Source organism: Dasypus novemcinctus, chromosome 8 (assembly GCF_030445035.2).
Source record: "Dasypus novemcinctus isolate mDasNov1 chromosome 8, mDasNov1.1.hap2, whole genome shotgun sequence".
Classification (NCBI taxonomy): Eukaryota; Metazoa; Chordata; class Mammalia; order Cingulata; family Dasypodidae; genus Dasypus; species Dasypus novemcinctus.
In genome coordinates, this window is record NC_080680.1 from 97,792,883 (window position 1) to 97,914,778 (window position 121,896).

Here is a 121,896-nt window from a genome sequence, read left to right on the forward strand (position 1 = left end):
GAATATCCCTCAATTTGGGTTTATCCAATGTTTTCTGGTTGATTACCTTATGGTATTTTTGCTTGGATAATATGATGAACTTAAGTTACCTATTTTTGGCAAGAATACTATAGGAGGGATCTTGTCTCCTTCTCCATGTATCATCTCAGGAGATCCATGATGTCCATATGCCTTATTTACTGGTGATGTTCACATTGGTCACTTGGTCCAGGAGGTATCTGTGTGGTTTCTCTCCTATAAAGTTATAATTTATCCCTTGTAATTAATAAGTATCTAATGCAGAGATACTATGAGGTTATGGAAATAGTCTGTTTCTCATCATACTTTGGCTCATTAAATTTAGCATCTACCAAAGATTCTTGACTGCCTCAATTAATTCTATGGTGTTTGCCTAATGGTTATTTCTTTTTATTCCTTCTACATTTGTTAATTGAAATTTGGCTGTAAGAAAAAGCTGTTCCTTCTTCCCCATTTATTCATTTATTCAACCACTTGTATCATTAGAAACTTATGACTCTTCTTTTATCAGCTATATGCTATTGCCATTATCATTGTGTTGCTCAAATTGTAGCAGATTTTGAGTTCTTGCTTACTTTCTGGCACTATAAGATGTTCCAAGCTCATCTTGCATTTTCTCTGCCCCTGCCCTGGAATCAATCATTTCTCCAAGGACTCTTGGTTCCTATTATTAGGGGAATAGTATTTAGAAACTAAAACCTGGGTGCTAAGTATCCTCACTGCTTTGTGCTGTTATGGATTCTAGACTATCTCAACAGTCAGAGCGAGGAAACATGCTTATATGTACTCACACATGCATACACACATCTGTATTTCTATATCTCTCACTTTTGTATATATTTCAACTGATACCTCAGATTCCAAATCACCACCACAGAATTCATTCTTACCTTCCTTTACTTATTCTAACTCTTATCTTCAACAGTGAGAAACCTGGATTTAAGTATCACTAATATATTTACTTAACTGCTTAACTGGTATATACATAAAGTAGTTCTGGAGTTGCTAACATATAGCCTGTGAAAAAGAAATTTACTAGCTAGAATGCACTATATATGTACAATCTTTTTGACTTTCACCTTATAGTATCCAGTAAAATAATCGTTTTCCAAAATTTCTAGTTAGTTCTTTTCTTCCCCACTGCCTTTAGAGTGGAGATGCTACTCACTTGTAAGAGTGCTGGATTCGTTAGCTACTGTTTGCATTCCATTTTCGGTCCTCCTACATGCTGATTAATGTATTTGGCGAGTATGGAAAAATCATTAATTAATTTTGGTGGTATGGTCCTAAGAATCAGAGCTACACAAAAGAAAGGTGGACAAGAGAAGTCTCACTCCGACCTTCTCTTCTCTATCTTGCCCTCACTCCTCCCAGTACATAACCATCTCATTAATTTCTGGCTCATCCTTCCAGAAACTCTTTTGCTCAAATGAGTAGATGCCTGTGATGGTTAGGCTATTGTGTCAACTCAACCAGGTAACTGTGCCCAGTCGTTTGGTCAAGCAAGCACTGGGCTAACTGTAATACAAGGGCATTTATGGACTTTAGTCACCATTGACTTTACTGCAGTGGTAAATCATAGATAGTTAATTACAGTTACATCAATCAGGAGATTGCCATCAGCAATGAGTGATGCTTTATCCAATCAGTTGCATGCCTTAAAAGGGGAAGTGATTCCAGCATTGAGTGAGAATTTCCCAGCTCATCTTTGGACTGCCAATATCTCCCAGAACTCATCAAGAATCTTCACTGAACTTCCATTGGAGGCCCTAGTTGCAGCCTGCCTGCGGAACCTGGACTTGTGCATCCCCACAGCTGCATGAGAGACTCATAAAATCATATACTATTTTTTTTTTTTTTGAGTTCTGTTGGTTTAATTTATTACTGTTTGACATCCAGTGACACTGACATACCCCTCCGCTGGGCCTGTGCCCCGGGCCCTGGTGCAGCTGACCTGTCCGAGAAAATACAGTACGAGGAAATACAGTACGAGGAATGGACAGCTACATACATGCATCCACGACTGAAAACTACAGTAAAATCATATACTATTGACAGATACCTCTTGTTAATTCTGTTTCCCTAGAGAACCCTGACTAATACAATGCCTTTGTGTTTTCTTACACACCTTTTAAAAATGCATTTATCTTAAATGAAACCTCCTCAGACTTAAACACTTTTGTGCTTCAAAGGGCTTTGTCAAGAAACTGGAAAGGCAACTTACTCAATGGGAGAAAATATTTGAAAACCACATATCTAGTAAGGGTTTGATATCCATGTTATATAAAGAGATCATACAACCCACATATGGGCCAAAGACTTTAGTAGACATTTCTCCAGAGAAGAAATACAAATGGCTGAAAAGCACATGGAAAAAATGTTCACCGTCATTAGCGATTAGGGAAATGCAGATCAAAATTACACAGAGATATCATTTCATACCTTATAGAATGGCCGTTATTACAAAAATAGAAAACTATAAGGGCTGGAGAGGATGTGGAGAAAAGGAGCACTCCTTCCTGTTGATGGAATGTAGAATGTGGTGCAGCATTTGGGGAAGACAGTTTGGCAGTTCTTCAAGAAACTAAATATAGAACTGCTGCATGATCCAGCAATCCCATTACTAGGAATATATTCAGAGGTACTGAAAGCAAGGAGACAAACAGCCATTTGTACACTGATGTTCAGAGCAGCATTATTCATAATTGCTAAAATATGGAGACAACTCAAGTGTCTATCAACCGAAGAGTGAATAAGCAAAATGTGGTATTTATATACAATGGAATACTATTCAGTTGTAAGAAGAAATGAAATTGGGATGCATATGACAACGTGGATGAACCTTGAGGACATTAAGTTGAATGAAGTGAAAAAGGACAAATGTTGTATGGTCCCACTAATATAAACTCAAATGATGAGTAAATTCACATAGGTAAACTCTAGAGTATATGTTACTAGGAAATTGAATGTGGGTTGAGAATGGGAGATGATGCTTAATATATGTAGAATTTTAAAGTAAGTTTTATTGTAAATGTGTAGAAACGAATAGAGTTGATGACAATACATTATAGTGAGTGTAACTAACATTACTGATTTATAAATGTGATTGTGGCAGAAAGAGGTAGTCTGTGGATGTAATATTTCAATTGAAAGGAAGCTAGAGAATCATCTAGGGACTGTATAACATGGTGATTTTGGCGGTGGCTGAAGATTGTGGTTAATAGTATTAGAATGTTCTTCCTTTACAAAGTGTTAAGTATATGGTGAAATGGGAAAATTACAAATAATGCAACTTTTGGGTTATAGTTAATAGTAATATAATATTTTTGCAGCAATGACAAAGAAGATATATCAATTTTAAGGCACAATAGGGTGGTGTAAAGAGGTATGGGATTTTTCCTTTTGGAGTAATAAAAATGTTCTATAATTGAGGTGATGACAGTACAACTCTGAGGAATATGAGAGCCACTGAGTGTACACTCTTAATGGATTGTACAAAGCATGAGACTGTATAACACGATGAATCCTGTGGTGGAAGATAGACAATGGTTAACAGAAAAAATAAGAGAACATTCACTTAGGAACTATAACGAGTTTATAATACAAACAACAGGGGGTCATTAACCGGGTGGGTTGGGAGAAAAATACACCAAATGCAAGATATGGGCTATAGTCAGTAGTAATATATATATTTTAAAATTTGTTTTATTTATTTATTCCCCCCTACCCCCCGCCACTTTGTTATTTTCGCTTGCTCTGTGTTCTGTGTCCGTTTGTTATCTACTCTGTTCATTGTCTCTTCAACTCTGACGTTTTAGAAAGCCATGACACAGCAAGTGGAACGCATATGACCTTCCCCCCTCTTCTTCCACAGTTCCACCCACTTCTTGCTATCTGCTTCTCTATCCTTTCCCTCTCCTTGAGCAGCCTTGTAACAAGAGCAACAGCAACCAATAGTGGCTACAGCTATTTATTGAGCCCTTACCATGTGCACTATCTCATTAATCCTTATCCAAGCTGCCTGTGGTAGGAACTTTGGTTATTCCTCTTTTACACATAAGGAACTTGAGGTCGGGGAAGTTCAGTAACTTGCCCAAGGTTCCTTAGTTCTAAACAGTGGAGTTATGTTGTAAACTTGCACTCACGTCTGTCTGCAATCTGAGTCCACTGGACTGTGCACTTTGCAGAACCTTCTCCCTGTCCCAGTGGCCCATTCCTGCAGATCTGGTTCTTAATGGGTTGCTTGGCCAGCATTTCCCCACCCTGGTATACACGAAGCAATTCTATGCTCAAATTCGTCGCAGTCTATCTCTCTCAGGACTTAAAAGCACTTTGGTGTGTGCTGTGACTCTCTGCAGAGTGTCTGCAGACTGCAGAGTTGCCTAAACATATTTAAGCATGGAACAATCTTTTTCTTGCAGTCTTTGCTAATTTCCCACATTCTTTGGGCCACACCTTGATGAATACTGCCCTTGGGTGTTCAGGGACTACAGGACTCAGGAGAGTTTTTCTTCTCAGGTAATTACGTTCTTCTAAGAGGCTTGCAGACTGGAAACGTGCCACAGGCTAAAAGGGTGGGTTTTCGGGCCCTGAAAACACGGGCAGGCAAAAATTAAAATAGTAAAAATAAAATAAAGAGCTGGCAGGAATAGGTAAGGGCGCCAGGGCCTGCCAGCCCTCTGCAGATCAGGCAGTCCTGTTTCCTGTGCTTCCTGAGGCAGGTTCTAGGGGCAAGATGATCCTCCTTCCTCTTTCACCCGGCTTGGGAGTTTGGCCTCAGCTGCCTTTCCTCTGACCCAGAAGGCAAGTGCTAAATATGGTTTTATTTGTGCCTACCATTAGCAAATTTCCCTTGCAAGGCTTTATGGGAAATATGTTAAAGGCTCAAGAGATAAGGAAGCTCAGTTGGAATACCTCTTTTTGGTGGTAAAAATACTGGCTAGCGTCTCTACCTGGCACAACTCCGGGGGGCACTGTTCAGATAGAATACACAGTACTTTTTTTTCTTTCAGTAATCAGGAGCCACATGTGTTTGGCAGGCCCCCCACTCCCGGCTGGAGTTCGTGCTATTCTTGTCCTCTGGAGTTGTGCAGGGCATTGGCCTAAGACTGCCTTTCTCCATTTTCTGATCCAAAAATTAAGGATCCATTCTGCTGAAAAGAAGGAAAAGGGAGAATTTCAAGAAGTGCTGTGGCTCCAAATTCTTGCAATTCCAGCATTTTCAAAGTGTTTTAATTAAGGGATATTATTTTTAAAATCACCAGGGGAGGGAGAACTATCATGATCAGATATTTTCAGGAAATTCCAGGTTAACAGACACCCTTGCTAAAGGACTTGTCAGAGCCTTTAATACACTAAAATCTGTAATTCCAAGAGGGTGAGATGGACTGTAGCATTTCTGAAACTTATTTAACTATAGAATTCTCTTTTCCCTTTTTTAGAAACTAGTGTTCAAGAAAACACTGGTGCAAAAGAGTGTGCTTTCCCCCAAAAATCATCTTTCTGGATCATAGAAAACCTCATTATTCCTCCCCTGTCCGTCCCAGCTAGAATTACTTGCTCCATTCCTAAGACTGTTGGGACTCTAGGGCAGCTCACTCCATCAGTCCTGAAACAAACTGATATTTGTTGAAGTCCAGGATATGTGTAGTTTGCTGAGCTGGTGCGGTCTGCCTGATTGAGCTGACTCAGTTTCCCCCCACGGTGCTGCAGTACCTGTCTGGTTGGGACTACCATTTTGAACCTTGGGGTATTTGGCCAGTCCGGTTGCTGCTAGTGGCGGCCCTGGGACCTCGAGCCTACCTTGTGTCTGCTGGCTGGGGAACTGCTGCAAAGAGTGTGGCAGCCTGGAGCCCTGCTGTCCACTGGACTCTGTCCTTCTCCCTCTACCTCCTTTTAGCTCAGGTTTTGGCACCAAATAGAAGTGGGTTCTCACTCTGATTCTGCCATTCACCCTTGAGTGAACTTGGCTGGGTGTTAGACCCCTTTGGGGCTAATTATGCTTAAATCAGAAGGAAGTTACCAGACCTGAGCTGGATAAAGTTAAATCATGTGCTTAGCCCAGTGCTAGGCACATAGGAAGGGTCTTCCTAGGTCCTCTGTGCCACTCACTGGTGCTGTGTTCTTGTGCAAAGTACTTCTTCACTCTGCACCTCAGTTTTGTGTTTCCTAAAGTGAGACTAATCCACATATTCCAGGGGGTCACTGGGAAATTGAATGAGATAATGCATGAAAATGCTTCTTGGAAGCTATGAAGCACTAGATAGCTATGGTAACCATGGTAACAATAATGCATTCATGAAATGTAAAGGTGCCAACCCTTCTAAATCTCTGAAGAATTCTGTGGACATGGCAGCAATTCCTACAGATTGACAACCATTCATCCCACAAATATTTTTGGTTGCTAGACTCCAAGCTTAAGCTTGGGACATGGATCAAGAACTGGAAAGGGAGTGAGATTTTACTTTACTTGCAAGCTCTCTTGGATGCTGGCAGAAGACACAGGACTCCTGGGTCAGAGACAAATGACTTTATTACTCACTGCCTGGCAAGCATGAGTATCAGCATATTTGCATCAGTTCGTCTTTCTCCCTCATGTCCCATGCGGATAAGGTTGCTAGATTTAGAAAATAAAAATATGGGACACCCAGTTAAATTTGAATTTCAGATAAACATTGAATAATTACGATTTAGTTGAGTGCCCTGCATTTTACCTGGCAGCCCTGCGCGGGGTGTTGTCGCTGGTCCAGGTCGAGGTCTGCACGTGCAGTGAGCTGCACCACAGGAGACAGACGCTGGGCTTACAGAACTCAAGTCTTTAAAAATGGACGGGCCGCATCTCTGCCCTCTGATTTGGAGGGTGACACTAGGTTGATCTTCCAGGACTGTTAGTTCTACAAACGTTCTTAAAAGATAGTGTGCAATAAAGTACAGTCGCGGTCTGCTTACAAGGCTTGCAGGAACATGAGCCCCTTGGAGAATTGGCTCCCAACAATATCCTAGTGAACAGTTGTCCAAGGTGTGGGGAAGAGGAAACGGCTGTGGCTTCTGTCCCTTGGTATCCTGAGAGACACCAGATAAAAACTTGCCAGAGGGGCTGGATTCCAGGCATGTCCCTCCCCCAGTGCCTCCAGTTACCAGTTACCGGGTTACCATCTACCTCCTTTGGGTGGGGGGAGTTGTATGACAATGCAGGACATTTCTGCCAAAAATAAGAGATGTATGAGAATCTGTACCCCGCCCCCTTCTAGCTCATTCCGCGACTGCCCTGTGCCTCCCGGGCTCCTAGCAGAGGCTGAACAGGGCGGGAGACCAAGCTGGAGACCAACCTGGAGCCCATCCTGGGCCTTGTTCAAACGCAGCTGACAGTCTGTTGGATTTGTGAAAGGAACTGGGAGGAAAACGATGCTCCTTTCCGTAAAGAAATAGCTCCGATTGTGAAGTCCCCTGCTCGGTCTCTGCCCTGGGGCCCCAGCTCCAGTCCGGTGGTCTGCCTGCCACTGGCCCCTCTGCCTCCCAGGGCTTCACTTCCTGGCCTTTGCTTCCTTGGCAGCTGCTGCCTGGAAATGCCTCCCTTTCCCCCGCCTTTTCTCCTGCCAGTATCCTGCTCTTCCTTGGAAAATTTCAGCTCGAATCTCACCCCGTCCAAGAACCCTTCTCAGTAGGAAGCTCTCTTTCACACTCCCACTGTAGACTGCACCTCACTTTGAGCACTGTTGGCCCCCTGTTTTGTACCAAAATCTGGAGAGTGCTAAGAGGCATCTGAACGCCTGGGTTTCATTCAGGCTGGGCTCTGCCTCTGCAAAGCTGAGGAACCCTAGGAAAATCACTTAGCCTCCTTGGGCCCTGGTGCTCTCATCTGTCAAATGGGACCAGAGTTAAGGATTGAATGACATAATGCAGGAAAGGGGCCTGGCACAGAGCAAAAACTCACTGAGTCGTAATGATGGTGATGATGACAAATTGCTTTCACATTTTCCTTTTTTTGATTCCCCACAAGCCTACCAGGCAAGCATTATTATCCTTACTTTACAGATGGGGAAATAGGCTCAATGGTATGAAGTGATTTGCCCAAGCAGTGCTAGTAAATGATGGAGCTGGTGCTCAATCCTAGCTGGCCTCGCCCCAGAGTCTGTGTTCTTCCTACTAGAGAAAATTTGTCAGGCCTGGGACCTGAAGTTCAAGGTCTCCTAGAAGGTGCCCTGTGGTTTCTGGATGGTGAGGGACCATGATCCCAAGAGGTGACAATTTTCCATTCTAAGATTCTCTGTATAGAACTCTGGTTGGCTCCTCTGGCATTTTTGCTTGCAGTTTCTCATCTCCCCAGTGGGGAGAAGTGGATTGTCTTCAAGATAAATAGGATTTGTGGAAATGTGAACCTCTGGTTGTCATGGCAGTGCTGTCCACTACACCCCCCACCCCCGAGATTTTCCCTTATGTCATCTGGAGCCTTCACAGCTCCTTCCCTTCCCGTCTTGCTTTTGCCTCCCTCTTCCTGCCAGAGTCCCAAGACACTTGTTTTGGAGACTGAGCCCTGCCCCAAGGCCTCCTTCTTGCCTTGGTCTGGTTTGCTCATGGACAGTTGAGTTTCTGAGTTTGCTGCGAGGCCTGAGATGCCACGGGACGCTGAGAGCCACGGCTTGGAGAAGTGGGCAGGGGAAGAGATACTAGGCTGAGATGGGTGGACACAGCCTGCCCTGATCCCCCCAGATGTCCCGGGAACCCGTAGCCCTCACTTTTTCTAATACAAACTCTTCCACCCCCTCGGGCAGCATGGAGTTAAATGAAGACCAGCTGCACCACACGTCCCCCACCCCCCATTGACAGGAAATCCTGTATCACATGCTTGGCGGTCGGGGTACTCTGAGGATGCAGGCTGTTGCCACGGGAGCCTGCCAGGTGCCAGCTGCCAGGCCAAGGAGCCCCGTGTTGCAAGGAGGTGCCGTTCGCTGCCGTGGGGCCCGTTCAAACGCTCGTCCTTGACGTTGGCTCGCCACAGCTGCCCTGTGAGGCGCAGTTTCTGGTTCAGGCCCGCATGGCACTTTGAAGGAAGGGGCTCGGCCCAGCCGCATGGCCCCGAGGTCTCAAAACCTGGGGACCTGCCCTGTGACACCCATATAGCTTCTGCTCCTCTGGGTGCCCTCCCCTCCCCCACTGGCTCCAGCCACAGGAGCCCACCCAGAGGCAGGCAGCTTTCCTCCCCCTAGAAACAGCCAGGTCTTCTCTGCACCCTCTATCAGGAGGGGCTTCATGACCCGTCGGGTTGGCCAAGAACTTAGAAACTCAGGGCTTGCACACCTTTCTTGGTGGGACGGACTAGCGACCATTCCTTCCTGAGCCAAATCGTCTGCCCCCCCTCTGTCCCCACACAACGACACACCCCAAGCTGAGCTGAGGAGATTCTTTCCCCAGAGAAAGAAAACAGAACGCTCGTTAAGTTTTCTGGGGCCCGGCTTCTCAGATGGATGTTAATCAGCCACAGCCAGTATCTCCTCTCCACAGCCGCCTGAGAGGTGGCGTTAGAAGTGCATTCCAGAGAGAGAGAGAATGCCGCTAGCAGAAGGGGGCCTCTGGCTGCGAGCTTACGAAACACCTCCTACAGGTGACCCCGGTATCAGTCGCTAAAATTTTACCAACGTCCTCCCCGCCCCACTGTCCCCCTTAAGGGGACATAGTTCCTGGAAATCCAAAACCCTCCCCAAGTTGATAGTTTCGTGAGGGCTAAATTTCTTTAACAATCAGACCCCAATTTAAACACTAGACCTTTATTTTTCCCTCATGGGTGGGGCTGGAACCCTGGCTAACGGTGGGTCTGCTATCTTCAGCACATGGCACCCAAAGTCTTCCCTCTGGCAGGAAGGAGAAATGGGGGTGGGACAGGGGTCGGTGTGGGAGGTTCTCTGGGCCGGTCCTGGAAGTGGCACTCAGTACTTCCACGCTCATTCCATTGGCTAGAACTCAGCCACTTGGCCACAGCTAACTACAACGTAGGCTGGAGAATGTAGCCAAGCTGTGAGTCCCACAAGAGGGGGAGAAAGGATTTCTGTTTGGCAGCCAGGGGTCTCTGCCAAACCAAGCTCTCTCAACTCCCTGGCTGCTTCTTCCTTATGTGTGGTCTCTGTCATATTGCCTTGACTCAAAACAGGAAGCTCAGCCCTCATAGAGTTACACACAGAGACGCACACACACGCATGCACACACACACACATATACCCTGCTCCTATAAAGTACTTGTGGGACTGGCAGATGTTACTGATGATTTGGGGCAGAGACGGGACGGAGGTGGGGTTACAAGTAATTTCTAGGGCAGAGTGGCCATGCACTGTCATTCTAAAACTCTCCTTCCATCACCCACCACTTGTCTGGGAGATTGACTGATCCTCTCTCCCCTACTCCTGGGTGCTCTACATCTTACTGGATCCTCTGCCTGCTGCTTCCTTCTCCACTTCCACCAGCCCCCCTGCTGAGGCTTCTTCAGCCATCTTTGGAAGGTGGTCTTTTTTTTTTTTCAAAGAAAAAGACTTATTTTATTTATTTATACCTCATTCCCCCACTGTCTGCGCTTGCTGTCTGCTCTGTTTCCATTCGCTGTGTGCTCTCTGTGTCTGCTCGTCTTCTCTTTAGGAGGCACTGGGAACCGAATCTGGGATAGCCCATGTGGGAGAGCTCCCTGGTTTGTTGTGTCTCTCCTTGTCTTTCCTCTTTGTGTCTCTTTGTTGCATCATCTTGTTGCATCAGCTCACCACGCCTACCTGTCACATCAGCTCACCTTCTTCAGGAGGCTCTGGGAACTGAACCCAGGACCTCACATGTGGTAGACGAGAGGTCAATTATTTGATCCACATCCACTTTCCAGGGGGTGGTCTTAATCCTCTTACTGGAGTCCTTTATAAACAGAAGAAAACAGGGAGAAAGCCACAGGGGGAGAAGCCAGAAGCAAAACATCGATGGAACCCAGAAGAGACAGGAGAGACCAGGAGATGCCACCATGATCCTTGCCATGTGGCCAGCTAAGGACCAAGGATCACCAGCAGCCAGTCCTAGAATGCCACAGTGTTTGGGAAGAAAGCACTGCCTTGATGATGCCTTTATTTACTTTATTTAATTTTTCCTTAATTCAAAAAGCATGAGCAAATAAATCTCCATTGTTTAAGCCAACCCATTGCAGGGTATTTGCTTGAGCAGCCAAAGGAAACTAAAACGGCCCCCAGTTCCTAAGCATATCTGGACTTGGTAGAAAAGGAGATGGGATTCCCTGCCCACTCCTTACCTACATCTCTTTCCACTAGTTTCATGTGCAGCTAGTCTCGGTAGGATTATGATTGCCTGAAATTGCATTATGAATAATCAAGAGGGCTGAATTCCTGAGGAAGGAAGAGACTGGATAACAAATAAAGCCCATTACAAAAATCACTTCTTCTTTCGCTCTTGATGGAGTGGCACAAGTTCAATGGTTGAGGACCCCGTGGCCTCTGGGCCTCTCCCTGGTTTCTTAGGACCTTGCCTGTCTTTTTCCTTTTCCTTTTTTCTTTTTTTTAATGAATTATTTATTTATCCCCACCCCACCCCCTGTTGTTTTGCACTCAGTGTCTGCTCACTGTGTCCATTTGCTGTGTGTTCTTCTGTGTCTGCTTGTCTTCTCTTTAGGCAACACTGGGAATTGATCTTGGGAACTTCCAGAGCCGGAGAGAGGCGCTCAATTTCTTGTGCCACCGTAGTTCCCTGGCCTGCTGTGTCTCTTGTTGTCTCTCCTCTGTGTCTCTTTTCTTTGTTGTGTCATGTTGCTGCGCCAGCTCCCCTTGCGGGCCAGCACTCCTGCATGGGCCAGCACTCCTGTGCAGGCCAGCTCTCTGCTCGGGCCGGCTTGCTGCGTGTGCCAGCTTGCCTTCACCAGGAGGCCCTGGGAATTGAATCTTGGACCTTCTATATGGTAGATGGGAGCCCAATCATTTGAGCCACATCCGCTTCCCAGAGCACTTTTTCTTAAGGTGACTAACTCCTCCCAGTTTTCCTGGGACTTTCCCTGTTTTAAAACAGAAAGTCCTGCATTCCAAGAACCCCTCAAGGCCCAGGCAACCCAGGACAGTTGGTCACCCTACTTTCTCGGTACTTTTAATATTTTCGACCTTCAAGATTGTTTGGTGTTTAAAGAATTCACGCTATGGCATCTGGTAGATCAGAGTGTATGTCCTGCCTCTGCCCTCACCAGCTGTGTTGCATTGGGCAAGTGACTTCTCTAGTCTTAGTTTCCTGGGTTGTAATGATGTGGGCTATGGGTGGAAGGCTCTTTGTCTCTTCAGAGATAAACTAAGCTGTTTGACTTGTGGGTGTGGAACGGTAAGAAGCTGCAGTCCTGCCCTTAGGAACAATGGCAACTGGCTCCAGTCCCAGGAAACAGTTTAACAATGCAAGGGCTATAAACTTTAAGTATTTAGGGGAAATGTAAAAACCAAATATGCTAAAAGCTTATCTAGAATATCTGGAGTTCATACTAAAAACTTACCTAAGATGTAGAAGATATATATGCTAATTGAAGCCTATTGAGAACTAAAACAAAGGGACCATTTGGCCTTTCCTCTCTGTATAAAAGACGTTTGAAACTCTTGTTCGGGGCGGGATTCAAACAGAAAGCTCCCGAGTCTGGCCGGCTGTCAATAAACCATTTTTCCTTCTCAAAATCATTCCTGAGTCCTGGCCTCTCTATACTCAAATAATTGAACTTCTCTCAAATTCTACAACAGTAAAACAGGGATAATACTAACACCATGCTTCAAAGGGTCAGTATGAAGATGGACTTTGATGGTGTTTGGTGTTATCTAGTTCCTTGGGTGACAGAGATGACACAGAACCAGTGCATATATTTGAGGATGAAAGATAGATATTAGACAACTGTCTGAACTATAACAAGTTAAGCTTATAATGGAAATAGGTACTGAGAGTCCTGGGAACACTAGGAGGCACTGATTGTCTGCCCAGGGGGTGACAAGAGAGACTTGAGGCATGATGAGTCAGCTGGGCAGGGCCTTGACAGATATGGAGGAGTTGTTCAGGAGGAGAATGGGGAAGAAAGTTCTAGGTAAAGAACATAGTCTGGGCAGCGTGTCTGGTTGCCTAAGGTTCCCAGAATCTTCTTTGGGTTAGGCTTGGCCATAAGGGAAATTTGTACGAGATGTGGAAGGTGGAAGTAAAGCACAGCCGTATATTTATGCTCAGAGGTCAGTGCAAGGTCAGGCACTTGCAGCGCACGCACATTGGCATGTATCTACTGACTCACTTTTTTTGGCAGGATGTAGCAGCTGAGCCCACAGCTGGATCTTCCCCTTCAGTTCCCTCTGGATCTTCCCCTTCAGTTTCTTCATTCCCTGGGCCAGTCTCTTTGACAAGGCCTCCAGCTTCACCTTCAGGTCAGCCCCATGATGGAAACTGGAGGCTTGGAGGCAATCAAAGACCCCTGTAAGTTCTAGTTTGTCCTCGTGGATTCCAGTTTGTCTTTGCTCTCCCCAACTCATCCTTTCCTTTTAGTTGCCTGCCCGCTGAACTCAGACCTAGCTTTAGATGCAGAAGTTATAGTCGTACACAAACTGTTTAGCTCCTATGATTGCCTAAAGTCAAATCCCAATAATAAGGGATATAATCCCTATTACCTATCATTCTCAATGGTTCTGCTTCTCCAAATGAACCCTGACTGATAGACACTGAGAGTCCGGTGTGACTGGGAACTTGGGGGTGAATAATGAGAGATGAGGATAGAGAGAAAGCCTTGAATGGCCAATGGACTTACAACTTAATTCTACAATCAATGACGAGTCACTGACGGTTTATCTGGGCAGGGCAGTGACATGATTTGACCCCAAATATTCCTTTCCCTCCCTACCATTCTTGATTCTGTGATTGTGTTTGTTATAAGCCAAGCACTGGGCTGGGTCCTGGAACAAACGCAGAGAAGGGCAGGCAGGATCCTGTCTTCATGGCTCACAGGCAGGTGTGATTTGTATCCCTGAAACAAAGACACTCCAAGGCAGAGAGTGCTCAGGGCTACTGGAAGACTGTGAATTTCTTTAAACCATGTTTGTTCTCTACTTCCTTTACCACAGGCTAATTATACAGCAGTTGTTGACAATTGCTCCTTGGATTTGCTTGAAAATGCTACATCCCTCTTTGTCAGAAGGGGAAGAAAAAGTCTGACGAGCTGACACTAAGCAGAAAGAGATTTCCAAAAAAATCATCTTTTCTCTTTTTGTCTTCATTTACCTAAAAGTATGGCTAGATCTGGTTATTAGCAGGGGACCGGGAGGGTGATTATCAGCCTTGTGACCTGATGATCCTGGCTGGCCAGAGCTGGGAGTCAGACACCTTTGCACATGCATCCAGCTACATGATACCCCCACCCAGCCCAGAGCTGCCTCTGCCCAATGATTTCGGGGGTGGCTAAGGACTACGGAGAAGAAAGCCTGGGTCCACAACTGAGGTTCTTGTCTGCAAAAGCGGTGTTGATGCAAAGTACCAGGAATCTGTTGGATATCATAGTGGGAGGTTATTTGGGGTAAAAGTTTACAGTTCAAGGCTTTCTCACCAAAGTCCATTGCCATGTGTTGAAGCAAGATGGTCACCATCTCTGGCTGGTCTCTGCCTTCCCCTTCGGGCTCACCTTTCCTGTTGAGCTCCGTGGGCCCAGCCTCTTGAGGCTCAAGTGATCCTGTAGTCCTCTCTCTCCTGGCATAGGGCTTGTCTCAGGGCTTCCTATATCAGTCTTGGCTGTTCCCCTCTCTTCCCAAGTTTGGCTATAAGCTATCAGGCAAATGGCTCATCTCTCCCTGGAGGCTCAGCTATTTGAACCTTCTCCTTTCTGTCACATGGCAGGATCAAAATTGACAGACTCTTCCTGTGTCTGTCTCTGTTTATATCAGACCCAGCAAAGGGGCGGGGACTCAACCTGAGTCACGCCCCTTGACATAGTCCAATCAAAAGCCCAAAGCAATCCTGATAAGTAATCTAATCAAAGTCCCTTCAGCTGAATTTAATGCAATCAAAGATTACCTCACCCAGAGGAATAGATTAGGTTGCAAACATAATCTTTTCTTTTTTGGGATTCATAAAATAATCTCAAACTGCCACAGTGGGTATGTATGATAGACTGGGTAGTGGGAAGAAGGGAGGCACCAGCTGGCAAAGCATTCAGGAATCTCTTCCAGAAGGGAAGGAAGCTGGCATGGCAGAGCAGAATCAGCCACAGGACTGGGGAAGAAGGAAGATGGGGGCTGGTGGCTGCTGTTGGAAGATACCTGGATTCTAGCTGCACTTGTGGGGACTGAACTCTGTGACACGTAAGGGCCTGAGCAGCCTTATCGTGGGCTCCGAGACAGCATGTACTGTAGAGAGCAGGGCGCCTTCTCTTTTGTAGCTGTGTCAGCTGCTGGGTCTCCTGCTCCGCTAGCAGCAATGCTGGCGTGGGCATCCGTCACTCTCTACCTCCATGAGCCTTGGTCAAGGAACGGGAACCGGGCTTGACTTGTGAGTGCTTGCATCACACTCTTTATGACTGGATTTCCTGTGTGAGCCAATGGGCACTTTCAGCTTATGGAACTGAGGGTTAACTACTAGTGTGACATTATCTGCATTCATAATTAGTGAGACCAGGAAATATTTGGGTTACACCAAAACAAAGCTGGAGCTGGGGGCAGGTTAGCAGTCAGCTGGGTGGAGGAACTGGAAATCATATCATGTGGGGGGGTGGGGAGGGTGTAGGATCTGGGGAGTGGAGCCGATGGACACGTGGGTGTGGGTAGGGTGTGGTGTTGGGAGTGGGAGAGAAGTCTGTCTCCCTTCTGTAGGGCTATCACAGAGCGGAAGGCACAGCCATATCCCGCGCACCCTGGGAGGAAGCCATGGGGAGGCAGATGCTCCCTCAGCCCAAGGAATAGCTTTCTAATGGCCAGAGCCCTTCAGCAAATAGTGAGCACCCTGGCCTGGCCCCCCAGGATTCTTGGTGGAGGTGGGGGGGCTCAGCCGTGGGCATGCTGGAGATCAGCAGATTCCAGACTCTGCATCTCATGAACCAGCAAAATCCCAATGAGCCAAGAAAGACCATGGTATGACGAGGGAAATCAGGAGACTGTATCACAACGTACCTATCCAGTGGCTGTTCACACAATGCACGGTTACTACGCAGCAGGGAAAATGAAGGCACAACAACCAGAAATAACAGCACGGATGAATCTTAGAGGTGTAATGTTCAAAGGAAAAGACAAATTGCAGAAGGCAAACAATGTGACACCATGTGTACGCAAATTTCAAAATTGAGCAAGACCAAATAATATGTTGTTTAGGGGTGGATACATCCATGGTAAAATTAGTTTGGAAAAGCCAGGGAATCAGAAACACAACTTTAGGTAGTAGTTCCAGCTGGGAGAGGTTACCCAGGGGGCAGGAAGCATGGGGGCAGCTCAGGGAGGGCACACAGGGAGCTTTACCAGTATCCCGCAGGCCCCAGGGTGCTAGGCAGGCGGTGGGTGTGCAGGGGTTTGCGTCACTGCAATACCCCATGATTTCATACATGTGATATGTTTGTTTTTGTAATTTCATGGCTTTGGAATTGTTTTCTACATAGTATTCTTATTACGTGGGCATCTCTGTTGGCAGTGACATAGCAGCGAAGCTTAAATGCCCAATTTGTTCCAGAACGTCTACTTTCGTCAGTACTGTTCATGAATCCGGTTCACACTCGTGTGGTTGGGCATATTCCAGGCAGACCCGAATAATCGGGGAACAGCAGCTCTGGCTGGTGAGGGCTGAGGAAAGGGGCGGCAAGACTGGCTTGGGGATGCCGTGGAAAGTGAAAACATGGACACAGTTTGGAATTTGGGTACCGTGGTGGTAGAGGGGAGGAAGGTGTGTGATGGGGTGGGAGGTGGGGCTGTTTTCGAGGGGCTTGAGCCTCCCTCAGTCCTGTTCACAGACCCAGGGGCTGAGGCTCAGCTGGGGAGTGGGCCTCTTCTGGCCATGCCCTCTCCATGTGCCCAGGAGCACATGGGGCCAAAGGAACAGGCCACTCAGAGCCAGCATCATCCCCTTCTTGGTACCATGCTCTGGGCACCTGGAACCCTGGAGTTCTCTGCCCAGTGGCCCCCCGTCCCTCCCAGGGCCTCCCCTCCGATTGTCTCCTGATGTGGGTTGTACTGCCGGCCTGTACAGGCCTAAACCCAGGGATGACTGTTTGGAGAGAGGATGTGGACACAACTTAAATGAGCTGAGAATCCATGCTTAGGTTTGCAAGGCCCCTGTTGTGGTATGGATGAAGCCGCAGTGGGGAGACAGGAAGAGGTATGGGCTCCCTTTATACCCTCACCCCACCCCATGCACATTAGGGGTGCGCCTGTCTGTAATTGTCTTCCAGTGCCTGTGAGCCAGTCTCCAATAATACAAAGGTCAGGAGGCCCACATTGGAAGCCTGGGGTGGGGGACTCACGAGTGTCCTCCTGGTCAATGGGGAGACTTCACACCTGCCTGTGTCATCTGCTGGCCACAGCATGGAATGAACTGGGTGTGAGCTGTTCTGGAAAGCCTGGCCAGACCTGGGCAAAGCTCTGAACCAAGAGCCCTGAAATCTGGGGTCTTGTCGGGTTCTGCTACCAATGAGTTTGGAAAAGTCAGTTTCTCTTTCTGGGCCTCAGTTTCCCTGTCTGTTCAATGAAGGTGTAAGCGTGGGTTCTGACTGAGGGCAAGAGGCCAGTGACCTTGTCTGGTACTGGGTTCAGAAGTGTCTCAGAGGAGGAACTGCCACCCACCCAAGCATCACTCCCTCCAGGAGCCACCCTCTCCTTCCTCTGGGGCTGCCCTCTGCCCTTCCAGGATGACCGTCTCCAGTGAGCTAAGTCAGCTGCTCTGTATTCTGGGACATTCTGGGACATTCTGGGACAGGGGTAGAACCTGTCTATCCCACAGGCCTCTCAGGGGGCAGGACTCTATGGCCAGGGCTTCTCTGGGCCACCATCTGACTTTGGGACATCTACCCCAGATGGAGGGTGACAGCCCAGCCCTCAGCTGGGAGCCTAGAGGGTACCATTTCTGAAAAGCTCTGGGGGTTTGCCGTAACTCTGGGTGGTTGAGTGCCCTCCCCTCCGCCCCCTCCCTCTGGGAGGCAGGATTGCTGAGGATGCTGAGAGCTTTCTAGCGACCGTCACTACAAACAGAGAGCAGGTGGGTGTTGACACTTTGTTCTCCCTGGAAAGGGGCTTCTGCTTCAGTGTTTCTTGGGCCAGCTGCCTCCACTGTCACCATGGAAAGTAAGGGCTGTCAGGAGGGCCCCAGGGAAGTGGCCATGTTCTAGGGAGTGGGGGTGAGATGGCCCGGCCTCAGGCTCCCCTCTTTGGCCTGTGAATGGCCTTAGAGCTGGGTGCCTATTCCTTCCTTCCTCTGAAAGGCAACTCTGAGACCTGCCTTGACCTCATTTGTCTACCACCCCCTTTGCTGTGCCTACTGCAGGATCTTCCCACAGGGAGATGCTTCTAGAAGACCTTTGGTAAAAAAGAAGGGAATATATTGGGAGGAAAGGACCTTGGATTTAGAGTCAGGCCTGTGTTCTAATGCTGATTCTGCTATTTTCCAGCTACATGATGTTGAGGGAAATCCAAACATTTATTGGGTATGTGTTTCCCAAATATTAAAAAAACAATAGTAACATCCTTGAAAGGTCCTATTTACAGTGGGTTCACAGCCACAGCAATATGGACTAAGCTTAAGAACATGTCGGGAAAGAGATGTGGCTCAAGCAATTGGGCTCTGGTCTACCATATGGGAGGTCCAGGATTCGATACCCAGGGCCTCCTGGTGAAGGCAAGCTGGCTTGTGCGGTGAACGGTGAGCTGACTCACGCAGAATGCTGCCCTGCACAGGAATGCTGCGCAGGAGTACCAACTGATGCAGACAGCTGGCGCAGCAAGGTGATGCAACAAAAAGAGACACAGAGGAAAGACATTAAGAGATGTAGCAGAACAGGGACCTGAGGTGGCACAAGAGAATGATCACCTCTCTCCCACTCGGAAAGGTCCCAGGATTGGTTCCTGGAGCCATCTAATGAGAATACAAGTAGACGCAGAAAAACACAGCAAATGGACACAGAGAGCAAAGATGGGGGGAGGAGGGAAGAGAAATAAAATCTGAAAAAAAAAAAGATTGAGAACATGTCTAATTTGGGGTACTTACTTCAACCTACCACAGTTAACATATATACAATATAAAATTGAAGGAAACCCCACCGGGGTCCCTCAGGGTTCTTGTCTGGAGCAGATGAATTGGAGTCCACGTCAGGATGATTGTGAAAGAAAGCAGGTGTATTAATGCCAGTGGAAGGACAGGATATGGGGGTGTCTCAAACCTGTCTTCCCTGAACAAGGGGGACAGGGTTTTTTAATGGATTCAAACAGGGGAGGGTGGAGTGATTACTATCACAATGGTAAGTACACACAAGGGTAAGGTAGCTTTGAAATAACTAACTATAAACATAAACAAAGGTAAATTCTCTCTAGAACAACCATCACAGTAGAAAGCAGACACAGGGTGAGCCTAGTTTTGAAATAACCATAAATCAGGGTAAATTCAATCTAATCAGTTTCAGTAATTCCGGGTATTAACTTTTGGCTATTCTATGATATACTGGAAAAATAAGAAAGAAAAAAAAAGAAAACGCAACTGTAATGATTCAGTAATAATCATTTGTTAATCCTTAACTCAGTTACAGTTTCAGGCTTCATTTTCTATTCAAAACAAGCTGGGTACTTCTGTTTATTAACTAAGCAACTAAAACTATTTCAACTTTAGCTTAGGGAGGTCAGGACTGCCCCAAGCAAGACTCCGGTGTTCATAGAAACTAAGGTGGAGGGGAATTTAAATTGTAGTGGTTCAAAATTTCACATTTCAACCACTTTCGGTGGTGGTAATTACATTCACTATGTTGTGCTCCCATCACTACCATATATTACCAAAACTTTTCATCCCCCAAACTCAGCTCCCATTAAGCATTAACTCCCCATTCCCCACCCTACCCCTGCCATCCTCTCCCCATCTCATAAGGTCACCTGTCATATTGGATTAAGGACCCACCCACCTTCAGGATGATCTAATTTTTTCTTAACAAACCAATTTTATTGATATTAACACATATTAATAAAGCATAAATCCATCCAAAGTATACAATCAATGGCATTTGGTGTAATCACATATTTGTGCATTCATCACTTCAATCATTCTTAGAGCACTTTCATTATTCCGATAATAAACAAAAAAAAAACAAACAAAACTCATCCCTTCTCATATGATCTAATTTTTTAAATGGCTTTCTTTAAAAAAGATTTATTTTATTTATTTATTTCTCCCACCACCCTCCCCCATTGTTTGTACTCACTGTCTGCTCATCTTCTTTTTAGGAGGCACCAGGAACCGAATCTGGATCTCCCATGAGGGAGGGAGGTGCCCAATTGCTCCAGCCACTTCCACTTCCTGCTTGTTGTGTCTCTCATTGTATCTCCTCATTGCGTCATCTTGTGGCATCAGCTCGCTGTCTTGCTCATCTTTAAGAGGCACAGGAAACCAAACCCAGGACCTCCCATGTGGTAGGCTGGCCCCAGCTGCTTGAGCCACATCTGCTTCCCCGATATGATCTAATTTTAACTCCCCTAATTCCATCTGTCATAAACCTATTTCCAAATAAGATCACATTCTGAGGTACTGGGTGTTAGGACTTCAACATGTCTTTTTGGGGACACAGTTCAACCCATAACATGGAGACTGGGGAAAAAAGCAGGCAGGTGCAGCTGATGTAGCCCTTTCAAATCTTCTCTGCATTCTTCAAGCTTCCAAAGGGCCTCCTTCCCCCTCAGCTTCAGCAGCTGTATCCTCCTGCTCAGAGAGTCCAGAAACCCCAGAGCAAGGCCAGGATTGGCTGTACCCAGAGTGGATTTAAATCCAGGTCTGAAGTGTGTGCGTATGTGTAGGGAGTGGGTATGGGGAGTGGCCCAGGATACTCAAGAGGAGAACCCCAGACTTCTCTGGTGGGTTCTTCTTGTTCCTGAAAATTTGTCCTGTTCCCTGTGCCCTGGGCCACCAGGTCACCTTCAGGCTATTGAGACCACGGTTGTTGATGCAACATTTTGGGTGTGTCTCTTTGAGATCCGAAAACGCCTGCATTCCGAGTCACTGTAGGGAAGCTGAGCGGAGCTTGTCGCTTGCAGGAGCCTGCGGAGGAATCCTGGTGGGGGCGGGATTGTCAGAAGCAGGAAGCTCCCCAGTGGAGAGCAGTCATGCTGCCGTGGCAAGAATTGGAAGATGGAGGCTCTGATGACCTGGAATGAGGAGGGTCCTGCCTAAGACCATGGGGCTCCACTGTTCTTGGGGTAACGGCAAGTGTGAGCGCCACCCTGCTCCCCGCCCCGCCCCCAGCCTTTCGCCACTCTGTTCACCCCCTGCTTCTTACTGGCTTCTTTCCAGTGCCCCAGTCTGCCATGCCCCATTCACACCCACCACAGGTCTTGGCACAGGCTTTCCCTCTGTCTGTAACACTTTTCCCTTCTGTCATTCCTTTGCTAATTTCCACTCATCCTCCAGATGCCGGCTCAGTCACATTGTCCTCAAGAAAGTGTCAAATAAAAATAATAGTAAGAAAAAGAACACAAAAACCTAAAAAAAAAAAAACCCAGAAATTAAAAAAAAATTATAATAAAATTTTATAAGATTATAATTAAAAAAAAATAATATCCAGATTGTAAAGAGGGACTTCTTGCAAAAGGATCATTGCAAGGAGGAAAGGGGCTAATGCAATAGAAGGATGCTCCAACCACCAGGTTTGCAAGCCTCTCAAGAGATAGATGGAAAGATTTTTTTATTTTATAAGAGAGCAAACTATTGGTGTAGAGAAGTGGAATAAAGTTGATCAGATAACAGATTAGAGATTACCCTGAGGCCAGCCTATTCCAAAATTCAGGGTCCTAGGAGAAGAATATAATCTCATTAACAAGCATTTTGTTCCCATAGGTGAAAGGGGAAAGGTAGCTCAGCTAATCCAATGGGAATGTGGAGGGTCTGTGCCTGACCTTGTCCCAGGTAAACAAGGGGTCATCCGTGAGTCTAATCTACGTTATATGGGTAAGGGTGGTTTTTTGCAGTAAACGATTTTCTGGAAACCAAAGGCTGGGTAGTGAATCAACAGATGGATCTGGAACCTGGCAAGAAGTCCAGGTGTACATCGATACCTGCAAGATGGCGGCTGGAAGACTCCCCACAAGTTTCAGCCATTCGGAATGAGATTTCCTCTGGAAACCAGGAGAAGCCCCAGATATTCTCCAGGGGCCTTATAATTGGGTCCTCCCGGGGGATTGACTGGTGAGGTAATCAATCAAAATAGCAAACAGCTGGAACTCCTTCCATGCCATTAGCAAAGGGGCAAATACTTAACGGTTTAAAAAGCAAGTGCAGCGCCACACACACAGAGAGCTGACACAATGAGATGACGCAACAAAAAGAAGCACAGAATCCCCGTGCCGCTGGTAAGGATAGAAGCGGTCACAGAAGAGCACACAGCTAATGCACACAGAGAGCAGACAACGGGGAGAAGGGGGGAAGGGAAGAGAAATTTTAAAAAAAGCAAATGCAAAAACTTTTTTTTTTTTAAAGATTTTTATTTTATTTATTTCTCTCCCCTTCCCCCCGTTGTCTGCTCTCTGTGTCCATTCACTGTGTGTTCTTCTGCATCCACTTGCATTATCTGGCAGCACTGGGAAACTACATCTCTTTTTGGTTACATCATCTTGCTGCATCAGCTCTCCATGTGTGTGATGCCACTCCTGGACGGGCTACGCTTTTTTCATGCAGGGCGGCTCTCCTTGCGGGGCGCATACCTTGTACGTGGGGCACCCCTACATGGGGGTGCCCCTGCATGGCACAGCACTCCTTGTGCGCAGCAGCCAGCTCACCACACGAATCAGGAAGCCCTGGGTTTGAACCTCGGACCCTCCATATGGTAGGTGGATGCTCTATCAGTTGAGCCACATCCACTTCCCTGCAAAGACTTCTTGCTCTCTTGCCTTCACCCTGTCCTGGTGCCTGCCCTGGTGCTGGTCTGTGTGCCTGTTCCTACCTTCTGCACCCTGCTCTCGCCATTTTTCCCTTGCTATGATGGCCACGCAAATAAAACCTGGGTATTTATAATCTATCATGGGGCATTGTAATCTGCAAATCAGCTCTCTTTATTACTCTTCAGCCTCTTCCTCCCTACCTGGGACCCATGATCTGTTATTTTTTCCCATTTCTCTTCTTACCATTCCTTAATAAATTACTGGCCTAACTGACCTGATGTGCTCTTGAAATTCATTTCTGTAGCATAGTCAAGAACCTAGACAAAATCCAGTTACAATCCATGACTCTTATCTAAGTCATGTGGGTAAGGGTGTTTCTTTGCAGTAAAACATTTTCTGGAACCCCAAGGCTGGAAGAGATTTCTTAAACTTTTCCAGAAATATAGGACTTGAGTAAAGTTAAACACGTCAGAAGCCTTCCTGCTTCTCTAACCAAGACTAGAGTTTTCCCACCATAAGCCCTCAAGTTACCATGTATCTCTTCCACACTACTTTTTTTTTAAAGATTTAGTTTTTATTTCTTTATCTCCCACCGCCTCCTGTTGTCTGCTCTGTGTCCATTCGCTGTGTGTTCTTCTGTGACTGCTTCTATCCTTATCAGCGGCACTGGGATTCTGTGTTTCTTTTTGTTACGTCGTCTTGCTGCATCAGCTCTCCGTGTGTGTGTGTGTGCGGCGCCGTTCCTGGGCAGGCTGCACTTTCTTTCGCGCTGGGCGGCTCTCCTTACGGGGCACACTCCTCGCGCGTGGGGCTCCCCTACGTGGGGGACATCTCTGCGTGGCAGGGCACTCCTTGTGCTCATCAGCACTGCTCATAGGCCAGCTCCACACGCGTCAAGGAGGCCCGGGGTTTGAACCGCAGACCTCCCATGTGGTAGGAGGACACCCTATCCATTGGGCCAAGTCCTCTTCCCTCACACTACTTTTCATGATGCAGTTTTTATTGCTGTGATTGTTTCTCCTGGGTTAGCTTGACCACCAGTCTGTAAGCTCCATTAGAGCAGGGACTGTTTGGCTTTTGCTCATCATTGCATCCTCAGTGCTCAGCACAATGCCTGGCACACAGTAGGGCCTTATGGATATTTGACAGATGAATGGAAAGAGATGAAGAGTGGAGTCATGTGATGGTTAATTTCATGTGTCAGCTTGGCAAGGTTATGGTTTCCAGGTGTTTGGTCAAACAAGCACTGGCCTGTTTTTTTTGTTTGTTTTTTTTTGAGGTACTGGGAAACAAACCCAGGACCTCACATGTGGGAAGCTGGCGCACAACCACTGAGCCACATTGGCTTCCTTGCATTGGTTTTTTTCATTTGTTTTGCTTGTTTTTCATTTTTGCTTTTTCTCAGGAGGCACCATAACTGGACCAGGACCTCCCGTGTGGAAGGTGGGAGCTCAACTGTTTGAGCCACATCTGCTTCCTGGCCTGATTCTCTTTTTTTAAGATTTCATTTTATTTATTTATTTACTTACTTATCCCCATCCCCTCATTGTTTACATTTGCTGTGTCTTTTTGTCTTTTTAAAAATTTCTTTAGGAGGCACCAGAAACCAAACCCAGGACCTCTATCTAATATGGAAGGGAGACACCTAATCCCTTGAGTCACCTCCATTCCCTGCTTTGTTTTGTCTCTCATTGTGTTTGCTTGTTTAAGATTTATTTTATTTATTTCTCCCCACCCCCTTGTTATTTGCACTTGCTGTATCTGTTCATCTTCCTTGCTTCTTTAGGATGCACTGGGAACTGAGTCCAGGACCTCCAATATAGGAGGGAGTCACCTAACCACTTGAGTCACCACTGTTCCCTGCTTCATTGGGTCTCTCATTGTGTCTCTTCTTCTTGTGTCTCCTGTTGTACCATCTTGTCCCATTAGCTCATTGCAACTGCCCATTGTGCCAGCTTGCTGTCTTTTTTAGGAGGCACCAGGAACCAAACCAGGGACCTCCTATGTGGTAGGCTGCTGAGATCAGCTCACAATAGGTTGGCTTGAAGGGAAGGCAACGCAGAACTTTACAAAATAAAGGACAGAGAGAGACACAAGAGAGGAGATAAAGATAGGACCAGGGAACTCACAACTTCTGGAACTGAGAGCCTCGACCCTAGTTTCCACCTTGTATTTATTGGAAACTACTGAGCAGCTGTTTGCTATTAGAACTGCAACATTATCTACAATAATAGGGAACAACTGCAACATCTGACAACTGCAACATCTACAATAAAACAGGTGTAACATTTACAATAAGGAACAGGTAAGCCAGTTTCCCATAACAGTAGGTGGGAGCTCAATTGCTTGACCCACATCCACTCCCCCTGGCCTGATTCTTATGAGGATATTTAGTGAACTTAAGCCATCAGTTAGTTGATTGATTCTCTGGTTGGTTACATCTACAACCAAAAAAGGAGATTGCCTTCAACAATGAGAGGAGTCTCCTCATCCAACTAGTTGGAGACCTTAAAGGGAGAACTGAGGGTTTCAACCGTCAGAAAGAAGAATTTCTCTCTCCTTCAGCTGGTCAGCTTCTTCTGGGGAATTCATCAAAACTTTATCAGAGTTTCCAATTTTTGGCCTGGCCTACAAAATTTGGACTTGCCAATCCCCATGGCCACATGAGCCAATACCTAGAATAAATCTTTTAATATTCACGTATATGTATGTTCTAATTCCTCTGGAGAACCCTGACTAATACACTGTCTAAAGGTAGAAGGGACTTTGGAGGGAGTGAGCCCTCCACTATGTGGAGCATTCAAATACAAACTGGATATTTGCCTGGATGGAGCTTTTCTCTAGAGGGGATCACATATCAGGTAGATGTCCTAAAAGAATTTCAGCCCTTTGGCTTTTCACTGTGGACACTTCTGATACCAACTACAATACAATTCTGACTTTACCCAGAGTTACATCAGACTTCATAGGTTAAGGGCTCCATACTACCCTCACTTCAGATACCAGCTACAATTTCCAGGGTCCTTGGATATGTTTTTTTTTTTTTTTCTTTTTAATTGATTTATTTCTCTCCCCTACCTGCCCCCCCTCCCCCCCCAATTTGTTCTTTTGGCAGTCACTGTCTGCTCATTTTCATTTTTTCAGGAGGCACAAAGAACTGAATCCAGACCTCTCACGTGGGAAGGAGGCTCCTAATTTTTTGAGCCACCTCCACTCCCTGCTTGTTGTGTCTCTCATTGTGTTTCTTTTTTTTTTTTTTTTTTAAAGATTTATTTATTTATTTATTTCCCCCCCCTCCCCTGGTTGTCTGTTCTTGGTGTCTATTTGTTGCGTCTTGTTTCTTTGTCCGCTTCTGTTGTCGTCAGCGGCACGGGAAGTGTGGGCGGCGCCATTCCTGGGCAGGCTGCTCTTTCTTTTCACGCTGGGCGGCTTTCCTCACGGGCGCACTCCTTGCGTGTGGGGGCTCCCCCACGCGGGGGACACCCTTGCGTGGCACGGCACTCCTTGCGTGCATCAGCACTGCGCATGGCCAGCTCCACACGGGTCGAGGAGGCCCAGGGTTTGAACCGCGGACCTCCCATATGGTAGACCGACGCCCTAACCACTGGGCCAAAGTCCGTTTCCCTCTCATTGTGTTTCTTTGTTGCATCGACATCTTGTTATGTCGTCAGCTCTCTGCACCAGCCCAATTGCGTCAGCTCACTGTCTTGTTCACCTTCTTTAGGAGGCAGCGGGAACCAAACCTGGTTCCTCCCATGAAGTAGTTGAGTGCCCAAAGTCTTGAGCCACATGCACTTTCCTACAGCATTCTGGTGATGGCTTGCCAGCAGTCCTTGGCACTCCTTGGCTTGTAGGTATATTTCTGCCTCCATCACATGGAGATCTGTCTCCTTCTCTGGCGTCTCCTAACTGACAGTTCAAATTTCCTTTGCTTAAAGGACTTCAGCCATATTGGATTAAGGCCCATCTTGATTCAATTTGGCCTCTTCCAAATAGGATCTTTGAAGATCTTATTTACAGATGAGTTCCCACAGGTCTGGGAGTTAGGACCCGAACATGCTTTTTGTGGGGACATAATACAATCTGCCACACCAGGCCACCCACACTTCTGACCAACTGGCTACAAATTTGGGGATTCCCACTACCCCCTCACATCCATAATTCACTAGAATGACTCACAGAACTCAGGAATGCACTGTACTTTTATAATTGTATTATAGCAGAAAGAATACAAATAAGAGACAGCTAGGACAAGGTCTGGGAGGGGCCCACCTGAAGCTTCCTGTCACCTCGATTTATATTACCAATCATGGAAGTTCTCTGGAGCCCAGGAGTCTTTACTGGGGTTTGGTAGACAGGACTGATGGGATCAATGCTCATATGGTTGAACTCAATCCTCAGCCTCTTTCCACCCTTGCCTCCCCAGAGGTCAGGCTGATAAGATGTGGTTTGAGGCTCCTACCGTGAGTCATCTCCTTATCATGAACTCTTGAGGTTTGCTCTGTTGTCCACCATGAATAACAAACACTTATCTTCACAGGAAATTCCAAAGAGCTAGAGGCTATATCCCAGGAACTGGGGACGAAGATGGGCCCAGTTCTTCATTGCAGGACACCTCTGAAGCTAGAGGGCTGGGGGACAACATAATGAAACAGCTACCTACCTATTGTTTGAGAGGCTCAAGTTGACAATTGGGCTTTTTTTTTTTTTTTGCATTTTTAAAAAACTTTATTTTGTACTTTTAATAATTGAAAATATAAACAAAAACAAAAGAGAAAACACAGTTGAATAAAAACACATTTCTCAGTTAAATGTACTGGATACGTATACATTTTTTTTTAATCATATAATATGTTACACAATATATTTGGTTCATAGTAATGCAATCATACAATATTTGTCCTTTATGTCTGGCTTGCTTCGCTCAGCATAATGTCCTCCAGGTTCATCCATATTGTCATATGCTTTCCGACTTCATTTCTTCTTACAGCTGCATAATATTCCATCGTGTGAATACACCATAATGTTTTATCCAATCATCGGGTGATGGATACCTGGGTTGTTTCCAATGTTTGGTAATCGTGAATAATGTTGCTATGAACATCGGTGTGCAGATGTCTGTGTCACTGCTCTCAGTTCTTCTGGGTATATACCCAGTAGTGGTATTTCAGGGTCATGTAGTAATTTTATATTCAACTTCTTTAGGAACTGCCAAACAGTCCTCCCCTGTGGCCATACCATTCTGCATTCCCAACAACAGTGACTAAGTGTTCCTATCTCTCCACATCCCCTCCAACACTTGTAGTTTTCTGTCTTTTTCATAGTGGCCATTCTGATAGGTGTGAAATAGTACCTCATTGCAGTTTTGATTTGCATTTCCCTAATCATTAGTGATGCTGAGCATTTCTTCATGTGTTTTTTTTGCCTTGTATTTCTTCTTTGGACAAATGTCTATTCAAGTCTTTGCCCATTTTTAATTGAGTTGTTTGTCTTTTCATTGTTGAGTTGTAACATCTTTTTATATATCCTAGATATTAAACCCTTATTGGATATGTGATTTCCAAATATTTTCTCCCACTGATTTGTCTGCCTTTTCACCCTTTGATAAAGTCCTGTGAGGTGCAAATGTGTTTAATTCTAAGGAGGTCCCATTTATCTAGTTTTTCTTTTGTTGCACATGCTTCGTGTGTGAGGTTCAAGAAACCACAACCTACTACAAAGTTTTGAAGATGTTTCCCTACCTTTTCTTCTAGTAGTTTTATGGTCCTGGCTTTTATATTTATGTCTTTGGTCCATTTAGAGTTGATTCTTGTATAGGGAGTAATATAGGTAGGGGTTCTCTTGCATTCTTTTGGTTATGGATATTCAGTTCTTCCAGCACTATTTGTTGGAGAGACTGTTTTGTCCTGTTAACATGGCTCTGGTAGGTTTATTGAAAACCAGATGGCCATAGAGGTGAGGGTTTGTTTCTAGACTCTCAATTCTATTCCACTGATCAATGTGTCTATCTTTCTATCAGTATCATGCTATTTTGACCCCTGTAGCTTTTATAATATGCTTCAAGTTCAGACAGTGAAATTCCTCCCATACCTCTCTTCTTTTTTAGAATACTTTTGTCTATTTGGGTGTACTTTCCCTTCCAAATGAATTTGGCAATTGTCTTTTCTAATTATGTGAAGAAAGCTGTTGGGATTTTAATTGGTATTGCATTGAAGCTATAAATCAGTTTGGGTAAGATTGACATATTCATGATATTTATTCTTCCAATCCATGAACACGGAATGTCTTTCTATTTGTTTAGATCTTTTAAAATTTCTTTTATCATTGTTTTGTAGTTTTCTGCATATAGGTCCTGTACTTCTTTGGTTAAATTAATTCGTAGGTATTTGAATCCTTTGTTGCTATTGAAAATGGAATTTCCCCCCTGATTTCTTCCTCAGCTTGTTCAGTACTTGTGTACAAAAACATTACTGATTTTTGGGTGTTGATCTTGTATCCTGCCACTTTGCTGAACTCATTTATTGGCTCAAGTAGCTTTGTCATGGATACTTTAGGATTTTCTACGTATAAGATCATGTCATCCACAAACAGTGAGCATTTTACTTCCTCTTTTCCTATTTGGATGACTTTAATTTTTTTTCTTGTTTAATTGCCCTAGCTAGAACTTCTAGTACAATATTGAATAACAATGGTGACAATGGGCATCCTTGTCTTTTTCCTGATCTTAGAGGGAAAGTGTTCAACCTTTCCCCATTGAGTATGATGTTGGCTGTGGGTTTTTCATATATGCCTTTTATCATATTGAGGAATTTTCCTTCTATTCCTATCTTTTGAAGTGTTTTTATCAAAAAGAATGCTGGGTTTTGTCAAATGTCTTTTCTGCATTGATTGAGATTATCGTGGACATTTTTCCACCTTCAATTTGTTAATGGGGTATGCTATTGGATTCTTTTTTTTTTTTTTTAAGATTTATTTTTTTATTTTATTCCTCTCCCCTTCCCCCTCCCCCCCCACCCCAGTTGTCTGGTCTCTGTGTCTGTTTGCTGTGTTTTCTTCTTTGTCTGCTTTCTGTTGTTGTCAGTGGCATGGGAATCTGTGTTTCTTTTTGTTGCGTCATCTTACTGTGTCAGCTCTCCGTGTGTATAGCGGCACCATTCCTGGGCAGGCTGAACTTTCTTTCACACTGGGCGGCTCTCCTTATGGGGTGCACTCCTTGCGCGTGGGGCTCCCCTATGCAGGGGACACCCCTGTGTGGCACGGCACTCCTTGCACGCATCAGCACTGTGCATGGGCTAGCTCCACATGGGTCAAGGAGGCCCGGGGTTTGAACCATGGACCTCCCATGTGGTAGACGGATGCCCTAACCACTGGGCCAAGTCTGCTTCTCATATTGGATTCTATTTGCAAGTATTTTGTTGAGAATTTTTGGATCTTTGTTCATTAGAGAGATTGGTCTATAAATTCTTGTATCTCTTGTAGTGTCAGGGTAGCTTGGTTGTGTATTTCTAGGAATTTGTCCATTTCATCTAGATTGTCTAGTTTGTTGGCATACGGTTTCTGATAATATCCTCTTATGATTCTTTTTTATTTCTGTGGGGTCAGTTGTAACTCCTCCTTTCACTTCTGATGGTATTTATTTGCATCTTTTCTCTTTTTTTCTTTGTTAGTCTAGCTAGTGATTTAACAATTTTATTGATCTTCTCAAAGAACCAGATTTTGGTTTTGTTGATTTTCCCTATTTTTTAAATTGTTGTTGTTGTTATCAATTTCATTTATTTCTGATCTAATCTTTAGTATATCTTTGCTTCTGCTTGCTTTTGGGATTGGTTTGCTGTTCTTTCTCTAATTTCTCTAGTTGTTCAGTTAAATCTTTGAATTTAGATCTTTCTTCTTTTTTAATATAGGCATTTAGGGCTATAAATTTCCCTCTCAAGACTGCCTTCACTGTGTCACATAAGTTTTGATGCATTGTGTTCTCATTTTCATTTGTCTTAATATAGTTACTGATTTCACTTCCAATTTCTTCTTTGACCCACTGATTATTTAGGAGTGTGTTGTTTAGCTGCCACACATTCGTGAATTTACTTTTTTCCTATCTATTATTGATTTCCAGTTTCATTCCAATATGATATGAGAAGGTACTTTTTATAATTTCAATCTTTTTATATTTATTGAGAGCTCCATTGTGCCCTTACATGTGGTCTGTCCTGGAGAAAAATTCATGGGCACTTGAGAAGAATGTTTAACCCGCTGAGTTTGGATGCAGTTTTTGTATTCTGTATATGTCCATTAGGTCTAACTCATTTATCATATTGTTCAAGTTCTCTCTTTCCTTGTTGAGCTTCTATCTAGTTGTTCTATCTAATGATGCGAGTGGGGTGTTGAAGTCTCCAACTATTAATATTATTGTAGAGATGTCTTATCTCTCCCTTCAGTTTTGCCAGAGTTTGTCTCACATATTTTGGGGCACCCTGGTTAGGTGCATATATATTTATGACTGATGTATCTTCCTGGTGGATTGTTTCTTTTAAGATTTATATTTTATTTATTTCTCTTCCCTCCCCCCCCCCCCCCCCCCGTTGTCTGCTTTCTGTGTCCATTCGTTGTGTGTGTTCTTCTGTGACTGCCTCTATCCTTATCAGTGGCACCGGGAATCTGTGTTTCTTTTTGTTGTGTCATTTTGTTGTGTCAGCTCTCTGTGTGTGTGGTGCCATTCTTGGGCAGGCTGCACTTTCTTTCGCGCTGGGCAGCTCTCCTTATGGGATGCACTCCTCGCACGTGGGGCTCCCCTACACGGGGGACACCCCTGCGTGGTACGGCACTCCTTGCGCACATCAGCACTGTGCATGGGTCAGCTCCACACAGGTCAAGGAGGCCCGGGGTTTGAACTGTGGACCTCCCATGTGGTAGGTGGACACCCTATCCATTGGGCTAAGTCCGCTTCCCTGGACTGTCCCTTTTATTAATATATAATGGCCTTCTATATCTCTTATGTATGTATGTATGTATGTATGTATGTATGTAAATTTTTACATTTAAAGTCTGTTTTGTCTGATATTAGTACAGCCACCCCTGCTCTTTTCTGGTTACTATTCATGTAGAGTATTTTTATCCAGCATTTCACTTTCAGTCAATTTGTATCCCTGGGTCTAAGGTGAGTTTCTTGTAGGCAGCATATGGTTAGCTCATGTTTTTTTAATCCATTCTGTCAGCCTGTATCTTTTGATTGGGGAATTTAATTCATTCACATTCACTGATATTACTGTAAATGCACTATCTACTTCCTCCATTTTGTTATTTGGTTTTTGTATGTCATATTTTATATTTGTCTGTCTTTTGGTCTCCTTTTGGTCATCCTTTCTGCTATTCTTTCTTCTATACTCTCCTCCAAGCCTGTTCTGTCCTTTTTTTTTTCAGGTTCTAAGACTTCCTTTAATATTTTCTGCAAAGGTTAGAGATTCTTTTTTGCAAACTCTTAATTTCTATTTGTTTGTGAATATTGTATACTCACCTTCATATTTGAAGGACAGTTTTGCTGGCATTCTTTTTCTTTCAGTATCCTAATTGTATCATACCACTGTTTTCTGACCTTCATGGTTTCTGAAGAGAAATCTACACTAAGTCTTACTGGATGTCCCTTGTGTGAAATATATTGCTTCTCCCTTGCTGCTCCGAGAATTTTCTCTTTATCTTTGACATTTGACATTCTGAGTAGTATATATCTTGGAGTAGGTCTATTTGGATTTATTCTGATTGGGGTATGGTGTGCTTCTTGGACATGTATGTTCATTTCTTTTGTGACAGTTGGGAAATTCTAAGCTCTGATTTCCTCAAATACTCTTTCTGCCCCTTTTCCCTTCTCTTCTGGAACTCCCATGGCATGCATGTTGTTGCGTTTTGTGTTGTCATTCAACTCTCTGAGCCCCTGCTCAATTTTTTCCATTCTTCTCTCTTCAATTTCAGCTGTTTTGTTTTCAGTATCACTTATTCTTTCTTCTGTAATTTTAAGTCTGCTGTTGTATGCCTCTAATGTGTTTTTTTTTCTCTTTCTTTATTTTTTTTTAATGTTACATTAAAAAAAATAAGTGGTCCCCATATACTCCCTACCCCCCTCACTCCACTCCTTCCACGTCAGCAACCTCTTTCATCATCGTGGGACATTTATTGCATTTGCTGAATACATTTTGGAGTACTGCTACACCACACGGATAATGGTTTACATTGTAATTTACACTCTCCCCCAGTCCACCCAGTGGGCCATGGCAGGACATACAATGTCCAGCATCTGTCCCTGCAGTCCACCTAGGACAACTCCAAGTCCTTAAAAGACTTCCACATCATATCTCTTCTTCCCTCTCCCTATCCTCAGCAGCTACCGTGGCTACTCTCTCCACACCAATGCTATAATTTCTTCCATTACTAATCACAATAGTTCCATAGTAGAATATCAGTAAGTCCCCTCTAATCCATATTCTATTCCTCCATCCTGTGGACCCTGGAATGGTTATGTCCGCTCCCCCTCTATATCAAGAAGGGGCTTAGATTCCACATGGATGGTATGTTTTTGATCTCACCTACTGTGTCTTTCATTCCCATGAGCTATGTTACTTTTCTGTTCAGGGTTTCAAATTTTTCTTTACACTCACTCAGTGTCTTCTTGATGTCACTTATTGTTTTTCAACTCATTAATTTGATATTGGAAATTTGTGTGCGTCTCATTGATTAGTTCTCTCAAATTCTGCATCTCTTCTGGGGCTTTGATATATTCGTTTTCTTGGGCCATGTTTTCTATTTTCTTAGTGTGGCTCATAATTTTTGCTAATATCTAGGCATTTGGTTAGGATGTAGTTTACTCAGATGTGCAATTTCTCTTTTGTAGGGATATACTGGTAGGAGACTGTATTATCACTGCTCTTTGATTCTTGGTTTGGCCTGGATTGTTAGGATTGTCCTGCTGGTTGCTCAGAACTGGGCACTGGACCCGGTAATTGGTTGTAGAGTCACTCACTTCCTAGGGCCTTGGGGAAAGAGGCTATAGATTTGGGAAAAACCCTCTCCTACTTTTTAATTTTCTTGCATGCACTTCTTTGGTCTGCCAGAGGACAGCGCTCTTTGGCAGCTCTCAGTTTAATGCCTGGCCAGAGTGTATTTTTTGCAAAACAGACAAGATCAAGGTGATAGAGCTTCCTGTCTGGAGGCTATGAGGCTTGTAATTCAAACTTTCACTGCGACAGTTCTCCAGCCTCCTCTGGCAGCCCCCTCCCTTTTCCCAGTCTGGAAATATTTCCACTCCCCTCTGAGTCTTCAACAATCAGTCCCTGTTAGTAGAGAAGGAGATTGGGAGCTGTATACCTTTAGCCCCTTGCTGGCTCCAAGGCAAACAATGGCGCAGCCCTACCGTGTCTAGAAAGGCTCCTGGGACACACCATAACAAATTTGAGTCAACAAATTTGAGTAAAAAACTGGATCAGCCTTAGGCTGTGTTCCTGTCTCTCCCCTTTCCTGGGGTAGTAGATCCCAGGAGTCCCCTTTGTCTGTAGTCACAGACCCAGAAGCCCAAGAATTCTAAAGTGTCTTTAGTGTGGGGGATGGTGCTGGCAGCAGCAGCCGCTGGTTTCAACTCACAGTTCTGTCATCTTGATTTCCCTCCTTTGTCCCTCTCTCCTCTGGGCAGTGTCCAGCCTTCGCCTGGTGTCCTAAACCCTAGAAGGTCTTTTTTCCAGGCTATTTCAGCCTGTCTTCTAGCTATTTTTCTGGAGGAGAAGAGAGTCCTGTGTCTTTCTGACAATTGGGCTCTTAACTCACTTTAAGCCCTTGGTTCTCCAGAATTCCCTGAACCTCCATTTTCTCATTGTAAAATACAGAACTCAAAAGAGGGGCTTCAAAGTGAAAGTGATTTATTAGCAGGAGAAGGGGGTGCGGGAAGCAGAGTGTGGTAGAGGATTAATAAAAGCTAAAGGAGTGTATGGTCTTGGCTGGCGATTAGCTTAGCCTGATCCCATCGGGAGCTTCAGAACATGAACTGTGTCACAGAGTCGGTCCCATCTTGTGGCAAGACGGTTGTTAACTTTCTGTAGCCTGTAGCAGTCAGTGGTCTTTGGTTGCTGGTGGGAGGAGACGTGAGTTCCCAGGCAAGGCAGCTTTCATTTGGCCCAGGAGAATTCCCTAAAGCAGAGGACCTAGAAGCCAACACTCATAGAAGCTGGGGAAAGGGGCACCAGCTAGAGTGGCGATGTGGGTGGAGCACCCACTACAAATCATCGTGGTCTGGTTCAGGCTTGCTGGAATCGGGAGGGGCCAATCTCCACATCAGGAGTCTCGTTTCACAAGTGTGGGAGTGGAGGTGCTGAGAGTTTCGGTAACTTGTCCAAAGCCTCATCGCACACCCAAAAGTGGCAGCAGGGCTTGAACCCAGCCCGTCTACCTCAGATATCTTGCCCCAACCGTCCCTGATGAGGTGCTGAGGCTCTCCTGGCTGCGACCACAGTGGGAGGGGAGCAGACCAGGAACGCCCTCTTTGGAGAGAGAGCGGAGGTGTTTTCCTTCAGGCCCTTGGTGTCAGGGCTCAAGACAAGCTTCTGTTGAACTCTTGCCAACTTGCCACTTCCAGTTCCCACAAAAGAAGCAGAAATAACTGGATATATGAGAACATCTAAGAGGCTGCCAGAGGCCCTGACAGCCCCCACCGGAGTGAAAGGGGCACTGACTAATTATGTATACCACAGGGAAGACCAACTCGGGGCCCCCTGACTCCCTGCCCGTGCAGGGGCCCCGTTTTCACACCTTCTCATTGTATGCGCGTGCACCCACAGAACTACCCTTGCAGGCAAGCTCACAAGCACACTGCAGTGGATTGGGCACCCGCCTTACTCTCAGAGCCTAGACTCTGGTTCTTTCTAGTCTTGGGGAGCCTCTTACCCCTGCCCTCCTCTCTTTCCAGGTCCTCCTGCCCCCGCTCTACCCAGGCTTTCTCTGCCACCTTTGGAAAGTGAGGCTTTGCAAACTAAAGTCAGGGTGGGGTGTGGGAGGCCTGATTTTCCAGGATGACCATGACCTAAGGGACCAGAGACCTCTGCTACCTTCTTAGACAATGAGAACGAAAATCCATGTTATAGTGAGTCACTTCCCAGTAAGTGCTCAGGTAAGGGGAGCTGTGGACATGGAGCAAGCAGGAGTCCCTGCCCAGGAGGCTGCCCAACAGAGAGCAGGCACTGCCAGGCCCTGGGGGCAGGCCCATGCTTCTGGCAAGCGCATAGGTATCCTGGAGGACGGCGTCAGCTACAAGGAACCAAAGACCTAACTCAAAATGGCCGAAACAGGAGGAAGGGTCAGAGGTGGTTAATTCCAGGACCACTGCCCAGGTTTTCTTATCTGGTGCCTTAGGGTGTATAGACCCCCTTTCACAAGATCCCACATCCTTTCATTTTAAATCTTTATAACATCCCTGGGAGGTAGAGATAATTACCCCTATTTTACAGATAAGAAAACAAGCCTCAGGGAGCTTAAGTGATTTTTTCCCAAGGCCACAGCAACTTGTGGAATTCCAGGGACAGAACTTAGATTCAGGCTGATCTAGGCTTTTCTACTACGTGCAAGTTTTGTTTCTAATGCTCAGAACTCTTGCGAAGACTTAGTACACGAGCCTTTTATTTACTTAGTTTTTTAGCTGCTTTCTTATTTTTCACTCTATTTGCCGATTTAGTTTTAAAAATAGACAAGACATTCTCAGGAAAAAACAATCTAAAAGTATAAAAGGATTTATGGTTGAAAACTTCCCTCCCACCCCTTTCCTCCACTCAAATGGATTATCTTTAATGACCTATTTGTAAATATTGGGAGGAACCGACATTTAAACCCAGCGGAATGAAACTTTGTAAGTTTGGGTTGCATAGGTGACTTTTTTTTTTTCAGCTAGTAAAATTCTTTGGCTCTGAGAGCTCTGACAGTTTTTTAAAAAAATGAACCCAAGAGCATAAAATTCTTGGCTTTCTCCGTTTCTGCCTTTTAAAGTTAGATATATGTAATGCCAGAGGTAAAATTTAATATTAGAAAATAAAGGGCTTCCAAATTACATAAGCAAGTAAGAAGATAGGACATTTCCTCCCCTAGAAATAATGATTTTTTTCCAGCGTTTCAGTTGGGTTCAGTAAAGGGCAGAGAAGTTGCTGGACCTCTAAGGAGCCAATTCAGCCTTGCTCCCCCAGGCTCATCACTTCATCTCATCCTGTTTATTGTTAAGCGGGAAGAAAGCCTGAAGAAGAGAAATTCTCTGAGGCCAGTTACAAATCAGAAAGTCAGGCTTTCTCTGTCTCTGCCTGCTCCCCTCTTCTTTCTCTCTCTTATTCCCTCCTTCTCTCCTTCTCTCCCTTCCTCCCTGCTTTATTTCCGTCCTTTGTGTCTTCATTTTTCATCTGCAACTCTGCCGCCAGGATTGGGAGTAACCCCTTCCAACACAACCTCCGCCACGTCGGCCTCCCTTCCACGGAGGCTCCCGGGGCTCTTCCTGTGGATAAAATGAGCATCCCTGGCCTGCCAAGCCCCCCTGCTAGGATGCCTTCCGTGTGGCCCCTCTCCACCCGCCAGCCTCATTCCAGGGCCCTCCAGCCAGCTCCTCTGTGCCTGTGCTCTGCTCACCCACTTCCTCCCAGGCTTGGCTCCCAAATGCACCTTCTTCTCCTGACTGCCCTGACCACTTCCCATAGCTTCTTAGAAACACCTTCTCCTTCAGGCCCGGGAGTCTCCCCTGCCTGGGACTGACGTGCAGGTGAGGGAGTTGGGAAGGAATCCCAGCTCTGTAAATTCCAAGTTTGCAATTTTGAGGAAGTCACTCTCGCATCTGGATCTCATTTCCTCATCTGCGAATCGAGGGGCTCCTGGGTTGTTGTATTTTTCTGATTCTGTGGAAGTTCTACATTCTCTCAATTGGGTATTTCTGTGGGAAAGGCTCATCAAACATCTGGGACCTTGGCCCACCCCCCGCCCATCTGTAACTGAGGGTTAAGCTTTAACAAGTAATTATGATTACTAAATCATATAGGTGCCTTTTACTTATTATAAAATAGCCAATGGCTGATATCTGAAATTACTGAAACTGAAACTGGCTAGATGGATCTCACCCTTTGTATATGGCTATTTCCGGCTAAATACCTGCCATCGTAATGATTATTCCTGGTGAGTCTGATCCTTGTATATGCCACTGCTACCTGCTATTATGATTATTCCAGAGAGCTCTTACCTCTGTATATTAACATTGCCTATTGAAAGGGTAACCACCCCAGCCTCCACTGTTTCATATCCATATACAAAACCTTGTAACTGACCTTTGTTCTGTACCCTCCTATCCCAGAACCTTGTGACTCACCTGGTTACAGCCCTTTAATGTTTATTAATGAAGGAACCTATGTAGCTCCTCCCCAACTACTCCTTAGCATCCTGATGTCATAAAATATCAAAATTACTGCAGTTCCAAGAGGCAGTATTGGGCCATTAGGCCATTGTCTTTGTTTGAGCAGACCAATAAAAATAAACTCTTTCTCTCTTTGACACCCTTGTGTTTCAGAAATTGACCTTTGAGTTTCATTGGGAGGAAAAGAATTGCTTTTGCTCGGTATCACACCCTTGTTGACATTCCTCTTCCCCACCAAGGTCTCAAGGGGGCGAATTTTCCTGCAGAGAACCAATGGGTGTGCATCGGAGCACCCTGCCTTACCTCAGGGCTCCTAAAACAGAGAATCTGAGGAAGAGCGTGACCTGGTTTGGAGACAAAATGACTGGGTAAGAGCATGAAGGCTGGCTGCAAAATGCCTCACCAAGACTTTGGTGAGGACTTACTCTGTAGCAGGCTGTCTTAGTTTCCCAGCTGCTAAAACAAACACCACACAATGAATTGGTTTAACCACAGGGATTTCTTTGCTCAGGGCTTCAGAGACTAGAAAGCTTGCTTCCTCCTGGGGTCAGTAGCATCTGGCTGGCCAGCAGTCTTTGGCAATGCAGGTGGTGGTGCCTTCTCCTTTCTCTTGCTGGTTCCTATTGACTTCCAGCTTCTGGCTGCTCCCTGTTGCTTCTCTTTCTATGTTCAATTTCCTTTGCTGATAAGGACTTCAGCCATATTGGATTAAGGCCCGCCCTCATTCACTTTGGGCACACTTTACTAACATCCTCAAAGGTCCTATTTACAAATGCGTTCTCACCCATAGGACCGGGGGTGGGGACCCAAGCATGCCTTTTGTGGGACACATGATTCAGTCCCCTTGGTGGGGTAAGCAGCATGAAAGTCACATGACCCTACCCTCAAGCAGCTCACTGTCCAGGAGAGGCTAGCATATAAAATCTCATTATGTGTCATTCATCCATCCAGGTACCCATTTCTTTCCTTCCTTCCTTCCTTCCTTCCTTCCTTCCTTCCTTCCTTCCTTCCTTCCTTCCTTCCTTCCTTCCTTCCTTCCTCCCTCCCTCCCTCCCTCCTTCCCTTCCTTCCTTCATTCCTTTTAACTTGTGGGAGCAGGGAAGTGGATGTGGCTCAACTAATAGAGCATTCACCTACCACATGGGAGGTCCAGGGTTCAAACCCAGGGCCTCCTGGTCTGTGTGGTGAGCTGGCCCACGCGCAGTGCTGGATACGTGCAAGGAGTGCCGTGCCAAGCAGAGGTGTCCCCTGCATAGGGGAGCCCCAGGTGCAAGGAGTGCTCCCCATAAGGAGAGCCACCCCCTGCAAAAAAACAGCCTGCACAAGAGTGGTCCCACACACACACGGAGCAAGATGATGCAGCAAGATGATGCAAACAAAAAGAGACACAGATTCCCGATGCCACTGACAAGAATGCAAAACACACAGCAAATGGACACAGAGAGCAGACAACGGTGGGGGAGTGGGGAGGGTGGCACAGGAGGGAAGGGGAGAAAAATAAATAAATTGTGGGGCATAAACCCCCATTCCCATATCAACCACTCCCACACATACCATTCATTGGGATTAATCACATTTACAATGTGATGGTCCTTCACCACCTTTCACTCCTAAAACTTTCCTATCTCCCCAAACAGAAACCCTAATCCCATTTGGCATTAAGTCCCCATTCCTCCTGCCCCCCTCTCCTAGCAACCTGTACTCTAATTTCTGTCTCTATACATGCGGTCACCCCTCGGGCTGAAGTGTGGTTTGCTGGCCTGGCAGGGGAGCGGCCGCGGTAGGCCTAATTCCGCTGCCCCCATAATAGGGTGGCTGGTCGGACTCACCGCCACCCCTGAAGGAAGCTCGGCATGGGCGCAGAGTGCCCTCGGGTCTCCCCTTCTCGGCAGCCATGCTTCCGCGGCTGCCCCTCCTCCCAGATGGCGCCACCCGATGCCTTGTGGGGCGGCACCCTTCTTCTTCCTTCTCCCTAGGGCAGAAAATTCCAGTCTGCCCTTTTCCCCTCCCCCGACAGCAGCAACAGCCAGGTGTGGGCGGAAAAATCCAGCCCGCCCTTTTCCCCTCCCCCGACAGCAGCAACAGCCAGGCGTGGGCGGGAAACTCAAGTCTGCCCTCCACCCCAGCAACAGCAGCCACCAATCCCTAAACCCTGCCCCTTCCCCCAGCAACAGCGACAGCCAATCCCTAACCACCACCCCTCCCCCGTCCAGTACCGCCCACTGACCTTTTGCCGGCAACCAATCAGAACAGGGCGTGGCTTCGACCAATCAGCCTTCCCCAGCCCCTATAAAACTGTTGCCTCTCCCTCAGTAAAGTGGACTTGCGTGTTTACCTTGTCTCCGCGGTAGTTCTTCTGCCGTGCGCCCTCCAGTCCTGAGAGCCCCCGACAAGGGCCTGGCCTCCCTTGTCCCCAGTTCGTCGCCTGCTTCTCCGGGCGACCCCTTCGTCGCCAGCTTCGCCGGGCGACCCCGTCAGCCGAACCGCGCAACCCCTTGTGAGACCGATCCCTCGTCTGCTGCCGGACCGATCCCTCGTCCCAGGTGGGACCGACCCCTCGTCCAGAGCTGGACCGACCCCTCGTCCGCAGCCAGACCCCACCTCTACCGACTGAGCAAGCCGTCGCATATACACTTGCAAATTCTCTGATATTTTCTTTGTAGTTATGGTTGGGCTTAAATTTAACAGCCTAAATCTGTAACATTCTCATCTGCTTTGATAAGAGTGTAACTTCAATAGTATACACAAACTATGCTCCTTTACCCCTCCACGCCCTCAACTTTATGTAGTTCTTATTACAAATTACATGTTTATATTATGAGTCCAGACCCACTGACTTCTCAATACATTTTTGCATTTGCCTTTTAGATCTCGTAAAAGTAAAATGAGGGGGAGTGGATGTGGCTTAAGTGATTAAGTGCCTGCTTCTCACATGGGAGGTCCCGAGTTCAGTCCCCAGTGCCTCCTTAAGAAAAACAAAGACAAACAACAAGCAAACAAATGAAAAAACCAACTCAAGAGAGTCAATGTGTCTCCCACAAAGGAGGTTCCAGATTCAATCCCCTACCCTGGTACTAAAAGTAAAAGGAGGAGTTACAAACCAAAAATACAATAGTAGTGACATTTGTATTTACCCCAGCAGTTACCCTTACCAGAAATCTTCATTTCTTCATGCAGCTTCAATTTATTGTCTTTTATCCTTTCCTTTCAATCTGCAGAACTCATTTTAGCATCTCTTATAAGGCTATTCTAGTGGTGACAAACTCCCTCAGCTTTTGATTATCTGGGAATGTCTTAAATCTCTCCCTCATTTTTTTTCTTTTTTTTTCTGGGGGGCAGGGCAGTATCAGGGATTGAACCCAGGACCTCGTACATGTGAAGAAGGTGCTCAACCACTGAGATATACCTGCTCCTCCCCCTTTTTTTTTAAAGACTGCTTTGCTGGATGTATTCTCAGTTGGCCATTTCTGCTTTCAGCACTTTAAATATGTTATCCCACTACCTTTTTGCCTCCATGATTTCCATTGAGAAGTTGACACGTAATCTTATGGAGGCTCCCTTGCATGTGACATTTTGCTTCTCTTTTGCAGCTTTCAGGAATCAGTTTGATTATAATATGCCACAGCATGGGTCTATTTGGGTTTATTCTGTTTAGAGTTCATTGAGGGATTTGGATATATATATTTATGTCTTTTGTTAAATTTGGGAAGTTGTCGGCCATTATTTCTTTGAATATTTTTTTCTGCCCCTTTCTCTCTTTCTTCTCCTTCTGGGACTCCCAAAGTGCATATATTGGTACACTTTGCCATCCCACAGGTTTACTTTTCTTCATTCTTTTGTCCTGCTCCTTAGACTGGATAATTTCACTTGTCTTACCTTTGAGTTCACTAATTCTGCGAGCTCCAATTTGATGTTGATCCCCTCTAGGGAATTTAAAATTTCTGTTCCCATGGTCTTTAGCTATGTTTGGTTCCTTTTAATAATTTCCATCTCTCTATTGATATTCTTTTTGTAGTCTTATAACATTCTCCTGATTTCCTTTTGTTCTTTGTCTATGTTTTCCTTTACTTCTTCGAGCATAAGTAGGACCTTTTTTTAAGTTTACCTGGTATGTCCCATGTCTGGTCCTCCTCGTTGACGGTTTCTAATGCTTTAATTTTCTCCTTTGCCCGGGCCATCATTTCCTGTTTTTTTGTATGTTTTGTAATCTCTTGTTGAAACCTTGGCGTTTTTAATATTTTTTAAATGTGGCAGCTGAAATTTAGACTCTGATGCATATGTTCCTTAAACTTAAGAGCAGCTAGTGTTATGAAAGAGCTTTCTTGACTGTCAGCTAACTAACTAAATAAATAAATAAAATAAAAGGAAGAAAAAAGAAAACACTTTTTCCAGTCTTTATGGATTACTTGTGTGAGTGCTCTCCTTCAGGGCTTATCTGTACATTGAGTTTAGAGAATATCTCCAGGCCAAAACCTAGAGGCCTCCTTGATCCTTTCTGCACCTGTACCTTGCCTAGGAATTCTTCCTTTTACCTTGTTAGGAATGTCTCCTCTTCCCTAGAAAGTTTCCTCATGGTGCTGGGTCCTGCACGTAGTCTTAAGCCAGCAATCCCTCGTTGCAGCACTACTTGACTCTCTCTCATAGTGAGGAGAACTTGGTGAACTGCCTTTTATGCACAAGACAAGTTCTGGGGCGGTGAGCCCCGCAGGCCCCCACCTGACAGATGGGGCCACACATGCTCCCAGTATGCACCTGAGGGCTACCCTGCTCCCTGCAGAATGGGGATGAGGGGTTTGCACTGGGAGTATGACTGGCCCCATGAAGAGCCTGTGAGGAGTGGAGAGGGGTCAGCCAGGTTGTCACAAGGTCCTACCGTTTTTTTTTTATTTTTTATTCAGTGCTTACCCTGTTACTGCCGTCCTTTACCTGTTTTCTAGAACTTCGAGAGATGTTTCTCACCAGTTCTGCTGGTTGTTCAAAGCCTGTGTGGACGAAGGAGTCCTGAAGTGTCTTACTCCACCATCTCAATTGGGGCCGGCTCCTTTAAAAGTTTTAAAGTTTGACTTTTCTTTAGGACTTTTGCCCATCTATTGTGTATGTGGGGGGGGAGGTGATATAGGGATCTAATTTTATTTTATTGTGTATGGACAACAAATTGCTTAGCAACATTTTTTGAATAGTCAATTCTTTCCCCACTGATCTGCATGTCCACCTCTGTCACTCACTGAGTTTCCCATTTGTAAAGCTTTCTTTCTAGGCTCCTTATTCTCTTCCACTGGTCTAACAATCCATCCTAACATACAAACCATACTAGCTTAATTAACACCTTCATAGTACATCTTGATATCTGGTTGTACAAGTGCCTCTTCCCCTTGCCCCTTCCTAACTCTTCTTTGTCAAAACAGTCTTGATTATAAGGTTTATTATAGATGTATGGAAATGAACAGAGTTGATGGAAATACGTTATAGTGAGTATAACTAACACTGCTGATTTATAAATGTGATTGTGGCTGAAAGGAGTAGTCTGTGGGTATAATGTTTCAATTGAAAGGAAGCTAGAGAATCATCTAGGGACTATACAACATAGTGATTTTGGTGGTGGATGAAGGTTGTGGTTAATAGTTTAAGAATGTTCTTTTACAAAGTGTTAATATGGTGATACCTGAGAAAATTACAAGTGATATAATTGTGGATGAAAGTTAACAGTAATATTGTATTATTTTTGCAGTTAATGACAAAGAAGATATTATATCAATTCTAATGGACGACTATAGGAAAGTATAAGGGGATATGGAATTTTTCCTTTTGGAGTAATGAAAACCTAAAATTGACTGAAGTGATGACTGCACAACTGTAATGAATATGAGAGCCACTGAGTGTACACTTTGAATGGATTGCACAAAGCATGAGACTGTGTAACACAATGACTCCGGCAATGGATGATGGACTGTGATTAACTGAACAAACATGAGGACATTCTCTTGTGAACTGTATAATAAGCACATAATTCTAATACAGGGTGTTAATACCTGGGTGGGTTTGGGGAAAATACACCAAATGTAAGATATGGGCTACAAGTAACGTTTTGATGATACTCTTCCATACTTTGTAATAACTTTCACAACAATGCAAGATGCTGATGGTGGGGTGATATATGGGAGCCTTATACAATGATATGCACATTTGTTTTGTTAAGTTCACAACTTTTACTACACACTTGTTGTTTGTGTATGTTCCTAGATGAATGATAAACTTCAATTAAAAAAACTGTCCTGGTTAAATTTGACCTTTTGTTCTTCCATGTGAATTTTAGGAGCATTTTGTGGAGTTCCACAAAAACTCTGTTGGAATCTGTGTGAACTCACACATGTTTGAGGAGAACAGCCATCTCTGTGATGCTGAAGCATTTCCTCCCACCTCCAGACTCTGCCTGCCTCCCTCTCCCCCACATCTTCACCTAGTAAACCCCTCCTTCAGGTCTCAGTCTTCCCATCACAGAGACCCTTAGCACCCTGGATTTCTCCTTCAGAGCACTGATCACAAGTGTCCTGGAATAGTCAACGGGCAGATTCCTGGTTTAATGTCTGTCTCCGTTTAGAAGGCAAACTACTCCAGAGCTGTGATGTTTGTCCTCCATGGTGTCCTCAGCATGTCGAACAGGGGCTGACACACAGGAGGTTCCAAACACCATTTGGTCAAAGAATTAACGCAGTACAGGGAAAAGGTTGTCTCTGGCCCTGGGACACTTTGGTCATGCTTGAAAGACGGTGAACAAAGTGGTTTAACTTCTGTTGCCTCTGTATTCTCCTCTAGAAAATGGGGATGAGACGAAATCTGCCTGCTACGGTATTCTGAGGCTCAGATGAGTTCATGTGTGTGTACAGTGCTCGAAGCAATGCCTGGCAAGTGGTAAGAGCTACCTAAGTGAATATTCATTTTCACATTCCTATGGTCTTCAGGTTCCAGAGCCCTTTCACCAATATCACTTCATTTATTTATTTGTGTGTTTATTTTTACTCCTCCCACGAGGTCGTCTTTGTAACCTCATTTTGCTTACGAGTCAAATGAGCTCAGAGAGAAAGAGTGACATCTTCAAGATCTTAAACCTAGAAATCTAGAATCTAAGCCCAGTGTTTATTTTCTCTAATGTATTTCCCAACCAGTAGCATTAGTTAGATTCTGAGAACTATGTGGTTTATCTCAAAGGGGAAAAAATGCTTCCAGGCCCACAGTGTGGACTTAAATTATTTATATTTTAACAGATACTGAAATAAGTACAAATCTCAAATTCGGCATGAACTCCTCACACTCATGGCACTAGAAACCAACTATAAAACCAAAACAAATCCTCAAAGCAAATGCAAACACAACCACAAAACCAATAAAATTAAAATTAACAACCTTAAATTAATGTGACTGATGATGTGTTCCTGAAACCAAACCGCTGATGTTGGGTTTAATGGTAGTACAGTCATGTTTTTGTGGGTGTTATGTTTCCTCTGTCATCATCTTTTGATTTTGATCATGATGGGCGATCATTTGAGCCACTGTCACAATTCCTGTCATTGTTTTTCTTAAAAATAATAAGAACTTGTTTATAATCCAGTTTGCTGGGCCAAGCAATGTTAGCAACACATTCTCAAATGCAATAATGAAAAACAGGAAATAATCCACTTAAGACATCTTTGCTCATTGTGTATTTATTTTGCTACTACTGATGAGCTATTGCAAGTATGGTCACAAAAGACAATAATGGCACAATTTGTCCTCTAGCAAAGGGTGCATTGTGCTGACTGTGACGGAGCTTGCCATTCCTGAGCCACTGTGTGGGGCTGATGACTGGATTCTCCCACCACTTTACCAAGAAACCTCATGCTCTCAAGCCCCCTGACGTCACCTGGCCCGCCTGTGGCCTCCACGCTGCCTTCAAGTATTAAATCAGGCCTCTGTTCTTTCCTCACTAGTAGGAAACAATTGAAATTGTACAGGACACCCATGCTCCCTGCCATTTTTATGATGTCGAATTGCAATCCCAATTCATTTATTTAAGAAGTTAATTTCTTGGCTTATGAAAATGACTTTCAATGGTAAATGAACCCAGAAAAAGGAAGTTTTGACTTTTTCACCCAGTAAAATAAATCAGCAGAAACCCAAGTGTTTGTTGACATTTCCAACGGAAGGCAGCCAGGTGTGTCCCTCGGTCCCCTCGCTAAAGGGAGTCCTACCACACTGGCCGGAGAAGCTCCAGCTCTGAAGCAGGGCGTTTTTGATGGCCTCTAACTCTAGTCGAGAGCCCGCCGGGGCCGTGCAGAGCCCGTTGGAGGAAGTCTGGGCTGAACGGTCATGATGTCTGCGGCCCCGCGCGCGGCAGGACCTGCGGCAGGTGCTCCAGGAGCAGCCCCCCACTTCCCGAGCCCAGGACTTCGAAGGCAGGGGGACTCGGCGGGCTCTTCCTTCCCCAGGAAACCAACGGAGGAGTGGGTTTCCCAGGCTCTTCCCTTCCCCGGTGCTTCGCCAGGACCTGGGCGCCGAGGCCCCTCCCGGCAGTACAGGGTGACAGACCCCACCCACCTCCAAAGCCCCCGGTGTCCCCCTCCCCCGTTTGCAGGCCGGAGAAGGCAGGGGAGGCCCGGCAACCCTCATCAGGGCGTTTTTCTTTTTTGCTGGTTTCAGGGTTTTTTCTGCTTGAGTGAAAATGAAACAAACACCCCCCACCCCCCCACCCCCCACACACAGATACACACGCACTCACTCGCACTCGCGCCGGGCCTCCCAGCCGTCTGTCTCCGGGGCGGGGACCGGCTTTGCACCGCCGCGAGCGAGGCGGAACGGGGGCGCGGCTCGCGGTGCGGGGCGCCCCAGGCTCGCCGCGTCCGCCGCCCGCTGCCCCGGGGGAGGCGCCCCGCCGGCCGGCGGGAGGGAGGCGGGCACACCCCGCTCGGGCACGCCCAGCCGGGGCTCGCGCGGAGGCAGCGCCGGCGACCGCTCTGGCTGCGGAGGGCGCCGCGGGGGCCGGGAGCCGAGGCCGGTCCAGCCCCGAGCGCCGCTGCACGCCGGCCCTCGGCGCCTAAGCGCTGCCGATCAGGTGGGTGCGCGGGCCGCCGCGGGGCCGTCGGAGGCCGCGAGCCGGGCGCGGTGGGAGGCAGGCGCCGGGCCGCGGGGCCGCGGGGCCGCGGGGCCGGGCGTGGGGCTGGGATGCTGCGTGCCGGCGAGTTTGCCGCTGCTCCGACTCTGCCCTGTCTCTGTCCCTGCTTTCGTCCCTGCTTTTGTTCTCTTCGCCACCTCTGCCCAAGTGACCCGGTCTCTGTCTCCATCTCTGTTGTCCCTACATCTGTCCAGCCTTCCAAACCCGTGCCCAAGGGGTCTCCCCACCGGGTCCGCGGGGTGGGGTGGGGGGGCGCAGAGAGAGAGGAGTCTGAGGCGGCACAGGGTAGAACCGTCCGATGAAGTCTCGCAAAACGTGAGGGGTCCGCCCGGGTCTGTGGCGCAGGGCCCAGGAATGGCTGTGGCCCGGGACGAGATGGGAAGGGGGTGCCTCTGAGCAGGGGAGCATTGGCGTGTACAGTGAGGGGCGCATGAACCCGATACCATGGGGACCCGAGGACCAAGCCCCAAACCCAGCACTGGAAAGTTTGAAACTTCGGAACTTTGGCTGCAAAAGTCCCTGCTGCATTACCGTAACAGGAGGTGAAAGGGTCGCGACTCTTCAAATGACCTCGTTTTCACTGGAAAGGGACACCAGCCCGCATTTGAAAATGGCAGAGAAAAACAGTGAAACGGAATGATTGCAAAAACTCTTGAAAGGCGTCCAGAAAACAGGAAAGTGGATGCGGGGCGAGGGTGGGCAATGTCCGGGCACGAGGAGGAAAGAAAGTAGGGCAACTTCAGATTTCCCAGTTTCCCCCCCGGGGGGCGGGAGGGAGGAAGAGCGGGAGGAGGGTGTCATCGCCTCTCCTCCCCACAGGAAGAACAGACCCAGGTGGCTGTTTTTGTGGCTTCGCTTGTCGTTTGCACTCCTGGCTCCTGAACGGGCGTCACTGCCTCCTTCATTTTACCTGGAAATAGGTGTGTCTCTGGAGGCAGGAGAGGCAGGCTGGAGCCCTGGCTTTGCTACACCCCAGCTGGTAGACACGACCAGACTGAGCCTCAGTGTCCTCAACTGGGAAATAGGGATACTTCTGGAGACCTCCCTCCCTGCCTGAGCAAGGACTTGGAAATTGTGTTGCCAATGAGGGGGTCTGTGGGGAGTACTGGATATGGTTACTCTTGTGGCTTCTGGGCATCTTTGGCTACAGGAAGCGCTCTCTACCTTGTTCAGAGTTACTCCTCCCCTCCAGATGGGTGGCGGATGTAAAGACATCACAGTTATCTCTGTTACAAGTAACAGGTGCTGAATGACTGAAGAAGGCAGTGCTCAGTCCCTAGGGATTCTTTGATCCAGAGGATTTCAAAAGGCGCCCCCTGGGAGGCCTAGGATCCTGGCTCAAAGCTGGCCTTGGTGGTGGTGGAGGTGGGGGTGTACCCAAGGGGCCGGGCTCTGCCCCTCTCCCTTACCTACTTCAGACAGCCAGTCCAGTTCTGCTGTAGTCTTTTCTGTGTATTGGGAAACCTCAGAGGGTGTCTCTGATTTCAAATTATTCAGATTCAGTGTGGTCTTTGATGGAGAAACTGAGGCCAAGAGGTGTGCAAAGTTATTTGGCCAAGTCCTGCAGAAACCAAGCCTTACCGGGAGCCCTGGTCCCCTATCATGAGTGGGGAGCAGCCTTTTCTGATCATGGGGACTCTGATGCTAATTGCAGGGTCCCAGGGCTGGCTCCTTACCCTCCTGGAGAGGAAGCCTATGAGTCTCTTCCTCTAAGCGTTTCTAGGCCTTTAGTGGGAACTTTATATGCAAAACTGGTGGCACAGTCTGAAGTCAAAAAAAGAATTCGTTTCCCCAAGAGCAAGTCAGCATGCTCACAGTGCCCCTTCCTCAGCCCAACACAGAAACCGTGCCTCTTCCTACGTCCATGCAGGCTTCCTGCTTGTTTCCTTTAACTAGTGAAAATGATCTTGGACCCTATTTCTGACTTATAGGCTCTAACAAGATTTGAGGATCTTCCTCAAATAGGAAGCTAGTGATGGTGTGACCCTTCCCTAATGGAGTTTCCTTGGGTCCCCAGTCTTTATGGGGGAATGATATGCACCGTAATAATGGCCGTTTATTGGGCTTTGTGCTGGGCTCTTTTCTAAATGTCACAACCACTTGTAGACTGGGTATCACCAACCCATTTTATAGTTAAGGAAATGAAGTTTCAGAGGGGTCAAATAATTTGCTCCCGGGCACTCAGCTAGCAAATGGCAGCTGAGATTTGAATGCAGTTCTGTCTAGCTTTAAAGCCTGTGCTCTTTCCATTACATCACCTCTCATGAGAGCTAGAAAATGGCTAATGGACAGAAGGCACTGAGACCAGGGAAAGGGAGAACGCTGAAAAGGGGGCACTGTTACGTGGGGAACTGGGACCCACAGGATAAATATTCCAGATGGTAGAGGTGCTTTCATAGTATAAATATAATATTATTTGAAATGAATGTGCTATCTGCCCTTTACCTCTTTTTTATATTAGTGTTTATTTTACAGAAACTTTAAGATTATTTTATTTTTCTAATTTTAAAGTATAAATTACATATACAAAATAAATCCGCAAGTCTTGAATGTTCAGTTCAGAGTTTTGATAGTTGTTTACACCTGTGTAACCACCACCCAAAACAAGACATAAAGTACTTCCAAATTTCCCATTTTCAATTACAAGCATACTTTGAAGATATTGCAGGTTTGGTTTGAGACCACTGCAATAAAGCAAATATTGCAATAAAGCGAGTCACAAGAATTTCCCTTTTTTGTATATAAAAGTTATGTTTACACTATACTGTGGTCTACTAAGTGTGCAATAGCGTTGTGTCTTAAAAAATGTACGTACTTTAATTGAAAAATTATTTTATTTATTTTATTTTATTTTAAAAGATTTATTTATTTATTTATTTCTCTCCCCTCCCCCCCCCCCCCCCAGTTGTCTGTTCTCTGTGTCTATTTGCTGTGTCTTCTTTGTCCGCTTCTGTTGTCAGTGGCCCGGGAATCTGTGTTTCTTTCTGTTGCGTCATCTTGTTGTGTCAGCTCTCCGTGTGTGCGGCACCATTCCTGGACAAGCTGCACTTTCTTTCACGCTGGGCGGCTCTCCTTATGGGGCACACTCCCTGCGCGTGGGGCTCCCCTACGCGGGGGACACCCCTGCGTGGCACGGCGTGGCCGTGTGGGCCAGCTCCACACGGGTCAAGGAGGCCTGGGGTTTGAACCGCGGACCTCCCATGTGGTAGACGGACGCCCTAACCACTGGGCCAAGTCCGCCACCGAAAACTTATTTTATTGCCTTCAGCAAGTCGTAGTCTTTTTGCTGATGGAAGGTCTTGCCTCAATGTTGACGGCTACTGACCGATCAGGGTGATGGCTGCTGAAGTTGGGGTGTCTGTTGCAATTTCTTAAAAAGAAATAGCAATGAAGTTTGTCACATCGATTGTTCTTTTCACAAAAAGATTTCTCTAGCATATGATGCCGTTTGATAACATTTTACCCACAGAAGAACTTCTTCCAAAATTGGAGTCAGTCTTCTCAAACCCTGCCACTGCTTTATCAACTAAGTTGATGTAATATTCTAATTCTTTGTTGTCATTTAACCACATTCACAGTATTGTCACCAGGAATAGATTCCCTCTCAAGAAACTACTTTCTTTGCTTATCCATAAGAAGCAACTCCTCATCCATCGAAGTTTTATCATGACATTACAATTCAGGTACATCTTCAGGGTCCACTTCTAATTCCAGTTCTCTTGCTATTTCTACCACATCTGCAGTTACTTCCTCCACTGAAGTCTTTTTTTTAAAAAAAGATATATTTTTATTTATTTCTTCCTCCTCTCCCCTCCTCCCTCCCTCCCCTCCTCCCTTCCTCCCCTCCTCCCCTCCTCCCCCCTCCTCCCCCATTGACTGCTCTCTTTGTCCATTTGCTGTGTGTTCTTCTGCATCTGCTTGCATTATCCAGTGGTACTGGGAAACTGTGTCTCTTTTTGTTGCATCATCTTGCTGCGTCTGCTCTCCGTGTGTGCAGCGCCACTCCTGGGTGGGCTGTGCTTCTTTCACTTGGGGCGGCTCTCCTTGTGGGGTGTACTCCTTGCACATGGGGCACCCCTACACAGGGGACACCCCTGCATGGCACGGCATTCCTTGTGCGCAGTGCTGCGCGTGGGCCAGCTCACTACACGGGTCAGGAGGCCCTGGAGATTGAACCCTGGACCCTCCATATGGTAGACAGATGCTCTATCAGTTGAGCCACGTCCACTTCCCAATCCACTGATGTCTTGAACCCCTCAAAGTCATTCATGAAAGCTGGAATCAACTTCTTCCAAATGCCTATTAATGTTGATGTTTTGACCTCCTCCCATGAATCACAAATGCTCTTACTGGCCTTTAGAATGGTGAATCCTTTCCAGAAGTTTCCCAATAGACTGCCCAGATCCATCAGAGGAATCACTATATATGGCCCCTATAGCCTTAGGGAATGTCTTTCTTTCTTTCTTTCTTTGCAATTATTTAAACTTTATTTTGTTCATTTAATAATTGAAAATATAGATAATAATTTAAAAAAGAAAGTACAGTTGAATAAAAACATGCATTTCTCAATTAAATGTACTAGATATGTAAAAATTTTTTTTTGAATCATACATTACACAATGTATTTGGTTCATAGTAACACAATCATACAGTATTTGTTCTTTTATATCTGGCTTGCTTCGCTCAACATAATGTCCTCCAGGTTCATCCATGTTTTCATATGCTTTACGACTTCATTTCTTCTTATAGTTGCATAATATTCCATCGTATGTATACACCACAGTTTCTTTATCCATTCATTGGGTGATGGACACCTGGGTTGTTTCCAACATTTTACAACTGTGAATATTGCCATTATGAGCATTGGTGTGCAGATGTCTATTCGTGTTACTGCTCTCAGTTCTTCTGGGTATATACCCAGTGGTGGTATTGCAGGGTCATATGGCAACTCTATATTCAATTTCTTTAGGAACTGCCAGCAGTCCTTTACAGTGGCTGTACCGTTCTGCGTTCCCACCAACAGTGAATGAATGTTCCTATCTCTCCACATCCTCTCCAATACTTGTAGTTCTCTGTCTTTTTAATAGTGGCCATTCAGGTAGGTATGAAATGATATCTCCTTGTAATTTTGATTTGCATTTCCCTAATCATTAGTGATGTTGAGCATTTTTTCATGTATTTTTTGCCACTTGTATTTCTTCTTTGGACGAATGTCTATTCAGGTTCTTTGCCCATTTTTTAATTGGGCCGGTTGTCTTTTTATTGTTGAGTTGACCATCTCCTTACATAATGTGTGTATTAAACCCTTATCAGACCTGTGATTTCTAAATATTTTCTACCATTGAGTCAGCTGCCTTTCCATCCTTTTGACAAAATCCTGTGAGGTGCAAAAGTGTTTTTTGAGGAGGTCCCATTTATCTATTTTTTCTTTAGTTGCATGTGCTTTGGATATAAGGGCCAAGACACCACAACCTACTACAAGGTCTTGAAGATGTTTCCCTATATTTTCTTCTGGTAGTTTTATGGTCATGGCTTTTAGATATAGGGTTTTGGTTTTTTTTAAAGATTTATTTATTTATTTACTTCTCTCCCTTCCCCCCCCCAACCCTGGTTGTCTGTTCTCTGTGTCTATTTGCTGCGTCGTCTATTTTGTTCGCTTCTGTTGTCAGTGGCACAGGAATCTGTGTTTCTTTTTTGGTTATGTCATCTTGTTTTGTCAGCTCTCCGTGTGTGTAGCACCATTCCTGGGCAGGCTGCACTTTCTTTCACGCTGGGCAGCTCTCCTTATGGGGCGCACTCCTTGCGCGTGGGGCTCCCCTACTTGGGGGACACCCCTGTGTGGCACGGCACTCCTTGCGCGCATCAGCACTGCACGTAGGCCAGCTCCACATGAGTCAAGGAGGTCCGGGGTTTGAACTGCGGACCTCCCATGTGGTAGACAGATGCTCCCCTACGCGGGGGACACCCCTGCGTGGCAGGGCACTCCTTGCGTGCATCAGCACTGTGCATGGGCCAGCTCCACATGGGTCAAGGAGGCCCAGGGTTTGAACCGCGGACCTCCCATGTGGTAGATGGACGCCCTAAACACTGGGCCAAGTCCGCTTCCTGCTTTTTCTTTTAAAGACTTATTTTTTATTTATTTCTCTACCCTTCCCCTCCACCCCCCATCGCCTGCGCTCTGTGTCCATTTGCTGTGTGTTCTTCTGTGTCTGCTTGCATTCTTGTCAGTGGCACTGGGAATCTGTGTCTCTTTTTGTTGTGTCATCTTACCATGTCAGCTCTCCTTGTGTGCGGCACCACTCCTGGGCAGGCTGCATTTTTTTCACGTGGGACGGCTCTCCTTACGGGGCACACTCCTTGCACGTGGGGCTCCCCTACATGGGGAACACCCCTGCGTGGCATGGCTCTCCTTGTGTGCACTATATGTGGGCCAGCTTACCACATGGGTCAGGAGGCCCTGGGTTTGAACCCTGGACCTCCTATGTGGTAGGTGAATACTTTTATCAGTTGAGTCAAATCTGTTTCCCTACAGTGTGCTTTTTGAACGTGTAAGTTAATTTCTTTCATGAGAGCTGGGAAATTTTCTGCTTTTATTTCCTCAAATACTCTTTCAGCCCCTTTTACTTTCTCTTCTCCTCCTGGAACTCCCATGACACATGTTATTGCATTTTGCATTGTCATTCAACTCTCTGAGCCCCTGTTCAATTGTTTTCCATTCTTTTCTCTTTTCAATTTCAGCTATTTTGTTTTCAGTATCACTTATTCTTTCTTCTGAAATTTTGAGTCTGTGGTTGTATGCCTCTAATGTGTTTTTCTTTTAAAGATTTATTTATTTAATCCCCACTCCCCCGTTGTCTGCTCTCTGTGTCCATTTGCCTTGTGTTCTTCTGTGTCCGCTTGTATTCTCATCAGGCAGCGCTGGAGATCTGTGTCTCTTTTTGTTGCATCATCTTGCTGCGTCAGCTCTCTGTGTGTGTGGTACCACTCCTGGGTGGGCTGTGGTTTCATGCGGGGCAGCTCTCCTTGCACAGGGGCCACTCCCTGTGTGGGGGGCACACTTACATGGGGGCATCCCTGTGTGGGCCAGCACTCCTTGCGCGCAGCTGCACTGCACGTGGGCCAGTTCAACATACGAGCCAGGGGACCCTGGGTATCGAACCCTTGGACCTCCTATATGGTAGGTGGATGCTCTATCTGTAGAGCCACATCCACTTCCCTCTGATGTGTTTTTTATCTCACCTGTTGTGTCTTTTATTCCCATGAGCTCTGTTACTTTTCTGTTCAGGATTTCAGATTCTTCTTTGCACTTGCTCAGTGTCGTCATTGTCGTCATCATTGTCATCATCATCTTCTTCTTCTTCTTAAAGATTTATTTTATTTTATTTATTTCTTCCCACCTCCTTTTTGTTTTTCACCCGCTGTGTTTGTTCATCTTCCTTGTTTCTTTGGGAGGCGCTGGGAGCTGAACCTGGGGACCTCTAATGTGGGAAAGAGGTGCCTAATCGCTTGAGCCATCTCTGCCCCCTGCTTTTTTGTTGTTGTTGTGTCTCTCATTCTGTTTTTCCTTCCCACGTCTCTTGTTGCATCATCTTGTTGTGTCAGCTTACCCCACCTGCCTGTCATGTCAGCTTGCTTTCTTCTTTAGGAGGCACTGGGAACCTCTGCTCCCTGCTTTTGTTGTGTCTCTCATTATGTTTTTTCTTCTTCTTGTGTCTCGTTGTGTCAGCTTGTCGTACCTGCCTGTCACACCAGCTCTCTGTCTCCTTTAGGAGGCACTGGTATCTGAACCAGTGACCTCCCATGTGGTAGGCAGGAGCCCAGTCACCCCCCACATCCTCTTCTCTCACTGTCTTCTTGGTATCATTTATCTCTTTAGCCATATTGTCTTTCAATTCATTAAGTTGCTTTTGGAAATTTGTGTGCATTTCGCTAATTAGTTCTCTCAAATCCCATCTCTCTTCTGGGGCTTTGATATATTTCTTTTCTTGGGTCATGTCTTCCATTCTTTTAGTATGGCCTGTAATTTTTTTGCTGATGTCTAGGTATCTGATTAGGATGTAGTTACTCAGATGCTCAATTTCTTTCTCTTTTGTAGGGATTTAGTGGTAGAAGTTTGCGTATTACCTCTGTTCTCTGATTCTTGGCTGGACCTGGATTGTTAGGATTGTCTCTGGTAGTTGCTAAAAACTGGGCTCTGGACACAGCAATTGGTTGCAGATCCACTTCCTAGGGCCTTGGGGAGGGAGGCTATAAAGACCTGAAAAAGCCTCATTAATTTTCCCACATGCACTGCCTCAGTCTGCCAGCAGATGGCACTCTTTGGCAGCCCTCTCTGTTCAAAGCCTCCTCGGAGTGTGTTTGTTGCAAATAGATGCGATAGAGTTACTTGCTTGAAGGCTAAGCGCCTTGTATTTCAAGCTTTCTCAGAAACGGTTCTCCAGCCTTCTCTGACATCCCTCCCCACTCCCCCGTTTTTCCTGGTTTGGAAATATTTCCACTCCCTTCTGTGTCCTCAGCAATCAGTCCCAGTTAGTAGAGGAGGAGATTGGGAGGGCGGTTTGTCTTTAGCTCTTTGCTGGCTCTCAGGGCAAACAATGGTCCAGCCCCACCCTAGCTAGTGGGACACTGCAGACCAAATCTGTGGGTCAAAGGCTGAGTCAGCCTTAGGCTGTGTCCCTCTCTCTCCCCTCTCTGGAGTGGTCGTTCCTCAGGAACCCTCACTGTCTGTAGCTGCAAGCACAGAGACCCGAGTATTCTCAAGTGTCTTTAGTGTGGGGGATGGTGCTGGCAGCAGCAGCCGCTGGTTTCAACTCACAGTTCTGTCTTCCTGATTCCCTCCTTTGTCTCTCTCTCCTCTGGGCAGTGTCCAGCCTTTGCCTGGTGTCCTAAACCCTAGAAGGTCTTTTCCCAGGCTGTTTGAGCCTGTCCTCTAGCTATTTTTCTGGAGGAGAGGAGAATCTCCTGTCTTTCTAGTCCGCCATCTTCCCGGAAGCCCTCCAGGAATGTATTTCTTTTTTTTCTCCTCCTTTATTTTTTTTTCAAATGTTACATTAAAAAAATGTGAGGTCCCCATATACCCCCCACCCCCCAACCCCCACTCCTCCCACATCAATAACCTCTTTCATCATCGTGGCACATTCATTGCATTTGGTGAATAAGGAATGTATTTCTTGAACGATAAGAATTGAAAGTCGAAATTACTCCTTGATCCATGGGTTTCAAGATGGATATTGTGTTAGCATCCCATTATACATCTCCTTCAGAGCTCTTCGGTGACCAGGTGAATTGTCAAGGAGCAGTAATATTTTTTAAAAAATATATTTTTTTTCTGCACAATCAGTCTCAACAGTGGGTTTGAAACATTCAGTAAAACATGTTGTAAACAGATGTGCACTCATCCAGGCTTTGCTGTTCCATTTAGAAAGCACAGGCAGAGTATATTTAGCATAATTCTTAAGGGCCCTCTCTAGCATTGTCAGAATGTTTAATGAGCATCGCCTTTAACTTAAAGTCACCAGCTGCATTAACCCCTAAAAGAGAGTCAGCCTGCCCTTTGATGTTTTGAAGCCAGGCATTGACTTCTCCTCTCCAGCATGAAAGTCCAAGATGGCCTCTTCTTCCAAGAGGAGGCATTTTGTCTACATTGAAAATTTGTTTTTTAGGGTAGCCACCTTCACCAGTTATCTTAACTAGATCTTCTGGATCACTTGTTGCAGCTTCTGCCTCAGCACTTGCTGCTTCACCTTGTACTTTGATGATACAGAGACAGCTTCTATCTTTAAACCGCACGGACCAACTTCTGCTGGTTTCACCCTTTTCAGCAGCTTCCTCATCTCCGTCATCCTTTCTAGGATTGAAGGGTTAGGGTCCTTCCTTGGATCAGGCTTTGGCTTGAGGGAATGTTGTGGCTGGTTTGATCTTCTACCCAAACCACTAAAACTTTCTCCCTATCAGCAATAAGGCTGTTTTGCATTCTCATTTGTGCATTCACTGGAGTAACCCTTTTACTTTTCTTCAAGAACTTTTCCTTTGCATACACAGCTTTGCCAACTGTTCAGGGCAAGAGGCCTAGATTTCAGCCCACCTCAGCTTTCAACATGCCATCCTCACTAAGCTTAATCATTTCTAGCTTTTGCTTTAAAGTGAAAGCCATGGGATTCTTCCTTTCACTTGAACACTTAGAGGTCATTGCAAGGTTACTGACTGGCCTGATTTCAATATTGTTGTGTCTGAGGGAATAGGGAGGTCCACGGAGAGGGAGAGACAAAGAGAGAGAGACGAGAAAGGGCTGGTCTGTGGAGCAGTCAGAGCACATGTGACTTTTACTGATTAAGTTCACTGTCTTCTATGGGCATGGTTCGTGGTGCCTCAAGACAATTACAATATTAACATTGAAGATCACTGATCATAGATAACCATAACAGATATAATAATAATGAAAAAATTTGAAATATTGTGAGAATTACCAACATGTGATGCAGACACAAAGTGAGCACATCCTTTTGGAAAAATGGCACTGATAGACTTGCTTGTTGTAGAGGTGCCACAGACCTTCAATTTGTAAAAAATGCCTTATCTGTGAAGTGCAATAAAGTAAACACAATAAAATAAGGTATGCTTGTAATTATCTTTCCACCCTTCTAAAGCAACCTTTTTTTTTTTTTTTAAATTTATATCACATTTTTTCTCATGGCTTTTTAATTTTTTTAGATTTATTTTTTATTTGCTTTATTTTTCTTTATTTATCCCCCTCTTCCCCCAGATGGTTTTCTTGTCTGTCTGCCCATTGTTTGCTGACCTTTTCCAGGAGGCACCAGGAACTGAACCCAGGACCTCCCCCATGAGAAGGAATTGCCCAATGGACTGAGCCACCACATCTGCTGCCTGCCCGTGGCCTGTGCATCTGCTGGCTTGTGGCCTCTGCTTGTTGCAGCAGGGATGAGTCTAGCTCTGTTGCAGCGGGAAGTGGTATCTGATTGTCTTTTTTTTTTTAGGAGTCAGTGGACCTGAACCCAGGGCGTACCATGTGGTAGGTGAGTACCAAGTGATTGAGTCACATCCCCTTCCCCTAAGCAACCATTTTATCACCTTTGATTAATTTTGTGCTGGGCCTTCACATAAATGGAATCATACCTATGTATTCTTTTTTTTTTTTCAAAGATTTTTTTTAAAAATTTCTCTCTCCTCCCTGCCCCGCCCCCCCATTGTCTGCTCTCTGTGTCCATTCGCTGTGTGTTCTTCTGTGTCTGCTTGTATTCTTGTCAGCAGCACCAGGAATCTGTGTCTCCTTTTGTTGCATCATCTTGCTCATCAGCAATCTGAGTGTGTGGCGCCATTCCTGGGCAGGCTGCACTTTTTTCGCGCTGGGCAGCTCTCCTTATGGGCCATGCTCCTTATGCGTGGGGCTCCCCCATGCGGAGGACACCTCTGCATGGCAGGGCACTCCTTGCACGCATCAGCACTTCACGTGGGCCAGCTCCACATGGGACAGGAGGCCCTGGGTTTGAACCCTGGACCTCCCATGTGGTAGGCGGACCACTTCCCCATATATACTCTTTCATCTAGCACTTATTCACCCATGTTGCTGTGTATCCCAGTAGTTAATTCTTCTTATTGCTGAGTAATATTCCATTGTATAGAGGGTTCACAATTTCTTTATCTATTCTCCTTTTGGACATTTGGGTTATTTCCAATTTGGGGCCATTATGTTTGAAACTGCTGTGAACATTCTTGTACAAGTCTTTTGTGGACATGTGTTTTCACCTAGGAGTGAAATTGCTAGGTCTGTATCAGTTTACACTCCCACAACAATGTAAAAGTGTTTTCCACATCATTGATGATATTTGGTGTCATCGGTCTTTTTTATTTTAGCCAATTTAGTGACTTGTAGTGGTATCTTATTGTGATTCCTTTCTATTTTAATGATTAAATTTTAGAAGTTCTTGAAGATAATATGAGCAAGGGGCAAGAGGGAATAGGTGTGGCTCAGTGGTTGAGTGCCTGCTTCACATATACAGGGTCCTGGGTTCAATCCCTGGTACCTCCTGAAAAATCTCTCTCTCTTTCTCTCTCTCTCTCTATATATGAGCAGGGGAAAGAATATGAATCATCCTTATTTTCAATTCAAATCTCTGTTTTGGGTTCCCCATCCACATGTTTAACTGCCCACTGGGCATCTCCTCTTGCATGTCTCAAAGGCATTGCAAACTCAACTCCAGAACAGAATTCATTATGCTGTATTGACTTTCTGTCATGGGTTACAGGGGGAATGATGGTGCTATTAGCTGAGAAGGAGGAAATGTTTGGGAAGAGGGAGGTGATGAATTTAGTTCCATGTTAAATGGTGTAGAGCAGCCCCAGAAGATAAGGACTAGAGACTGCCCCAGGTAATTAGGAGGTTACTAAAACATACCGAAAGCAGTTTTTTGGAGTGGACGGCAGGGAGCTTGCTGATAGGTGAAAGGGGGAAGAAATGGAGACAGTGAAAAGTCAATTCATTCAAGAGGTTTGAGAAGGTCAGGAAAGAGATTGAATGATAGCTATAAGGAGATAGGGTGGAGGAAGGAATTTTAGGAAGAAAAAGTTTAGTAGGGAAGAGGCTCAAGGGAAGGACTCAGTCCAGAAGTGGAAGGGTATAGCCAATAGAGCAAGGTGCTGGGGGAGTGAGAGGAAATGTGGAGGACTGGCTTTGCAAGAAGGATGGATGCCTCCATCCCTGAGACTGGATTTGAGTGAATGAAGATGAGAAGATTTATCATCTGCACATTCTCTGTTGACTCCACATTGCTCACAATTCCTTATCATGACATCTAAAGTTCTCCACAATTTGCTCCCTTCTCATCTCATATACATAGCATGTATCAGTTAGCTTTTGCTGCAGCCATGCTGCATAAAAAACAACCCCCAAATCTTGACTTAGGATCACTAAGGGTTACCTATTATTTACATTACATATCATCTGCCAGGCAGATGTGGAGCAGAAGATCTGCTCCATGTGTCTTCCCATTCTGGGCCCTATGCTGAAGGAACTGCGTCTGTCTGGTACATGCCATTTTCATGGTGAAGGATGGAGCAAGAAAGAAGTAACGTGAAGCAACTTAAAATTTCCACTCTGAACAGGCACATCGTCACTTCTATCCCCATTCCATTGATCAAAGCCAGTCAAACGAGCGAGCCCAAAGTCAATGAAATGGAAATATATTCTCTGTCTTTAGGTAGGGAATGGATTCCTGGGAACAATAATACAACGGACCACATGTGTTTGAGAATAGCTCCCTGATATGTGTCCCCATCTATCTTTATCTTTAACCTAATGCCCATCACACAGCCTGCTCTTTGGTACTTTGCTCCCCCTTCCTCAAACATGGCAATGCCTTCCCCTCCCCCTGGAATCTGTATCCTAGTTTGGTCAAACCGCCCTGTTTACCATGTCTCTGAAAAGCCCTTTAAATCCCAACCCCACTGCTCCTACTTCGTTTCGGTATATCCTCCTCTCTGCCTCCAGCCTGCGCCTTTTCTGAGACATCCTCCCTAGTCTTTCTACCTTAACCAAATCTCGTCCAGCGTATCTTGCCTCTGCAGCTAAAGTCATCTTCCCAAACATTAAATTTGTTATTACTAAGACTCTCTACTACCCTCTGGATAAAGCCCATATTCATTTAGGTGAATTCCTTGCCACCCCCATCACCCGACCCCTCAGAACTCTGCTTCAGCCTCAGAGAACTACCACAATTTCTGAAACTCTTGGTTTTATGCCTCTGGGTTTTTTGTTTTTATTTTTTAAGATTTGTTTATTTGTTTTCCCTCTTCCCCTCCTCCTGCTCTGCTGTTTTTGTTGTCTGTGTTGTCTTCTCTTCTCATTTTCTCTTCTCATCCTCTGAGATTCATTAGGATTTGATCCTGGGACTCTGATGGGGAGAGAGGTTCCCTGTCAATTGTGCCACCTCAGTTCCTGGTCTCTGCTGCACTTCATCTTGACTCTCCCCTTGTCTCTCTTTTGATGCATCATCATCTTGCTGTGTTACTCACTTGCATGGGACACGGGCTTACTAAATGGCACTCGTGCAGGCACTGGCTTGCCAAGTGGGCACGCTTTCTCTTCTTTTTCACTAGGAGGCCCCAGGGATCAAACCCGGGTCCGGTCCTCCCATATGGTAGGCAGAAGCTCTATCACTTGAGCCACGTCCGCTTCCCTTGTTTGTTTTTTAATCTTTGTTTTTCCCTCTGCTTGGAATGCCTTCTCTACTGCCTCCCCAAATCTATCTGCAGACTCCTACTCACCTTCAAAACCCAGCTTAGTCATCATAACCCTCTCTGAAGCCTCTCTCTTCCTCCCACGAAGTAGGCCCTTTCCTCCCCACAGCACCCTGGGCGTCCTGTACTACATGGCCCCAGTTACTTTCTGTGGCATGTCTTTGTTTCTTCCCTCCTCCACTGTGAGCTGCTGGAGGGAAGCGCAGTAACTCAAAGGACCAGAGTGGCTCTCATGACTCACTCTGGCGAGTAAGTGTGGTCTTTGAAGCCCCACTGCCTGGGTTTGAATACTTAACGGCAGGACCCATTCTGGCTGGGTTAAGAGGTTCACTGACAGAGGCTTCACCTTTGCTCCTGAGAAAGGCAGGCCAGTTGAAGGTCTTTCAGTTCTAAAAAGAGGAAGTAAAATAAAAAATACAAATGTCTACATCTAGCCAAATAGCAATCTGGTGAAGAGATAAAACACAAAGCAATGCCCTTCCCAGTTTGGAGACCTCCTGCTGCACACACCCCAGCCCTGGCTGTGGGATTTTGGGACGCATGTTCCAGGAGTCATCGTGATTACTCTAATTAATTGCCAAAGGCAGCCTAATAAAGGAGAGGCAGCCGCGGAAGCATGGTGGAGCGCCGGTGTGCTGTGCTCACATTTCTATGTACTGGGGAACCCCCCACAAGATTTAAAAGGAAGTTTGGGGATCAGCAGTGTTTCCTGTGGTTCTTGAAGCCACATGTGGTTGGCAGATTGAATGGAAGGAAAAAGCATGGAGCTATCACTTGGGTTGGGGCCTTACTTGGGGAATGAGTGGCCCCAGACAGAGGAGGAGAGCCCAGGGAGAACCAGGTCTAGGAAGCCAAAGGGGGAGAGACTTTGTAGGAGGATGTGGTTGAGAGGGTTGAATGGTGCAGAGCAGGTGCATAGAGAGAAAGGGGGCTGGAAGAGGTCTGCTGACCATGGGCCAAGAGAAAGACTGTGTGGGAAATGGAATAATTATTATTGTTAGAATTTTTTACATTGGTGGGGAAAACTCTGTGAGGTCAGCAGAGTAGGAATTATTTCCCTCACTTTATACATGGGGAAACTGAGGCTTGGGGTTTAATGACCTGGTCAAAGTCTCTCAAGAATTAAGTAACAGAACTGGGGCATGAAACTTGGGTCCTGACTCCAAACCTAGTGTGACTTGGAGACCCCGGTGGGGTGTAGGAAGGGAAATGAAGGTGGTTCAGAAGGTGGAGGGGTGCAGGGGGCAGCTGTGGCAGCCTTTGCTGGGGTGCAGATCCATGCCCAGCACAGGAGGCGGTCCCTGCCTGGTATTGCTCAGGCTGAAATCACCCAGAGACAGTGAAGAACAGCAGTCGGGAGAGGCTGGGGAGACAGAGTCCAGGTCGTGTGATTCGTTCCAAATAGAGTTTTAAATTCCATCCTGATCTGGGGGTGGTTGTCTTCAGAAGCCTTGTTCTACGTGCCCTGGACCCTCCTCTCCTTAGGAATGGGGCACTGAAACAAGCTCTGAGCTGGAGGTGAGGCAGTCTGGTCCCACTTGGTGCAGGTGCTGCCAGCTGTGGTAGCTGTTGAACCTCAGTTTCCCTGTCAGCAAAAAAGCACAAGGTTCTGACTAGCATATCTCTTTCTAAACCCTGAGCAATACCTGCCATTAAGCAAAATGCAGAAAAGACGTCCAAATCCACAGGAGATAGATTCCCAAACCAAAAACCGACAAGAGACAAGCAGTTCCGCTGTTGCTCTTAGAGGGATCACAAGCTTTGGGCCTCCTCTTGCCAGTTTGGGCATACAATTCTGTATGTTGGGAAATACAATTCTGGAAGCTGAACCTGTTCCAGACGCTCGTGCTTTGAACCCCCCATACATTCACCAATCACTGAGTCACCAGAGTTTTATATATTCATTTGTTCATTCACTCATTTATTCGTCCATGATTTATTGAGCACCTACTATGTGCTGTGTGGAGCTACCTGAGCTGTCACAGTGAACAAGACAGACATTGTCCCTGCCTATGTGGAGGCTACACATTAGCTCAGGAGACAGTCATTAAACAACTAGTTGCACAGTGAGAATCATGAAGGAGAGGTGCAGGATGTAGGGTTACAGGGGCCTGGCCTCTGGGGAAGTGTCCAGGGAAGGCGTCCTTGAGGAGGTGATCTTTAAACTCAGCCCCAAGGGGGATAGAGGTGAAGAGGGAAGAGTGTTCCAGGCAGAGGGACAAGGCCGTGAGAACCAGTCGTCCTGCTGTCCCCCCAGGCTGTGCTGGAATCCAGAGGGCCCTCGTGCCTAGAAGGGCACAGAGGAGGGAGCAGACTTTTTGGCTTGGGGGATAAGGAGCCGGCTGCCCAGAGGGTGACGCTGGGGTTGGCAGCCCTCGATTATCTGCGTGCAGAACACCAGCTGCCTGTCTTTCTCCCTTTTCAGGGATACTGCAAGTCCTCAAGTGGCAGGCCAGCTGTCCCCAGAGAAGCTTGACTGGCATCTGTGGGGAAAGCCAAGACACTTTTCAAAATCAGAGGCCACGTTTCTGTTAAGGAGGAGATGGTTTCCCAAGAGCAGGGGCTGGGTCTGGATTTGCTCAAGGTTGACTAAATCTGTGGCTGTCTTATAGAATGGTATTGTGTGTAGCAAGCTTTATTTTTATATATAATAGAGCTGTGCAAAGGAAGGGAGAATTGATATTTCTATGTGCAAATTTTTTTAAAGATTTGTTTTTTATTTATTTCTCTCCACCCCCCACCCCTCCACCCCCCCAGTTTTCTGCTCTCTCTGTCCATTCCCTGTGTGTTCTTCTGTGTCTGCTTGTATTCTTGTCAGTGGCACCGGGAATCTGTGTCTCTTTTTGTTGTGTCATCTTGCTGCGTCAGCTCTCCGTGTGTGCGGCACCACTCCTGAGCAGGCTGTGATTTTCTCGCATGGGGCAGCTCTCCTTAGGGGGTGCACTCCTTGCGCGTGGGGCTCTCCTATGCTGGGGACACCCCTGTGTGGCACGGCACTCCTTGTGCGCATCAGCGCTGTGTGTGGGCCAGCTTGCCCCAAGGGTCAGGAGGCCCTGGGTTTGAACACTGGACCTCCCACGTAGTAGGACGCTCTATCAGTTGAACCAAATCCGCTTCCCTCTATGTGCAAATTTAACTGAGTGTTGAAGAGTTCATGGAAATTCCTGGCATGAAAATTCTCCTTGGGAGGTGCTCGGTATATGCTTGGGGTCGATGTATTTAGCAGCACATGAGAAGGTATTCCAGTCAGAGATAATGGGTGTAAGCAATAGAGGGAAATTCTGGCTCACTGAGGCAGAAAAGGCACACGTTGGAAGGATTTGTCATTGCTCACAGCATTCCTGGGAAGCCTGGAAAACTAAGCTGGGAAAATGGGCTTGAATCAGGACAGGCTGGATGATAACTCAGTCAGGGGCTTGTACCAGCACTCATTCCAGCTCTTGATGCCACCAGGGCTGCTGCGAGTAACATTTCTCCTGCAGCCAAGCCTTCGTTCTGCTCCGTTTAGGATGGAAAGCCACAAACTGGCCAGCCTAAGTGAAACCTCTGCATTCCAGCTGTGGATGGATAGGCCAGGGGAGGAACTGGCCCATTTTACACTCCTGATAGGAGGGGATTCCTGACAGTTAGCTGGAGTTACAAAGAAAAAGTACAATAGTACAGGTATTTATGTCTACCCGTGTAGTTACCTTTACTGGTCTCTCTACTGCTTCACGTGGCTTCCTTCTACTGTCTAGTCTCCTTTCCTTTCAACATGCAGAACTCCCTTTAGCCTTTCTTATGCATTCAGTCTAGTGGTGATGAACTCCCTGAGCTTTTGTTTATCTAGGAATGTCTTAATCCCTCCCTCAGTTTTGAAAGACTGTTTTGCCATGTAATTCTTGGTTGGCATTTTTCTTTCTTTCAGTGTTTTAAATTTATTATCCCACTGCTTTCTTGCCTCTGTGGTTTTCAATGAGAAATCTGTAGTAAATCTTATTGAAGCTCTCGTGTCCGTGACCTGTTGCTTCTCTCTTGCAGTTTTCAGGATTTTCTCTGGCATTCAAAAGTTTAATTATAATGTTTCTCAGTGTGGATCTCCTTAGTTTATCCTGTTTGGATATGTAAATTCATGTCTTTTGTTAAATTTGGACTTTTTCAGCCATTGTTTCTTTGAATATTCCTTCAGCCCTCTGTTTTTTCCCTCCTTCTGGGACTGCCACAATATATTGGTACGTCTGATGGTGTCTCACAGGTGTCTTATGCTTCCTTCACATTTCTTCATTCTTTTATCTTTGAGACTAAATAATTTCAATTGTCTTATCTTCAAGTTCGCTGGAGCTGCCAGCTCCAGTCTGCCATTGAACCCCGCTAGGAAATTTTTAATTTCTGTTGCTGGCTGGGATCTTTTCCTCCTTGATGGTTACTGATGTTTCTTGTTGATGAATGGGGCATTATTTCCTGTTTCTTTATATGCCTTCTAATCTTTCGTTGCACACTGAGTATTTTAATATTTTAATGTGTTAACTCTGAAATGAAGTCACTGTAGTGTCTGTTCCTTCATCTTGTATACTGTTGGTGTCATGACAGAGATTTCCCTGAATGCCAGGCGCTAACAAAAAGATGTTGGTAAGGGGGAGAGAAAGAGAGAGAGAGAAAACAGGAAAAGAAAAAAAAGAAAACACCTTTCTCAGTTTTCACAGATTGGCTTATGTAAGTGCTCTCCTTCAGAGTTTAGCCAGCCTAACAATTAGCCGAGAGAACGGCCTGAGGTGAAAGCACAGGGTCTTCTTCGACCTTTTCTGAACTAGTGTCTTGACCTGGGCATGCATGTGGCCTTAGGAATTCGCGTGTTTATCGGGATTCAAATGCCCGTCTTCTTCTGGGAAACAGAACTTCCTTCTGGTCTTGGGCACTCTATTGTGTGTCTTAGAGCCAGCGGTCCTTAGTCCCAGGTAGCTGCTACTTAATTTTTTTTCTCACACTGCTTTAACTGCCCTGTTAGCCACTTCCATTTCAGGGCAAATTCTGGGATGGTGAGCCAGAGGCAAGTGACCTGGTTTGTTCCTTCAGGCTAACACCAGACGGATTTGTAGAGACACACGTGGTCCCCAGCGTGCGGATAAGAGTTACTCTGCTCCCTCTGGAACTGGGACCAGGTACCGACACTGGGCGCACAGGCCAGCTGTGCACCGAGTGGGGGGAAGGTTGGGGGAAGAGCCAGCAAAGGCCCCACATGGTTTCCCTACTGTTTTTAAGTTGCCTCTTTCTTGATTAGGTGCTTGCACTGTTGTCGCGACCCTCACACTGTTTTCTGGAGCTCTGAGAGAGAAGTTTCTGCCGGGTTTCGCTTGTTGGTTAAAGATTCAAGGGGAGGGGTGGAACCTGGAGCATCTTACTCCACCATCTTGTGATGTCACTCCTGACACCACCTGGGCGGCCACAAAGTCCACCAGTGCCACAGAACCCTGCACGTCTAGCGAGCCACCAGGCTTCTGAGAAACGTTCAGAGGGCAGCCTTTGTTTGTGACAGAAGTAGCTCTGCCTCTCCTTCCCCGCGCTCTGAACCTCAGCATCCCTGTGTATAAACTGGGTTGGTGTGTATTTTGAACATGTGTCTAGTGTCTGCCATATGGTGCTGAATGGCAGCTGCTGTTATCACTATTATTAGTAGAAGTAATAGTAACTTCGCTCAGCTGTTATCAGAACAATTACACCTTCCAATGAAAGAAATCCAACATGAAAATCTAGAGGAATTCAAAGGACCCAGTGCACTTATACAAAGAGATTCTCTGCAGGGTTCCTTTAAATTTTTACTGCCCAAGGACATTTGAAATAGGATTAAATTTACCAACAATAAATAAAGGAACAAGGAATGAATGAATGATCATTTCACAGCCCCGTGATAAATGTTGCTGAAGAAAAAAGTTCTTTTGCAGGAATAGACAGAGAGCTTGCTTCCTCACCGTGGTAGCTTTAGAAAAGAAAGACTAAAGTTCACATCACACTTGACTGGCGCAGTCACCCCCGCTTTACCAGGAGAGGTGGGCTGACCACCACATCCTCCCAGCTGAAGACTGCAGACTCCCACAGCCACGGGATGCCGGGGGTAGAGCGCAGGGCAGTAGCCAGACGGCTCTTTGTAAAACCAAAGCCTTGTATGTGGTTATTTGCTAGTTTCTGTAGTGTAAATATTTCCACTGCGGCCAATTTCAAACTACCACTTGAGCTGGGAGTGGGTGCTCTATAGTATACTGTATTCTATAGTATTTTCCGCTTTGTTTAGATGTAATAGAATGTTAACAACCTCCAGGGTATAAAATGGAGTTGGTTATTACCTTTGTTCTCAATGTAACCTACTTAATTGTAAGCGTATATAATTTCATTTTTAATAGTGGCTGGCTTGCCAAATTCCTGAAAATTTAACAGTTGGTTCTCATGAGCCTAGAATGAGCCAAGTCCAGCATGCTACTGACTGTGTGTGTGTTTATGTGGGGGGAGTCTTGGGGGCCCCAGAGAGAGGCCAGTGCAAAAGGCCCACCCCCCAGAACAGAGCCTCCCCTCCCTGAGTCACTCTCTAAGGTGTCAGTATCTTTTATTTGCTTTACAGCCCTCTTCACCACCTGAAGTTAGGTCCTTCATTTCTTTGCTCACTAGAAGGGGAGTTCCATGAGCACACAGACCGCGTCTACTTGGTGACCGTCGAATGCGCAGGGCTTAGAAGAGAGGTGGCCTGCAGGTAGCGGGCCCTCGGTAAACACGGATGGATTGACGCACACATGTGGGGCAAGGAACTTTATGGGGTTCACATCCTGCCTCTGCCATCCTTTTCCTTGAACCTCTGTTTCTTCATCTGCAAAAGAAAAGGGTTTGACCTCACATCCCTTCAGCTATAAAAAGTCTCTCTACCTGGTAAAGACATCCCTTTGCACCACCCCACTCACTCAAGCAGAGATTCTCAGGTGAGCATCCTCGAAGGTGGGAGCTCGCATGTCTGTTTTATTGTTTTCCTCTGGGGACAGTTTTTCGACACTGAGTTCAAAGTGGCTTCTCTCGAGCATCCCTGACAGGGGCCAGCCTGGGCCTCTGGGCTGTGCTGCTAGAGAGTGCTTCGCTCCCCAGATGGAAGGACACTCATTCTCTTGAGTGGCAGGACATACTGTGAAGCCCGTTGCGTTTGCAGCTTGGTGAAATGCTGCAGGGAAGCCTGCCCAGGTGAGCTGTTCCAACGAGATGGGGACCCACAAATCCATCTTGACTCGGAGACCAGGGGAGCCACATGGGGCAGCCCCCAGCGGCAGCATAAGGGAGCCTGCCTTAAAGTGTGTCACACCTTAGGACAGCAGCACCCCACCGCCCGCTTTTTTTCACTTCCTAATCCTTCGTGGCCTGATACTTTCAGCAATGACTTCATCTCAAAGCCTGTGCCTCCTTGTGGAGGAGCAAACAGAGTCGCCGTCCTGAGAGACACTTCCCCGCCTCCAGCTGCCGCGCCTCTGATTCTCGCAGCCGCTTGCCCCAGCCGGTTATTTGCGAATGCTCTCTTGGCAGATGAGAAAACCGAGGCCCAGAACGGTGGGAGCCTCACTCGGTGCTGCCACCTTAGAAAAGCGACGGCTGCGGCGGGCCGGGGTTCTGCGGTCTCCAGGAGGAAGGCTGTGCTGCCCACACCTCCCACAACCCCAGGCTGAGTCATCCGTTCCCCCTTCCTCCTGGAGCGGAGAGGACCGAGGCCAGCCTCCTCTGTTACTCTGAGGCTCGGAGGCAGAGACGCAGCCAGAACCAGCATCTTCTGCTGCATCCTCACTGCCCCTTCCCAAAGATGGGCCAGGGAGCCCCGCTCGGCACCGAATCGAGGTGCTGCTGGAGGCCTTCTCTTGCCCGGCCCTCCAGGCAACAGCCAGTCCCCGACTCCTTCTGTACCCGGTAGCATCGTAGTAGGTTCTGCCTTCCCCTGCAGTTTTCTTTCCCTGCCGGCCTGGCCCAAACTGACCTTCAGATTGGCTCTCTCTGGTGACAAGGCTTGGGCATGGTCTGCGGGGCCTCGTGTGTGCCTGGGGCTCCCCTGCGGAAAGGAAGTGATCCGGGATATGAAGTAATAATAAAACAAGAAGAGCTCACCCTTACTGGGCATTTGCCCAACCCAGATACTGTCCTGGGTGCTTCACGGGAGCCCTGCCATCGAACCACCTGGAAACCCCATGTGCCAAGGGTCTTAGTTCCCCAGGGTTGCCCAACAAAGTGCCACAAGCCAGGTGGCGCAGAATCTCTTGGTCCTGGGCCAGGACCCTGCAGTGGCTTCTGGCAGTGGCTTACTGGCCGCCGGTGGTGCTTTCTCCTCTGAGTCAGGGTTCCCCTTCTTCTAAGGACACTGGTGCCGTTGGATGAAGGGCCCATCCTACTGCAGGAGGACCTCGTTTTAACTTGCCTAACCCCATCGGCAATGACCTTGTTTCCAAATAAGTTCATACTGTGCGGTACTGAAGGGGTAGGACTTAAACATATTTTATTATTCTGGGGAGCACAGTTCAACCATCACTGTGGACATTGTGAAGTAGGGATTGTTCTTGTTCCGGTTTTGCAAATGAGGAAACTGAGGTACTGAAAGATTAAGAAATTTCCCAGTGGCTCAGGCAGACAATCCGCATCCCGTGCCACTCGCCACCACACGGTACTGAAAGAGGCGTGAGGGCAGGCAGGGAGCTGGGAGGTCCCCAGGTCCAGCCCCTCCTCACTCAACAGATGGGGAACCCTGGCCCCAGGAAGCACGGGGGCTTCCCCAAGGTCACGCCGGGCCTGGACTGGTTTCGACACCATCTCAGTGCTGTCTCCCCTGCACCGTCCACTCTGACCCGGAATCTACCACCGTTGAGTCAAGCACCAGCCCAACAGTCACAACTTAACCTTCCGGGGTGCTAGTTCTATGCTGTGGGACATCCTGTGAATGGGCCAGAGGGGGGCAGGAGGGAGGTCCAGCCAGACACGAACAGCTCCCTCCTCCCACACTGCCTGGGGAGGGTCTTGGGGCATGCAGTCCTGACTTGGGCTGGGAAGTTCAGAAACTCTTTGCTCCCCCCACCCCAGTCTACCCATGCCGCAGAGAAACAAGCTGCACATCCGCTTCTGGATGTCACGTTTCCTGTTTGTGTGTGTGCCTGGTCAGAAATAGAGCTTTAGGTGAAGGGCAAGGGGAAGGAGGAGCCTTCCTTACTGGAATCACCATTTTTGGAGGTGGAGGGGACCTAGAAGATTGTGCCTTAGTCCCTCATTTTCTGAATGGGGAAACTGAGGTCCAGAGAAGGTAAGACTAAGCCCTCATTCACACATCACACCAAATGCTTTTTGTTTTGTCTTTTTTTTTTAAAGGTTTATTTTATTTATTTATTTCTCCCCCTCCTCATTTGTTTGTGCTCACTGCTCTCTGTGTCTGCTCATCTCCTTTTTAGGAGGCACCAGGAACCAAACCTGGGATTTCCCATGTTGGGGAGAGGTGTCTAATCTCTTGAGCCACCTCCGCACCTTGCTTGTTGTGTCTCATTGTGTTTCCTCCTTGTGTTTCTTCATTGCATCATTTCATTGTATCATCTTGTTGCTTCAGTTCACTGTGCCAGCCCTTCGTGTCAGCTCAGTGTCTGGCTCATCTTCTTTAGGAGGCACTGGGAAACGAACCTGGGACCTCCCATGTGATAGGCAGGTACCCAACTGCTTGAGCCACCTCTGCTTCCCTTGTTTTGTTTTTGAACTGTTAGAAATCTAAGAGGTCATCCAGTCCAACTGCCCAGGCCCTGTCGATGAGAAGTTGAGAAATGGGGTGGGGGTGGGAGAGGGAGTGCAGGAAGTGGGAGAAAGGTACTTTCTTGAGATCTTGGAATCTTAGAGCTGGCCGCTTCAGAGCCCTGAGAGGAACCCACTGTTTTCCAATCAAGATACAACAAATATATTAAGTTGTATATTTGTTGCTATGATAAAAATTTAAAAAAAGAGAGAGAGAGAGATAAAACAAATACCACTGAATGCCTTGCCCCTGCCAGATGCTGATTAATGAGGGGTTTGTAATCTCCTGGGCGACATTTACTAACCCAATAACCACATGTACGTCTCTGAGTAGCGTCCAGAGCTCTAAAGGAAAAGAACAGGGCACCGTGAAGGAGAATAACACAGTGAAGACTTTCCTACGGTGTGGCATTTTACCTGAAACCCGAAATGGGAGAGGAGGTGGGGAAAGAGAGTCCTGGGCAGAGGGCAAATCTTGTGCAAAGGTCTTGAGGCAGGAAGTGTAGGTCCATCATTGTCTGCTCATTTTGTAGGTGAGAAAACTGGAGCCCAGAGACGGGAAACCTATTTAGGTTAGTGTTTCAAAGAACCTTCTTCAGCCCCCTGCCACCCCTTTTTGGAAAGAGGCAGAATGTTAACAACTACCTAGACCAAAGAGTTAGTGGGAGAACTGGAATTCCTGGCACCATCTCCTCCAGGAAGTTCTAGAAAACCCTGAAATGGTCTCGTTCCTGTGTGACCTTAAGCCAGTTAACCTTGCTGAGTCCGTTTCTTTGTCTGTGAAATGCAGCCCAACGGTCTGCCGGGCTGGTCTCTCACAACTTCTCAAGGACGGGCCTTGTGAATGGGCTGGTGAATGTGGCAGCCACAGCTGGGGCGGGGCCAGCAGGCTGCTGGGTTCCCTGTCCTAGGCCCTCTCCCTTTCCTTGGTCCTCGGGCCCATCCTTGAGCCCTGGGCCAGGGGGTCCTTGCCCCCACCCCAGGGTCCCCCTTGTTTTAGTTGCCTAGGGCTACCCTAGCAACCTATATGAACTAGGTGGCTTGAAACCACAGAAATTTATTCCATCACAGTTCTGGGGGCCAGAAGCCTGGAGTCAGGGTGTTAGCAGGGTTGGCTGTCCCAGCTCCCGTGGCTGCCTGCAGAGCTTGGCACTCCAGGTCTGTGGACTCACGGCTGCCATCCCTGTCCCCATCTTCATGTCACCTTCTCTGAGCCTTCTCTTGTAAGGATGTCTGTCCCTGGGTTGAGGGCCCACTTGGATAATCCAAGAGGATCTCATCCTGGATCCTTAATTACATCCGCAGAGACCTTTTTCTCAAATAAGGTCACAGGTTCCGGGGGTTTGGACTTGGTCATATCTTTTTGGGAGTCACCTTTCGACCCATTACCATGCCACACCACCCCTTATAGTTCAAAGGAATGAACCTTGAACAGTGAACTTTCAGGAAATAAATGAGAAAAACTTTGAGCACCTGCTATGTGTCAGACACAACCCTAGACACGTGACACATGCAGCACCATTAAAATTTTTTTTTAAGATTTATTTATTTATTTCTCTCCCCTTCCCCCCCTCCCCACCCCGGTTGTCTGTTCTCTGTGTCTATTTGCTGCGTCTTCTTTGTCTGCTTCTGTTGTTGTCAACAGCATGGGGATCTGCCATTTCTTTTTGTTGCGTCATCTTGTTGTGTCAGTTCTCCATGTGTGTGGCACCATTCCTGGGCAGGCTGCACTTTCTTTTGTGCTGGGCGCACTCCTTGCGCGTGGGGCTCCCCTACGCGGGGGACACCCCTGCGTGGCACGGGACTCCTTGCGCGCATCAGCACTGCGCATGAGCCCGCTCCACATGGGTCAAGGAGGCCTGGGGTTTGAACCGTGGACTTCCCATGTGGTAGATGGATGCCCTAACCACTGGGCCAAGTCCGCCATCCATTTAATCTTCATAGCAGCCCAAAATGTGGGTGTCCTTCCCATTAGTTAGGTAGGAACTAAAGCTATGAAGAATGCTGCCTGGAATCACATAGTCAGCAGGGGCCATTCTAGAGGAATCCTAGCCTCCTCAAACCCACCTGGAGGCCACCTTACAGCAGTCTGCCCTTGAGCCAGCCCTGGTCAGAGGAACCAGGAGCCAGAAAAGCTGGACCATGCGACCTTGGATGGAGGGCACCCTGGCAGCCAGACACGCTGGCAGCCTTTTAATCCAATGTTCTTTAAATATTTGTTCCACATCTATCTGGGGTGGGAGGTGTTGGAGGAAATGGATTTGCAATGAATACAAATAGTGGACTGCTGCTAGATTCTGAATTGGATTCTATATGGAATGTTTTCCAGAAGCAGACAAGACAGAAATTCCCAGCAGCAGTGAGTTAATGTCCTGAAAAAACTTGGGCTGTTCCCATTTTCCTGTAGTTCTTTTTCTTTCTTCAGTTTGTGTTTGAGTTTTTCCAAGCCAGAAGGCTTCCTAGGAGGCTCCTTAGAGGATTTATTTTGGTCCCGTTTTTATGTGACATTTATTTAAGTGTCTATGAAAACAACTAGCCTTAGAACGTGGGCCCCTCTACCTGTCATTTATTTCAGTTGAGCAGCGTGGTACATACTTTAGTTGGCATTGTGTCTGGTTATAAAAGTAATATATTTTTATTGTGGAACATTCGAGAAATTCAGAGAAGGAGAAAGGATAACATGATCACTCTCCCATGAGCCCTTTGCATGGAGGATACCACCATTACCACATGAATCTAGTTCAGATGTGTAAAATTACATAATTGAGATCATAGCCAATGTGCAATTTTGTATCTTTATTTAATTTTCAGTTTTATTGATTATTCTTCACAGACATTGTTTTTTAATATTGCATAGGGAAGCGGTTGTGGCTCTATTGATAGAGTGTCTGCCTATCATATGGAGGGTCCAGGGTTCTATACCCAGGGCCTCCTGACCCGTGTGGTGAGCTGGCCCACATGCAGTGCTGCCACGCCCAAGGAGTGCTGTGCCATGCAGGGGTGTCCCCCATGTAAGGGTGCCCCATGCACAAGGAGTGAACCCCGCAAGGAGTGCCGCCCCGTGTGAGAAAAAAAAAAACAGCACTGCCCGCCCAGGAGTGGCACTGCACACATGGAGGGCTGACGCAGCAAGATGATGCAACAACAAAAAAGGGACACAGTTTCCTCATATTGCATGGCAGGCATGCAAGCAGACACAGAAGAACACACAGTGAATGGGCACTGACAGCAGACAGTGGGGTGAAAGGGGAGAGAAATAAATAAAATAAATCTTAAAAAAAAAAGTATACTTTAACAAGGAATTCTAATATTTTTTTAAAAAAAGATTGCATAATATTCCTATGCCTTACTATATCACTCCACCCTCCATTTATTAATTGTTAGACCACAGCAAATTATTTTTAAATAATGATAAAATAAATAACTTCTTATGTTCTGCACATACTTGTTTGAGAAATCCCCAAGGAAGATAGGTTGCTGCCATCAAAATTTTAAATTTCTCCTTGAGGATTCTTGGGAATCATCCAATGCAGTTTCAGTCAAATAAAATAGCAGATGGACGCACAACATACAATAGGACCCAGCTAAAAGGAGAGCTGATCTGATGATGAGTTGGTTGGGGGCTTAGTGTCCTGTCTTTGGGGTCTCCCATCTCCTCTCTGCAGTTGCTGAGGGACCTCTGGAGGATTCTGAGGTTCTGTGGAGCACAGTTTCAAGAAAGGACTTTGAGAGAGGAAGGGATTTGCTCGAGGTCAAATTCATTCATTCATTCATTTTTTTAAACACATAGCACCATGTCTAGGAATCACTTGGGGAGCTTGTTCAAAATACAAGCTTCCAGGACTTTTCCTTCCGGAACCCAAAGCAGTAGGTGTGAGTAAGACCTGACTGGACACCACGACTCCCCACTGTGGCTCTGTGCTCACCAATCCAACCACTGCATTTGCTCGGTACTTGTCCTTTGACCCCAGAATGTCCTTCCCCACCAATGGGATTCCATTTCAGGCCAGTTCAAAGATAGATGCTTCCTCTTTGAAGCCTGCCTGCATACTCCCATGCAGGATGGCTTACTCCTGCATGGAACTTCTACCTCCTCTTCACGTTTCTTTCTTTTTGTTTTGTGTAATAGTCAACTGTTTCCAGGTCTAGCTCCCCCACTAGACTGTAAGCTTCTTAAGGGGAGAGATCTCTGCATTCCCTACAGTGCCAGACACACTCTAAGGGCTTTGTAATTGTGTATTGGCTGGAATGGGACCTAGTATGCGCCCCATCCTTGGAAGATAAGGAAACCAAGGCTTGTGGAAGTCATACACCTTATCAGGGCACTGCCTGGATCCTGAGGCTCAGCTCTCTGCACTGGCTACCTCATCTCTTGGTCCTTCATTAACTGGTTCCCAACCCAGGAGCTTCCTGGAACCCAGAAAACTGCCTGGTTTGTGATTCAATGCACCTGTTTTGATGCTTGTAATTTACTTTACAAAAGTCCAGTGTATACAGTTTGAGATATTACAAGAGTGGTCCTTAGGTTGAGCCAGTGCACAGATTGCTGATAAAGAGGGTCTAGTGGAGGGTGTTTGTCAGTCTCTGCCTTCAAGGATGCTCAGTCCAAGGGTGCATTATATCCAGGGGTGGCTGCTACTAGGCTCTCTGGTTATCACAATTTTTGATCAACAGGAGATGCTTGGCCAATGCACTGGAGATCTTTCTATCTATCTATCTAAGTAAATAAAGATTATTTTAAAATTTGGGAAAGCACTGACTTCTTAAGATAATAACAGAACCTCCTTTACTTTCCCTCCTGTGATCAGCCAGTTAGATCATTCACACTTCCACCACTGCTTTGACCCTCCTTGTCTTTCTGGCCCGCCCACCTGACCAGTCAGGCCCTCGGTGCAGCTGAAGCCACGAGCCCCCTCTGCCCGTTAGAGATGGCTGGCGCGTGGGTTTCTGAGGCAGGCTCCGTTATACGCCCAGTAGAGTTGCAGTGCTGCTTGGCGCCCTGTGTCCTCATCCCTGGTTGGTTTCCTCTCCCAGGGCTCAGGGCATCTGCTTCTAACGAGGGTCTCTCAGGTTGCTAGCCCCGCTTGCTCTTACCAGATGATCTAGCTTCACATTTCATAAGAAAGGAGGCCACAGGGAAGGACACTCTGACTTCCTTTTCAGTTCTATAAAAAAAATTTAAACTCCTTTTAAAGTTAGCTGATTGTTGACCCATCTTTGGGGACATTAGGAGGCGAAAATTTCCACAGGACACTGGAAAAATGTTCTTGCCTCCGTATCACTTTTCTTAAGGGGCTCAGGACTCTCACTGTACAGGAAGGTAATGGTTTTATAGGGAAGAGGGTAGACTAACTTCTAGAGAATATCCTACTCTGTTTTGGGCCTTGGGCTAGGCACCTGCACACAAAGGCTCTTATTCAGTCCTCAGAGAGGCTCTGTGAGTCAGTGTATTAGTCAGGATGGGGTACATTACAGTGCAGTAACAACTCCTAAATCTTAGGGGCTAATTCCACAAATTAACATGACCATCTTGGGTCAGCTAGGGCCTGAGTTCCTCACTCCAGGAGCCAGGCCAATGAAGCAGTCACCTTCTTAAATGTACTCCATCGCAGAGCGAGACACAGAGAGAGCGCCTAGAAGGTATTGCCCTGGCAATTAAATGCTTGGGTCTGCTCTCATCATATTGGTCAGAACTTTTCACAGGGCTCTACCCAATGACAAGGGGGTCAGGAAGTGAAGACCTCCCTTGAAGGTGGAAAGCTGGTGATACTTGGTAGAACAGCATCAATGAGTTACCCCATGTGAGATAGTCCCTTTTGTATCTAGCATTCTAATATCAACCCAGGGAGCGGAGGTAGCTGGCCTGGGGCACACAGAGCAGGCCCGTGGCCTTTCCACTGCGAGCACGAGGAGACCCAGGGAGGAAAGCTCCAAGAGCAACCTTTCAGCCCCTAGTAGCTGGCAGAGGAACAGAAAGGACTGCGTGCACAGGTGTAAACATCTCTGGCGAATTAGAGGTGAAACTCAAGCCAAGGAGGAAGTAGACACGAAGAGGGCAGATGATACCCGTTAAGACCTCTAGGCTGCTTAGCGGGCCATCTGGGGAAAGTAGTGAGAGTGAGATAGAATCAGGGCTCCAGACCGCATTTTGCAGAAATTGTGAGAGTTTGTGGTGGAGTTCATATTTAAGTGATTTTACTACGTTTCTGAGTTATTTTGTCCTTATGCTTGAGTGAAAGCTGCTCTCTCTGAGTTTAACGCCTCAGCACATATGATGCTCACCTTCTCCCCAAGGTGTTTCTAGGCCCTTATAGAATAAAAGCAGAATCATTGAAGAGCATTGCTGGGAGGGAAGGAGCGGGATGCTGATACCAAGCAAAAGGGTGTTCTTGACCACAGCTTAATGTCTTTTTTAAAAAGATTTATTTATTTTACCCTATTTTTTAAAATGTACCCCCTCCCTGCTGCCCACGGTTCTCTTGTCTGTCTGCTCATTGTTTGATCGGCTTCAGGAGGCACCGCGAACCAAACCTGGGACCTCCCACATGGGAGGCAAATGCCCAACAGCCTGAGCCACATCCGCTTCCTGGGCTGCCGGCTTGTGGCATCTGCTTCTTGGCTGTGGGGTTTGGCTTCTAGCTCTCATTGTGGTGGGTTGCGGCACTCCACAATGCGGTGGAGTGTGGCACTTGCTTGTTTTCTTTAGGAGGCACCGGGACCTGAACCTGGGACCTTCCATGTGGTAAGCAGGTGCCCAGCTGGTTGAACCACATCCACTTCCCCCGATGTGTCTTTAAAGTCAATTCCTGAGACAACAGGGTTTCAAAGAAAGAAAATGTTTATTTTTCTTACACAGCAAAGGAGGTCAGTTGCCTTAGCCTGCAAATTGCTGCTTTTGCTCAGTATCAATGTGACCATTTCTGGCAGAGTTTTCTGGAGTTTTCTCTGGCACAGATAAGGACACTCAGGAAGAAGACTATTTATTGCAGTCTCCCAGCCCCTTTGACCTCCCTTATTTCCTGTGCCCTGGTTACGCGGCACCCTATTCCAGAGAGCTGTTGGATGTGTGGGTATCAGCCCCAGCGTCCTCATTTCACTGCCTGGTGACCCTGGATCAGTCATTCCCCTTCCTGGGTGCCCTCAGTTTTCTCATCTGTAAAATGAAGCAGCCCCAAAAGATTGGGAACATGGTAGAGAGGAGCTGTGTCCTGAGGTCTAGGCTCTACCCAAACACAGCTTCCACTCCCAGCTGCGTGCGTGACCTTGGGCAAGTCTCCTAGCTCCTTGGTCTCAGACTCCTCCTGAGACAAGGTGCTCCAGGAGCAGAAGGTGGATTTGAAAATGCCCTGGGAACTGCCTAGGTCCCTACAAAAGCACATGAAACGTGGTAGACTCTTTGGGGACACAGAGTAGGTGGTGCCAGGGCTTGTGAGGTGGAATAATAATTATTAGGAATTGAGTATTACCATTCATTGAGCACTTGCTGTGGTACTAGGCCTACTGCCAAGCACTTTATGTATGCCATCTCATTTATTATTGTTATTATTTTAATTGAATTGTCAAAGCCCTGTTGCTGATGAAAGTATAGACTGCTAAAACCCTCTATGAAGGGAAATAGGCGAATCAAAATTTTAAGTGCATATGTTTTGAACCCAACAATTTTACTTAAAAGTATGTATCCCACACTGATTTTCACTCATGAATACAATGAAATGTGTAAGGATATTCATGACAGTATTCTTTCATAATAGGAGAAGTCGAGAAACAACCTAAATGTACATAATAGAGACTGGCTAGATAAATATGGTACAGCCAAATAGGAATACTCTGTGACTATTAAAACAATAAAATAAAATAAAAATAGTGAGCCACCCCTTCCGTGGAAAGATCTCTAAGATGCAGTAGATGAAAAAATTCAAGGCGTATAATGTGTGTGATACGGTAAAGGACTTGGCTGACCTTTGTCCCTGGTTGCTGGGAGGTAACCACCACATCCTTGGAATTTCTCGGGCCAGGAGTGTCTTTTGTTATTCATCATGGACCCTGGGGCACACCTGAATGGTTTTCGCTAAAGAGGTGACAATGGAGGTGCTACATCCCTAGGATGGGGGGTGGGGCCTGGCTACACCAGAAGGACCAAGCATGTGATTAGGGGGCGGGAGAATGAGTCCAACAGTGGGCAGTGATCCCGTCAATCATAGGCCTACATAATGAAACCCCATATAAACTTGGGCCACTTGAAGGACTATGATTCCATGTCAAGAAGTTTGTGTTTGAGACCCTCCCAGGCCTCACCTTCTCTTCTTTCACCTGCTTCTTTGTATCCTTTTCACTATACTAAAACTATGATGATAAGTGTGGAGATTTCAGTGAGTTGTGTGAGTTGTTCCAGAGAATTGTCGAACCTGCGGGGGATGATGGGAACCCCTAAACTGGTAGCCAGATGGCCAGAAGTGTGGGTAGCCTGGGCCCCCGAACTTGCAGCTGGCGACTGTCTGGTAGGGGGACGCCCTTACCCCGTGGGACCTGGCCTAATTCCAGGGAATTAGTCAGGATTGAACTGAGGTTTTGGAAGTGAAGGTCCAGAAGTTTTTGCAGTCCATACAGTGTGATTGGACACTATCTTTTCTGTAGAAGAATAAAGGGGATGTGTTACCTCTATGGGCCCCGAACATCTGTGGAACATTACACAATGAAATTAATAAATTGTTTACTTTATAATTTTTTAAAAAAAGAATTTATTGAGAAATGGTGGTGGCGGGGGGGGGGGGGGGGGGGAGGGAAAGGAAAGAACAGAGCTTGCTGAGAATTGGGAGAAAAGGACAGAAATATGCACCAAGATTTGATGTGGTTTCCTCTAGGTAGAGAGCCTAGAATTTTTTTTTTTAGTTCAATATTTTTATTTTGAATTGCTTTGGTGGGTGGGACAGCACTGTAATCTTTTCAGTGCTTTGAGCTTCAAAAGGTCTAGCTCTGGTCTTGAACAGATCCATTTAAAGATCAATTGAAAGTTAGGGACCCTCTTTCCAGAAAAGTGCACTTCTGCACAAATAATGTGCAGCCATCTCATTTATGCTTGTGATGATTTGAGAGACACTATTCTCATTTTACAGACCGGAGACCCAAGGCTTAAAGGGTTCAGGCACTTGTCCAGTAGGCACCAGTGATAATAATGCAAATTACCCTTTCCTAAGCACCAGCATTACGGAGTCTTTCAGAGGTCTTGCTCATCCTTTCAACAGCTTGAGTAAGGAATTATGCCTATTTTACTGTAAACTGAAGCTCAGAGAAAGTGAAGTGACTTACCCAAGGTCACACAGCAAGAAAGTGGGGGAGTCGGCATTTGAACCCAGGCCTGTGCCATTCCAAGAATAGTTAGAGAAGAAGCCACCTCCATGTTGACCTGAATTGAGTTTATGGTTTTAGCTTCTTACTAGGGTTCCTGGAACTTCATCATTAAAGAGATTAATTCTTGGAAGAACTTTTATGCTCAAATCAAAAGAGACCCAAGAAAATCTAATGGAGAGGGGGCGGAAATCCAGACAAAATAATTCTTAGACTCTGAATGCCCTCCTGACAAATTCCTTTGAGTTTACCATCTTTGAGTTAGGGAATCAGGCAGGTAGCCAATTTTGAGAGGTTGGAAAGGAGTTCTGAGTGTGGAAGGAGCCTGAGGGTTGGACGTGCAGAGAGCTGGGAGCTTCTAGCCACTGGTGCCGAGGGCATGGTTGGGTGGGCAGAAGTGCATCCCAACCGACTGGGCCTGCACCAGCTCTGAGCAGCCACTGGAAGGAACCCAGGGGCCAGAGAGGGGACCAGTACATAGTACTCACAAGCCTCAAATCCTAGAAGGTCCAAATCAAAAGGGATCTTGAAAAGGACTTCATTGAACCCCCTTTATTTTCCGGAGGCAGTTTCGCTTATGATTTATCCAGACAGGCACAGATTTGGGAGTGAAAAGGGGACATTAAAATAATGGACATGGTAACGATCCATGACAGTGTTCACCAGAACTGTCCTGGGGAAAGCAGGCTGAATGCCGCTCTGATTTCACTGGGGCGTCCCTCAGCCCCACTTTTCATATCTTGAAAGTGGAGAAAATTCCCTACACCAGGAAAGGTTGTTGTGAATATGCAAAGCACAAAGAGCAAAATAGGATGATGGTTTTCATCGTTCCAGGTGGGGGAGCCAACGTGAAGAGGGGCGGCAGCTTCCATTTGGTGGGTGCCCTGGAGCACCCACCGTGCGCCAAGCCCAGCCGGCGAAGTGCGGCAGCTGTAGCCAAGGCCCCTTGTAGCAGGTAGCACTTGTGTGCGTACTAGGTTCCTACCAGCACACTTTCAAAATGTAGGGAGTGGTCTGACTCATTCTGTGCCTCCAAAGCCAGGCACCGTCTCAAGTGCGGAGGAAATGGTCGTGAAATCGGTGGGCTAGGTGCTGGCGGGCAAGGGTCTGCTGGAGTTGTGCCAAGGAAGGTGGCGTTTTTCTTGGAGAGGAAAAGCTCAGGGACTCCATCTCTGAGGAGCTGATCTGTTCATAGGAAGGGCAACGCTAACACAGCCAGGTGTGATGTGCCAGCTCTGTGTCACTTAGCCACGGAGCCTCGGTTTTCCAGTCTGGGAAATGGGGAGGCCGGTCACTGATTGTAGTGAGGATTACATGCAAGCACGAAGATAAATGGATGGCAGATTTTGCTGTTATTAATAATGTGCTGGGAGGCATAGCTTGGCTCCACCCTGGAAATATGTGTTTTACAAGCAGAATAGTCCAGCCATTGAAACAGGCTGCCTGGGGGTGGTGGTGAGCTCCCCTTTGCTAGGAGGCTTCAAGCAGAGGCTGCCTGGCATGAATGCTGTAAACGGGTGACCTCCTTTGGGAGGAGGCTGGGCCAGGGAAACACTAGCAGGGTTGGCAAATTGCCTCTGGCATAAAAGCCTCATGTGTCACCTGGAAGGCGGCTGTGGGCGGGACATCACGGAGCCGGCAGGGAGTGGTGGGGGGCAGCCAGGGCGAGACCAAGGTGGCCGCGGAGACAGCATCTGCCTCTGGCATCTGTGAAGAGGGAGAACAGGGAGCAGGCAGAGTCCAGCCTGGAAAAGTTACTTCTCCCCAGGTGACCTTCCCCCTTGCTGTTCCAGGGCCTCTAATTTGGCCGAGGGAGGGAGAAAGCTCCTTTAAACTTGACTTTCAGCAGTCCTGATGGAAGTAGCCTTGGATCGGGCACACCTGTTGGCTCCTGTCTCCCCACCCAGAATTCGTCTGTTCCACCCAAAGGCCACCTACCTCCCCCAGTGCTGGTCTCCAGAGCGCCACCATATGCCTGTAGGAAAGCAGGGGGTTCCCTTCGAGTCTGTGGCTGGGCATCGGGGATACTGTGAACCTAGAGATGGGGTGCAAATTCTCCTCCGACAGAGGGGGGTGGGTTTATACAAGAAGTTGACTGGAATTGGGGCAGACCTGAGAAGAGAACTTGGGTTTCCCATTTCCAGACGTAGGCCCTTGCCGCGCAGGGTTTGCACGGTACCTCTGTCTCCCTGGCACGCCTCGGGATTCCCAGACAGCTGCGTGGCACCCCACTACCCTCACCCAGCCCCAGCGGTAACAACCCTGCCCAGGCACGCCGCTGCAACTTTCTTCCCTCTTCCAGAGGAAATTGGGGCCAGTGGTGGTCAGATCAGGGTGCTAAGGATGCTCCACTTTGCCCTCATCAGACCTGCCTGCTCTTGTCTACCTCAGCTTCCACATCCATCTGCACCTGGCAACTTAGAGCCCATTTCCAATGGCTTGCTGGAGTGTCTCCAGCAAGTTCCTCAAACTCACCATGTCTAGAGCTCAATTCACCAACTTCTTGCAATCCCAAACCCTTAAACTGTTTATCAGTCACTGGCAGCACTATCCACCCCCACACTTCAACCCGAAACCCAGGAGGCAGCCCAGAGCAGGGCTGTGTAAACCTCAGCCCAGAGGAGAGCATCTGGGTCATCTGGAAACCTTGTTCACACACAGATTCTGCTTCAGCGGGGCTGGGGTGGCTTCCCGGCGATGCTGATGCTGTCGTTGGCAGCCACGCTTTTGAGTGGCGCTGGTTTAGGCGTGTCTTCCGCCTTCATCTCATTGCTTGCTATTATTGCTATTGTTGTTACCATATGTTTGAAAAATGTTAACATTTATTGAACGTTTAGATGCCAAACACTAATAGGCACATTTTTCAGTCAACACATATCTGAGTGCCAGGTGCTGTTTCAGGCACATTCACATTGGTGACAAAACGTACGAAGATCTCCGCCTATCCAGCTGACATTCTGGTAGAGGAAGGCAGAAATTGAAACGATAAGTAAGTGGACTAAAAAAAGTTAGAAAGTTATTTTAAGTTGTAGAGGTTTCCCCCAAGAAGTTAACATTTAAGCAAAGTTTTGAAAGGTTCTTTCATTTACCCTAAGGTCCCAAGATGCCCTCATTTCTCTCAGACCGGTGCTGTTTTTCCTTATCTTCATGATCACTGTCTTGGCCGAGGTTGTAACCTTCTCTCCTGGACCTTTGCCAGGAGCTTCCTGGCTGGTCTGTCTGTCTGGGAATTTTCCTGCTTCAGCCCACTCTTGCACTGCGTCCATGTGATTCCTCTAACAAGCACATGGGGTGACTCCCTATACCAAATGCATTCAGGGACCCTTTCAGGGTGAAATGCAGGTTCCCCCACGTGGGGAGGGGCTCGAGCGTCCTCATGGTCAGGGCCACCACGGCCCCTTGCTTCTCCCACCTCTCCCACACTCTCACCCACTGAGCCCTGCACGTCGTAGTTGCTTCAGATGGGAACTGCTCAACCTCCTGTCTCCTCTATTCCCCCAACCCCCAAATTTATCACCAGCCCACACTTTCTCTTTCCCAGGTGTACAAGTGGAGAAGCACCTTCTTTCTGACTTGAACACATCCCTTCATCTGAGCCTGCCTTCCCCAAGGGTGCCCTTCAAGCTCTGGCCTCTCCCTCTTCTGAAACGTCAACCTCTTTCTCTCCTTGGCTCTGTCTCGTCTCTTGAGCTCCCCATTGCCTCCGGGACCTCTGTAGCTGACACCATCTCTCCAGCCCGTCGCGGGCAAACTTCCTGAGAGCAGCGCTTGCACTGACGGACTTCCCTTCACCTGGAGCTCGTGCCTCGGTCCACTGCAATCCGGCACCTCGCTCTGCTTCTGATGCCTGCTATCCTGGGGGGGCCCCTCTTCGTTCCACAGCCTCCCACATCCCCCCCATCATCCACTCCCACCTTTCTGATGCCCACATCTGAGTATCCAAGAACAGCCGGGCATCTCCACTGGATGATCCCACGTGCCTCGCATGGCCCTTGGCACAGAGGAGGCTCTTCTCTTCTTTTTCCTTAACCCTCTCCTCTTTCACCCTGCTCTAGAAAATTCAGATCAAACAGTTTCTCTAAGGCCTCCCCTCCACTTCTTGCCCTGGAACACCTCTGTCCTCCCCTTTGCTTTCAGCTCTGAAACTGTAGCCAGGGGTTTGGCCCTCACAGGTGGCACCAGAGCTTACAGGCTTCCCACCCACAGCCTTTTGGGTGACTGTCCGTCTGTCCACCCATCCACCATTCCTCAGCACCTCTGTGTCAGGCCCTGGGCAGGGAACTGGGTATGTCCAGGTAAACCAGACCTCACTGCTGCCCTGGGAACCTCACTGTGAAGGGCAAGCTGCCCACGTGCACGGCTCCCTCTACTGCAGCCCCGTGAGACCGGCCACCATGGGGGCGTTGTGGGGATTTGGTGGGGGATTAGCTCCAGTGGAAGTGGCTCTGCCGAGCAGGTGCATTTGAACTCTGAAGACTGGGCGTTCATTAGCCAGGTTTGCAGAAGTGAGAACAGACTGTTCAGAGCCAGCAAGCCTGCATGGGTCTTCCCACACTGTAAACAAAAGAATCTGCACTTTCTGCTTCAGCAGAAATGCCCGGATGGGGGCTTTGAGATCTAAAGAGGGAGAAGGACTTGCTTGAAGCAAAAAAAAATGGGACATCCTCCAATGGAATGCTGCTTGCTTGGATTTATAAGGCACTTTGGTTAAACTTTTTTGTTTATCATAGTTGTATTATTGGTATAGTTTTTTTTTTTTTCTTTTTAGATTTTTATTTTCTTTGCCAACTAGCTCTAGTTACAGGCTCTGGATGGGGAAAGAAATGCTTCCGGGGCTAAGTTGGGTGGGAGGGAGTCAGGGAGCCCAGACAGGACTGCCTGTTCTCCAGTATCTTCATAGGTACTTGGGTTCGCATTCTGGCTCTGCTGTGACTCAGGTTGGGAGGACAGTTCTGTGTGGTTCTGTCTCTGGAAGTTAGGTTTCCTCTCTCCATTGGGTTGATTTTCTCAGTTTCAGTGCCAGAATTGGTGCCCTGTTTTCTCATCGGCAGGCTTGGCACCTCTTTGGGGAGGGCTTGGTGGGGTGGGGAGGGCCTGTACAGACTGAGATGCCAGGTCTCTGGGCCCTCTCCCCAGATTCACAGAGGAAGAAAGAGGGTGTGTGAAGGCCCAGGCATATCACCTCCTCCGTGAAGCCTTCCCAGATGCACCCCCATCTGATTTCTGTAGGAGCCTTATTCATGGATGCATTCCCAGGCTCAGACCCAGGCAGGGCAGAGGAGAGTGGAAGGGCCTCATACTTCACTGATGAGAAAACTGAAGCCTAGAGAAGAAAAGGAAATAAGTGTTTTATTACAGTCAGGCAATGGGAGAGAAGGGGATCGAATGTACGACCTGTGAGCCTAATTCTGTAATCAGAGGAGTGCTGTTAGAGCAAGGTTTTTTTTTTTCCTTTTAAAATCTGAACTGGGTAGGAATTCCCCAGATTACCATAGGCCCCACCACTCCTTATTGTCTAGACCTGGTGGAATTCACACGCTTAGGTTGCCTGTCTGACCTTTTTAGGCTTTCATGGAACATTTATTCAAATATCTATTGAGCACCTAACAGGTGCCAGGTACTGTTTGAGATACTGGGAAAACCCAGCAGTGAACATGATGGCAAGACAAGTCCCTGCCCTTACAGTGCGTATGCTCAGTGACATTTGGCTCACAGCCCTGCCTTGTACCACATCATTAGCACCCCTGCTTGGTCTGGCTTCTCTGCCATGGGTAGAAGAGATTATGGTGGGATAGAGGCATGGGAAGATCCCAAACTTGTCTTCCATTCCAGGGTTGATGACTGCAGTCATATAACTCTGCAAGCTTCTTCCCTTCCCTCCAGTTCATTTCTTACAACTTGGGACTGTAGTCTTTATCTATCTTCCAGGGTTAATGCGAAGGTCAGATGGGGCATTCCTGACAGCAGTGGGCTCTAAACAGGGCAAGACTGTGAGCTTGAGAGAAGCTGAGTTTCTCACAGGTTGAAGATGTAGTTCTGCTCTGGGGCCTAGAGCTGGCCTCGAGGACTTCTCAAGAGGCCCTCTCAAGTGTGAGGGCACCAGGGAGGCACTGCCATATTGTGAGAAGAATAACTGGGGGTCTCTTTATTATCTCCATTTGGGTTTCTCAGCCTGAGGAAGGGGTTACCACTTGGGAGGTGGGAGATGTTGGTGGGCAGGGGGTGAGCAGAGTGTCTTTGGTCGGGGAAATCCTCAAGCCCAGGCTGCTACCTGTGCCCAGTACTTTGCCATTTGGGTGGGAGCATCTTGCTTCTTAGGGAATCAATAAAACTGGCTTCTTCCTTGTCCAGAAAGAGACCAACCCGCAGCATGAAGAAGTGGAGGGAAGGACTTCCTTGTGCATGGGAGGGTGGCTGAGGCTCAGGAAGGAAGCTGTGGCAGGCCTGGGGAGTTCTCTACCACAACTTTTGTGTGGACTGTCCTGGAGTTGTGAGGGACAGAGGCAGATCTCAAGGTGGTTTGCTATTTATTGCTTGGATAGAGTCATGATTGATTTTCTAGCCTAGATTGACTCTCCTGTCAAGGAAGAAGACTTATGGGTGCAAGCAAGATTGGCTTTCATGAAGGCAGTTTTGGCACTAATATGTGTCTGTGTCAATCCCTAATGGTTATGTGCTAGAACCTCTCCCCTTTATCCTTTCCCCCTTGTCCTGGACTGACATAGAGTCAAAATGTATATTTGATACACAAATGAAAAGTTGAGTGAATGAGACCATTGGGTTCGTTGAATAACAGGCTAACAATTACTGAGCACCTTGAGACACTGTGCTGAGTTCTTTTCAAGGCATATCTCATTTAATTCTCACAGTAATGGGTAATGTGTATAGCACTTCCCATGTGTCAGTTCCCAGCTTTATGAATAATCACTCATTCAGCCCTCACATTGCCCTATGGGTAGGTACTGCTATTATTCCCATTTTACATATATAGAAATGGAGGCACAGAGCAGTTATTTGAGATGACCAAGTTTGCACAGCATTAGGGGCAACAGGACCCAAACCCAGGCAGCCTGATCCCAGAACCTATGCTCATAACCACCATAATATACAGCCCTTCAACTACCCTGGGAGATGGGGACTGATTACCCCATTGCACAGAAGAGGAAGCAACCTAGTTGCTCTGACAAGCCTCGGCAAGCAAGTCTTTTGTGACTTCTGTAAATATATTAAGGATTAAACAGATAACGGCAACCTGCATCCTTTGTATCTGCAGTGTTTTCTGCCGAGAACACTTAATCTTCACACCCTTCGGAACACGAAGCAGGGTCCTCAGCCTTCTGTTCCAGGGTCCTCAGCCTTCCGTTCCCTGGGAGGAAGTGGGCTGGGGCCCAGACAGCTCCCTATGCCTGGACTAGAGCGGATTGCACAACAGCTCTGAGGTTCTGTGAATCTGACTCAGGGTATGGAAGGTGGAGGAATACTGAGTGCTCACTGATCTCTCTTAGATCCATGGGTCTGCAGGGCTGTTAGGGGTTCTCAGACAGTGATCATCTAGGGAGGAGGTTAGGTAACTGGGGCTAGGTACCGGGCCAAGCTCTCACCTGGGCCGATAAATGAAGACTAAGGCTAATTCATTACAGTTCGTTGCCTTTGTTTTCAATAAAGGAATGATCACAAGTTCCTTTGTCTTGAATGAGGATGAAAATATGTCAGGAAAGGAGGAAGGGCATGCATGAATGTTGTAAGAGTTTTCTGCCTTCCAGGCTGAACTCTTCCATGCTGTGGTTAACCAGGGCACTTATTCTTCAGGCAGCATTCCCTGGGGGTGGCTGGGTAGGAACTGCAGCACTGGGCCTTCCAAGGAAACTGTCCTAGCTGGTGACATTGACTAAGTGGCCGAGGCTGTCTGGAAATGGTGGAGAACCGCCCTTTCCTGATCACCGTGTGGGTGATTGTGAGGACCCACTGAGGTAAGAGGATGCTGCCCTGTAACTGAAAAATGGGAGGCCCATGTGGCCTGTGATTAGTGCTTGCTCGTCAGAAGGACCAGCTTCCTTGGGCTCCTTAAGCTCCAAATTTTGTTTTTCCTCTTCTCCATTGACTATGGGTCCAGATCCCTGGATCTTTTAATGCAACACATCTTCCCTGGACTCCTTTTGAGGTGCTCAGCTGTGCTTGGTGTTGGGAACCCACGAGAAGGAAAATACAGGGTCTGTCTGTGGTCCTGTGGCCCTGAGTGCTGTCAAGGGAAGGCTGGCCGAAAGGAGGGTTTCTGTTTGCTTTTTGTTCTTAAACAGAAAAGGCACATATCATAAGTACGGGACGAGTTTTCACAAGTGAAATCACCTACATGACCACCACCCAGATCAAGAAACAGAGCATCGCCAGCCCGCTAGTAGCTCCCCGACATCTCCCAGTCACAGCCATCCCTGACACACAGATGAGCTTTGCCTGTTTTTGAACTTTAATTAAATGGAATCACCCCGGGTATATTCTGTTGTGCCTGGCTTCTTCCAGTCAATACTGTGTGTGAGAGAGATTTGGCCTTCGTGAAGTGTGTCGTTAGAGTTCATTCATTCTCATTATTGTGTGTGGAGACTACACCACGACTTAGCCATTCTGTCCATGGGCCTTGGGCTAGTTTCCAGTTTGGGGTGCACTGTGGACTTCTACTCTCAGTGTCTCTTGGTGACCATGCATACACTCTCTCCTGGGTATTGGCCTAGGAGTGGAATGACTGGGTCCTAAGGCACAGGTCTGTTCAGCTTTCGTAGATACCAGCAGGAAGGATTTCAGCAAGTTGCTAAGAACTTCCAGACCCTAAAGGTTGTGGTCCACTAGCTCATACCCCCAAGAAGGAAACTGTGAAAGTTCCCTCTAGAGAAAGGAGGAAGAGGCTGGTTTAGACATGGCGGAGGGACCCTGGGACCAGTCTGTGGATCTTTCCTGTGAGGATTTTGGTCCCTCTCCTTAGTCTAGGGGTTCCAGACTCCTCCTCCTTAGGAGTCTCAGGCCACTTGGGAAGAATGGGCCTGGGGTCTTTGTGCTTCATTCTCTACTTCAGCCAAAGAACTTCTGTGTCTTCTATTTTATATAGCAGATTTCTGAGAATGACTTGGTTTACTTTCTAAAAAAGTTTTGGCTGTCTCATTGTTTGAAAATCCACTGCTCTAAGGTCCCTTCTGGTTGGAAAATTCTATTTTAGGCATAGGAGGTGGGTGTGGGAAGGGTTAAGCATTATCCAGGCAAGGAGCAGGGTTGGGCTTCAGTGACCTTTTAAAGTTCTTATAACTTGGTTTGCCGCGCTGGGAGGTCTCACAACATTCTATAAAAATAGAGTCCAGACAAAACCCGGACAACTTCTGAATCCTAAAGGATGTAGAGAAAAGACCTGGCTTTGGGAGCGTTTACATACAGTTTCAGCAAGAGTTTTGAGGACTCTCCTTCACTCCCCCTCTCCTTTTTAAATTAATTGTGTGTTTTTTTTAACTTCTTTGGCTGTTCCTAGTAGCAGTCACTTGGGGTTGTTTGGTTGAGAACGGTTCTCATTTTGCCATGGAGTGGGTGACAGTGGGCGGTCCGTGTGTCCCTATCACGGGACACCAGGCCTAGTTTGGACCTGTGGTTGCGTTTGGTGAGGGAGGTTGGGCGTTGATGGGCCTGGAGAGGAATATCTGCCTCGGCATGTAGCTCTGAGTCAACCGGCCTGATAAACAGCCCATTTCCCAGGGCTTGCGAGAAACAAAGCCCCTGGCTGCTGATGGATCTGTCCGCCCCCCACCCCCCTTCCTGAAACAGCTGTTAATTCTTTTGACAGGAGTTGGCATGCACCACCTTCCCTTCCTCCAAGCCCTGCCTCCTGTGGAACGGAGCTCAATAGAACTTTGTTGTTTTGCCTTTTACACTGCGAGGAAAGCAGCGGACGATGAGGTATGTGCAACGTTGAGATGATTTAGCTGCAAGCAGACTCTGCCAGGATTCACCAGCGCGAGGAAGCTTGCTCTTCCCTCTAACCTCTCATAGTTTCCTTCAGTAGTTTTGGAAGAGGACAAAGTCCATCTCTCCCTGGCTGTGGATCTGGAAGTGGAGCCAGCGGGATGCTGGCTCAGTTACTGCCACCGTCAGTACTGCTTTATTTTGCTCCCTTTGGCAGGATCTCCTGAGTTGTGGAGGCTGTGGCCTGGGGTTTTCTTTGCAGAAACAAAAGTGACAATGTGGTGGGGGAATCTCAGGGCCCTGGGGAGTGCTTTTGGGTGGATGCAGAGCCTGCCTCAGGGCAGGGCAGTGCCCTTCATTTTACCTAGCTTTTCTCTCTCTCTCTCAAAAAAAAAAAAAAAAAAAAGAAAGAAAAAGCAAGCACAGTGATTTCTGGGCCAGACAGGAAGGAAAAGTTGGCTGGGTACAGGCTTTAGGTTTACTGAAGGGTACTCAAGAAAAAGCACTACAAGATGTGCCTCAGAGAACAGGTTGTTCCATTCGTGTTGGCTGGATCGACAATTAGCTGTATATTTAGTCTAAGACTTGTCTCCGATTTTCCTCTGTCTGTGTTTACTGTGACTCTTACAATGAAAAGTATAACTCTAAACAACCTTCTATGGACTTCTTTTTCTCATGTTCTGTACCATGTTTCTTCCAATGGGGAGCATTTCCGTGGAGTGCCCACTGATTTAGAGAGGCTTTAGGATAATAAGGCACTCTCCCTCCTCACTCATAGCATCATCCCAATGCCAAGAGTAGAGGCTGGGAGTCAAGGATCTGCCTTTTGTTCACATATATGTATTTTACAGATGTAGGCTTATTTATGTATATATAAAATTTCATATGTAGGTTAACAAAAAAATCATGCATAAAATAGAGTTCCCATGTACCACCCTATTTTTAACTCCTTGCATTAGTGTGGTACTAATGTTACAATTCATGAATGAACATTTTTATAATTGTACTGTTAATTATAGCCCATCGTTTACAATAGAGTTCACTGTGTTGTACAGTCCTGTGTTTGTTTGCTTTTAATTTTTATTCTAATAACATATACAACCTAAAATTTCCTCGTTTAACCACATCTCTCAATATTTGTTTCATATATTATGGGGCTCTGTTGTTAGGTGCATATATATTTATAATTGTTATATCTTATTGAATTGACTCTTTTATCAGTATATAATGACCATCTTTGTCCTTTGTAACAGTTTTTAACTTAAAGTCTATTTTATCTGATATTAGGAGAGTATTCCAGGTGTTTTTTGGTTCCTACTTGCATGGTGTGTTTTTTTCCATCCTTTCACTTTCAACCTACTTATGCCTTTGAATTTAAGGTGATTTTCTTATAAACAGTATATAGTTGGGTCATTCTTTTTTACTCCATTCTTTCAATCGCAGCCTTTTGATTGGAGAGCTTAATCCATTTGTATTTAAAGTAACTACTAATAATGCAGTACTTTCTCTTGCCATTTTGATATTTTGTTTTTGTAAATCTACCTTTTTTGACCCTCAGTTATTTGGTTAATGCCTGCTTCCATATTTGATTGTTTGTTTTTGTGTTGTACCATTTCTTTCTGAATGTATTTTTCATGTATTATTTGTGGTTACCATGGGGTTAAAATTTAACATCCTAAGTCTATAACAATCATATTTGATCTGATACCAACTGATCCTCAATAGGATATACTTACATTGTTCATCCATTCCTCTGTCTCTCCACCCTTTTATGGTACTTGTTACAAATTATATCTTTGTACTTTGGATATCCAAAATCATTGATTTATCATTACTTTTTATGCCTTTGCATTTTAGCACTTGTAAAAAGTAGACTTACATAACACATAATACAGTACAATAGTGACATTTATATTCATATCATTACCTTTACCGGAAGTCTTTATTTATTTTTTGCTGCTTTGACCCACTATCTAATGTCCTTCCTTTTCAGCCTGAATAACTCCCTTTAGCACCACTTGTAGGGCAGGCCTAGTAGAAATCAACTCCCTCAACTTCTGCTTATCTGGGAATGTCTTAATCTCTCCCTTATTTTTGAAATTCTTGCCAGATACAAACTTCCTTGTTGGCAGTTATTTCCTTTCAATACTTTAAATATTTCATACCACTGCCTTCTTGCCTCCATGTATTTGTTGTTGTTGCTGTTTTCAATAAATAAAAGGTAAATGTTTATTACTGAATGGAGAAGAGAAAAATGTGTACAAGAAAGTCTATATTCTTTCTCCTTGTGCACTACTTTTGTTATAAAGTTCCAAATAACAACTTTGAAGATATTTACAAGGACAGACTTTTTCTGAACATGTGACCATTTACTATGTGGTAGACATTTTTCATAGAAACCACATACTGCAAAATAAATATATTCCACAGCCTACAGCAATTAGGCTTAATAGAGAAGTCATTATATTTTAATGTAAAATATTATAAAAGTGATATGATTTTGTGGCTTTTAAATGTGTAATTACTTCATTTGAACAAGAGAATGGGAAAAAAGGTCATCAAGACAGGCCTGGCTATAAGATTTTTTGTGTTCCAGTTGTTCTATTTTCCCATCATCTCCAATTAGCTGATACGCATAAGTGACAACTGTAGAAACCTGGATATCCATCAGCACAAACAAAGAAATAACATTTGTTTCCAAGGCATTACATGCTCCAGTGGCAGAGCCTGGGTTAATGTAGAATTTATTTTCATGCTCAAATTCTTCAGAATCGTATGTGTGTACTGAGATAAGAATGTCCACATCAAATTGCCTAACAGGGCTAAGTTGACCATGCCTCCCCATGGAATAACTTGAGATCCATGGATCAAACCAATTTTGACTGTTGTCACAAATTTCGGTACTGGATAATATAAGTTTTCATCAAAGTCTTCTCTCACAATATGCATGTCGCCACCCAGGGTCTTGAGATGGTTATAACTCTTTGGTGCCAAGATTTCCAGTGCAGAGAATGGGCTGAATCTTTCCTGGCACCAGCAATTTTTTAAATTTAGTTGGCAAACTGTTGCACCAGTGTGAGGTCTACAGATCTCCCAATACAAACACCAACCTGTGCCCAGCCATCCTGTCACCCTGCTCCGTGTAGACACAGCTGCTGCTGCCCTCTTCCTCAGGCCACGTCCATGGCTTTTGTTGAGAAATTGACACTTAATCTTATTGGGATTCTTTCATACATAACGCATTGCTTTTCTCTTGCAGCTTTCAGAACTCTCCTTTGTCTTTAGCTGTGGACAATTTGATTACTATGCGCCAGGGCATGGTTCTCTTTGAGTTTATCCTGTTTGGGCTTTGTTGGGCTTCTTAAGTATGCATACTTGTGTCTTGTGTGAAATTTGGGGAGTTTTCTGCCATTATTATTTCTTTGAATATTCCTTCTGCCCCTTTCTCTCTTTCTTCTTCTGGGACTCCCATCATGCATATATTGGTCCACTTGATAGTGTCCCACAGATCTCTTAGCTCTGTTAGTTATTTTTTATTCTTTTTCCATTTCTCAGCTTGAATCACTGAAGCTGTCCCATCTTTGAGATTGCTATTTCTTTCATCTGCCACCTCCAATCTGCTGTTAAAATTGCATAGTGATATTTTCATTTCAGTTTTTGTGTTCTTCAACTCTAGTTTTTCTCTGGAGAGATTCCCATATTGTTTATTCAGTGTTTTCCCCATATCCTTTAGTTCTTTCTCCAGGTTTTCCTTTCTCTCCGTGGGCACACTGAGGCCAATTTTTTAGTCTCTGTCCAGTAAGTCTTATGTCTGGTCCTCTTTCTTGATGGTTTCTGCCTTTTTATCTTGTTCCTTTGGATGGGCCTGTTTCGTTGTCTCGCAATCTGTTTTTGCACGCTATCTGTTTAATATCTTAAAGTGTTAACTCTGGAATTTAATCCCTGAGCTATCTTGAACAGAGATTTTCTTGAATGCCAGGACCTAATCAAAACAGGCAATCCAAGGCAAAAAGCATCTTCCTTTGTCTTCGCAAATTGGCTCTGCTTTGATTGGTGGTCTCCTTCAGAGCTTAGCCCTTCTATCAAGATCAGCCTGAGACAAATGGGAAATGCAGGGTCCTCTCTGTCTGACCTGAGCCTATGTGGAGCAAGAGCTGGGGAGCCTGTTTCTTTTCCTAGGCTTGTGCTTGCCAGAGGCCTTAGGAATTTCCCGTTGACAGTGTATAGGTGTTCAAGTGAATGCCTACTCTACTCACTTTGAAATAGACTCCTCCCTATCCTAGGTGCTCTCTTGAGTGACTTAGATTAGGTGGTCCTTTGCCCCAGGCCACTTTGAGTTGTTTTCACACTGCCCGGCTGTCTGCAAGTGGCTTCTCTGCCTACAGGATAATCCTTGGGCTCAGTCGCAGACTTCCGGGTAGATTGGCATTGATGTATGCAGCCCAGGATGCACACAGAGAGGGACCTGTCTGCTCCCTGCGGAACGGGGTCAGAGACCCACTGTGGGAGCACAAGCTGGCTCCACCTTGTTTTGTGGAGAGTGTGGGTAAGGGACCAGCCAGGATACCAGGAACTTCTACATCTTTTGAGGCTGCATTTTCTTGATTCAGCACTTGTCTGGTTAATGCAGTGCTTTAGCACTTTCCCACAGTTTTGAGGAACAATACTCTTAAGTTTCCTCTGCTGCCTTTGCCTGAGCAGAGTTCGCAGGATCTGAAGTAGCTGATCGCGGTAGAAATCTGGGATCAGACCACATGCCCCGGAGTTTGGAGGACTAGGTCTTTCTGCCCCATCCTGGCACCACCAAGCTGCGCCAGGAGCCCAAGCGCCAGTCCCCGCTGCCGCCTTCCTTGAGGCTGGGGGACAGGGGTGGTAGCCGCTGCAGGGAGGGGAAACTGATGGTATTTATCGCAATTAATCAGCCTCTTCCTCTGGCTCCTCCCTGGAAGCTGCACAATGTTCCCCCAGCCTCTGGAGTTTTCCAGTGATTTCAGACAGTTCAGTGGCTGTTTTGGTGGTGGGACTGATTCCTGGGGCTTCCTACTCTGCCGTCTTCCCACAATTTTCTCCCAGAGGATCTGCCGCTTCTGGGTGAGCCAAGTGCTCTCAGGCAAACCACTGCCTTTTGCTAAAGCACAGTTTCCTCAGCTAAAGAAAAACAAAACAAGATAATGCTGCTGCCCTGATCATTGTAAGGGAGAGGGATAGACGAGATGGTGTGAGTGAGTGCACCCCATACTGGGCCTGGTGTGTAGGAGGCACCCCGGAAATGAAGAAGAGTCAAGCCAGACTCCTCCATGGTTCTGAGGAAACCCAGCCCCTCAGTGAGTTTAGCTGGTGGCTGGCTAGCTTTGGGTCACTGTTATATGGTCTTTGTAGAAGGCAAAATGAGAGACTGTGCCAAGATCTGAATGATGAGCCCATGGATAAACATTCGTGTTTATCAGAACAACATAGTGGTTAAAAGAGCGGGCACTGGAGGCAGATGCCCTGGATCTGAATCCCAGCTCCATTGCTTCATGCTGTGTGACTTTGGGCAAGTTACTTACCCTTCCTGATCTTCCATTTTTGCAGCTGTAAAACAGGATAATAGAGAGGATTATAGCGGGCAGTTGTGGGGCTTAACTGAGAAGCTGTTGGTAAAGAGATTAGCCCAGTGCCTGGCCTGGCTTAGTTGGGGAGGATCCAGATGTGGCAGGGCCTGAAACTCAATCAATTTTTAGGGCCCATTTTAAGAAAAAGAATGCAAAGTTGCAAATGCAATATTAGGCATGAACGTGAATACTTCAAATAGGAGAAGAGATATAACAACAAATAACAAAAACTGACAAATACTCAAAATATGGCAAAATCCAGAAAATGACATAATAAGTAATTTAAAACTGATTAGTATCAATTCTCTGCCTACTGAGTCTGTTGTATGTTTTGGCTGCATACTCTTTGCCTCATTATCTGATGGTTTTGTAGTACTGTTTAATAAAAGAGAAAGCTAAATTTTGCCTCCAGCATGGTCAGTCAATGATTGCTTTTTATTACTAAGAGTTTGGAAGAGTTTCCTTCTGTTTCGGAACTTAGTAGTGAATCACATCAGTAAATCTTTTGGCAGTTTCTTGCTCTGGTGGCGCTTCTTGCTGAGGCGTGGGTGGGGTGCCGCCCTTGGGACAATTCACCCTTTGATTTTCCCAGGTACAGCTGGGTCTGGGTTCTACCTGAGTGACCATAGTGACCCTTGAGCAGGAAGCATCGCAGTGTCTAGTTCAGTACCTCTCCTTGGACAAAGGTGGGGGTTCTGGTGCTCAGCAAGTCTACCTGGGTAGACTGGGGGGGGGCCAGGTAGGTATGCAGGTAATAGGGCAGCCCCTCGGGCCTCACCTGCAGCCCCAGGTCTGGCACCACAGCTGGAAGGTGATCCCGCAGGCAGAGGCAGTGTTACTTATCTCTGGGAAACATTTGGGGCTTCCCCACCCCACCCCAAGGTGAGATCAGGTCCAGTCACGCTCGGGGCCTGTGCAAGTAAGGAGCCTGAACCCTAAGCTTCATTAGCTCTGTGCTTAGCGCTCGTTGGTTGGTAATCTTTATCATTCGACCTCAAGGAATTCACGTGGGCAGTCGCAGGAAGATGAGCTCCAGATGGCTAAGTGAACTACCCTCTGGTGAGATGAAATTTCTAAGTTCTGTGGTTTATTTCTCGTCTGTGTCTTGAGTTAATCAGGAAACCCTATTAGGAAAAGTTAAGTCCAAAGACCTTATTTCACAGATGAGACTCAGGGGTTCCCAAGAAATCCCATTTACAAAACCGCATGTTGGTGCTGGGGCTGACCTGCAGGCCTGCCGCAGATAACAGGCTCTCCTCCCCCTTTCTCTGTCCACCTTGACAGGTATGAGGCTCTCCTTACCCTTCCCTGCAGAACTTGACACGTATGAAGCTCTCCTCACCCATTCCCTGGCTGACCTGAGCATAAGGCAATGGGGGCAAAAACGCCGGCCAGCTGGGTGCCTCAGGGCTGTGTGGCCTGAGTGCTGTGCAATACAGAGCTGACCTGATATGGGGCTGAGGGGGTGGAGGTTCTGGCCTTGGCCCCTTGCTGTTTTATGTGGGTGCTGCCTTGGAAAATGTGGATTCCTCTCTTAAATGGACCTACGGTTCTGCTTTCAGAGACAAAGCTCTGAGCCGCATATTTCTGCATCTCTCCCATGATAAAGCGCTGGTATCATTATAGCTTTCACTTGTGGAGCATTTATCAACTGCTGGATTTTATGTGGTCTCAGTTGGTCCTTTCATGAATCCTATGAGGAGGGGGTTGGAATTTCATTTTATATATGTGAACAGAGACTCACTTGCCCAAGATGCACATCGAGGATTCATACCCAGATCTGCTGATTTTAGGGTCTTAGCACTGGCCTAATTTTTCACCTGGAATGCTGGAAATGTCCTCATTTACAATTGAGTATATGGAGGCCTAAAGACTGGAGTCCTGTTTAAGCTCATTAATATCCAATTCGTTTCTGAATTCTTCCCCATCCCCTTAACCACTTGCCGTTACATGGCACTGTGTTATGTATTCTTTTGAGTATCAGTGCCCTGTTGGAATGTGAGCTCTGTGACAGTGAAATCGCATACTCGTGCATAAACTGTCTGGCACACCTTTGTCTGACTCTGTTGACTGAATACACGGCAAAGCAGAATGGGCACTCCTCAGAACTCCTCTTGCTCAGTTTTCACTCCACACATGCCACATCGGGCCCACGGCAATAGTCCCAAAGCAGTCAAGGCTTGAGCAAAGCAGGGGCAGTTCCAAGGGGGTGGATTTGTAGGATATATTAATAGTAGGGGAAATACAGACAGAATTCTACAGCCTCAGAGGCTGTGGAAGCCAGTGGGGAGGTTTGGTTCTCTCTGTCACTGCTTTCACCCTGCCTGATTGTTCCTCTTGTGGAGATAATGGCTTTTCCAGATCCTCTGAGTAGATTGTTATTCAGCTGAGACGTTCACCTTTCCCTCTAAAATGTGATGGAGAAAACAGGGTCTGCTGGAATTGCTTTGAGAGAGGAATTCTGTTTGGAATGAATACTGTGAGTTAGTCCAGCTGAGGTGTAACTATGAGATTCTGAGTGTGTGTGTGTTCTTTGGGACATGTGTTGGAAGTGGGCAAGGAAGAATTAATTTATAGGCTGCATGTGAAAGTCTGTGACTCCACGAACATAGAAGAGGAAAAGGAAGAGAGTGAGGGTGGGGTGAGGAAGGTGGGAAAATAAATTACCAACTTTACATGACCCTGCCTTGTGAAATGCTCCCTGCATTTTCAGCAAAATCTATACACATTCCAGGAGGCCTGGGGTGAGTGGTTTTATTTGGGAACCCATTCAGGGGCTGAGTCGTGGGTGATAGATTGAAAGAAATCATCAGAGCATTCCTCAGGGGGCCTTAGAGGGTGGTGAGGGGCCCAGCCCATCACAAGGCTGTGGGACTAGAGCTGGCTGAGTAAGTTTAGGTTTTTGTTTTGTTTTTTTGGGGGGTGGGGGGCATGTAGATGACTTTGGAGTTACACTCTCCAGTTTGAAACAGGGTTTTAGCAGAGGTCCTAGTCCCATGCTTCTTACATGCTTGTATAATACGGTATTGAGAGAGAAAAACAAAAGAGGATTTTCAGACCATGTTGGATGTTGAGTGCTTCATTTTTATACAAGGAAAAAGTTTTTTTCAAATGTTTTTAAAGACCATTGGCCACCTTGCCAATCCTTCTTTTCCTGGAAATTTGGATTCCAGATCCCAAGAAGCATGCATATGTTCATTTCCAGTGCTCTGCTAAAACACAAAATTGGCTTGTTCAGTCAGCTCCCAGTTACGTCTCAAACAAGACTGACAATTGGTTGTAGCAGAAATTAGGTAGGTTCAAGTGATCTGGGGAGGTCAGAGAAAAATGGGCTTCAAAAATAGCCTACAGGGAAGTGGATATGGCAAAAGCTGTTGGGCACCCACCTACCACATGGGAGGTCCTGGGTTTGGATCCCCGTGCCTCCTGAAGAAGATGAACGGACACAGAGAGCAGTGAGCCCAAACAATGATGGCGGAGGGGGCAGAAATAAAAAATAAATCTTAAAGAAAAAAAAAAAGAGTAGCCTCTGATGCTAATTTCTGAAATTAAAATAAAAAAAGTCATGGACAGCTGCCTATTTGGGGTGGGGATTAGAAAAGGCATCTGATTTTGGCTTTCCGTTATGCAAGTATCACTGTTCCTTATCATGAGAATTTGCATGTTTTTCTGTTTAACCTTTCTTACACCCGGAGGACAATTTGCCTTTGATCCAGAGCATGTGGGGCAGCCTGCATAGCAGTGCAGGATGTTGAAGCAGGACCTGGGGTTGATCCCACCTCTGTGGAGCTCTCAATCAGTCTGGGTCAAAGAATAGATAGGAAACACTTTAGAGCCCCTCATTTGCATGTATTCGCACTTCATTGTGTAATATGTTTTTTTTTTTTTTTAAAGATTTATTTATCCCCCTTCCCTGCTGTTTTTGCTGTCTGTGTTGTCTTCTCTTCTCATTTTCTCTCCTCCAGGATTCACCAGGATTTGATCCTGGAGACTCCTGATTTGGAGAGAGGTTCCCTGTCAATTATGCCACCTCCATTCTTGGTTTCTGCTGCACTTCACCTTGACTCTCCACTTCTCTCTCTTTTGATGCATCATCATCTTGCTGTGTGACTCACTTGCGCAGGCACTAACTTACCATGCAGGCATGCTTTCTCTTCTTTTTCACCAGGAGGACCCAGGGATAGAACCCAGGTCCTCCCATATGGTAGGTGGAAGCTCTAGCACTTGAGCCACATGTGCTCCCTATACTATGTTCTTATTCCAAAAATTTCTTTTCTTTCCTCCAGATATGCTATGAACATTTGCAAAATACCAGACACTGTGGTCTCTTTGGATCCTCCCAACAGCCTGTTTTATGAATATCAGTAATCAGAAGTAGCTTTTTTTTTTTCACATTTGTACTGTACCAGGCACAGAGCTAAGCATTAAAGCATTTTATGGACATTATCTCTTGTAATCACTCTTTTTATTTCCCTTCTGAAAATAAGGAAACCAACTGAATGTGATCCAGTAGAGATCCACAGTCCCTTATCTGAATTCATGGGACCAGAGAGGTTGGAAATAAGAATTTTTCAAAACTTCTGTGGAGTTCATATATCGTACACTATGTTATAACCCTAGCACAGAAGCACTGCATAATAAAATGCATCAATATTTATGCAAAGAAATGTATAAACAGTCTCACTAAGTGGGATAAAGATCATAAATAGCCTCATATCAGTTAGAGCCTTTTTGCCAATTAAACTGCAAAAAGAGTTTTTGGTGTTCAGAGATTTTTGGATTTGGGGAATGTGGAAGAGGGTCTACAATACACTCAGGGTTAAGCCAGTTTCATGTGTCAGAGTTGGGGCTCAAATCCCCACCCTGCTGCAGAGTCTGTCTTCTCCCAATCCCATACTTCTCTCAGAGTGAAGATACTAGCACGGAGAGGTGACCACGGCCTCAGGTCCAGATCTGTTTGCTCCCAGGCCCAGGACTTTCCCAGTACTCAATGCCAGTGCTCCTGGTGTGGACTTCATACCCTTTTTCAGGATGGGGCTTGAGTTGTGCAGCCATTTGCATTTTTTTACTTTGCTGTGGCCCTGGCCCATATGTGCCAGCTCGTGTTGGGTTCCTAAGTGGCCGATCTTCTTAGGGTCTCTGGGAGACCGCTGATGCCAGCTATACCAGAAAGCTAGAGGCTGGGTTACGACTTTGTGTTCAACCCTGGCTTCTCTCTAAATGGAATTCACTTTCTAACAAGGAGGAATAGAATGTCATGGCTGAAAATCTAGTTCTTTCACTTCTTTAACCGGATTTAATAATAAAGGTCAGGCAGCACATGAGATTTGAGACTGGAATCATCTTAACAACCCTCTTTTAAAAGAATCAGAAAATAACCCATCTCCAAAAGGGACACATCTCAGCCTTAGTCACATTGTACTTCATTCGGTCATCTCCCATCAGGTGCCTCTGTGTGGGGTACTAGGGATTCAGGGTTGAAGAAGACATACCGCCTGTCCTCAGGAATGTCACAGACTAACTGGTAGAGTTTCATGATTCTCACCACCAAACCTACCCTGTTTGTCAACCTGCCTGACACATCTCAGGAAATGCCACAACCGTCCACTCAGCCGCTCAAGCGAAAACCTTGCTTCTTCCTCCCCCCTCATCCTTGAAGTCTACATCACTAGCCAGGTGCTAGCAAGTGTATTTTAAATACTCTACCTCTCTCCATCTCCTCTGCCAACTTTCTAGCACAGGCCCCCTCTTTCTGGCCTATTAAAAGAGTTTGCTGATTTGCCTCCCCTTCTACCCTTGCCCTCTTACCCATTCTCCAGGCCCTGGCACGCAGGCAGGTCCCTGGGTGAGGTGGGAGCAGGTCACTGTCCAGCTTCAGATGCTTGGGAGCCCCCCCATCTCTGCACACCCCGTCAAGGCTCTGTCTGACCTTCCCCTGCCCGCCCCTCCTGTCTTACTATCTACCCCTGCCCTCTCCTGACTCATTAGGCTCCAGCCACTCCGAGTTCCTAGAAGCTCAGTATCTTGTTCTTGTGCGGGTTTGTTTTGCTTTTCAAATCCAAGAAGTGTTGTCTCCTGCCAATCTGTTACAGGATGCCATTCCTGAAATATTCTCACCCCTTCTCACGGCCCTTTCCACCCTGTTTTCATCTCCTCAGAGAGGTTCTCCTTGACAAGCTGCATTAGAGCACTTCCCTCCCTGGTGTGTGCAACTCGACACAGCTTTCCTCCTGTAATCACAATTTAACGAAGCAACCAAGAAATATTTATGGACCTGCTGTGCACCAGTGGACATGTGGGTGTGGTGGGGGAAATTTGGCGGGTGGGTGGAAAGTGGGTGAGGCTTCGGTTAAAGGAAGGACCGGGGTGGTTTTCCCATCAGGGTGAGGGGCAGGTGGAAGGGTTCCTCCATCACACAGGGGAAGTGCTGGGGATCTGGACCGGGAGGCAGCCAGGGTCGGTGGGAATTGTTCACAGCGTTCCCTCGCTCTCCTACCACCGCGGCAGACTTCATAACTCGTCGGGAGACTTTCCCTAGGAACCTGGCCTGGCCCCAGCATCCTTGCTCACAGGCCGCCCTATCAATTAGTGGAATTGGCCTGATTTGCCAGCGCAGACTTATACACAATTTAAGGAAGAGCGCACTCTTTAGCTCTAGTTAAATATTCATAAATTTATCCTTTTAGAGAGGATATGGGTGGGTAGAAACATTTAAAAAAAAATCTCACTCCGGACTGAATTTATTTCATCTCTTTTCTCCTTTCTTCCCAGGAGAAAATAATGACTGTCAAAGGAAAAGTAATTCTGTCAATGCTGGTTATCTCAACTGTAGTTGTCGTGTTTTGGGAATATATCAACAGGTAATTATGAATATGATGAAATGATGTTGATGAAAGTACTGTGTTGGCTCTAATCTAGAATCAGCAAAGTCACTCTTTTGAATTAACATTAGGCTTAATTGAAACCATAAATAAAGGATTCTACCCTTCCTGTGTCTCTGAGCCCTGGGCTGTCTTTAAAATCATTATACCTCCATGTAACTTCTGGGTAATTTCATTGTTATCTTCCTGCCATTTTCTTAATGTCTTGACTTTTGTACCTTTGCCATTTTGAGACAGTAAGGTCAAATTAAGCCCAAAATGTAATTTTAAATTATTTATACAGTCAGATATGGAAATTACCTTATGAAAATTTAAAAAGGAATTCCATGAAAAATCCACTCTGAGTTTTGCAATCCTGCAGAGTTTAAAGGAGCAACTCAAGTTGTTGGCTTTTGCTGTAACATACACTCTTGAGTTGTTGGTGATTCATTTGTGCCTGGCTAAAATTCTTGGGTGTTTTATTATTATTTTTAACTCTGGAGACCAAAGTGAAGTACACATTTCTGAGCTTTCAAATTTACCAGTGGATTCACCTTCTGTGCTTTTGGAAACTTACAATGCCTCAGAGCTTCCACCTGGATATGCTTCTGAACAGGAAGACGTCTTTGGACAGAGCTACAAAAACATGTGCCTTTGACTTAAGAGATGTGGGTAAAACTCTGCCTTCACACCCAGAAAGTCCACTGTACAGCCATGAGCAGGGAAAGAGGAGAGATGTTACAGAGGTGGAGGTGGGGCCTGCACAGGTGTAATCCCTTCTTGTGTGTTGTTTGGTTTCATCTGAACAACTCGTTTTATGAGAGACATGACAGGCGAGTGTGACTGAGTTCATGAGAGAGGGGTCTAGAAACCAGGTTTTTCAAATCTAAGAAACTAGGGATACTTAGTCTGAAGAAGAGATGACTCAGTTTTTTGGGGGGTGGGGTGGGCAGGAGATGGGATTCTGGGGCTACCTTCTGTATCTGAGGACTGAGGAAATATCGTTGCTGGAGATTAAGAGCATGGACTCCAGAGCCAGGCTCCCTGGGGCTGGTCCTGTGCCACCATTTACTCCTCTGACCTTGGGCAAGTTACTCAGCCACTCTGTTCCTCATTTCCCTATCTTTCAAAATAGGGATAGTAATAATACCTGCCCCAGTAGGGTAGTTGAAAGTATTAACTAAGCTATTATGCATCAAGCACTTAGGACAATGCCTAGGACTCAAACTCCAGCTGCTGTCATCACCACCATCACCACCTGCTGCTGCTGCTGCTGCTGCAAAGGGCAAAACAGGACAGTGGATTTTGGCAAAGAGAAGGAAGAGCTCTAGTATTTGGAATAGTCCAAAAGAAGAGCAAGGGCTTTTTGGGGTTCCTGCACCAAGTCAGAGCAGAGCACGTGTTTGGATAACCTTCAAGCTCTGACTAAACGCTTGATGGATTGGATACCCTAGGTGCTATGAGTTGTAGCCAGGGTTGTACTTCCATATTCTGTGTAGTTCACACAATTAAAATATGGGAGCTAAAGGTCCATATGTATATGCTGGCACTGGCCTTCCTTAAAGAGGGTTATTTTCCAGGGCAGGGCATGTCCTCTCTGCATGGTGGCTGCAGCAGGTTTTGGCTGTTCCCCAGGGCCATCGCCAGATACCAGGGCTCTGGCTGCATCGTTCTCCAATGTGCAGATCCACCCAGTTGTCTGCAAGCGAGTTAAAAGGTATCAGATATTCATGACTTTCAAATCAGCCATGTGGTGGCTTGAAGTGAGCAGAGGACACTAACCTCAGACAGGTGGGCAGCACTGAGCTGAAAAGGATTTTTAAATAGCTAAATAGAATGAATCAACTGCTTGGTAAACAAACAATTGTCACTAGAGTATCCTGAAAGAATGACATCCAGGACAGCATTTAATTTGAGACAGGATGAAAAAAAAATCATAGAATGTTAGAACTAGGAGAAACCTTATAGTAAAAGAAAATGATGGCAACTATGATGATAACACCTACTATTATTGAGTGTTTGGCATGGAACAGTGCTATATATATTACCTCCAATTCTTACAACAGTATTGTAAGGTAGGTATATTACAAGTTTCTAGATGAAGACATTGAATCTCAAAAATGTTAAACGACTTGTTCAAGGTCATGCTTTCAGGAAGATTTAGGTCCAAGTCTGTCTGCTGCAGCCCTCTCTCATACCCACTGTACAATCCTTCCCTCAGTCAAGGGTCCTCATTTTTTGAAAATGATGAAATGTAATCCAGCTAGGTTACATGACTTAACAGTGAATGCTTGTCCAAGTTCTTACTGGATTGCAGATGTTCCGATTCCCTGGGACTCCTGAGCTACTTGGTGCTGAGTGCTGTGAGGGATTTGAGAACCAAGCAGAGCTGCTGCCCTCAAGGGATTATGATCTAGATGGGAAAATATGATGTGAATATCAATATCTGATGCTCAGAAACAGAGGAGGGTCTGAGAGTTCTAGGAGACAAAGATTATGTTTGGCTTGGAGGGGGATCTGCTTGTTGCATTCATGCACAAGTAGTTACTGAGTACTTGCCATGTGCCAGATAGTATGCTAGGATCATATCCGGAAGGCATCAATGAAGAGGTGGCATTTAAGCTGTGCCTTGCAGGATGAGTAGAGTTCAGTACCGTTTACTGCACTGTGGCTATTGCTGTGACCACTGCAAAGTTGAAGGATTCTGGGAGAGGGGAGTGAGAAGATAAGGTGGAGGGGTTATCAAAGAGACTCAACGAGTTCGTGAACCTGAGTCTACAAATTGGTACCATATTAGTCAGTCAAAGGGGTGCTGATGCAAAATACCAGAAGTTGGTTGGTTTTTATAAAGGGTATCTATTTGGTGTAGGCGCTTACAGACACCAGGCGGTAAAGTATAAGTTACTTCCCTCACCAAAGTATATTTGGAGCAAGAAGGCTGCCAACATCTGCGATGGTTCAGGATTCCTGGGTTCCTGCATTCCTGGGGCTTGCTTTTCTCTGGGTTCAAAGCCGTTCTTCCTGGGGCTGGCTTCTTTTTCCTCTATGAGCTTACTTCCTAGGGCTGCAGCTTAAGTCTTCAGCATCAAACTCCAACATCAATAATCCAACATCAGAAACCCTTGCATCAAAAGCTCCAACTCTGTCCTTTGCCATGCCTTTTATCTGTGAGTCCCCACCCACCAAGGGGTGGAGACTCAATGCCCTAATGACGTGGCCCAATTGAAGCCCTAATAATAACTCAATCATGCCCAGTAATAGACCAGATTACAAACATAACCCATTATTTCTTTTTGGAATTCATCACTTATATCAAACTGCTATAAGTACCTTTAGTGCCAGGTACAGGCTGCAGGGGCCAGCTGAGTGTGGGTTGTAGCTGATCCTTTCCTTCCTCCCTCCTCTTCTCCCTCTCTCTCCTCCTTCTTCCCCTCCTCCTCATTATGATTTTAGGGCAGGGCAATATGGTGATGAAGCTTGCGGGATATGGAGTCAGATTACCTAGGTTCAAATACTGGTTCTATTCCTCACTAGCAGTATGACCTTGGAAATCACTTAATGACCTGTGCCACAGTTTCCACATCGGTAAGATGAAGTTATTGATCGTTGTATTTAGTGAATACATTTAGTGAATGTATGAAAATTGCCAGCATATTTGTGGGTATGAGCTATTATAAATATTATCAGAATCAACAAGCACATTTAGAACGAGGAGTTTTAGTTTGGTTGAGGAGTGTTGTGCTCTGAGGGAAGACCTTCATTGGTAAGAAGGATGCATTTTCTTTGTCGGAGCAGATGTGGACGCCCAGGGACTAGGAGAGGAGATGGGGTTTTGGGGCCATGTCTGAAACCAGGGCCTGGCACAGGCTGAGCCAGGGCAGGTGTTTGAATCCCAAGTCCAGAACTCTTTTTGGACACAGTGAGGAGAAGCCAATTAAGTAAGGCTAAGAAATAAGGGCATAGCTTCCCTGCACGGAACGATGGAATAATCCAGTGTGACATCAAGTCTGGCAGCTTTTAGCCCCCAAATGTCCCTCAAGTCAGTCCCACTTGTTCATCTCCACAGGCACCATGATCTCTGCCTGGACCACTGTCATGCCTTCTAACTCGTCTCACACATCCACACAGGCCCCCTTACAATCTTTCTCCAGGGACCTTTTTCTGATATCAATGAACCCTATCCCTCTCCTGCTTAAAACTCTTCCCCAGGGCAAAATCTCCTGAAGTCCCAGCAAGATCTTGCCTCTGGCTACTTGTGTTTCCTTCTAACCAAGTGCCTCCTTCCTCCTTAAGAGCTTTTGCTTCCCCTCCACCACCCCCACCACCCCCACCCCCACCTAATGTGAATCCTTGCCACCTCCTCTTCACTTGCTGCTCTTATCCTTCAAAACTCTGCTAAAACATTACTTGAGTTTCAGGAAGCCTTCCAGGTCTTCCCATTAAGTATTCATGGTTACTCATGCTTTTTCTTTACAGCATTTCTTGGAGTTTGAAATCATGTAGCTGTGTGATCATCTGTGTAAGGCCCACCTTCCCTAAGATTATTTATTCCACAAGGATGGGGGCTTTGTCCTGGCCAGCACTGTCACCCCAGCATTTGGTATATGCTCAGCAAGTGTTTATTGAATGATGGGGAAGTAATGTGTTCACCAGCCCAGCCTTGCAGGTGCCTTAAACAGTCTTATTGCCTTCATTAGTTTAGGAAATGCCTGTTGGGACTGCTCTGTAGAAGGATCAAGGTGGATGCAGCATTTGGTTCTGCAATTGATACTCTTGTTTTCTGGGGGAAGATAAATCCTGGGCAAAGGATTGTTGAGCCATGATGTGCCCATCCTCCCAGTCCTTCTTCATCATCAGGCACCTGATTAGGGGCAGGAGAGGATCCTGGGTGGAACTGCTCTCCCTCAGAGAAGCCACCCCCAGGCAAAACAGAGCTAAACTTTTGTGGGTTTTGTTTGCTTGTTTTTTAACCATTAGGTGAGATTCACCAGAGACCTCTTTCCCACAGTTTGTGCTGGTTAATCTGAGGTGACTGCAATTGGAAATTCCCAGGCTCCTGTTATCATTGGTTATGCCTCAAAGGAAGGTGGAAACGTGGGAGTAGCCCAACCCAGGCTCTCAGCCCAGGGCCTCAATTATAATGATTGCAAAATAGCTTTTCTCAGAATTCAAAGTAACTGTGACACACTTTTATTTCTTTTTTGCTTTTAGCCCAGAAGGCTCTTTGTTGTGGATATATCACTCGAAGTAAGTGCTTTGAATTGTAGATGTCTATTGGATGGCTCCCATGTCCACTCTTGCACCTCCTACAGTCCATTTGTCACACTGCAGTTGGTGATCCCTCTGAAGCCATGTTTGGAGCAAAGTGGGTGGGTTCCCAAGGAGAACTCTGTTCCTCCAGCCCCCATAGGCCTGCCTTTACTGATCCTTGACTTGTATTTTGCCCTCTGTTCTCATCCAGGGTCACTTTAAGTGATATCCTTTGGGAGTTGCCCAGTAGATGTTATGTAAAGACCCGTGCAAGAAATTTCCCAGAGACAGGATAAGAAAAATAGTTTAGGTTTCCTAATGAGTTAGTATGTATTTTTTTTCCCCCTTTTAATATGTTTTTACAGAAAACGAGAGCTAAGTAAGTACTCATTTTCCCATCTTTGGCTAGGTTGCCAGGAAACTCAGAATCAAGAGATGTGCTTAACTGCTTCTACTTTCCCCAGCCCTTGTTTCTGATAAAGTTCATACCCTGGTGTTCAAGCTTGGCTTACATGCCATGGGACTTAAGCAACTTGCTGAAACCTACTAGGCTGGTATCTCAGCTGGGAGTGAAAATAAAACCTTTCTTCTCGGAGTGGCTGTGATAATCAGGATCTTGTGAAAATATCTCCCCAAGTGACTACGTGTTTCTCTTTCTCTCCCTTCTTGTTTATCATTCTTGCGTTGTTTCCCTGTTTATCATAGCCATACTTTTTTTTTTTTAATTGTAAGCTACTGCAAACAATTCCTGAAAGTAGTGGACTTTGAAACAAGTTTCTTAATTTATTATCCTGTTCATGAATCACCTGCCCACCTTATTTGTCCAACTGCAGGGAGGGGCTTCCCCTGACTTTCTCCCCTTTCCCCCCTCCTCCTGGGAGGCCCCAAACTGGGAGAGACTCACAATGAAAGAATGTGGAAACTTCCACAGCGGGGTGGCTAAAGGTGGCTTCTGATTACAGTTTCCTGAGCTTCTGGCTCAGCCGCCCTTAGATTTCCCGAGGCTCTCACTGCTGACTTGTAGACAACCGGAATTTTCCTAGTTCAGCGAAAGAGATAATTCTTGGAAATGTGCTCTGGCTTATTATTATTAAGACTATAGCTTTTTATAGCAATTTTCAGCTTTTTATAAACCTTTTTCATGTATGCTATCTCATCCAGTCTGGTAGGTTTACTATTATTAACTACACTTTTCAGATGAGAAAATTGAGATTCAGAGAGGGAAAGGCGTAGCACAGTCACACACTAGTAAGTGGCAGATTCAGGACTCAGGTTTTTGTCTCAGTGCCCCATCCTCCCTCTTGGGTCTTTCTTTTCCTCTCCTTTCCTTGTCAGAATTCCTGGAGGAGCTGAATATCAGGAACTGCCCAAAGGAGGGGAGGATAGGGTGCTCCAGTTCCTGCCTCTTTCACTTCAGCTCAAGCAGTTTCACTTCTCTTTTATAAATTGGAATTTTTGAATTTGGTTTTGTTTAAAAAAAAAAAAAGTGATTTTCTACAAGAAAAAAGATTTTGGAAATCCCCCAGGTTGGGGACTACCTCGTTTTCTAAAAATCTGTATAATCTTTGTCATTTCTTAGAAACCCAGAAGCTGGTGACAGCAGCGCTCAGAAGGGCTGGTGGTTTCCAGGCTGGTTTAACAGTGGGTAAGGTCGTGGGTCGGTCGTCTTGTCTGTTTACCCACCCCCTTTGTGTGGAGGGAGTCCAGTGGAGCAGGATCATGGCCATGACTTTCTCAGTCATTTGTCTTTCCTGCTTGTTGAAATCATGAGAAATTTATTTTGTGATTGGGACTAGGATATTTAAGGTTTTGTTGTTATTGTTTTTCACTTAATTTGGGGGTAAGGCTTGGACTGAAGTTTAGATCTCAGGAAAGACACCTATAAATTAAATGTTCCTACACGGATTGTTTTATCAACTTTCCCCCATTCCCTGAAATAAACTGAGGATTGTTGGTCGTTTGACTTGGGAGGGTCAGAAGAAAGGTTCGTCCTGTGCTTTTTCATCAAATGTTTTTCTGAATAAAAGCTTACTGTCGTAAGTGTGAGCCTTTCTCCAGCCGGTTCCGTTCCCTAGATGCACGTGTTCTCTGTCTGTAAACGTGCTTGGAGGAGAGATATTCACTCACTGTCCTGACCCTGAAAATCCCCCTCCTTGCCTCATTCTGCTTCTGCTTGCTTTCTTTTTGTACTTAGGACCCACAATTATCCAGAAGAAGACGTAGATAAAGAAAAAGGAAAAGAAAAGGAACAAAGAAAGGAAGACAAAGAAGAAGAGTTACAACTAAGGGACTGGTTTAATCCAAAGTAAGACGTGAAGGACCATCCCACGTGCTCAGCAGGAGTAGCGGGGGCTGTGACAGACACTGAGAACATTCCTGATTTCAGGGAAAGGGTCTTAGCATATATTACTTTTAACATTAGACTTTGAAAATGAAACAGAAACTCCAGATGTTTTGACCCAAAAATGCTTGAGCAACACAGATTCTGATATGAATTGGCCATTTGTAGCAGATGAATGACAAAATATTGGCTGGAAGGGTTCATGGAGGCCACAGGGTATTGTGGAAAGCCATGGATCTTGAGTCAGCAAGAAAATTCTGACATTCATTTAGCGCATCTATAAAATGGGGATGATGATAAAAATCTCATGGGGCTGGGCATTCATTTATTAAGCAAGCATACAACAAATGTTTATCAAACACTTATTTGCTAGGCCAGTGTTTTTCAAACTGCTGGTCATTACCCATTAGTGTGTTCGGAAACTAGCTCAACGGTCAGCAGCTTTTTTTTTTTTAAATGCAATGGAATAGAAAATTTCAGAAGGCATCAAATGAAGTAAGGATAAGTATTGTTTAGCAAAATGTTTTTCTATATATATGTATCTGCATGTGTTGGGTTGCAATATATTTCTTACTCTAAGGCATCAAAAAATTCAAAAACACTTTACTAAATACTGTGTTAGGCACAGGAGGCAGGAGAAATCAATCAATATGGTTATGTTTAAGAAGCTCATGATCTTCTAGGGGCAGTGGTCATGAAAACAGTGCTTGCCATGATTGGTGAGGAGGTATAATCAATCGAGCTAGAGAAGATGCAGTCTGGGGAGTGAGGAGGTGTGAGCTCTCCACAATGACTTTGAGGCCTGGGAGACTGGGGACTGGGGTGGGCACCATAGACCAGAAAAGGAAGGAGACACAGGTCTAGGAGTCAGGGTAGGCATGGGCTCATTAGGACAGAGGTGCTATGGGGCATCTGGATAGAAATTCATAGGGTGCCCATGAGTGTGGCAGAAAGTATGTGCTGGTGATGTGGGTTGGGGAGTCATCAGGGTATAGGTGACAGGGGAGTTGGGGGGCTGCATGAGGCCCCCTGGAAGAGCACTAGCTGTTCTTCTCTCCACTCTCCCCTGTGCAGGGCTCAGCTTCTCCAAAGGAATGGGGGATAGATATTTAAAGAAGAATGGTTTGAAGGAGCATTGAATTTAAGCCTTAGGGCACCAAGGTATATTTGTAGCTGAAATGAATGATTGAATGAATGAACAAATAAATATATCTTATTATGAGTGTCTTTGCTCACAGTTAAGGCAGCCCTGACCCAAGTCCCCCAAGTCCTGCTCAGCAAATCACAGTAAAATGGACCCACTCTCCTTTAAAGGGAACTTGGGGACTATCTGTGACTTACCTAGCCTGCCCCTTGGGGAATCTTGTGTACCTATCAACAGGGCTTATGTTTCCATCTCCTGACATTCCTAATAATGTTTTAGCATCTTATAGATGGCCACCCTGTTGGCCATAAATGATATCATACCATGTGTACTTCTCTGTAAACTTTCTAAAAATATTACAAGATATTGTGCACGTATTTCCACATCTGTACATCAAGATCTCTTGGCTATCATGACACCAATTCCTCATAATTTTCTTCCTACTTTTCCATTCTCCCTTCTCTCTCTCCTTTATAGGGTCATCTCCCTCTTTCCAATGTTCCAATATTACAGTTTCCCAGAGCTAAGTCCCATATCCTTGTCCCCTTTTTAATTTTTGTTGCACCATCTTGCAAGATAATCTCCTTCATTTCTGTGGCTTTAGGTGCCATCTGTGTGATGAGGACTACACACTTAGGTTTCATGGATTTCTCAGGTGATCCCAATGGATCTCTAGATTCTACTGCACCCTTGTCCTTTCTTTTCCTTCTCAGTAAATGGCTCCAGCCAGAGTGCAGGGAGACATCTGTGTCAAAGTCCCTTTTGTCAGCATGTTCTGTTAATTCTTCCTTCAAAACATTCTCCTTCTCTCCATCCATCAGCCACCGACCTTGTTCATGCTCTTCTCTGGATCCCTGTCTAGCACGCTGCCTCTTATAAGGAATTCAAGTGCATCTTTTTTTCACCTGCTGCATGAGTCATCGAATTTCAACAACTCTATCCAACCCTTGGATACCACAATGTACCTATAAATAAATAAAATTTGAAAGCTGCAAATAACCTAGGTAGGTGTGTTTGGTTACAGAGGCCTTTTTAAATATGTGTGTGGGAAGTCTTTACCCCTGGTGGTGCTGAACAAGCCAGTGTCACGTATTTGGGTGTCCTGCTTGGATGGAAGGCATTTGGACAGCTCCAGGTCTTTTCCTCGCTCCTTTTCCTCCTTGGAGAGTTTTCAGCTATTAGAGGTCAGCCCCATCTTTGTGACCTTGGACATTTCTGGCAGTCAACACTGGCAAATGCTAGTTCTGTCTTCTCTCACTTCTGTGTCTATTTTGATGACTAAGTCTTCTTGGTCAGAAGTTCATCCAGGAAGCTGCTCTCAGTCTGACCAGACTCCCCCACTCCACCCCTCTCCTTTTCCCTTCCCCCTGCCTTGCATTTTCAGGCTTTTGTCTGGCTTCTGAGGGTTGCCGATATGTTGGAATTATCAGTGGAATTTAATAATTAGCAGCAGGGAAATAGAAAATTTTAATTTTTATCATTAAAATGTAATTTTTAATATTACTTTCTTTCTGCTAGAAGGAAACTTTGCCATCCAAGTAACCAAACTGGACACCAGTTTTCTGAATCATCTTTCTAGATGTGTGAGCAGTTGGGCATCTGTTGAGACCTGGAAATTGTCAGTGGGCGAGGCAGGGTCTCATTTCCCTGATTGCAGTGCTTTGCATTGGGCCTGGTGCAGAGCAGGGAAGTAGACAATGTGTTTGAGGGAATGAGTGCCCTGGACTGGCCCTTTCTATAAATCGAACAACTGAAGACATAGAATCTCACCTTGCTTTTATTTGCAATATGAGGATAATGATAGTACCCACTTCACAGGGTGGTTTTGAGGGTTAAATGAGATAATGATGGTCAAGTCCTTAGGTCCTGGTGCAGGTGATCCCTTTTCTCCTTTTTTAATTAAAAAAAACTTATTTTTTTTATTATACACTACTTAGCAAATGTTGAGCTCAAACACAGCTCAAGACTTAGCCAGCAGGCTGGCTCAGACCTGCTAGAAGTTGCGTGACAGGCTAAAACTAAGGACTGTAATGAACAAAATGGTTATGAATGGAAGAATTTCAGTTCAGAAATCAGTTGTAGACATATAAGCCACGTGTTTGTGTGTGTGTGTGTGTGTGTGACTTCATTGGTTTGAAATCCTGTTATTCAAAGCTGAGGGCGTTATGTGATTAAACTCACCCCATAAGCTTCTAAAAAACAATCTCATCGTTTCTCAGTCTGCACTGATGAAAATGTCAAGGGGGCTTAGTTTAGTGGAAATAGTGTTACTTTTAGATCAGGACAAACCTGGTTCTAACACCATCTTCATCAGCATTGTAGTGAAGTTCCATATAAGAAGCAATATAGCTCAGTGGTTGATTGCCTGCTTCCCATTACAATGTCCTGGGTTCGATCTCCGGTGCCTCCTTTAAAAAAAAGGCAATATAGTGGGGTGGCTTAGGGCTAGATGAGAAAATGTATATGAAGGTGCCTGGCCCAGGGTGAAGTAGGCTCCATGTTAGCTTTTCTCATGATTGAAGGAAACTGAGAATTCTTGCGTCATCCATGCTTCAGTAAGGGCAGAACTGATCTCGGTTTGAGATGCCAGACTGAGGGCCTCAGAGCAGCCTGAGAGTCCTCCCCACGCCCCCCATCTCTGAGTATCTCTGGACCACCCAGAAAGTGATTCCAGCTGTGCTGGGAAAGAAAGCAGCAGGCCCAAAGCAAGATATAGTAGGGCTGGGGTGGAAGGGTGAAATCAATGCAAGCATTAGCACAGGTGTTGGTGACAGACGGGGGCTCCACCCAGGCTCCCTTTACCACTGCCGGCATTGGCCGTGGGGTTGGGAGAGGTGGAGGGTGACCCAGTGTTGCCTGCCTCACTGTGGGAAAGCACCCCTCCCCTGCTGGGCAAGGGGCAAGTGAGTTCCCGCCGTCCAGTCTGTCTGCTGACATCTTCCCTACAGCCTCACCAGGGCCACGTGCGTACAGCTGGCAGGGACTGGCAGGACTTAGCCCGGTCACTTGCCCTCTGGGGGTTGAGCCTGGATGCTCCCCTGACTGAAGTACAAGTACACTTGGGCCAGGCCTGTCCTGGGGGTTGACTGTAAATGATGGTCTCAGCCTCCGCCACTGCTTGAGCAGATGGGTGTTGGAGCGGAGTTCTCCCCAGCCCCTCCTGCGGCGAGCTCCACCCTCACGCCGGCCCCCACCACTCCTCTGTCCTTTTTTGCTTTTACCCTTAACGGTCACCCTATAGCTTGCTTTTTTGGGGCTTTCTGTGTTTACGTTGCCTTTGCCAACTCTCTTTCAAGCTTTCTGGGTACAGAGAACATGCTTCTACCTTGTCCTTTTGGGTTCCTAGTAAAGAGGAATCGTGATCTGAGGGGAGAGTCAGTAGCCAAGCCCTGTGGTCTGCACCCAAGGCCTGTGTTTCAGACTAATCCTCGAGGAGCCTCCGTCAAGCCCCCCCTCTGTGGGCACCTCTGTCTCCGATTGGGAAATGAATGCCCACACCAGGACCCCTGGTCTGGGGCCCTTTCTGGCCTATGACCAGGTTCTTGTCCAGAAATCTCTTCTGGCAAGAAGGCAAAACAAAATAGCTTTTTCTCTTTCAACTCTAATCTCACTCTCTCATCCCCCAGAAACAAGAATTAGGGTTTTCTTAGGCCCGGATGCTACCCACAGGGATAAATAATGCCCAAAGATGCCACTGAGGCTCAGGAAGGAGCTGGGGGATAGGGAAAGCGATTTAGAAGGAGGGGAGCAGGGAAAACAGGAAAAGGAAAAACAATGCGGCCTCGAGGTCAGGTGTCCCTAAGGGCCCCCTCAGCCCTCAGAGGCTCCTAGGCTAAAGCCTCCTGGCCCTCGCTCAGAAAGGCAGGTGCACAGCTCTGCACCAACTTTGTGGGGTTCAGCTACAGGCAGTATTCAGAGATAGCCATTGCAGGAAATAGCTGAGCCCGGTTTTACCTTGGATGACCTCTGCTCTACCTCAGCAAAGCTGTTTTGACTCACGGGACTCTATGTTTTGTTATCAGAAATCGCCCGCAAGTTGTGACGGTGACCAGATGGAAGGCGCCCATTGTGTGGGAAGGCACCTACAACAAAGCCATCTTAGAAAACTATTATGCCAAGCAGAAAATTACCGTGGGATTGACGGTTTTTGCTGTTGGAAGGTAAGCGAGACAAAGAAAATCATCCTGTGTCTCGTTCCGTAGTCAAAATGGACTCATGGAGGCTGGGCATACTTTGTCGGAATTATTAGAATACAAGAAAGTTTAAATGGGACCTTTTCTGTCCCAAGTCTGCTGAGGCCACAAAAGGTTGAGACTAAAACAAGAGTGGAGGAGTGCTCCCATTCCCACCCCAAAGTGAGGGTCTCAGAATGCAGGCAGAAAGGTCTCTACACCAACTGACCCGAGTCTACGGTTCACTCACAACCACCTTCTCACCAACCTCCGTGGCTTCCTTTGGAAATTCCAAAAGTACCAGCTCATGGACAACCAAATGCATAGCTTTATTCCTTCTAAACTCTCAAGAGCCAGGACTAAGGACAGAGGGATTTACAGCAAGTTCTAGGAAGAAAGAGAGGTAAGCACGCTAGTTTTCCATGTTCTAGCATGGCTGACCCACTCTCTTCCGTGGGTTTTTTCAAGTCACGCTCACCCTTTGACCATAGAGGATTTGGTCTGGGAAGATTTGGCTGGAAGTGTGCATCTGTACTACTAGTTTTTAAAGATAGCTCCTTTTGCTTTTTTGGAGAATTTCCAATTTGATTTTTTTCCCCAAAAAACAAAAATAAAAGTTCAGTTTTTCTGTTCTTCTGTGGGCCTTTTCATTTTTACTTCTTCCAAAAAAGATATATGGAAAGTTGATTCCCTTGGCTTGTGCAAAGAAGGTTAAAGAGCCAGGTTGACCCTTGAGCATTGCTGAGGCGGACCTCAAGGAGAGCAGTGAAAATCTGACAGCTCTCCAAAGACAACCTTCCCCAGCCCAGAGCCCGGCAGTCATTGCTGTGATTAACAATACAATTAGCACTTAGTTTTACTAATTTCACCAGATGTACTGGTCTCAGGAGCCTGTCTCTGATAGAGAAAGATGATGGGAGTTTTGACATTTTTTTCCTAGAATCTGTAACATGGGTCAGGAGCCAGGCTCACTCACCTAATCCTTTGGCTTCAAAAGGGACAAGCCAGCCAGGATGCAGATTGCTTTGATTTGGATGATTCTAAAAAGAACAGAACGCTGCCTGCTGCCCCACAGTAGTGTCAACCATTCGCAACTTTGCAACTCTGCAGAACTAAAGTGTAAATTGCAAATCCTGGTGAAAGCTCTGTGCTCTCGGCCCTCAAGCAGGGCGGGTTATTTGTGCTCATCAGCAATAAGCCCCCACACATAGTGGACTTTTAGGAGGTGTGATTTTTGGTTTGTTTTAAAATAACAATGCATGGAGGCAATGTAGTGCTTTAATCTCTAAACAGTATCAAGTTTCCCAGTGACTTTCTCCCATAGTTTCCCAAGCTTCAGGGCACAATAGATTCTTCTTAAAGTTATAGAGTATTGAAGAATTTCCTGCCACAAACCACAGCTCTTGTCAAATTTACTTTTTATGTTGTTCAGATATATTTTCTCTGTTTAAAGAATCAATACAGAAAAGCCTTGGAATTCCTGAGGCCAACTTTGTAAACTTTATTTTGGTGGTCAAGAAAGGTAATTCACACAGCAACAAACAATGAAAAGAAATGCCATGCATTATTACTCAACATCATTAATGGTCAGTAATCTGATCAGCAAATTAAATTCAGGCAGCATTCACTGAGTCTGAGTTTTAGGTGTGGTTGAGTTATATTAAGTCACCTGATTTCTTATTCTTCCCTATGATTTCCATAGCATACCCTCACAAAAGACCGTGTAGCTTGGGATTGCAGAGGATATCAGTATAATGTTTTTTGAACAAATGGATAAATGGTGAAATAAGGTTAAATCTGAGGTTGTTTGCGCTCCCAGTTGGATAGATCTTGTAATGGTGGTGTCTGGGTAATGGATTGGTGTTTTGCGTGATCAGTGGGAGACTTACAGGGTGATATATGTAATTTGGAGGGAGTTCCATGTCCCATAGTCCATTCTCTGGGTCACAGGAGAGCATAAGAGAGTCCTCATAGCTGGACTTAACACAGCACCAAAGCACCTAAGGATAACATGTGCCTTGCACCTGGTAGAACAGCAACATTGGGGAATTGCCTGAAGTCTTTGAAGGGGACTAAAGAACCAGTACCCCTTTTCCCTGCCCAAAGACCAAACCCACTGATAAATAAGACAAAGGGGTAAGGCAGATGATAGTAAATAACACCTTGATTTCTGATTAAAAGCTGGTATTGGAGAATGTGGATTGTATCTGTAGGCCCTGGGCCTCCTAATGTTTGTGCAGAGAATAAGACTTAGGCACCCCTGGTCACCTGCAGCCCTGGAAAACTGCAGGCCTCTGGCTGTAAGGTAGAGCCTAGACCACACAGCTGCCTGCAAGACCCAGAATAGTCAGACATACATACTCTCTCAGACTGGTCAACTTCCAGGAGTGAGAGGAGCGGCAGGGCAGGGTTGTGCATGCCCAGCTTCTCCTCTGAAGTTGGCAGTCAGGTAAATCGCTCCACCACCCCAAGGTCTGAGTGAGTGAATGGTGGAGACTGCCCAGAAGGGCTATAGCAACAGGAAGCCCTGCACAAGAAAATAACCATCTGGGGTGGGGAAAAATCATTCCTCTCCTAACTGTAAAACACAGACAACATAATTTTAAAAGCACGTGGTCTTCTGCAGAAATCTAGGAGGTTAAATTTATGCCTGTCTCCTTTGTTTCAGATACATTGAGCATTATTTGGAGGAGTTCATGACATCCGCTAATAGGTACTTCATGGCTGGCCACAAAGTCATATTTTACATCATGGTGGATGACATCTCCAGGATGCCTTTAATAGAGCTGGGTCCTCTCCGCTCATTCAAAGTGTTTGAGATCAAGCCTGAGAAGAGGTGGCAGGACATCAGCATGATGCGCATGAAGACCATTGGGGAGCACATTGTGAGCCACATCCAGCAAGAAGTTGACTTCCTCTTCTGTATGGATGTGGACCAGGTCTTCCAAGACACCTTTGGCGTGGAGACCCTGGGCCAGTCAGTGGCTCAGCTACAGGCCTGGTGGTACAAGGCACATCCTGATGACTTTACCTATGAGAGGAGGAAGGAGTCGGCTGCATTCATTCCGTTTGGCCAGGGGGATTTTTATTACCATGCAGCCATTTTTGGAGGGACACCCATTCAGGTTCTGAACATCACCCAGGAATGCTACAAGGGAATCCTGCAGGACAAGGAAAATGACATAGAAGCAGAGTGGCATGATGAAAGCCACCTAAACAAGTATTTCCTTCTCAACAAGCCCACAAAAATCTTATCACCAGAATACTGCTGGGATTATCATATAGGCCTGCCTTCAGATATTAAAATTGTCAAGGTATCTTGGCAGACAAAAGAGTATAATTTGGTTAGAAATAATATTTGACTTCAAATTGTGCCAGTAGGTTTCTAAATTTGAGAGAGTATTATTCTGGCTACTTTGTCAGAAAAGTAACACTTAATTTTCACGTTAAAAATACTAACAAAACACCAACAACACAGCAAACACATCTATTCCTCCTTGTAACTTTGAGCCCTGTAATATGTGAGAATGAATCTATGGTAATCAGATGTAAATTCTCAGTAATTTCTTATCTATTCTTAGTTTGGGGGGATACACTATCAGCTGAACCAAAAAGAATTTGCTGCGAGCCAGTAATAACTAATACTCTACATGTGACAGATAACGCGCTGGAGAAAAGAGTTCTGAGGGAAGTGTTTGGCAACAAGATACAGTTGGTTGGGGGAAGGTCATCCTCTTGCTTTCAACGTCTTCCTTTCCTTGATGAGAGCATAAAGCAACATAGAATTGCTTTACATCAGGAGAACTCTTAGGACACAATCTGACTTGGCAATCTTCAGAATCTTTCAACAGCAGATTGGTTCAGGCCATTTGTGGCCTGTGTCCCTTTCTCATCATTACGTTGCTTGGCTTCTGTGCAAAAGACTGGTGGAGATCCCCAGTGAATATCATGATGGTGGATGTTCTGAGCCATGGGATCTGAATGTCAGTGGGTGCTCAGAGTGAAATGGCAACAAAACCTTAAAGTGAGCATTCCATTAAATAACAAAGAAAGGGTGGCAAGAGCTCGTCACTGTGGGACAGTGCCACCTCGAAGGGGCACAGTGCAAGGGGTTGGCATCTAAATACACTGTGGATGCAGGTGATGAATGAGAGGCATCATGGGTGCCCTCCAGCATGCTTGGCCCCCCAACTATCAATAGCATGGACTTGAATGGAAGATGCTTCTTGTTTTGCCAACCTCTGCAACTTGTGTTTTCAAATCCTTGGCAAGAAGTGGATGGTATCAGAGCAGGGAGAGGCCTCCAGTGGACTGAAGAGACCTAGGAGGGCCTGAGCTTCATCAGAGGACAATCAGTTATTGGCTGGCTCTAACCCTCAAGGTCCCTCAGACCATCATCAAGCCCCAACTATCAGGGGATTGGAGGAAAAACCCTCCCATCAAGTAACCTCTCATTTCCCCTGGTCCCATTTGCACTAATGAAGTATACAAGTGTAACAAACATTTAGCTGAATTTAATGGCAAGGTTAATTGATTTTATAACAAAGCATGAGGGGATGGCAATAGGAAATCCAGTCCATTCATGACTGACGTAGCTTAACATTCAATTCCCTTCTCTAAGAGAAGCTGTGAAGTCTTAGATATTATTTAAAGCTGAGCAATTCAGGGTAAAGGATGTTCAGAAGCAACACTGACATATGTACATGTTTATATTTTGCTTGTGTTCCAGTTTAGGTCATTTGTTTCCATTTTCAAGCAGTTTATGGAAAAGGTCATTGCACTGGTTTGACGTGTAATGCAATGGGCGTCTTTGATAAATCGAAACGTCCCTTTTCTCTCCTGTTTCACTGCTGCCTCCTCCTCTTTAAAAAATTCTTGCCCCAAAAAACTGACAACCCAACCAAGCAAAATGAACAGAAGTCCTGAAAAAGACGTGGGCTTTAAAGAAAGAAGAGGGAGACCACAGGAGTCTTCCCCTTTGTTTGGTCCATTCTGGAGTAGGGAGGGAGTGTTGATGTCTTCAGCCCTCCACCAAAGAAATTTCTGTCCTGAATATTTAGAGGAAAGGGCTGATGGAACTCTTAAGTTCCTCTTAAGGAACTCTCTTGTTTTTTATTTTTTTCTTTTAAATTTAAATTCCAAATGGACAAATTCAAGATCTCATTAATGATTATTCTCAAATGTTTTTATAAATAAAATTCCTTATTTACAAATGAATAAATTATTTTCTCAGTATATTCTGGTCTGGTCATGGATTGTACATTTTCTCACAAAGCGGTTCAGAATTGTCAATTATAGAATTTAAATTTCTTAGAAAAGTCCTCATGACCTTTTGAAAATATGTCTTCTATTATGAAGAACATGTTTGAGAAGAACAAATGCTTATATAGCTCATTCCAAAGTGATGCACTGAAATAATTAGCTGCCCCGGGAAGAACCCATAGGAAAAGGCTTGTCCCTGAAGTCCAGGGGTGGGGTGGCAGTGGGTCACCAGGGCAGAGGAAGAAAACAATTCCATAACCATATCTGGGGGGGTTTAGTTCTGATTGCTGGGAAGTTGGCCAAGGGAACCTTGGGAAAAGGCTAGATTTCATAAAAATGAAAATGAAAAAAAAC

At 46.1% G+C, this 121,896-nt stretch overlaps 1 protein-coding gene and 1 pseudogene across 5 annotated transcripts; one reads left to right on the forward strand and one right to left on the reverse strand.

Annotated features, from left to right (window-relative positions):
• Positions 1 to 47,425: 47,425 nt before the first annotated feature.
• On the forward strand, positions 47,426 to 121,515 carry GGTA1 (glycoprotein alpha-galactosyltransferase 1 (inactive)). 5 transcript variants are annotated; one of them, XM_058302455.2, is made up of 10 exons: positions 47,426 to 47,572; positions 58,627 to 58,665; positions 90,801 to 90,913; positions 102,672 to 102,808; positions 103,285 to 103,373; positions 108,585 to 108,620; positions 110,203 to 110,268; positions 110,818 to 110,928; positions 116,131 to 116,268; positions 118,949 to 121,515. In XM_058302455.2, exons 4-10 carry the CDS (start codon positions 102,782 to 102,784, stop codon positions 119,640 to 119,642), a joined length of 1,161 nt encoding a protein of 386 aa, XP_058158438.1. In that variant the 5' UTR covers positions 47,426 to 47,572; positions 58,627 to 58,665; positions 90,801 to 90,913; positions 102,672 to 102,781; the 3' UTR covers positions 119,643 to 121,515. The 5 variants fall into 5 exon arrangements, with proteins under 5 accessions (XP_058158438.1, XP_071073126.1, XP_058158441.1 ...); XM_071217025.1 differs by lacking the exon at positions 108,585 to 108,620; XM_058302458.2 differs by lacking the exon at positions 90,801 to 90,913.
• LOC131279368 (vacuolar protein sorting-associated protein 29 pseudogene) lies at positions 93,441 to 94,043 on the reverse strand (annotated as a pseudogene).
• Positions 121,516 to 121,896: the final 381 nt, after the last annotated feature.

Bases quoted from the DNA above. Each gene is read 5' to 3' on its own strand.
- GGTA1 (XM_058302455.2), top strand. From the start codon at position 102,782: ATGGACCTGCTGTGCACCAGTGGACAT. The intron at 103,374-108,584 runs GTAATTATGAAT...TTTTGCTTTTAG, and splicing joins TTTTGGGAATATATCAACAG to CCCAGAAGGCTCTTTGTTGT. The intron at 110,929-116,130 runs GTAAGACGTGAA...TTTTGTTATCAG, and splicing joins AGGGACTGGTTTAATCCAAA to AAATCGCCCGCAAGTTGTGA.